Source organism: Lucilia sericata, unplaced genomic scaffold (assembly GCF_015586225.1).
Source record: "Lucilia sericata isolate MDLA Ls3-8-SP2 unplaced genomic scaffold, ASM1558622v1 Contig000492F_arrow, whole genome shotgun sequence".
In the NCBI taxonomy this organism is placed as follows: Eukaryota; Metazoa; Arthropoda; class Insecta; order Diptera; family Calliphoridae; genus Lucilia; species Lucilia sericata.
In genome coordinates this window covers 64,019-195,348 of record NW_023994506.1, presented here as the reverse complement: position 1 = coordinate 195,348, position 131,330 = coordinate 64,019, and the positions used below count along the sequence as shown (strand labels likewise).

The window sequence follows — 131,330 nt, the reverse complement described above, 5'->3', positions numbered from 1 at the left end:
GTATTGAAATTCTCTAGCTATAGTTCCATAGCTAGATTTGTCGTCACAATTATCCATAATGATATCATAAAAATCCAGAGTAAATTGTTTAAGCCTCAATAATTCTTTCAATGCAAGTAATTTAGCTCTTTTTTCAGGAACAAGTTCACCAGACATAGTATATACTTAACGTGACCAGACATCCCGCCAAAAGCTGAAATATCCCGATTTTTAAAGGTTGGTCCCGACTTAGATTTCAATCCCGCTTTATAATAACAAATCCCGCTTTTTGCTACAAATCCCGCTTTTTGCTACAAATCCCGCTTTTTGCTACAAATCCCGCTTTTAACAGGTCAATTGTCCTCAATTTTATTGTAATCAATTTAGGATTTACTATTTAAAAGTTTAAAAATTAAACTTTAAATTAAGAAATTTTGTTAGAAAATAGAATGTCTGTTTATTAACAAAAATTTGTTACAAATTATCAGAAATTGGTTTTGTATTTCAATTTAAATTTCAAATATTTTTGTGAAAATTAGTAACAACTTTTAGTTATTGAACAGACAAAGAGATTCAAAAGAAATACTTGTTCTAGTATTTTTTTATATTTTTTTAAAATGTGGGTTAAGTAGACATCCACTTTTTTAATAACAAAGTTGATTTTTAAAGTTAATGGTCTAAAAATCCTATTATTTTAAGTGACAAGTAAACATTAACTTTTTGGACCCATGACTTTTAACTTATAAAGCTGTCCTTTTTTGAGTTACAAGAAAAATATCAATCCAATTTTATGACCAATATTTTATCTGATCCATCAGAACACAGTAATATTTAACAATCAGGAGAAAAAATTAGTTCCATTTTGATTTGTTTTATTTTTTTAACTAATATTCAGAGATTTTATCGAATTTTTCTTATACATACAAAAAATTTTAAAAGTCGTAATGAAGGATTGCTGCTTAAAATTTGAATCTGGCATTAGAATTTTTTTATCATATCAGGTTTTTATACATATCATCAAAAGTATATATGTATATTCTGGGTCCATATTAAATTCTAAGACGATCTAGCCATGTCTGTCCGTCTGTCTGTTAAAAACACGAACGGAAAGAGCTAGAGAGTTGAAATTTTCCACAAATATTTCTTATAGGTAAGGTTTGTTGGTATTGAAAATGGGGAATATCGGTCAACGTTTTCGCATAGCCCCCATACAAGTCATAACTGTTATAAAAAAAATAATATTTTATGAGGATCGGTCCATAAATGACCCTACCCCTCATATATTTTCACCTCCAAAAAATTACTTTAACGCCCATTACTCGCTTAAAAATACGAGTCTAGCGCAGAAATTATTTATTATGAGTTACTTATGAGTTAAAATCTCTCTTATGAGTTAAAATCTCTCTACCAAATTTTATGACGATCGGTCTACAACTGACTCTACTCCCCATATAAGGCCCCTTCAGAAAATTACATTAACGCTTCTTACGAGCACAATCTCTCAGAAAATGAATTGAACGCACATTGCTGGCTTAAAAATGCGAGTATAGCTATGAAATTCGATATACAAAAGTAAGTTTCTTACAAGACAAAATCTCTCTACCGAATTTTATACTAGATGTGTATATATATATTCATGGTTAAAAAGTTGAAAAAAATACTTTGTTTTTTAAAATTAATATTCTGTTAGCCCGAAAGGGATGTGTTCATAATTGACTTAAGCCCTATTTCAATTATCAACCTAATGTTTATTAGAGAATACTTCTTACCATATTTTTAGGATTTTTTTTTTGACGTTTTTTAAAAAAATATAAAAAAATAAAAAAAAAATCGGATCCCGCTTGTATTCCAAAATCATCTGGTCACGTTATATATACTACATGTAAGGGCGTAGATGGAGATAAGCCAAGACATCTTCTTAAGGAAGAATTTTGAAAAGATTTCAGTCGATTGTTTATTGTCATAGGTGCTTTTGCAAATGTTGTCATAGCATATTCAATTTTAGATCTTATACACGTTTTATATATGTTAAGTGCCACATGAGATTGAAGACCAGTGTAAGCATTTTCAATAAATTTACATTATTTTTGGACTCATTCATCGCCCGATCACAATGCTCCCGAACTGATAAACTATTGGAAATAATCCTACCTAAAATTTGTATGCTCTTCACCTGCTCTGTCGATACACCGTTTATCATCAACTTTATTTGCTTTCTACCTCTTTTAGCAACATACATACAATTCGTCTTGGCCATATAACTTTGAAACCTTTTTGTTTCAATAGAGATGTCATGAAGATCAAATCGTTTATACATATATATATCAGCCGATTTGTTTTTTCGATACGCAAAAGATCTTTCCGGTAAAACATTATTCTCATTAATAAAGTCACAAAATCTTTCCTTGACCATTAGATTTAAATACTTTAAAAAGACAGACAAAAGTGAAATTGGTCTAAAGTTTCTGTAGTCAGATAAATCCTTGTCCCTTTTGGGTATAGGCACAATCTTAACAATACGCCATTTATCTTAGCCTTCAGCAGATGATTTATTTTTCCTTGAAAGAATGTTGTCGAAGTCAGCCAAGCAAAATTCACTGTGAACCGTTTCATTAGAAGTTGTAGACAAATGTACACCCGAAGAATTAATTTCAACCTGTGACTTAAAAATTATTGCCGGAATCCCATTGATTATTATAAACCGGTTGTGTGCTATTCTTGACATTTTTAATAAATTTCCACGCCGTTTTCGCATTTGTGTTTCATTAAGTTCCTCAATTTTACCTCTATAACTATTTCTCTTCGCCTTACGAACTTCAAGTTGCCACATTTTCTTTGCCTCAAGTAGAGTTTCAAATTTCACAGGAGTTGGATGAGTAAAAGCACTCTTGGTAGCAGCATTTAATCGTCTATAAAAAACATTCAAACCATCATGCCCAGGATTTCGGCTTAAAGTGACCATTAGTATTAAAAGTTGCACTCTGAATTTCACTTTCAAAATTTTGCTGTACACTGGACACAGGTCAAATTCGATAAAGACTTTAGAAGTTTTTTCTTGGAGATAAACTTATCCGATATTGAGCTAACAGTATTACATTCTATAATTATAGGCAAATGATGACTACCACCAAGACTGACAGCTACAGTTTTCCAAGAAAAATTTAAGGTAGAATTGGTGAATGCAACATCCAACACTGAACCACATTGATCTGCATTCTGTCTAAAAGTGATGGAACCATTGTTCAAACATCGAAAATTAGAAGATGAAATTTTCTGCTCAAGATTACAGCTTCCATTAGGATCACCCCAAGTTTGACATTTGGCATTAAAGTCGCCACAAATGATGACATTATCATATATTTCCAAAAAATCAACAAGATCAGACATTTTGTCATTAAACTCATTATCCAACATACATATCAGGTTTAAAATAGACAGAACAAATAATTTTTATCATGATTAGTATCTGATGTAGTGGGAATATCATCTTCAAAATTCACATTTTCAGAAGCACTTAAAATTTTAAATTGATTGTCTATTCTCTTTGTCAGATGATCAACAGCAGTTATTGCATCTTGATGATCCAGTTTAATAAAAATATCCTTACAAAGTTTCGTTGATTCAGAAACTGTTCTCTCAATTTCACTTACACGTTTTTAATTAGGTAAATTATAAACAGGCACTATTGGTTGAATGTTTTTGCGTATTCTGCGATTATCCTCCGTAATTTTATTTATAGGCTGAGGTTGCCTCTTCCTATTTGACTGAAGCGCAACTCTATTATATCTTCTTCTAACTAGAAGCTTGTTTACCTCTTCATCTTTATTTCTGATATTTTCAGTTGCAGATAAAGTTGGAAAATCATCATCATAGTTTTCCAGTAAACTGTGTATTATAAGTGTCTCTTACTTCTTTTCTAGAAATTTTCTTAATCGTCATTATTTTCTTTATATCCTGCTCCTCTATCCACTTGGAACATTTGGACTTCTCATGTGATTGATGATCAACACCATTGCACAGAATACATTTAATAATTCCACAACTTGGATTACAACCCCCAGCTTCGCCACACATCAAACATCTTTTAGCTGATCTACAGCCATTTTGGGTGTGTCTTCCACAATTTCTGCATTGTCGGATTGGAGGACAATATTGATCCACCTTTAAGACTGTATAATTCTGTATTACTATATTCGGTAATACATTACAGGCAAAAACTATTTTTACTGAGTATATGGGTGTTAAAATTTCCTTATTGTCCTCATTCATAGAACGTTTCTTGAAGCGCCAACAGAATTAATTTTGAACGGAGATTGAATATTATTCTTAATTTCCTATTCAGTCAGGAATGTTGGAACATCTCGGATAACACCATAGGTCTCCAAAAAACTATTAGGTACATTTTCAATAATGTCAAATAAAATTTTATAAAGAGTAACACCAATTGACTTAATCATTTTAATATCAGGAATATTTATTTGGTAATGAGTAATGTGCGTTTAAGAGATTTTCGTAGGAGGACCTTGTATGGAGCTATGACCAATTATGGTCCGATCGTAAAAAATTCCACAGTAACATTAATATTTATAAAGACAAAATATTGGCTAAATTCTGTATCTATATCATTATTTGGTAATGAATATTGTGCATACAATTGATTTTCTCATTCCCTCATTTACCGGGAATATGTACTTTTGTATGGGAGGTATATGAAATTGTGGACCGATTCCGCCAATTTGTATGATGATTTTCATGTAATTATATTACACAGTTTTAGTGAAAATTACATCGGAATGTGTAAAAAATGCTTATTTTTTTGGAGTTATTTTAAATTTTGATTCATAACTTTTCCCGATGTGAACCGAATTTGCTCATTTTTAATACCAAACTGCCTAGGACAATAGTAAATATTTTGGGTGAATTTCGTTAATTTTTGTTGCTTCGTGTTAACGTGAGAATGTTTTATATAGACAGACGGACGGACATAGCTATCGACTCAGAATTTCATAAAGTCCAAGAATAAATATATATACTTTGTTGGGTCTCAGATGAATATTTCTTGGTGTTACACACGGAATGACAATGTTATATATACCCTCTATCACCACTGATGGTGGTGGAGGGTATAAAAAGTACCATTTATGTGATAAAAAGTACTAAAAAGTTCTCTCTTAAAGAATTTTATTCAATAAGGACCGTGTATGTTTAATAATCATGTGTTTGGAATTCATATTAAAGAACATACAAAGAGTATCATTTGAAGAAAGAAAAAGTACCAAAAGTGGAATGAATTCCATCTTAGTGGAAAGTACTAATAAAAATAGTACAATTTTTCCCATTTTCGCTTCGAAATATACTTTTTTGAGAATTAAGTTTACAAAATGTTCCGTATTTAAAATGTTTCAGTTTTTTACGTTCAATATCAAGTGAATAAATTCGCATTCAGGAAGAAGCTTGTATTTTGAGTTTAATTCGTTAACTTCCATATTATAGAAAATTTCGAAAGTACTATTTGAAAAAAAGTACTATAAAATATCTCTTATAGATTCTCATTTAATAAAAAATTGTATGTTTCTGTGTTCAATATTATATATAATTTGATGAATGAAAAAGTACCAAAAGGGAAGGGACTCTAAACGGCTCCAAATTTCATTTTTTTTTCATTTTTTTCCATCGATAATACTTTTAATACGGAATCTAATGGTACTATTGCTTTGGTTTGCTCTCTTATAGTTATGGAGAAATATACGTTCAAAAACTGTATATATAAAGTTAAAAATCTCGGGAATGGCTTGTCCGATTTTAAAAAAATGATATGATATGAAAGGTCTTGGAAAGGCCATGACGTGCAATGTTATATGAATTATTAACCCATTGAGTGCCAAAAGCTAATAAAAAATGGTTTTGAAACATGACTTTTTTTGCAAAAGTGCCCATAATTCGAAAAGTGGCCGATATAAGCACATATACATTTCCCAAGTATTATATAGGAAACATAATTATTTCATTTGGTGCCTATAACATAGTGTTAACCCTTTAAATGCCGATAATATATGTAGTTGAATATAATTATATTTAAAAAAATCAATTTTTAATGTTAGTATTTATTATAATGATAATAACTTTTAAGTGATTTTTCAAAAAAAATTGTTTTCTAAATGTTATATAAACGCATTACAGTAAAAAACAATTTTAAAGTTCCTCATTTTTATATCTTGATATTTTTTCTTTTCAAGTGAAAAGTAAGGACCGGGACTTTCATAAATACATATAATCCTGAAGTGTAGACTTACAAAAAACGTGATGCACTAATGGTTTAAAAAGTGTCGCAGATGGAAAATTATTTGAAATAATCGCGCGATTTTTTCAAATAATTTTTCTCTTTTGATATTTTTTTTATTTTATCCCACAGAGAAAAATTCCTAACATTTTCTGAAATAATTAAAAAGTGATGCACTAATGGGTTAAAAAGCGTCGCAGATGGAAAATTATTTGAAATAATCGTGCGATTTTTTCAAATAATTTTTCTCTTTTTATATCTTTTTTTTATTTTATCCCACAGAGAAAAATTCCAAACATTTTGTGAAATAATTAAAAAGTTGTATGATCTTTTTGTTGTATTCTATGGAAAAGAAAAATTATTTGAAAAAATGTTTTCAAATCATTAATTTTTTTTTTTATTTTTTTCTTTTATTTTATCCCACAGAGAAAAATTCCTAACAAAAAGGCAATTGTGTACTTAAAAATTATATTTTAGTAATAAATATTTTAATTGATTGGGGTGTCATAATATAAATATATCGAATGAAAAAGTATGATTTCGTTAAAAATTGGTTTAAGTAAATAATATTTTTCAATTTAAATATGATTATAATAACTAAACGTTCAAAACAATTTGCAATGTACATCAAATGAAAGCTCATTATATCTCCTATTCAATTTTTCAGTTGTGTTCATATCGTAAATTAAAGAGAAATTCTTAAATTTGCATCAAAATCCTAAATAAAAATCAAATTTTTTCAAGATGGCGCTCAATGGGTTAATAGAAGGGGTTGTGTTACACATCGTTTGAAAAGCCTTTTCGAATGATATATAAAAAGGATAGATAATGCGGATGATATTCTACATTATATTATAAATCATTAAATGTCTGTAACTCCTAAACCAAATGACAGCAAGAAAAAATTTTTACACCAAACAATTTTAAATTAAGTTTTTAAGAGTCGGTAAGTTATGCCACAAAATGTTCCGTATTTAAATCTATATATCAGAGATAAAACTCAAACGATTCAAATCTGCATTAATTTCTTCCAGAAAAATTGAGCTTTCAAAAAGTACCAAACAATTTACTCGAATTTGATCCTATATAGGCCTTAGTACTCGAAATCCAAAATAATATCCCAATAGCTTATTTTGTGTGAGTAAATAAACTACTTTTTAAAATTTTATAAAAATTGGGTCAATGAGTTTGAATAAAATTAAATTTCCCGTTTTCCCCTTTTAGGTGCGTTTTTCCCCAGTGAAAGCAAAAATTTTGTTTCAATAAATATTACAGAGTTAGTCCGTAATTTAATAGGAGTACTTCAATTAATCGAAATAGTTTTCTTAGTTAGTTTGAAAGGTGGATGTATATACATCAAATCCGAAGAAATACACCTAGGCCTCTATCGGGCCTGTTGTGCGCTCCTTAACCAGTGCCTCAGGTGGGAATCGAACCCACCAGCTCCGGTATACCAGACAAGAACACTAACCACTAACCTACCGGAGGCCACAAACAGTTTTCTTAATGTGCTAAAAAAAGTACGAAAAATACAAAAATATTTGTCTCCTAATAATTGGGAGATATATTCAAAATATTTACAAACATTTTATTTTGTTTATTAGCTAAAAAGTTATAAAGGGCTGTGGTGCCTGTTAAAGTAACACTTCACAGACTTCGTTTTTAAGGATACGTTTCAACAATGTCAACGTCTGAGGAAGATTTTTCATTTTTGCCATCAAATGCCAAACAAATGGAAATTTCAAGATTATTTCAATTTCAAATTTAAAGCTCCCCATTTTGGCGTTCAGATCCATTGCTTTGGTTCAAACAAATGGAATCACACTTCATAATGGCAGGCATAACCCAAGACGCAACGAAATTCCACACCATTGTGGCATCAATTGAAAGCAATATCCTTGAAAAAGTGCAAGATATTATTATAAATCCTCCAGCTATCAACAAGTGTGAAGCCTTAAAAGCTAAGCTAATTTCTTCATTTTCTGATTTCGAAGAGAAACGTCTCAAGAAGCTATTGACTGAAGTCGAATTATCGGATAGAAAGCCATCGGATTTGTTGAGTCAAATGCGTTCTCTAGCACAAAATAGAGTTTCCGACGATATTTTAAAGCAACTATGGATGCAGCGACTGCCATCACAAATGAAAGCTGACTGAAGTCGAATTATCGGATAGAAAGCCATCGGATTTGTTGAGTCAAATGCGCTCTCTAGCACAAAATAGAGTTTCCGACGATATTTTAAAGCAACTATGGATGCAGCGACTGCCATCACAAATGAAAGCCATTCTATCTGTCAGTGAAGACCGCATAGAAGCTTTCTACTATGGCAGATAAGATTTGTGATTGTTCCGATAATGATCAATGCCATTGCATCATCAACAGAATCCCGAATGAGCAGAGTTGACAACATTGAACGTCAACTGGAAAGAAGACTAAGAAATGTGTTACCCACCGCAATTTGAATCAATCAAATCAGGAAAACTAATTGGCGCTCCATCTTCGGTGACGGATGGTAGCAGCCAAGAGCTATGTCGCCTGTTTATTCGTGATAATAAATCGAAATCCAGATTTTTAGTTGATTCTGGAGCGGACCTTTCAGTAATTCCAGTCTCTTCAGTTCAACGCAAACAACAACCCAGCTCACTCATTTTATACGCAGCAAATAACTCCGCAATTAAGACATACGGAAGCAAAACCCTTACAGTTGATCTCGGACTCAAGCGCAGTTTCACATGGAATTTTGTTATGGCTGATATAGAAAAGCAAAAATTAATTTCCATTCTAAAGCAAAGCATTCAGTCCAACATTTTATAGAAACTACAAATGGTCCTCCTATATTTTGCAAGACAAGACGTCTATCTCCTGAGAAATTGCTGGTAGTTAAGAAAGAATTCAATGAAATGGTGCGTCTTGGAATTTCTTTGTTCCAAAAAAGTCGATAACTCGAATATCGTCTGTGAAAAAAGTTGAAAAGTCGACTTTGTTAATAAAAGTCGTAAAGTCTGAAAGTCGGAAACTCGAAAAGTCGAAAAAAGTCGATAAGTCGAAAAAAGTCGAATAAAGTCGAAAAAAGTCGAAAAAAGTCAAAAAGTCGTAAAAAGTCAAAAAGTCGGAAAAAGTCGGAAAAAGTGGAAAACTCAAAAATTGTAGAAAAAAGTCAAAAATAGTCGGAAATTTTAAAAAAGTGGAAAAAAAGTCAAAAACTCTAAAATAGTCGGAAAAACTCGAAAAAAGTCGAAAAATCGACTTTTCATTAAATGCAAAAAGTCGAAAAGTCGACTTTTAACTAAATGAAAAAAGTCGAAAAGTCGACTTTTCGTTTCAACTATAGAACCCTAATTAGAAGTGCGTTTTAGATTGTAAGGGTTAAATTTAGGGGTTAACCTAGTTTAACCCACTAAAACGTATACCTATAATTTGAAAAATACTAAAACTTTGAATATTTAAAACCCTAAATTTAACCCTTACAATCTAAATAAAACTTAACCTCAAAAATTGGATTATATACTTACCCTTTATATACTCAAAAGAGTTCAATAAATACATAAGTTTTATAACGTTTAACCCGAAAACTAATTCTTCTTATTTACCCTTCCTCTAATTCCCGCGTAAGTACCCATCTACCCATCTCCCTCTAACCCCTAAATAAACACCTAGTTACATAACTCAGGGAATTTTTAATTGGAATAGGTCTGATAAAAGAACTCTTTGTAAGGGTATACCGAAACATTGGTTGTCTGGAATAAAATCTATTAGAATTTGTATCACATTTGCAGAAAAATGCAAATATATGTATAATTATTTGTGGAATACTACTCTGTAAAAAATTTTAAAATTTTGGTTATGAATGTAGTTATTTTATACATTACTTGGCTGTGAGTGATCGTTATCAACAACATTAATAAATTTTTTCAATAGGATTTGTAACCAATTGTCTAGAGCGTGGGTCTAATATGCAGTATTGCCAACATTCGTCAGCAAAAGGCGAACAACAAATTGAAAAACGGGTAAAAAAGCGTAATTTTCTAACTGAAAATGGGTAAAAAAGCACGAACGTTTTTTTTTTTTTTTTTGGAGTAAAATAATGTTTATTTTAATAAAAATTGTGCATTTACTACAAGACTGACATAATACAAAATTCGTTTTTTAACAGTGGGCTACAAAGCATGCGTCATACTAAAGGAACGCAACAAAATAAAACTAATGATTGACGAATGTTATATAAATAAGATGACATTTTTGGACATAAAAGAAAATAGTCTGTACATTTTCTGAAGTAAAATATAAAATGGCTTAAGAATTATATCCGTTAAATCCGCACATAATCTGAAGAGAATTGTTTTTGTAACTTCGTCAGACAATTAAGGCAATAATATAAATTTCCTTCAGATATTAGTCTGAACATTTTCTGATATTTTTTGCTCGGTAATTTTGTTCCCATTTTCAGTATTTTGGTAAGAAAACTTTGCAACAACTCTGCAGATTATCTGAAGGAAATTTTGTTTTTTTTTATAAAAATCATGCACAAACCTGTTTATATTTTGAAATTCGTCAACTGTACTTTAAAAGGGAATTTAATTTTTATTTTCGCAGTTGGTCTTTGGAAATCAAGTAAACAACATCTGCATATGTGATGATCAAGGCAAGGATTTTCATGCACTAAAAAATTAAAAATATGCCCTTATAACATGCACTATAACATGGGAAAATATGCACTAAAATTGTGGAAAATATGCACTAAAAATGTGGAAAATATGCACCAAAAATTAAATATAAAATTTCGTTAATCTGGGCAATTAATAGAACTTGATTCTTAAAAGGGAGCTTGAAGCCCCCACATGAATCAAATAGAAAAATTCTTATATCGTATATCTTCAAATTTTACATCAAGAACTTTGACATTCATCTGAACATTTAGAGCATAACGGGAGGACTTTCAATGGGTGGCTTGGCACAACATATATGAATTAAATACAAAATTTCGTACATCTTGGAAACTCTCATATTATTCAAATTTTTTATAGATAGATAGTAATTGGCGATAGATAGAAACTGGCGAACTTGCAATAATTTGCTTGACATCTTTCATATGTAACATATAATAAATCTGGTATTTATTTATACATATTCCTTTTAGGGTAGCAAAGCACACTGGGTATAGCTAGTAATCTATATATATAAACATCAATGTATGTTTGTTTATTTGTTTGTTTGTACCTTATAGGAGGCTAAACCACTGAAGCGATCTTCTTGAAATTTTCAGTGTGTGTTCCCCTCTATCTGGAAGGATCTATAGGCTACTTTTTATTTTGAAATTGCAAGTGGGAGGGGTGCCACGCCCTCTTCTTCAAAAGTCGAATATCTCGGAACATGGTACAACTAGAGAAATTTTTTATGGACAATTTTGACATCCATATGATTATTTGGTGGAAAAATTGGAGGACTAGCTGTTGGAGTCATCATTACTAACTATTAATAAAATATACATAATTTATCCCTTTTATCCCTTTGATTTATTTACTAACATTTTATTGCAACTCTGTATAATGAATTTATGTTTTGTTCTCCTTTTAGTTTGCTATTCTGTTGTTTTTAGTTTTCTGCTTGACAAGTTTGCTGAATAAATTAATTGCTTAAAATATTAATGGAAAAGTGTTTTATTTATGAAAATTACAGTCCATAATCGGTTTGGTATAAACATTTGGTCCTTTCAGAACCGGATAATATCGGTGAAGTTTCGAACGAACAAATCGTAGTAAAAGATATACATACGCGTCGCCGGTACGTCGTGATTTTTTATTGTTTGTGATCGTAATAAAGAAATATACATACATACTCGTGTACATACATACTTACATTCTCGCCGTCGCGTCGGTAGTTTGTGCTGTTTATTGTTGAATGTATAAAAGAAAAACATGGGACAAAGTAAATGCAATAATACAATATGAAAGTTTGTAGTTACATATGAGAACACATAAATGTGAATGAAGATCATTAGAATTGAAGGAAAAGAACATTACAACAACAACAATAGTGCATGTGAGTGATTGTGAATAGAGTACGGAAAAACAAGGCAACAGTGTGCTAAAGGGAAAAGAAAAATTAAAGTCGTTAATTTGAAGACCGAAAACTAGTGTTGCTAAAGATAAGAATAAAGCAGTGCATCTATAACTATATTTGTAAAGGCAGTGAACTTTAAACTTGCACTTGATTTGAAGTGGTTTGTGACTTTGATAAGTAAATTAACGGACATTAATGATCGTTTGCTATGGTTTGAAAACTGTAATTGGTGTGGTTTTTTGCTTGACATTGGTATTGTTTTGATAAGTGGTAGATAAGTGAACAAATTTGAAATTCATAATGGAGGAACTAAGGAAAAAACGTTCACAGATAAAGAAGTCTATTACGAGAATATATAATGCTGTCAATAATCAGAATGCAAGTTATCATGAAATAAAGGTACGTATTGATAAACTTGAGGAAATTTATAAATGTTATGAGATTTGCCAAGATGAAATTGATTCCTTGTGTGAGAATGATAATGAGCAAATTAAAGAGGATCAATACAGATCACAGATTGAGGATATTTATTTTGCGATAAGAACTATTTGGTCTACCCAGTCAAATGAAACGTTAGATAGAACAGTTATTGAGGGTGCAGCTTCCAGCAGCCCAAACAACAATGACATGACAATACAGGCGATTGTTCAGCAGCAGTCGACTACGACATCTTTACTGGAGACAATGTCGGCAACACTCTCGGCCGTAACTGATATGCGTTCAAATGCTACAACTCAAAATGTTCAACTGTCAAACACTAATCAGTCCGAGCTACGTTTACCTCCAATAGAAATACCAGATTTTGATGGGAATCTCTCAAATTGGATACGCTTTAGAGATTTATTCGTGTCTATGGTAGATTCGAGGACTAATATATCGAATGTTCAGAAGCTTGAATATCTACAAATGAAGTTGAAGGGTGAAGCTTCTACGGTCATAAAACATCTAACGCCTACGAATGACAATTACAACGTTGCATGGGAGCTTCTAAAGGAAAATTATGATAACTCCGAGATGATTGTGGAAAAGTATCTGGAACTCCTTTTTGATCAAAAGCATGTTAAGAATGCAACGGCTTCCGATTTTAAGAAATTCTATCACAATACGGTTGAGGCGTACAATGCTTTAAAAACTCTGAAGGGCTCTCTTGATTCATGGGATTATGTTTTGATGTTTCACATGAAGAAGAAATTGGACACAGAAACAATTACACTTTGGCGCAGACAACGTAAAGAGGGCGAAATTCAAACGTTTCCACAACTATTGAAATTTTTGAGAAATCGTGTAGTTGAAGTGGAGGAGGAACAGAAGGCTAATGCATCAATAAAATACCAACGTCAAAGTAAGATCGCAAATGTTGCTACTGCAAATCAGTCGTGTCCAATTTGTAATGACGACCATTTCTTATACAATTGCTCACAATTCAAAGCGTTAGATGTTGATAAGCGTAAGGAAGTTATTTTTAAGAACAAACTTTGTTTTAACTGCCTCAAGGGTAAGCACATCTCGAGGGAATGTAAATCAGGTCCTTGTAAAGTATGCGGTTTAAAACACAACACACTACTTCATATGGGTGACAACGTGCTAGTTGCGGAAATCGGTCAACAAAGTGATAGTGATGAGAATCCCACAACAATCAACATCAACGTAAACCAACAGGTTAATCATGAGACAACACTTTACCAACGGCAATAGTGATGGTACGCGATAAAAATAAAAGCCTTCAACCATGTCGGGCTCTCATAGACTCAGGGGCACAATCTACCCTCGTTTCGGAAGCTTGTGTTCAGAGATTGCAGCTACTGAAATCGCATGATAATACCGTACTGTACGGTGTTGGTGGAGAAAGACCAAATTATACTAAGGGAAAGGTTCAACTGGAAATATTTGCTGAAAAGCATAACAGGACACTTTTGGTTAAAACTTATTGTTTGCAAAATCTGACCCAATACCTTCCTACCCATACTGTTAAGAGCAAAAGTTTGGATTATTTCCGAAATCTTTTTTTTTTTTTTTTTTTATTTATTTATTAGACAAAGTACATAATATTTGTATTCTCAAAATGTTGGCCTCAGCGCCAAGAAGGCATTTTTGAGGCAAGTTGGCAAAGTATATAGATATATATTTAAAGTGTACAAATAATATGTTTATAATTTATAATAGTATGTTAAAAATTCATATTACAAATTGAAAGTATTGATGTTTATTGCAGTTCCTATAGAAACGTTTCCATTAAACTATATAAATAATCTTTACTTAATGATTTAAATATTGAAATTCTCTCAATTGATTTTAAAGATCTTCTTAAATTTTAAAGATCTTAAAAATCTTCCTCTCGCGGATCCAGCATTTCATCAAAGGAGTCGAATTGACATCATTTTGGGAGCAAACGTATTTCCACATTGCATTTTAGACGGACAACATACACACCCAAGTGGATCTCCCATTGCTGTGAACACAATATTTGGATGGATTGTTATGGGAGATATAATTGAACAGCCGGTACGATCGACATTTGTGGCTCATGTGTATCCAAGTCTGGATATTCAACTACAGAAATTTTGGGAGACTGAGGAATGTACTCTTCAGGGTAAGATTGTTAGCCCTGATGAGGAAAAAGCCGAAAAACATTACATGGATACTGTTCAACGACTGCATGATGGAAGATATATGGTGAGGCTACCATTTAAAAACGATTCTATAGAACTTGGGGAATCTAAACTTGCGGCAATGAAGAGACTTCAATCTATGGAACGGAGGTTTATGAAAAATGAAGACCTAAAGGTTGAATTTCTGAAGTTCATGGACGAGTATAAAGAGCTGAACCATATGGAAACTACACCAAGTGACATCAAAGCAGCTTATTATATGCCTCATCACGCGGTCCTAAAGCCAACAAGCACTACCACCAAGCTACGTGTTGTGTTTGATGCTTCGTGCAAGAGCTCAAACGATTTGTCATTGAATGATCATCTGTTAGTTGGACCTACCATTCAAAATGATTTATTTACGATTTTACTGAAATTTCGGAAATTTGAAATTGGATTTAGTGCAGATGTCGAGAAAATGTATCGACAGGTGTTGATACACCCCGAGGACAGGCCATACCAATGCATCTTATGGCGTAAGTCACCATTGGAGGAACCTGAAACATACCAGCTTCGAACTATTACTTATGGAACTGCCGCAGCACCATTCTTGGCCACACGCACTTTGAAACAGGTTGCAATTGATAACTCTACAACACATCCAGATGTTTCATATGAAATTGACAACAATTTTTACGTTGACGATTATATGTCCTGTGCGCCAGATATTGAAACGGCGAACTCAATGCGTAAAAATCTCTGTTCCGTATTGTCAAGTGCAGGTTTTAACCTGCGAAAATGGGCGTCAAATTCACATGAATTTCAGGAGCCCATTGGAGTAAAAGACAGAGATCTATCATCATCTGCAATTATAAACGACTCTGGAACAGTGAAAACATTAGGTTTATTGTGGAATACTGAGTCTGACTGTTTCCAATACAGCATATGTTTCCAGGAACATTCCGATGTAATAACCAAAAGACAGGTACTTTCTGACATTTCTAAGGTCTACGATCCCATTGGATGGCTATCACCAGTGATAATAACGTTGAAAATATTCATGCAAAAACTCTGGCTTAAGGGTGTAAGTTGGGATCAGGATTTGCCCAGCCCTCTAAAGAATGAATGGCTTAAACTACAGAATGATATGCAGCACATCAAGGATTTGAAAATACCTAGATGGTTCAACTTTCAGATGGGAGATATTATAGAACTCCACGGGTTTGCTGATTCTTCACAACTGGCGTATGCAGCTTCTATATACATACGTATAATTAAACCTAATGGTACTATATCGACTTGTTTGCTGTCATCGAAAACTAGAGTAACTCCCATAAAACAGATAAGCTTACCACGTTTGGAACTTTGCGCTGCGCATCTTATGGTAAAGCTTATGGCCAAGGTAAAGAATGCATTTGGATTCCACGACGTGCCAACCTATGGTTGGACTGATTCAACAGTTGTTCTGGCATGGATCAGTGATCATCCTGTCAGATGGAAGACTTTTATTGCGAATCGTACATCATACATTATCGACAAATTACCCGCGACACAATGGCGACACATTTCATCACAGTTTAACCCAGCGGATTTGGCCACTAGAGGCGTTTCATCTTCCGATATTATGGATAATAGATTATGGTGGCAAGGCCCGCCTATTCTTCAAAATCCTACGCTCCCTTGTCAATCAACATTTGAAATGGTTAATGATACAGATTTGGAACGGAGAAAGAACATTTCTACGGCAATTGTTCACAATGCCGACGAATTTAATATTACCGATCGTTATTCGAATTTCAATACCCTACTTAGAATCACAGCTCTGGTTCTACGTTTTATTAACAACTGTAAATTTAAAGGCGACACCTCCAGGAGAATTCGAGGGTTCATAACCACGTCAGAACTTAAAGCTGCTCAATTATCATTGGTAAAATTGTCTCAAGATAAATTCTTCTATAATGAAAAACGTATTTTGGCTGCCCAAGGATCTATTTCAAGAACAAATAAACTAGCTGCGCTTACCCCTTTTTGGACCCTCAAGGTATATTGCGTGTAGGAGGCCGTCTCGAAAATGCCCGAATAAACTACGACCAAAAACATCCATTAATACTTCATGCAAAGGATCCCTTAGCTTCTCTTATCGTAAGACATTATCATCTACATCACCTTCATGCCGGCACTAGGCAGTTACAATACTTGTTGAGTTTAAAATATTGGATACCAGACGTCATTCATCTTATCAAAAGAACGGTTTATAAATGTACCACTTGCATGAGGTTTAGGCAAATTCCGTATCAACAACGAATGGGTGACCTTCCAAGCTATCGTGTACAACCCTGTCCAACTTTTGAACGTGTGGGAGTTGACTTTGCCGGACCAACATTAGTAAAATCCTGGAAAGGTCGCGGTTCCAAAAATTATAAATGTTGGATTGCCGTATTTGTTTGCCTAAGTACAAAGGCAATTCATCTAGAAGCAGTGACGGAGCTTTCTGCAGCAGCATTTATGGCAACCCTTCGACGGTTTGTATCAAGACGTGGTAAGCCTAGACACATATATACAGACAACGGTACAAATTTTGTGGGATGTAACCAGGAACTAAAGGAATTATTTGAATTTCTGAGTGATAACTTTGAGAATATTAATCAGGAGCTTTCCTTTCAAGAAATTCAATGGCATTTTACTCCGCCCTCGGGTCCAACTTTTGGCGGCATTTGGGAGGCAGGCGTTAAATCAGTGAAATTTCACCTGAAACGAGTATTGAAGAATTCAAGTGCAACTTATGAGGAGCTATCTACACTTCTATGTCAAATAGAATGTTGTTTAAATTCACGTCCCTTGTGCCTGAAGTTTGAAGGTGATGAAGATCCACTTACTCCAGGACATTTCTTGATTCTTCGCCCGATGGTATCAATACCAGATGAAAATTTGATAAATGTGAACGTTAATCGCCTTACTAGATGGCAATATATGCAGCATCTTGTTCAACAGTTCTGGTCAAAATGGTCGAAGGAGTATTTGTGTCAACTACAGAGAAAACCAAAATGGGTCCAAATTTCTAAAAATCTTCAAATTGGTGACATGGTGTTAATAAGAGAGGACAACTTGCCCCCCGCACAATGGCTGATGGGTAGAATACTTTTGACACATCCTGGCAATGACGGTTTGGTCCGAGTTGCGACTATTAAGACTAAAAATGGGTCGCTGAAACGTCCAATATCCAAGCTTTGTCCACTTTTTTTGGATTCTTGAAAGATGATCCTTTCAACGTGGGCCGGAATGTTGGAGTCATCATTACTAACTATTAATAAAATATACATAATTTATCCCTTTTATCCCTTTGATTTATTTACTAACATTTTATTGCAACTCTGTATAATGAATTTATGTTTTGTTCTCCTTTTAGTTTGCTATTCTGTTGTTTTTAGTTTTCTGCTTGACAAGTTTGCTGAATAAATTAATTGCTTAAAATATTAATGGAAAAGTGTTTTATTTATGAAAATTACAGTCCATAATCGGTTTGGTATAAACACTAGCAATACGGGGCGTGCCAGCCCCCATCTATTTATATAAAAACTAGCTATACCCAGTGTGCTTCGCTACTAGGGTTTGGGAATTCCGGACTTTTAAATATTCATGAAATATTTGTAAAATATTTTTGGTTGAAACATATTATATGTATATTTATATATGTCTTATTTAGTATTTGCCAATGAAAAAGTTTAAACATATGTATATATTTAAAGCTCTCATTACTGCATGATCTCAATATTCACGGCAACATAGGAATTTTTAAAGATAGACAAGCGAGAATTATCTCTCTAAACTCTTATACTACCACTTCCCTATTAGTTAGACAATGCAAGAAGGATCTGTCCTTGTTATTGTTTGGGTATAAATGGAATAACCTAGGCATATGTAAAGGGGCCAAGTCATTGTGGCCTTCTTTCAATGAGAAAGGCACAAGACACTTTATAACCGGAAATACGGGCTCCTTTTCAATGAGTACTTTCGCAGTTGCAAAGACAGGGAAAAGGATGAAACGGTCTTCGATCTTCTCTGTGAATGACCTGATTTAGCCGCTAAGAGAAACTGTTTTTTTTTTTGACAGTTACTTCATAGCCAACCTTGGTAAGATATGTGGGCCTAAGCTTAATGATATTCTGAGCCTTTCACTGCTACAGGCTGAATCTAATGCTATACAATACTACAACTGACGTGGTCCGGTCAAAACGGAGTCTTCGATTCTACTTAGCTGTTTGCGCGCAGAGAACTTCCACATTAACCAACCAACCTTACTTACACTTGTGTAAAGGGACTGGTCCAAAACTAATCCAAATATACAAAAACATTATAAATTTAACATGTAATGTAAATGAAGGACCATGTAATCCAAACATGCATTACATCAGAAAAATTTCCAGCTACTGAAATAACTGAAACGCTTTCCACAGACGTTGGTTTTAGAAATGCATTAAAGAGAATGTCAACATTTTTGGTTCTATTTGTACTTCCTTCATGTTGAGCTTTTATATACATAGATTTAATTTAGAATTTTTTTCATTTCCTGTTGCATCATTAATGATGTTTTGTAATTTGCCTTTAAAAAAATTGATAATAAATTATAAAATCGCTAGTTTTTCCAAAATATGTTAAAAATACGTTCATTTAAAATTTCACCTTTTCCCGGGAATGATTAAAAAAATTCCTGGGAAATCCCGACAAACTTTTCCCGAGAATTCCCGGACGGGATTTCCCGAACCCCAAACTCTATTCGCTACACTCACCGTAATGAAATAAAATAAAAAATATTGTAAATTTTCAGTCAGTCCAATATAGGGTAGAAGGGGGACCATAGCCACTTTTTTTTTTGAGGCGGCCTCAAATAAAAACCACAATACATATTCTTAATTTTTTGGTTCGGATACTTAGATATGTTGGCTTTAGTTTTATTCCTTTCAATCTTGCCTAAGTCATCCTCATGTACATATTTTTTTTAACTTTTCCGCACTGACCAAAAACGGCGATACCGCCAAATCCATGGGGTAAATGCGCCAAGGGGATGGGGAAGATTTATAAAAAAGTAAAATAAAAGAAAAAATTACAAAAATAAAAACTTATTTTGCTGTTTTATACTTTAATTCATTAAACAAAGTATAATAAACCAAATATTTATTTTTTTATTTCACTAAACTTAACAAAAAAATTAAAACAAATTATTACTGATTTTTTCTATATTTTAACCAAATTTTCTTCTACATCACAAGCATTACATAAAGTACTGCTCAAAAATATAGCGCACCAATAATTAAGTTAAAAACAAGTAGGAAAGTATAGTCGGGCATGGCCCACCATATAATACCCTACACCATTTTTCACAAAGAAACTTTTATGTTGAATTTTACGTTAATTCCAAAGTATTTAAGCAATTTATTGATAAAAAACAAATTTTCTAAATGAGGCTTTATATAGGAGTATAGGTCAAACATGGGCCGATCCTCATTAAATTTGGGAAAAGGATATATAAAGGATATACCTTGCGCACAAGGTTTACATGGCCTGCCAGCCAGCCAGCCGGACAGACGGACGGACGGACATGTCTTAATCGACTCAAAATGTGATTCTGAGTCGATCGGTATACTTAAAGGTGGGTGTAGGACCAATATTTTTGTGTGTTACAAACATCAGCACAAACGTATAATACCCTCCCCACTATAGTGGTGTAGGGTATAACAAGTAAGAAAGTATAGTCGGGCATGGCCGACCATATGATACCCTACACCAGTTATGAATATTAAGTGTGATTTATTTTTCATAATAAAGCATTTATCTTCAATATTCCCTTGTTCCGATACATTTAAGCAATTTATGGATGAAAAACTAATTTTCTGAAAGAGGCTTTATATGGGGGCTAGGGGAAATATGGACCAAGCCCGATAAAATTTTGTGAATATATTTATATTTACATAATATTTTATTGTGCTGAATTTCATTGCGATATTTGAGTTTATATGCTAATTTGGGACATTCAAGTAATTTTCTGAAGGGGACTTTGTATGGGAGCTAGGGTCAAATGGGGCCCGATCTTTATGAAATCTTTATTGGCAGGGTCATCAAGACTTCTATAAAACTTAGTTGTGGCGTATTTTATCGATATATCTGTATATTTAACATAATTATGAGGTCAGAAGCCCTTATCGGGGGGTTCTGTTCTATGGGGGCTAGGTGAAATAATGGACCGATTTTAACCATTTTCAATAGGCTTCGTCCTTGGGTCAAATAAAACGTGCGTGCCAAATTTCAACCAATTATCTTGAAAATTGCGACCTGTACCTTGCGCACAAGGTTTACATGGACATCCAGCCAGCCAAACGGACGGACGGACATAGCTTAATCGACTCAGAAAACGATTCTAGGCCGATTGGTATACTTTAAGGTGGAATAAGGACGAATATTTTTGTATGTTACAAACATCAGCATAAATCCACTAAAGTGGTGTAGGGTATAAAAATGATTGATGGCGAATTCAAGAACGAAGTCCAGTTTATGTAATAAGTATCAAAATTCGGCATAAGACGGCAAAATAACGGTAATAGGGCTTTTTATACAAAACTAACCATAAAAAACTGATTCATAATTATAGCGCACTCTTTGAAATAAGTTGAAACAATATTGAAAAATGTTAATTAATTTTGAAAAATTGCGACTTATTGTTATGAAAAGACAGTTGTCTATGTTTCTAAATGCTATTTAATTTGAAGTGGCAAATTTTAGAAAGTGCGCTATATTTTTGAGCAGTACTTTATATTTGGTGCATGTGCCCCACGGGCAGTTCTGGGGTTTAGTTTCAATTTTTTTCGGGCTTCAAATTATGTTATCGAAAATATTATTATGTCTTATTGATCACTATTATTGACGTTCTAATACTGACCAATATATTTTTCCTATCACAAAAACTAAAAAAGTTAGCACAAAAAGTTCACACAGTGAAATATTTTCACAGCCCTTTGAAAAACAATTAATCATGTCTGCCTCCCATCATATGTAAAGTTAATGTTTCAAATTTTCAGGGATGATAGGTAATCGATAAACGAAAAAAAATTTGATAATGCGATAAAATCGATTACACAGTTTTCAAGTTATTCGCTATTGGCAGATGTGCCCCTATGGCGTATGATCCCCCTTCTACCCTACATTTAGGTATATCTGCAATATCAAAAAGTACCCTTTCATAGATTACCATACATGTTCCTAGGTTCAATATATATATATATATATATATATATATATATATATATATATATATATATATATATATATATATATATATATATATATATCGCACTGCCTAAACGGTTGTATTTCATTTCAAATTTTCAATCAATAATGATTGATTCTAGTTCCAATATTACAGGAAATTCAGAAAATATCAGTTGGAGAACGAAAATTTAAGAGAAAGTCCCTTTTTATAGATTTTAGTTAAATAAGGATGGAGCATGTTAAATTTTCAACCAGAAATTCCTCTCATATAGATTTTTATACATTCAGGAAGCTGTATGTCCAATTTTATGTTTTTAGGTTCAATAATATAGAATATTCAAAAAGTAATACTAAAAGAACAAAAAGTAGCAGAAAGCCTCTTTTTATAAATGTTTATATCTATATATATAAAAATGAATGTTTGTTTGTATGTTTGTATGTTTGAACGTTATAGACTACAAAACTGCTGAACCGATTTTCTTGAAATTTTCACAGCATATTCCTGCATGTCTGGAATATGTAATAGGCTACTATTTATTTCGAAATTTCAAGTGGGCGATGAGCCACGCCCACATTAAGAAAATATAAAATCCGTATATTTTAGATAATATAACAGTTAGAGTCCTCAAATTTTGTCGGATCCACGTTAGTGTCAATATGATTATTTAGGACAAAAAGTAGGCGGACTAGCATTAGGGGGCGTGGCACCTCCCATATAAATTAAAAACAAAAATTCGTTTATCTTAGAAACAATTACAGTTAGAATCTTAAAATTTTGCACAAATAACTTTAACATCCATGTTAACATTTTGGGAAATAAATTGGCGGACTACCCATGAGGGGAGCGACACCTCCGATATTAATTAAATGCAAAAATTCGTTTATCTGGGAAACTAATAGAACTAAATTCTTCAACTTTTGCACTAAGAACTTAAATATTCGTCTGAACATTTTGGATGAAAAAGATCGGACTTCAATCTGGGGGGGGGGGCTTGGAGCCCCCATATGAATTAAATAGAAAAATTCGTATATCTGAGAAACTATTAGAGCTAGAATCTTCAAATTTTACTTGAAAAACTTTGACATTCATCTGAACAATTAGAGTATAACGGGCGGACTTTCAATGGGTAACTTGAAAACTCCCATATGACTCAAATATAAAATTTCGTTTATCTGGGAAACTAATACAACTTGAATCTTCAAATTTTGCAGAAATTACTTCAATAATCATCTGAATATTTTGGAGGAAAAAGATCGGACTTTCATCTGGGGACCTTGAAGCCCCCACATGAATGAAATAGAAAAATTGTATATCTGGAAACTACTAGAGCTAGAATCTTTAAATTTTACATAAAAAAACTCTGACATTCATGTGAACATTTAGAGAATAACGGGCGAGCTTTCAATTGGAGGCTTGGCACTACATAAATGAATTAAATACAAAATTTCGTATATCTTGGAAACCATTATATTATTCAAATTTTTCATAGATAGATAGAAGTTGGCGAACTTTCAGTAATTTGCTTGGCATCTCTAATATGTAACATATTGTAAATCTAGAGAACTATTGCAGTTAGAATCTTCAAAATCGTTAAGTGGGTTTTTTATTTATACTGCTTTTAGGGTAGCAAAGCACACTGGGTAAAGCTAGTATTCAATATTTTACATATATCAAAAAGTATCAGTTGAAGTACGAAAACATACCAAAATTCATCTTTTATTTATTTTTGTGTTTCTAAATTCAATAGTTTCAATGTTTCTAGGTTCAATATTATAGAAAATTCAAAAAGTACCTATTGAAGAACGAAAAAGTACCAAAAAGTCACCTTTTATAGGTTCTCATTTACTCCGTGCTCTACATGCTTAATTTCATATTTTTATGTTCAATATTATAGAAAACTCAAAAAGTACCTTTTGAAGAACGAAAATGTACCAAAACGTCCCTTTTTTAGTTCTCATTTACTTCAGGCTCTGCATGCTTAATTTCATGTTTCTAGGTTCAATATTATAGAAAACTCCAAAAGTACCTTTTGAAGAACGAAAAAGTACCAAAAAGTAAAATTTTTTAGATTATTTACTCTGGGCCAAAAAGTCTCCTTTTATGCGTTCTCACTTACTTGGGGCTCTACACAGAGGGAAAAATACACACGCCTGGTACCAATTTAACACCAAATTTTTCAATAACATCCATTGTCAAGTATATACATTAGAGTGGTCCAAAAAAACGAAGCTGCGAATTTTGCCCGTCCCCCTCTAGAAATGTTCTATGGGTTGTAAAACTATGTCATACAAAAAACAAGTAAGAAATTATAGTCGGGCGAGGCCGACCATATAATACCCTACACCTTGCCTCAGCTATATATATACTTAAGCCGTTTATTGTTGAATAAAATTGTGGACATTTAAGTGAAATTTTGATGGAAGCTTTTCATAGGGGCTAGGATCATATGAGGACCTATTACTATGGAATTCGTGAGAGTCATCAAATCTTGTATAGAACTTGGTTTTTGCAGCTTTTTTTCGAGATATGAGTATATTAAACATAATTAAAAGCCCTATTCGGCGGGTTCAGTTGTATGGGGGCTAGGTGAAATAATGGACCGATGTAAACCATTTTCAACAGGCTTCGTTTACGGTACCATAAAAGATCATGTGCCAAATTTCATTGAATTATCTTAAAAATTTCGATCTGTAGTTTGATTATAAAGTTTAAAAGCCCTATTCGGGGGATCAGTTGTATGGGGGCTAGGTGAGATAATGGACCGATGTTAACCATTTTCAATAGGCTTCGTCTACGGTACTATAAAAGATCATGTGCCAAATTTCATTGAATTATCTCCAAAATTGCGACTTGTAGTTTGATTACAAGGTTTACAAGCCCAATTGGGGGGTTCAGTTGTATGGGGGCTAGGTGAAATAATGGAACGACGGACATAGCTAAATCGAGTGCATTTACAAAGGAGAAAAATCGATTTTTTCCAGTTTTTTGTCAAAATTTGCCATTTAATAATAAACTTTGCACTTTTTTGTGAAGGAATCGTAATGTACACAAAATAAGCATTTCGGAAAGATATAAAACACGAATATTGATTGAAAAATTTTAAAGTTATGGCAAATTCCCCAGACCTTTAACGTTTCTCACAGCACATGAATTCAATATTTACGAAAAAAAATGTATATTGCTGGAAAGCTGACATTTCCCTCCATGCAACCCTGTCATTAGCTTTTTCCTGGACATTTTTTTCTAAATTCAGTTTCTTAATAAGTGTATGTTTATCATGAAGAAAAGACGCTAACTTGTTATAAAAAGTATAAATTTTTAACAAATTACAATAAAATAATTTGTTGCTAATACATGTGTAAAATTTGATAAGCATTTATGTAAAAACGGGATCAAATTTGTTATTATAAAAAAACATAATATATTATTTTTATTTTTATAATTAAAAAACTTAAAAAGCAAATATAGTCAAAAATTCTCCTACAATTCGTTACACAAATTATTCATCAATATGTATATTAACACATTCAATATCAAAATGTTGCCACAAATTGCCTATCTGATAACTAGACCGCTTAAACCCATCTCCCCCCAATGTAAATTTTTATTCATATTAATTTTAAACGGTATTGTTATAAATTCTTGTATAACATTCATTTAAAATACATTTTGTAGCTCGGACTCTTATTTGTTGCTAGAAATTAGTAATACGCCGAATTTTATGTGTCCAGAGTTGCCATAGTGCATTTTTAAGTAATTTTTTTTAAACCGATTTTAGACAATAATAAATATAATCAAATTGAGCTTCGATTATTCTAAAATAAAACTAAAGTTTTTTGAAAATATATCATAATCATTGAGAAAATCTTTTTCAGAATAATTATTTGTATAGAGTTATATTACCACACGGGACATTTTATTAAACTTTTTTGTTTCTGAGTTTTCAAATTTTTACTTTGAAGTACACTTCATCCTCTTTATACAAAATTTTATTTTCAGCGTTAAAAGAGGGTAAAGTTATGTCAGATTTGTTCCTAAATAAACATATAAATGTGCATAAGAAAAAAGTCACAATTATTCCTAAATATAATTGTTGATACACAAAAGCATATATGTTTTTTTAATCTTTTGGAAATTATTATATTTTTACATATTTGTAATACAGGAGAAATTCTATTTTCATTGATATCAAAAACTTATATCAAAACCTTGTAGTTTATTAATCGCCATGTTTTAAGTACCTGTGCCCCAATGTGCAATGTTGACAAAGTTGAGTGGTCTACATTACATGTTGTTGTTGTATGTATGTATATACTTGACAATGGATGTTATTGAAAGATTTTACGTCAATTTGGTACCAGGCGTGTATATTTATTTTTCCCTCTGTGTACATGCTTAATTTCGTGTTTCTAGGTACAATATTATCGAAAATTCAAAAAGTACCTTTTGAAGAACGAAAAAGTACCAAAAAGTCATATTTTTTAGATTCTCATTTACTCTGGCCTCTACATTCTTAATTTCGTGTTTCTAGGTTCAATATTATAGAAAATTCAGAAAATACCTTTTGAAAAACGAAAAAGTACCAAAAAGTCCCCTTTTATTGGTTCTCACTTACTCGAGGCACTACATGTTTAATTTCACGTTTCTAGGTTTAATATCATAGAAAATTCAAAAATTACCCTTTAAAGAACGAAAAAGTACCAAAAAGTCCCCTTTTATTGGTTCTCATTAACCCCGGACTCCACATGCTTAATATCATGATCATATTATAAAAAACACAAAAAATACCAGTTAAAAAACGAAAAAGTACCAAAAAATAGTCCTTTGTGCCTTAGTTCCAAGTAACACTCCGTTGGTATATTTATACCCTTATTCTATAACTTAAACGTTCGTTCTGTTACCGTTCTTAACATGATTTGTATTCTATAAACATTTTTTGTTAAATGTTATTTTTTAACATAAAAGTGCTCTGTTAGTAACGAAATGAAATGTCAATTTCAACGATAGGTTTTTTTGTAGTGATAGTTTCTTTAAATTGTAGGAAACAGCGATTTTTGCAAATTAGAACATTAAGAGGTAAAAAAGGCAAAAAACGGGAAAACAGGTTTTCTAGTACACACATTAGAGATACGAGAAAAGTAGATGCAGATGAACTGCATCGACTTCTAAAGAAAAGTAGATGGGTGTAAGTTTAGGGTGTAAAAATAATAACAACAAGAAAGTATATCGGGCGTGGCCGACCATATGATACCCTACACCAGTTATGAATATTAAATGTGATTTATTTTTCATAATAAAGCATTTATCTTCAATATTCCCTTGTTCCGATACATTTAAGCAATTTATGGATGAAAAACTAATTTTCTGAAAGAGACTTTATATGGGGGCTAGGGGCAGATATGGACCAAGCCCGATAACATTTTGTGAATATATTTATATAATATTTTATTGTGCTGAATTTCATTGCGATATTTGTGTTTATAAGTTAATTTGGGACATTCAAGTAATTTTCTGAAGGGGACTTTGTATGGGAACTAGGGTCAAATGGGGCCCGATCTTTATGAAATTTGGCAGGGTCATCAAGACTTCTATAAAACTTAATTGTGGCGTATTTTATCGATATATTTGTATATTTAACATAATTATGAGGTCAGAAGCCCTTATCGGGGGTTCTGTTTTATGGGGGCTAGGTGAAATAATAGACCGATTTTAACCATTTTCAATAGGCTTCGTCCTTGGGTCAAATAAAACGTGCGTGCCAAATTTCATCCAATTATCTTGAAAATTGCGACCTGTACCTTGCGCACAAGGTTTACATGGACAGCCAGACGGACGGACATAGCTTAATCGACTCAGAAAACGATTTAAGCCGATTGATATACTTTAAGGTGGGTCTAGGACGAATATATTTGTATGTTACAAACATCAGCACAAATCCAATATACCCTCCCAACTAAAGTGGTGTAGGGTATAAAAATGACTTTGGTATCTTTTATGGCCGTTTATAACTTTTTAACTAATAAACAGCTGGACCGATTTTCATAATATTTTCACAAATTCTTCCCGTATGCCTAAAAGGAATTCTTTTTATTTCGAAATTTCAAGAAAGCAGAATTCTACGCCCACATATGAAATAAATATTAAAGGTCGCGCATCTCAGAAATTGCAATTGCAAAAGTCATCAAATTTTGTATAGACAATTATAGCATCCATATAAACGTTGAAGAACAGAATTTTGAGGGCTCAATCATTGCACAAACATCTTTAAAATCCATGTGAACATTTGGGGTTAAATATTAAATATTAAAAGAAAACAAGTTAGAGTGCTATATTCGGCTATGCCGAATCTTATATACCCTTCACCACGGTGTATTTAAAAAATATCAATTCTATAAAATTTTAATTTATTTCATTTTCCCGTTTATATCATTATTATAGCAATAGCAAAACGAACAACAACAACGCTAAACGAAGTAAACACACAAAAAAAACAAAATACACAAGGCAGTAAAACCAACAGACATCCAAACATACGAAACGAAAGACACAAAAAAACAAAAACAAAATACACAACGCAATGAAACCAACAGACATCCAAACATACGAAACTGAATACACCAAAAAACAAAACAATATACACAAGGCAATGAAACACACAGCCATCCAAACATATGAAACGAAATACTCAATGAATAAGCAGAATAAGCAACAACATTGCTTATATCAAAGCATGAAAAAAATTGTTTTTTTTTTTTTTAATTTTCAGAGATTGTCTCGGATTTTTGCTCATATCTCCGGTATTTATGGACCGATTTTGCTGATTTTAAATAGCGATCTTCTCGAAAGCATGTCTAACAGAATTATTGAAGATTTGAATCTCGCCGTTATCTGGGGTCCTCTAAAAACTAATTTCAACAAACACACAGACGGACAGATAGACAGACGGACATAGCTTAATCAACTCCGCTACCTATAAGGATCCAGAATATATATACTTTATGGGGTCGGAAAATTATATCATAGAAATTACAAAGGGAATGACAAACTTATATATACCCTTCTCACGAAGGTGAAGGGTATAAAAATAACGTTTTTTCCCGAATAGGTAAAAAATAACAATATATTTGTAATAATTTTGACAAAAAAATTTTGTTACCGTATGAAATAAAATTGAAAATATATTACCACATCAAACTTTTTATACCCTCCACCACCATCAGTGGTGATAGAGGGTATATATAAGTTTGTCGTTCCGTGTGTAACACCAAGAAATATACATCTAAGTATATATATACAAAGTATATATATTCTGGGTCCTTATGAAATTCAGAGTCGATTTAGCTATGTCCGTCTGTCCGTCTGTCTGTCTGTCTGTGTAAAACACGCTCACGTTAAAACTAAGTAAAGGAAATAAACCAAATTCACCCAAAATATTTATTATTATTCTAAGCAGTTTGGTATTAAAAATCAGCAAAATCGGTTCACAACGTAAGAAGTTATGAGTAAAAATTTCAGACTACCTCGAAAAAAATTACGTTTTTTTCCTAATGCTTTTGAAGTTTTCTCAGAAACTACCAAAGATATTGCGATGAATTTTGTCACACTTTATTTTTTTAGAGCAGTGATCAATTATGTTCAAAATCTTTACAATTGATCCAATATTTCCCATAGCCCCCATACAAAAGTACATATTCCCGGAAATTAGTTTATCGTTAATAACTCAATCAAATATATCGGTATCAACACCAAATTTTGTACATACAAATATAATATGAAAAGAAATCATACTACCAACGTAGATCTCAGTCGGTCCACAATTGGTCATAGCTCCCATGTAAGGTCCACTTCCAAAAATCACCTAAACGCACATATTTCATTGATGAATAAAGCTATTATGATAAAATTCGGGCTGGATATGTTTTGTGTACATACAAATCATTCTACCAAATTTTTTGGGGATCGGCCCACTTCCAAAATCACTTAAAAGCACATATTTCAATGTCAAGCTATCTTCATAAAATTCGACACAAATATGTTTTGCCTAAACATGAACCACTCTACGAAATTTTTTCTGGATAGGCTCATAATTGGTCATAGCTCCCATATAAGGTCCACTTCCGAAAATCACCTTAACGCATATATTTCATTGAATTCTAAAGCTATCGGGATAAAATTCGACTTGAATATATTTTGTGTACGTACAACTCATTTTACAAAATAATTTTTTACGGATCGGTCCATTATTGGTCATAACTCAAATATGAGGCTCACTTACGAAAATCACTTAAAAGCACATATTTCATTATCAAATAAATCCATCTTGATAAAATTCGACACAAACTTGTTTTGCCCAAATATAAATCACTCTGCAAAATTTTTCCCGAATAGGCCCATAATTGGTCATAGTTCCCATATAAGGTCCACTTCCGAAAATCACACGCATATATTTCATTGAATTCTTAAGCTATAGGAATAAAATTCGACTTGAATAAGTCTTGTGTACATACAAATCATTTTACCACTTTTTTCTCGGATCGGTCCATTATTAATCATAGCTCCCATATAAGGTCCACTTCTGAGAATAACTTAAACGCACATATTTCATTGTCAAATAAAGTTATCTTGAGAAAATTCGACACTTATATGTTTTGTCTTTACATAAATCACTCTACGAAATTTTTTCGGGATAGGACCTTAATTGCTCATAGCTCCTATATAAAGTCCACTTCCTAAAATCACCTAAACGCACCTATTGGAGTAAAATTATACTTGATCTTTTTCTGCATTATACGAAATTGTTTCCTGATCGGTGCATAATTGGTCACAACTCCCTTATAAGGACCATTTCTGAAAATTACTTGAACGCACATTTTATACATAGGTATACAATTTTTCCTGAATCGGTCCGTATTTGGTCACAACTCCCATATAAAGGCCATTTCTGAAAATTACTTGAACGCACATTTTATACATAGGTATACAATTTTTTCTGAATCGGTCCGTATTTGGTCACAACTCCCATATAAGGGCCATTTCTGAAAATTACTTAAACGCACATTTTATACACATTTAGGTATAAAATTTGACGTAAATGTGTATTTTGTATATATGTATATAAATCATTGTACGGAATTTTTTCCGAACCGGTCCATATAAGGTTAATTGTTGAAAATCACTTAATACCACTTAATTCGTTATTAAATTATTATATCCGGATAAAATTCGACATAAGTATGTTCTGCGTATAGATAAATAATTCTAAATTTTTCTGGACCTAATCAAAATTAGTTCGACAAAAATTTTGGCGAGTTATCTAAAAAATAGATAGTTAGATGGGTTTCAATAAAAAGTAGCTTGCTGGTGGAGGGTATTTAAGATTCGGCATAGCCGAATATAGCACTCTAACTTGTTTTTTTTTTTTAATTTTAAACAAGTCATTTTTTAATTGTTCTAAACTTAAAAAAATTGTGCATCTGGTAAATTTGAATTAATTATCAAATTCACAAACCAATTTTAAAACTGTTATTATTACCCAGGAAAAACTTACATAGAAAAGTAATGAGCTAGCTTACAAATAGTGAATTAAAAAAGTACTTGCAATTTCTCTTACAAAAAAGTTGTTGTTTTATTTTTTAATAATAAAGTTGTTTTATTTTTTAATAATAAAAAGAGCCAGCTAGAATACGAACCAGGGACTTCCGGTTGTTAATCAATTGTTCTACTCACTGCACCACTGCTTAGCTATTTTATTGCGCGTCAAATAATGGTTTTCACATACAAATTTTATTTCGTTTTCTTTTTTGTAAAACACAATTTTTAACACGCAATTAAATAAAATGTGCAAAAAAAATTATAAAGCCGAAAATATAGTACTTCTATACTGGATTATAAGAAAGTCATTAGTAGAGTACTTCTAAGTAATGTAGACGATAAGTAGTAGTCATTGAAAAGTAAGTGGTTATGGAAGTAAAACCCATTACCAAGTTTTTGCTGGGTATAGAATACAAAATATTAATGTTAACGCTTTTGTTTCTGTACATTTACAGAAACGAACGAAAAATTATAGAATAAGGGTATTAGTGTTACTAAATCTATCAATTTCTCCAAATTTATTAAAAATGGGTCAGTGAGTTTAAATAAAATCAAATTTACCGTTTTCCCCCTTGTGGTACTTTTTTCTCCCTATTGAAGTAATATACATTTTATGAAAAAAGTACCAAAAACAGGTACAATTTTCATCCCTTAAACGTCCGTATATCCAAAAAGTACTAAATTCATATTTTTATTTTTTCGTCAAGTTATAAAGGAGTCAAAAATATTGTTTGAATGTTCACTGGTTTAAAAGATACATGGGGTGCAAAAAAAGTACCAAAATACAGTTTTACCCGTTTATTCCATAAGGGGCCGAATTTGAAAAAAGTACCAGACACCTGTCTGAAATTAAAGATGAATTCTAGTTTAGGAGATATGAGGTTACCGAATTTACCCGTTTTTACCCTTTTTACCCCCTAAACATTCGAATTTCCAAAAGTCTTAGTAGATCTATTTGGCAGGAGACCAACCTACTGTCCAAATTTCAGCTCTTTAGCTTCAACCGCTTAGGCTGTGCGATGATGAATCAGTCAGTCAGTAACGTTAGAATTTTATATATATACTAGCTATACCCAGTATGCTTCGCTACCCTTGACTAAATATTATTATTGTAAATGTATATATATCTGCAATATCAGAAAGTCCCCTATAAGAGATCTTTATAAATTTCATTTTATGATTCTAGTCTCAATATTACAGACAATAAATTAATTATGAAGAAGGCAGTGACACTCTTTTATATATTCTCACTTACTCCGCGCTCTATGTGCTTAATTCATGTTTCTACGATTAATATTATAAAAAAATCAAAAAGTACCAGCCGAAGTATAATAATGTACCAAAAAGTCTCCTTTAATATATTCTCTAGATTCAATTTAATAGAAAACTCAAAAAAGTACCAGTCGAAGTACGATAAAGTACCAATAAGTTCCCTTTTATAGATCCTAATTTTCTCCAGGCTCTACATGATTAATTTCATACTTCTAGGTTAAATTTTATAGAAAGCTCAAAAAGTACCTTTGAAGAACGAAAAGTACCAAACCGTTAAAAGTACCCTTTTATAGGTCTTCACTATATTTTTAATTTCACGTTTCTAGGTTCAATATTATACAAAAATTCGAAAAGTATCTTTTGAAAAACAAAAAAGTACCGAAAAGTCCCCTTTATAGGCTTCGGGGTCTACATGATTAATTTCATGTTCCTAGGTTCAATATTATAGAAAACTAAAAAATTACCAGTTAAAGGATGAAAAAGTAACAAAAAGTCCCCTTTTATGTGTTCTCATTTACTCCGGGGTCTACATGCTTAATTTTATGTTCCCAGGCCCAATATTAAAGGATGAAAACGTACCAAAAAGTCCCCTTTTATGGGTTCTCATTTACTATGGGGTCTACATGCTTAATTTCATGTTCCTAGGTTCAATATTATAGAAAACTCAAAAAGTACCAGTAGTATCGCTTTCCCTTTATCACCACTGATGGTGGTGGAGGGTCTAAAAATATCCGATTTTAATATTAAATATATTATATGTCAAGTCAAAAAATAATTTATGTATAAAACAGTAGTATTAATTTGAATATAATGATTCAAGATAGCGTTTGAATACTTTAAGTAAAAATTTTTATGTATTGTGTTTTTGTTACGATAATGAAATAGGTACAAATACAATGTTAGCTCAAAGTGATCATACGTAATCTAGAAACAACACCTAAATGTGCAAATAGTTTAACAAATATTGAAAGTTAAGATTTAACTGAAATAAACTTAAATAGATTAAAAATGCAATGTTCATCAAATGAGAGCCGAAACGTACAACTTGAAAAAAATCTTTAAATGTTTATAACTCCTAAACCAATTAAGAGAGAGACAAAATTTTAAAATAAAAACATTTTTAATTAAACATACTAGACTTTGTTTAAAAATAATGGAAATGGAAGCCGTTTCGGGTTGTTAATTTATTCCTAAAACAGTATTTTAATGTAAAATATGACAACTTACTTTTTAATTTTATTTATATAATCCTTGTTTAAAAATTATGGATATGGAAGCCGTTTCGGATTGTTAATTTATTCCTAAAACAGTATTTTAATGTAAAATATGACAACTTACTTTTTAATTTTATTTATATAATCCTTGTTTAAAAATTATGGAAATGGAAGCCGTTTCGGGTTGTTAATTTATTCCTAAAACAGTATTTTAATGTAAAATATGACAACTTACTTTTTAATTTTATTTATATAATCCTTGAAGATAATTACTTTTTGGTGTTGATTTAATACATTTTACCAATTAACAAAACCTTCTTAAATGTTTATTAACAGGTGATTTTTAACACAACACTGTCATGTTGTTTTTATTACTTAAGATTCACAATATATTAATTACACTTTTTTTATGAATATTAAATTCAATAACTAATTTAAGTTTTACAATGCATAATTAAAACTAAACATGGCAGGACAAAACACAAAACATCACTAAACTTAGCAAAATTTTTTGCATTATTTATTATTTTTTCGCGTTTACGCGAAACAATTTTTTGTTTTTGTACTCTTCTAACTATCATATAGAAGTGTTAAAACGTATACTTGCAGAAGATGAATATTCGAAATCAATGTATTTTGTTTTTTTAAAATGTGTGCTCTCGTCTGAAGTAACTACAATGTACACTTCCAGATGATTAAAATGCAAGATTAATGTGTGCACTCTCAAACTATCTTCCAGAAGTGATATAAACGGTGACGTGTCATAATGTCCATGGACATTTCGACACACCAAAAAGTGTCATAGCGTCCATGGACATTATGACAATTCTTAAAAGTGTAATAATGTCCATGGACATTGTGACACTTTAAAAACAGAAATGTATTGGAAAATTTGTTAAGAATTTAGGAAAGGGACACTCTTATCCCGAAAAGAATTGCACCGAAATTTGACGTATGTTGAGTTTTGGATTCCTTTAAAAAAGTTTCCTGTTTTCATGAGTTTTCAACTCTGGGATATTTCGAAAGGCGGCTTCGCTAAATTAGGCTTTTTTGATAAATGGACTCATTGAAATCCATGGACTTTATGTCATTTTGCTCATAGACATTGTGACACTTTTGAAATTGTCATAGAGTCCATGGACACTATGACTCAATTTAGTGTGTCATAACGTCCATGGACATTATGTCACTGGGCATTATATATAAACATACAAACTAGGAAGATACAAATTCGGAAACAATGTATTTTTTTATTTAAAAATGTGTGCTCTCTCCTAACTATCATTCAGAAGTCACTAAAACGTATTCTTCCAGATAAAAAAAATGCAATAGTCATGTTTCATGGGTTACGCCGTGGATAAAAATATAACACGTACCTTGCGATCGCTAATATACAAATCCATATAAACCTTAGAAATAACAATCCTTACGCATTGATTACGCTCCTGGTCGGTAGTGCCCATGACAGTTTATCGATGTGTTCAATTTTAAGAAGCATTTTCGAATCTGAAAGAGATAAATACTGGCGTTCCACAAGGAAGCATATTGGGCCCCATGCTATATCTCTTATATACGAGAGATATTCCAGTGCCAACAAATACAACTGTAGCAACGTTCGCTGATGCTACTGCTATCCTTTCTGTTGCTGAATCGGAATCTACTGCAAATATAATCTTTCAAAATGCGATGAATGAAATAGCAGCTTGGACAAAAGCATGGCTTATCGAACTAAATAACACTAAATCAGTCCACATTAACATTACTAACAAAAAGACAAATAATCTACCCATCTACATAGAAAATATAGCAATTCCCTACTATAATAGCGCCAAATATCTTGAAATGATATTAGACGCAAAACTACAATGGAACGAACATGTTAAGAAAAAATGTGAAGAACTAAATATCAAATGGCGAAAACTTAAATGGTTAATTGGTAGAGAAAGCGTTCTATCAATAGAAAACAAATTGCTAATATATAACCAATCAATAAAACCAATCTGGTTATATGGTATACAACTCTGGTGTTGCGCTAACAAGAAAGTAGTAACTTGAAAGTATTTTTCTAGAAGGCGAAAATTCGAAATCAATGTATTTTGTTTTTGTAAAATGTGCGTTCTCGTCCGACAATCATCCAGAAGTGTTTCTGACGTGGCGTCTGGGGTGATGCGCAACAGTTTTGTCTTCTAAATGTTTGAAGGGTAAATTTTGTAACGGCCAAAATACACTAAGTTGCCGATCGTGGCTTTAAAATATACATATGATAGCAAAAAAGTAACAAAAAATAATTTTTACCCCTGTTTTCCCCAAATGGGTTGAATTTTAAAAAAATTACCAGACTCGTGTTCCATAATTTTTTAAATATAAGACGACACAATTCTATTTTTTTTTTTTTTTTTGATATCTCTATTGGTTTAACTTTGATAAAGTGTGCTTGGACACCAAATTTCATGTTTCTACTTTTGTCCATTGTTTGTATGGGGACAGAATACTGTGCGACGCGTCAAAAATTGCTGAACTTTTCTCTGTAAACGCGTTACAAACTGTAACTTTTTAAATGAAAATACACTACTTTAACTTTGTTTACAGAAGTTTATAACGCGTTGCAACTTACACCGCGTGTTGTGTAATCCACTTTGATTTTAGTAAGGACATATACCCTACTGTATATGAAATATTGAAAGAAAAAACTGTCATTAAAACTCAATTGTTCAGCAGAGATATACACCAAAAGTAAAAATACATATTCTGCATTATCGGTAAATTACTTGATTTGACCACATACGTATTCTGTCAAAAGAATTTAAAACAAGTAAAAGTGCTATATTCGGCTGTGCCGAATCTTATATACCCTTCACCATAGTGTATTTAAAAATATTAAATTTTAATTATTTCATTTTCCCGACTATATCATTATTATAGCAATAGCAAAACATAATGAACAACAACGGTAAAAGAAATAAACACACAAAATACAAAAGGCAGTCAAACCAGCAGACATCCAAACATACGATACTAAATACATACACACAAATTATTGAAGATTTGGATCCCGAAGATATCTGGGGTCTTCAGAAAACTGATTTCAACAGACATACAGACAGACAGACAGACGGACATAAGGACATAAGGATTCAGGACATAAGGATTCAGAATATATATACTTTATATGGTCGGAAAATTATATTTTGGAAATTACAAACGGAATGACAAACTTATATATACCCTTCTCACGAAGGTGAAGGGTATAATTACATACTAAGATAGACTCACAATAATTGCAGTCAAAAACAGTTTTACCGAGAAGCGTAGGATACAGTATTGCCATAACGGTATTTAAAATTCCAGCACTTTTTTTCGTTCGCTGCATTTTGTTGTAGCAAAAAAAATATAAATGCTTTTTTCTCATTTGCTCGATTCTTTTAGCATTAAAAATACATATTTGTATTCAATTTTAAAAATTTTGTCGGTAAAAAATTTAAAGAATTATGCATTTTTATATCCTTCACCTTCGTGAAAAGGCTATACTATATAAGTTTGTCATTGCGGTTGTAATTTCTACAATATAATTATATATATTCTGGATCCTTATATATAGTGAAGTCTATTAAGCCATGTCCGTCTGTGTGTCTGTTGAAATCGATTTTCAGAAAATCCCATGCGTGGAAAACGCGTTACAAACTGTAACTTTTTAAATGAAAATACACTACTTTAACTTTGTTTACAGAAGTTTATAACGCGTTGCAGCTTACATCGCGTGTTGTGTACTCCACTTTGATTTTAGTAAGGACATATACCCTACTGTATGTGAAATATTGAAAGAAAAAACTGTCATTAAAACTCAATTGTTCAGCAGATATATACACCAAAAGTAAAAATACATATTCTGCATTATCGGTAAATTACTTGATTTGACCACATACGTATTCTGTCAAAAGAATTTAAAATTACATACTAAGATAGACTCACAATAATTGCAGTCAAAAACAGTTTTACCGAGAAGCGTAGGATACAGTATTGCCATAACGGTATTTAAAATTCCAGCACTTTTTTCGTTCGCTGCATTTTGTTGTAGCAAAAAAATTATAAATGCTTTTTTCTCATTTGCTCGATTCTTTTAGCATTAAAAATACATTTTTGTATTCAATTTTAAAAATTTTGTCGGTAAAAAATTTAAAGAATTATGCATTTTTATATCCTTCACCTTCGTGAAAAGGCTATACTATATAAATTTGTCATTGCGGTTGTAATTTCTACAATATAATTATATATATTCCCCATGCGTGGAAAACTGAAATTTAGAAATAATATTAATCTAAAACAAAACTAATATTTTTTAGTTTAAAAGTAGCAAATAGTTTTTTGGGCTTATTTGCATATTTATTTTTAATATTGAAATAAAAATTGAAATAAAAAATAAATAAGTTTTTAATAAAATATATACCTATTAAGGGTAAAGATTTAACATAATTACATATATATTTTGGTAAATTACAGTCATTTGCTACTTAAGTTGTAAGAAAAAGCATTTAAATTAGTTTATAATTCTAAAAACTACTTAGTGTAGATGCTAAAAATGTACAACAATAATTAGAAATATCCATCCCTGCATTACAGCTCATATGAGATTGAATTGTGTTTTTTATGCGTGTGAGTAGTCTGTGTAAATTTTGTAACGGCCAAAATACACTGTATATAGGAGTTGCCGATCGTGGCTTTAAAGATACATATGATATCAAAAAGTAACAAAAAATAATTTTTAACCCTTTTTGCCACAAATGGGTTGAATTTCAAAAAAGTACCAAACACCAGACCTGGGATAAATGCATTAAATATGTTAATGCATTAACAATTTTTTCTACATTAAAAAAAATTAATCTTAATGCAAGTTTATTGCATTAACATTAACATGGGTACATTTAATGCATTAAATTTGCATTAACATTAAATATTTTTAAATTTAATGCATTAATTTTACATTAACATTAAATATTTGTGAAATTAATGCATTAATTTTGCATTAACATTAAATATTTTTGAATTTAATGCATTAATTTTCCATTAACATTAAATAATAAATAATAAAATTAATGCATTAATTTTCCATTAACATTAATTTATAAAAATAAGAATACAGCGCTAAAGACCTCGGTCTAACTAAATTCAAGTAAAATTGAATGTGTTAAAGTCCTTTCTAATAAGTCCTATACTCGATAATACATATTAGAAAAATAGTATGACTTCCCAGATATTCCTTTTGTAGTTTATTTTGATAAAGTTTTCTAATAAGTCCTATACTCGATAATACATATTAGAAGAATAGTATCACTTCCCAGATATTCCTTTTTCAGTTTATTTTGTCTGTGGAATCTTATATAAATATCATATTTAAAACACACAAGTTTGAATGGAATATAGGAGTTATTAGAAAGGACTTTAACCTATTTAATTTTAGTTGTATTTAGTTAGATCGAGGTCTTTTGTGCTGTATTTTTATTTATGTTTATCAATTTTTTTATATATTAATGTTAATGGAATATTAATGCATTAATTTTATTGCTTATTTAATGTTAATGTAAAATTAATGCACTAAATTCAGATATATTTAATGTTAATGCAAAATTAATGCATTAATTTCAAAAATATTTAATGTTAATGTAAAATTAATGCATTAAATTCAAAAATATTTAATGTTAATGGAAATTTAATGCATTAAATTTTACAAATTTAATGTTAATGTAATATTTTTTACATTAAATTAATTTTTTTTTAATTTAATGTTAATGCAAAATTAATGGAAATCGCCCAGGTTTGCCAGACACGTGTTATATAGTTTTTTAAATATAAGACGACACAATTAAATTTTTTTTATATCTCTATTGGTTTAACTTTGATAAAGTGTGCTTGGACACCAAATTTCATGTTTCTACTATGAGTCCTTCTAATTTTGTCTTTTGTTTATACGGGGACAAAATACTGTGCGACGCGTCAAAAATTGCCGAACTTTTCTCTACAAACGCGTTACAAACTACAGTGTGTAACTTGTTAAATGAAAATACACTATAACTTTGTTTACAGAAGTTTATAACGCGTTGCAGCTTACATCGCGTGTTGTCACAACACAAAACAACGAGCGTTGAGGCGGCAACGCGTTTTACGCTTTTCAAACTTTTCACGCTTTACAAGCTGCAAGTTACACATCACGCGTCATTTTGATCTTTCTTTTAATGTTTTTTAAGACTATTACTGTTTTAAAAATCAAAATTTTAAGATTTTGTTTATTTTTTAATATTTTTCTTTCATTGTTGGTGAAATTTATTTCATTTTATTCTTATTCTACACAAAACAAAATACAACCCTGATCAGCTGCCGACGCGTCAAAAGTTGAAAGTTGCTGAACTTTTCGCGACAGACGCGTTAGAAACTACAGTGTGTAAATTGTTAAATGAAAAAAACCCTATTTCAACTTTTTTGACAGAAGCCAATAACGCGCTGCCGCGTACAACGCGTGTTGTGTACTTTCACCTTTAGAATAATATAACCTTTGATTTTAGTAAGGACATACACCCTAGTGTATGTTATATATTAAAAAAAAAAAACTGTCATTAAAACTTAATTGTCCAGCAGAGACATACACCAAAAGTAAAAATACAAATTCTGCATTATCGGTAAATTACTTGTTATGACCAACATACGTATTCTGTAAAAAGAATTTGAAGTTACATTCTAATAATTGCAGTAAAGAACAGTTTTACCCAGAAGCGTAGGATACAGTATTGCCATAACGGCATTTAAAATTCTAGCACTTTTTTTCGTTCGCTTCATTTTGTTCTAGCAAAAAATTACAAATGCTTTTTCCTCATTTGCTCGATTCGTTTAGCATTAAAAATACATTTTTGTATTTTGACATAACAAGGAAAACTCGTATTTTAATTAACAAAATTCTTTCTTGAATGGAGCCTTATATTAAGGCTATGGTCAGTTATAAATTAAGCCTCATTAAATTCGGAATGAAGAATTATGTTTCTACGTATTAACTTTTTTATGTCGATTTTCATCGCTGTACTCGAAATTTTCTGAATCCTAATCATCAAATTAACTGAAGAGGTCCTTATATGAGGGGCAGGGTGAATTATTGACTGTTTTTATAAAATTGTTTAGATTTTGGTTCATATAAAACATGTTTACGAATATCATGCTTTACTAGCATTTCTATGCAAGTAAATAGTGTTAAAGTAATTTTCTGAAGGGCTTATATGGACGGGTAGTGTGAGTTAACGACACTTTCCACATGAAATACGGTAGGAAGATTTACGTTCCTGTAAAAGTTTCTTATATAAAATTGCAAAACTGTACACGTATTTTTCAACCAGCAATGATCGTTAAAGTAATTTTCTGAAGGGGACCATATATGGGGTAGGGTCAATTATAAATAAATAAATCCTCAACAAATTTGGTAGAGAAATTTTGACTCGTATAAAACTTATGTGTGTCAAATTTCATCGCTTTAATCGCATTTTAAAGCCAGTAATGAGCGTTAAAGTCATTTTCTAAAGGGAACTTTATATGGGGGGTAGGGTCAATTATGGACCGATCTACACAACATTTGGTAGAGAGGTTTTGGCTTGTAAGAAACTTACTTATGTCAAATTTCATCGCTTTATTCGTATTTTTAAGCCAGTAATGAGTGTTAAAGTCATTTTCTTAAGGGGACCTTATATGGGGGGTAGGGTCAATTATGGACCGATCTACATAATATTTGATTGATAGGTTTTGGCTTGTAAGAAACTTACTTATGTCGCTTTATTTGTATTTTTAAGCCAGTAATGAACGAAATAGTCATCTTCTGAAGGGGACCTTATATGGGTCAATAATAAGGGTCAATTATGGACCGATCCTCATAAAATTTGGTAGGGAGATTTTGGCTCATATGAAACTTATTTATGTTGAATTTCAACGCTATACTCGAACTTCTAAAATAGATATGCCCATTAAAGCTGTTTTTCGGGGGTCCACCTGTATGGGGGTTATCCGAAAACGTGGACCGATTTTGCCCATTTTCAATACAAACCTTACCTATCGAAAATATTTGTGGGAAATTTCAATCATCTAGCTCATTCCGTTCGGACTCTATCGTGTTTTTAACAGACAGACAGATGGACAGATATGACTAGATCGTCTTAGAATTTAGTAAGGACCCAGAATATATATACTTTTGTGTGTCTATGACCAATATTTCGATGTGTTACAAACGGAATGACAAAATCAATATACTCTACATCTTTTTTGATGGTGGGTATAAAAAAACTAAAAAAATATAGAGTGAAATACATATGTATGTACAGTAGGGTTGTTTTAAAATGTTTAATATTTAATTTTGTTACATTTTAAGATTGCCAAAGTATGAGCACGTTTGAAAGATGTTAACACTGGGACTCGATTTTTTGGCAGTTTTGCGACTTTTCCGATCCATATCTCTAAATTAAATTGAAGGCGATACTGTTTATAATATTTTGCAATAAAAAATGTCTCTAAAACCTTGACTATGTACCTCTTAGACCGAAGATGCAACCTATTGTAAAAACATTTCCTTTCTTTATTATCAATTTTTGGAATGAAAACAATTGTGTATTTAAAAAATTAAGTATAATTAATGTCTTTTTCATTTTATTCTTACTTAGAATTATTCAAGTGACTGACATAATGTGGTTTTTGTTGCTCGTCCTTTGTAAGTAATTGGCAGTATTCTGTGATGAGCTAGCTTGACCCCTGCCATGTCGTTCACAACTTTCAAGATGTTTATCATCTTGTCCCTCCTAAATCTCTTGAACAACAGGTAAGTCTGACTTGTAATTAGGCTGGGAGACCTTTTTCTAGAAATTTCGGCAGTTGCTTTTTTTATTTTGGGTCAAACAATGCCACGGCAACAAATTTAGGACTAAGATACCATAGGTGATTTTGTTAATTCCACGGAAAAGTTGTATTTTCATACAGTAAATAACTTTTGCCACTCACCGGGTATTGTGTACTGGAGCTGGAGACCTGAAGCGCACATCTTTTTCGTCAAAATGTGAAGATATATCAATGCCAACTGTAACAGGCCTTTGTAGTCTCTTGACTGGCATTCCATTAGTTTTCTTTGCAGTTCTTCTTCGATATTATCTATTTCTTCTTTGGGCAGTAGTTCCAAAATATTCTCGCCTACATCGAACTTGGATTTATCAATCGCCGACCATTATTTTTGAAACCTCTTGAATACGTCTGGTTGAGGTCCCGATGTGCTTCCAAACTTGCAGTCAAAAACCCCTTTCAACAAAACTTCTAAAACGTTGTGTCGGCAAGCTCTCGACCTAACATCTGCTCCAGAATATTGCACGCTCCATTGAGTCTCCCAGTATTTGATGCTGTTGTATCGAAACACATAGCCACGATCGAGCTGGCGAGAGCCCATTCCTCGAGACATTCGACATAAAAAACATTGTTGTGTGTCTAAAATTAACGGTATACCATAGCAAACATATTTAAATGAAATAAGATTCCAAAGTACAAGTACTTAACCATAATAAGCAATAATAATACTAATAACGCATCTACACTCTTAGAAGTACCTAGTCGCGTTTTTAACGACATAAGCTCTATTTTTTCGGTTTCAGTAATAGTTGATAATAAACAGTATTGCCTCTAATTTGATGTATTTTACGCTCAAATAGCTTTAGCTGTTCCATTTAATTGCATTTCCTTACAAATCAAGATCGTAGAATTCAGATATTAACTGTTTTTTTCTTTTTTTTAATTTTACTAATTCGCGATTTTTCAAAAACTATAACCAAAAATTTAAAAAAAAATACTGAAATGAAATTTCTTACTGTGTATTTTTAAATTTTTTAATATTTTAAATTTCAAAAAAATTCGAACAAAAAAGTAGGATTTTAAACATGACCCTCTCCGATTTCGATGAAATTCGCTAAACACATTCTTCATGTAAATACGGAATTTAAAGTTCTCCAAAATTTCTAAATTCGTCACGGTTTAGATTTTATCGAGTTTCAAAGTTTATATTTTTTAGGATTTTTTTCAACAAGCATTAAATTTGACATCGTATATTTTCTAAACTATTTATCCGATTTTAATCGTTTTAGACCCCAATTAAAGCCTATGTCTTGTAGTTCGACAATATTTTATTTAAAATATTACAGCTTTAACTTAAGGGTGATGACATCAAGCAATGTCCTTTAGTCAAGTAATAGTTCTATATTCGGCTGTTCCGAATCTTATATAGAGCCTTCACCATGATGTGTTAAAAATATAGTCAGTACAAAAATGTATTTAAAACAAAATCAAAAAATACGAGTTGTAAAACGAAAAAGTATGTGCATAAAAACCAAAGACAGTCATTGAACAAAAAAGTATAAAAAATTGTGTCCTCCAGTTTTGTATTAACTTAAGAGTACCAAAAAGTCCCCTTTTACATATTCTCACTTACTCCGGGCTCTACATGCTTAATTTAATGTTTCTAGCTTCAGTGTTAAAGAAAATTCAAAAAGTACCCTTTGAAGAATAAAAAAGTCCCTTTTTATAAGTTCTCTCTTAATCAAGACTCAACATGCTTAATTTTATGTTTGTAGAACGAAAAAGTCCCTTAAGTCTCTATGTGTTCTCACTTAATCGGGGCTCTACATTCATAATTTCATTTTTGTATGTTCAATATTATAGAAAATTCAAAAAGTACTTTTTATAGAACGAAAAAGTCCCCTTTCAAAGTCAAAGTCCAAATTTCATGTTTCTAGGTTCAATATTATAGAAAATTCAAAAAGTATCAAAAAGCCCCCTTTTATAGGTTCTCACCTAATTCCGTATTTACACCTAAATTTCATGTTTCTAGATTAAATATTATACAAAAATCAAAAAGTATATTTTGTAGAACGAAAAAGTACCAAAAAGTTCCCTTTTATAGGTTTTCACCTAATCCGGGCTCTACATGCAAAATTTCATGTTTCTAGGTTCAATATTATAGAAAATTCAAAAAGTACCTTTTTTAGAACGAAAAGTATCAAAAAGTTCCCGGAGAGACATAGCTTAATGAATGACAAACTTATATATACCCTTCTCCCGAAGGTATAAAAAGGTACCTTCCATTTTCTTTATTCCTTCACATAAAATTTCTTATAGTGTACTGAACAATATAAATATAAAAAAATCATAATGTTCAAATTTCACATTTTTTAAGATTTTTTTTAACAAGCATTAAATTTGATATCGTATATTTTCTAAACTATTAAATTAAAGCCTATGTTTTGTAGTTTGACAATATTTTATTCAAAATATTATAATTTTAATGTATGAATAATGACAGCAAAAGACGTCCTTTAGTCAAGAATATCTCATAAAAGGTACCTTCCATTTTATTTAAATCTTTACATAAGATTGCTTATAGTGTACTCAACAATATATATAAAACTCAGAATGGGACAATGAGAGGATCTCAAGTAAACCAACTTTTTGTAAAATAATCCACATCATTTCCATATAAATTTCAAAATTTATAATTTTATTTCTTGATGAACACACAAATAAATTTAAACATTTTAAACAAAAATTAAATTGTTCATGAACAAAAAATTAAAATTTGTATGGAAATGATATGGATTATTTTACTAAAAGTTGATTTACTTGAGATACTCTCATTGTCTCATTCTAAATTTTTTTATACTGTTGAGTACAGTAAAAACAATCTTATGTAAAGATTTAAATAAAATGGAAGGAACCTTTTTTGAGATATCCTTGACTAAAGGACGTCTTTTGATGCCATTATCCTTACATTAAAACAATGCTATTTTGAATAAAATATTGTCAAACTACAAGACATAGGCTTTAATTAAGGACTAAAACGATTTAAAACGGATAAATAGTATAGAAAATATACGATATCAAATCTTAAAAAATGTGAACTTTGAACATGCATAAATCTAAGCCGTAATGAAATTGGAAATTTTGGTGAACTTTAAACTTCATATTTATCTTTAATTTTTATGTTTAAATTTTATAAATTTAAATCTAGTCGTCTGATATACAATATTTCTTTAATGTAAAAAAAAAAAATGGAAAAAGTAGGATATTTTACGTTTTATGTTATTAGGAATATTTAACTTTATTAATTACACTATGTGACACTCAAAAATACTCATTACGCGATATAATGCTTTTTATAGACCTAGATGAGCTGATCATTTTACCGGTGGCGTGTCATAATGTCCAGTGACATAATGCCCATAGACCTTATGACACACTAAATTGAGTCATAACGCCCATGGACGTTATGACAATTTCAAAAGTGTCATAATGTCCAAAAGCAATGCCACAGAAAGTCCATGGATTTCAAAAGGTCCATTTATCAAAAAAAGCTCAAATTAGCGAAGCCGGTATTCGGAATAACCCAGAGTTTAAAACCCCTGCGTCCGTCCGAAGGACGGCTATCCAGGACACTTTTTAAAAGAAATCCAAAATGCAACACATACCAAATTTAGGAGCAATTCTTTTCGGGATAAGTGTGCCTCTTTCCTAAATTCTAAAAAATTTTTCTATACATTTCTGTTTTGAAAGTGTCACAATGTCCATGGACATTATGACATTTTAAAAAGTAACATAATGTCCATGGACATTATGTCGCTTTATGGTGTGTCATAAGGTGTATGACATTATGATACGCCTCCCTTTTTAAAAAGTATACACACTTTTATATTTTTTACGGAAATGTGTAAAATATTTAGATCTAAATACAAATTTTTATATTTTTTTTTTTGAATTTTTTTACAATTCAGTATCATTTTTGACCCACACTTTGTTTGAAAATATATTTTTAAAATATTTTTTTAATTTTAGCCCATATTTTTATGAATAAAATAAGATATAAAACGCTGAAATCAGATAAAAACGGACAGAAATATAATTTTTTTCGTAAAACCAAAAATTTACAAAATCCCTCATTTCTAAAGTAAATTATCAATTTGAATAATAAAGCTTATATTTGTGTTGCATATCTTAAGTTGATATTTTACTTCAGCAAAGAGAGATTTGGTAAATTTTTGTTTTTACGAAAAAATTCTATTTCTGTCAGTTTTTATCTGATTTCATATCTTATTTTATTCATAAAAGTATGGGCTAAAATAAAAAAAAATATTTAAAAAATATGTTTTCTAATAAAGTGTGGGTCAAAATTGATCGTGAATCGTAAAAAAATTAAAAAAAAATACAAAAATTTGTATTTAGATCAAAATATTTAGATGTGTGTACTTTTTGAAAAGTACAAAGGAAACTCTTTCCAAAACAGTTGAAAAATATTAAATCGGTTAAGAAAATTTTGAGATATAATTTTTTTAATCTGTCTAGTCAACAAAAAAAGTTTTTTCCAATATCTTCCGATTTTTAGGGTATATTGATGATTCTAAAAATGGTACTGTAATCTACTCTACTAGACCTACCAACTTCACTAGGTCTCGCGATGAGTGTATTGGTTTTTTGTAATTTTGTCACACCGTATTATTATTATTATATATTATTGTTATATTAAAGTTCAAGTCATTATCTTTTTATACTTTATTTTTCTCGATGTCGTACTATCTCTGAGTTCTTCTGATTTTACATATAAAACAGCAAAACGAGCACTGTTGACGCCATGAAAAAAGAGTACATTAAAATAACGGAATTGTCGGTGTCGCAATCTTGTTTATTTTATTCATAGTTACAAAGCATAAAGGCTGTTTGTACGTAAAAGTTCGAACTGATCACACTGATCACTCGAAGATTTCGAGATGTTTTTGCTATCATTAAGATGTTTTTGCCAAATTAAATCAAACCCTACACAACTCTCAACGAGCGAGATGAGTAACTGCCGGTCCACACTAGGAAACTTTTTTTGGGAAACTTTTGATTTTGCGTGAGAGAGAAAGAGAAAGAATATCATTCATCTCTCTCGCGGTACGGAGAAACTTGTTTTGTTTTGTTATTCTTCTGATTCGTACAAGAACAAATCAATGCAATTAATACGTAGTTTCTGAAACAAAAGTTTTCATGTGTGGACATTAAGGAAACTTCAAAAGAGAATTAAGAAAAAGTTTGTCAACAAAAGTTTCCTAGTGTGGACCAGGTCTAATATTCCGTTTCTACCGGTCCACACTAGGAAACTTTTGTTTCAGAAACTACGTATTAATTGCATTGATTTGTTTTTGTACGAATCAGAAGAATAACAAAACAAAACAAGTTTCCGAGTACGGGAAACTCCGTACCGCGAGAGAGATGAATGATATTCTTTCTCTTTCTCTCTCACGCAAAATCAAAAGTTTCCCAAAAAAAGTTTCCTAGTGTGGACCGGCAGTTACTCATCTCGCTCGTTGAGATGCAATTAATACGTAGTTTTTGAGACAAAAGTTTTCATGTGTGTACATTAAGGAAACTTCAAAAGAGAATTAAGAAAAAGTTTCTCAACAAAAGTTTCCTAGTGTGGACCAGGTTTTTCTAAATTAAGCAAGCTGTGTGTGATTATAACTCATTTGTTCGAACCTACACATGCTTGTTTAATATTTTCATAATAGTGTACGTGTATTTTGATACTATGCAGTACTGTGAATTTAAAAACAAGTATACCCATGTAGATGTTTAGTAAATACTCAAGGGAATTCTTTTTTCATGCGTGTAATGACAAAATATATTGTCGATGGGAATCTATCAAACATTTCCTATATGTATTTAACTGATCGGCCTTGATTATACAGATATAAATTAATTTTTTAACTTGAATTGATCAACTCTTTTTCTTTGAACATTTTAAGAAGGATTTACAACATAATTATGCAATTTTCCAAAGAATATAATGTTAAATAATCCATATAACCACTACATGTATTATGGGTTAATTAATGGGTGATAAAACACGTGTTCTAGGATTCCAAAAAAGTTCTTAGAAAAAATTCAAATATTTTTGCGAAGTACCATTCCATTTTCTTGGAAACCATTAATGAGATTTTATAATACTTTTTTATTGTATTTCGTAAAAATTAATAAAATTTCATTAAAAAATTTTAATATTATTATTATTTTTAATGTAGCATCATAAAATAACACAGTAATTCACAAAAAATAATAAATTCGAATATTTATGTGAGACACTGTATAAATATTTAATACATACATAAATAGATATACATATGTATTCATGTAAAAAAAAATTAAATTAAATACTCTTCCACTGTTTTAAATAACCCAGTAGTTCGACGGGACAGTCCCGAACTAACCAATTGACATACCAATTATGGTGGCCCCTAGCCACCCGACTACCCAGGTGACCAACCATTTTAACATGGGCTTGTCCTACAAGGAAGTCAATCGTCACTGTACTATAATATATATAATCATAGTCATCAAAAAAGTATATCATAGTCATCAAAAAAGTATACTTTAAGTATAATTTATTAAAATGTATACTTTTCAGCGGCTAAAGTCAGTTTTATACTTAAAACAAGCTGAAGTTGTTTTTAACAATGTTAACATCACTTTAACTCTACCAGCTGTTTGTCATTTATCAAAAGTTACAAAATCGAAACAAACCAAAAACAAACGTTGTATGAATTATGTTAATTTTTTATAAATTATGGAAAAAAGTGTTGAAAAATAATTGAAGAGATGTGTACAATTGAGTACAATGAAAATTATTTTAATTTTATCGAAAATTTGTGTGAAGAAAGAAAGCCTAAGTTGTATAAGGAACGGTTTTGCCCTTCTCAAGTTTTTTCAACTGTCCCCTCTCTAGTTTACTCAGGAGACAGTTAAGTGACGACTGCCACTCTCTTGCTTACTTGGTGTACAGTACAGTGGCGACTGCCTTCGCTCTCGATTACAAAGAGTACATTCGTGATGAATGATCGAAAACATTCAAATATGCTACAACCAGCTGGTTAGACTTTAGTGGAAAATAACAATTGTGTCTCCAATAGATATGTAAAATATCTACATTCTGAAGTACAATGGAAAAAAAAATTTTAAGTGTCCCCTCACTCGTTTACCTAGTGTTGTTATCGTATCCCAGGACTATATCGTCAAAGGGCGCTATGGAGGCCAGGAGATTTCTCACTTCGGCAGGTGGAGCTGTCTTGTCATGTGCCATGTAACATTATGCAATCGTGAAGTTTCTGTTGTGAGATAACTCGATCCTTGCGACTGTTATATCATCTGAGCTGAGCTGCGTACCATACATGGTCACACTGCAGTATAATTTTACTGCATTACACATTTCAGTAATCAGTAAATTTTTACTGGTTACTGAAAAAAGTTTCAGTATTCAGTATATCTTTACTGGTTACTAAAAAATTTTCAGTATTCCGTAAACTTTTACTGATTACTGAAAAAAATTATAGTATTCAGTATAATTTAAAATGCATTATTAGTAAAAAAATATTATGTTTAACTAAAATTTTCATACAACTATTATCATATTGATCTCTTTTACTCTCTTTTCTATTAATAATCTAATATTATAAAATAAAATAAATGCTTCCAACAACTTATTATTGCCCGACAATATTATATAAGATTTAGCCTCTTATATAAATTTGTACATAGCTAAGTTCTTGTCTTCTGAAAAGATTTACAATCCCAAAAAGTAAAATTTATCGCACTATAGCTACTTGTGATGATAAATATGTGTTATATTCAAAAATATGTTGAAAATAAAATTTTCAGTAAATTATTAGATCTTTCGGAATACTGTAAACACATTTTCAGTAATCAGTAAAATACTGCATTTTCTTTGCTGTAACCAGTAAATTTTATTGCAATTTTTTGCAGTAATCAGTAAAATTTACTGTATACTGAAAATTTTTTCAGTAACCAGTAAAAACTTACTGTATACGGATTTTTTTAAGTTTTACTGATTACTGAAAATTTTTTCAGTAAACAGTAATGCTGCGTACAAAGAAAAATGTTAATGGATTTCTTGCCAATTAGACATGATCGTGGCTTACCATCACTACTTGCATATAGGATATTATATGTTGAGACCGAGAACCCTTTTATTTCTGAGCCAGAGACCCAGGGTTCTTTTATCAGACCAATGTCCAGGTCCTCCTCGGCTAGAAGAACCCGTAAGTTGTCTGTAGCACATCTTGAGCGCTGCAGACTAATTTGCGCTACCCTTAGCGCCATCTTCATTTTGTTCTGGAGGCTCGGTGAGCATCATATCTGTGAGCAAAGAGTTAGCTGCTTCAACATCATTTGTCTCTCCACTCGCCGTTTTGGTCGGTGGGAACACCTTAACCTTGGCGCCCCTTACCCCGAAGAACAGCCTAAAATCCGCCTTCTCTAGTTCTAAAGAACCTGTTTCCGTGATGACAAGAATTAGGCGTGTGTGACTATCGCCTTGTTCGGTACGGATGATGGACCAGTCATCCATCTGTATGTTTGGATTCTGAAGCTTCAGACATTAAAACATTTTTGGTGCCTCGGTTGTCATTTTTGGTAACCAAATTCTTACGAGAGGCCTCATTGGAATTTCCTTAGCTGGGATTAGCCTAAGACATAAGCCATCCCATGCATCACTGATCTTAGCGATACATTTTCCAAGGAACTCCTTTGAGAATTTTGAGAAGTCAAAACGAGGTACCATAGTATCCTTATTAGCGAGTAAGTGATCCATATCTAGCTCGACTAATTTGGATTCAATGGTACCCCATTCTGTTACTAAAGGGCTAATGACATCACCTTTGTAGTTTGCGAGGGCCAATAGGAGATAATCATTTACCACCTCGTTAAAGGGTCATCTGGCAGTTGTGGTTATATGAGTGGAGGGCACAGGAGCGGCTTTTTATACCCACCATCAAAAAAGATGGATAGATATAAGATATATACTGGGTCCTTATTAAATTCTAAGACGATCTAGCCATGTCTGTCCGTCTGTCTGTCTGTTGAAAGCACGATATGAAATTTTCCACAAATTTTCTCTATATGTATGCTTTGTTTGGTATTGAAAATGGGCAATATCGGTCCACGTTTTCAGATAGCCCCCATACAAGTGGACCCCCCCCTCCCCCCGAAAAACAGCTTTAGCGGACATATCTATTTTAAAAGTTCGAGTATACCGATGAAATTCGACATAAATAAGTTTCTGTGAGCCAAGATCTACCTACCAAATTGTATGAGGATCGGTCGATAATTGACCTACCCCCCCATATAAGGTCTCCTTGAGAAAATGACTTTAACGCTCATTACTGGCTTAAAAATACTAGTATAACTATGAAATTTGACATAATTAAGTCTCTTATGATCCAAAACCTCTCTACCAAATTTTATGTTGATCGGTCCATAATTGACCCTACCCCCTATATAAGCTCCCCTAAAGAAAATGACTTTAACGCTCAAAATACGAGTATAGTGATGAAATTCAACACACATAAGTTTCATATAATCCTAAATCTCCCTACCAAATTTTATGAGGATCGGTCCATAATTGACCTTACCTCCCATTGAAGGTCCCCTTCAGAAAATTACTTTAACGCTCATTACTGGCTTTTTTAATACTAGTATAACTATGAAATTTGACATAGGTAAGTCTTTTATACCAAATTTTATGTTGATATTTTTATAATTGACCCTATCCCCCATATAAGGTCCCCTTCAGAAAATGACTTTAACGCTCATTACTGGCTTAAAAATACGAGTATAGTGATGAAATTCAACACGTAAGTTTCATATGATCCAAAATCTCCCTACCAAATTTTATGTGGATCGGTCCATAATTGACCCTACCCCCATCTAAGGTCCCCTTCAATAAATTACTTAAACGTTAAAAATACAAGTAAAGCGATGAAATTAGACCCATGTAAGTTCCTTGTGAACCAAAATTTCTTACCCGAATTTTATGTGGATCGGTCCATAATTCCCCTTACCCCCTATAAGATCCCCTTCATAATAATGATTTAATGCTCATTACTGCGAGTATAGAGATGAAATTCGACATAAGTAAGTATCTTACGAGCCAGAACCTCTCTGCTGACTTTTATGAGAATCTGCATATGATTGACACCCATATAAACTCCCCTTAAGAAAATGACTTTTTTCGACACACATATGTTTTATACGAGTTAAAATCTCTCTACCAAATGTATTGAGGATCGGCCCATTAGAATTACTTTAAAAAGCGGAAAGTGATTAGCCTAAAAAAAATTATGAAAAACTATCTATCATATAAGGGCTCATGAGGGCTTTTAAGTTCGTTGCCTCTAAGTAGACAATCCTAGTGTAGAGTCTACTGAGAGACAGGAACCACAGCCAACATTTAAGCCACCACATCGCGGAAATATAGTTATCCAAGTGGTGTATATTATTTATGTAGTTTATTTTAAAAAATTATATCGAAATATTTAACAATAAATTTTTGTTAGCACTTTTTTCTAGCATTTTTTATTTATTTTTAGCCTTTTTCCTAGCATTTTTTTCCAAAAAAAAAACTCACTTTTTCCCAATAGGTTTTGGCTACACTGGTCACAAACTACATACATATTTAGAGTAAGATTCCCACCAAATTTAATTAAGATCAAACTTTACCTTTAAATATTTTGCAGCCATTTTTAAATTTTCAAAAGAGTAAAAACATTATGATGTACAAAAATTTTAAAATTATTTATCCCGTAATCAGCTCAAAATTATGGAATTTTTGAGACCAATTTCGAAAAAAATCTAAAATATTTTATTTTTCAAAAAGTACACTGAGGTGTAATTCAGCTCATTAATACGCATCGATTGAAACTCTTAAAAATGTTGTTCGTCGTGACACTCTAGTGTACATAGTTTACATGGTTTATTGAAAACAAAATAAGCCGGTTGTCATATTAGCGCAGTAGAAGCCAAAGTCTGATTTCGATGAAATTTTGTGGAAATAGTTCCTTGACTTTATATGTTATGTCCACAATATTTTTTTCAATTTATATTCATAATTATGGCCTGTGACTCTATCGAAATTTTCGATATACCTATTGGCCCATTGTGATACAAAATTAGTTTTTTATATATTATCAACAGTTTAAAATGTGTAACTGAGTTCTATTGTTGCCTCGTCCCAAAATGAGTTTCGCCTTTTTAATCAGATTTGCATTAATTGAATTTGCCCGTATAATCGGTTAAAGGTACCGGATGTTTAAACAGAGAGCTCCAAGTACAGCCTCTCTTCCAACGTCAGTATAATGCTTCAGGCGTAGTACAGTGGAAAATATATGACATTTTCATATAAAAAATTAATAACTTCCTTGTTTCTCTATATATGTATATTCTTCAAAATCTAGACATGTATTAACAAGACTTTTTTTCCGTCTTATTAATGAGTTTCATCAAATTCAAATTTGTTCAATGGATAATGCTATTATTATGCAACTTTTATAATGAATTTTAAACTTGCACTACTGTAGTGGAGCGTGAATTATATTTTTGCTAATGTTTTAACTTCCCTCATCGATTAAACGATGTCCGTCCGTCCGTGTGTCTTTAAAGAAGTTATTAACAAATTCAAATTTGTTCAATGGATAATGCTATTATTATGCAACTTTTATAATGAATTTTAAACTTGCACTACTGTAGTGGAGCGTGAATTATATTTTTGCTAATGTTTTAACTTCCCTCATCGATTAAACGATGTCCGTCCGTCCGTGTGTCTTTAAAGAAGTTATTAACAAAATATAGGTCGTAATTTTTAAGATAATTTGATGGAATTTGGCACAAATGTTTCTTTTAGGTCCAGTGTTAATATTTCTTGAAATTGGTCTATTATTTCACCTACACCCCATATAAGCGGCCCTTGCGAATGAGTCTTTAGAGCTCATAATTATGTTTAATATATTTTTATTCATAAAAAAATCGGTAGTTTTATTGAAGTTTAAATAATATGATAATTTTCGTAATGATCGGTTTAAATTGCTCATAGTCCCCTTACAAAGTACGTTTCTAAAAAATTAAATATTTACAATTCACTTAAAATATCAGTATCGCTTTGAAAATCTAAAAATATATATGTATAAATATAAATTTATTTGCCAAATTTTATGAGGATCCGACTATATTTGAAAATCAATAATCGGTCAACGATACGCCCATATTTCGGTCAACAAGAGGCAATATATATAAAAATTACTCAACTGTCAGTAAAATGCATAAAATTTAGGAATTAAAGTAAAAACTTTACATTAAAATATACTCATTTTTACATGTAATGTATACAATCTTCATAAAATTCATTTACATTTGCATTTTTCTCAAAAAACTGTTTTTTGTAAAAAAAAATAGGTTAAGTTAGATTTTTTTACTTTTTTTCATTAATCGCAGATAATCGCAGCTGAATCACATACAAGCTAGGTACTCTGTTCAAAATTTCGTGCAAAATGCTGTCAAACTACATATAAAATATTTGGTATGAATACTTCCGAAATAATTTCGCAAAAGCAGTACTATGTTCTTATTGTGAAAAACATTGTTAAATTTATCTGGCAACCTTGTTTTCCAACTTACGAAAAAACATAAGCAGCACTTCTTTCGCACGAAATTAAAACAACAGCTGATTACATTTCATTGTTTTTCCCAAAATTATTATTTCTCGAGCCGAAAAAATAAACAAATTACAAAATCATTAACAGATGATAAACAAAACATTAAATTTACTGAACAAGCGGTCAATAATATATTTTCATTCATTTTAAATAAAAAAACACTGAATAGTTTATATTATTAAGATTTATTTTATTTTCAGCTTTCAAAAAACATACGGTTTTTGTTTACGTATTTAAAGCAATGATGGGTACTTTATAGCAATAAAAGCGACAAACTTTCCAAAATCGCGAGATAGACTGCATTTGTTGCACATCAAATTTTTCGCATGAAAAAACCATAATTTTTCGCAACTTTGAACAGAGTACCATGCTATATTGTTTATAACATCCAAAGGATTTTCCTGGGCACTTACTTAAAATCCTTTTCAAAGTTGAAATTTAATGTATAAAAATTCCAAATTTTTAAGTTAAAATTTCGAAAATGTAAATTAATTTTGTATATATCCCCTTTAGAAAAATATATAACAGATACTTGGACATTAATTAAAAGTATACAAAAAATTTCATTCAACTTTGAGCTTCAAAATACTTTTCAATATCTAATGTAAAAATGCCTAATTTCAAACTTTATTTTATTGTACATATAACCTATGCGTTAAAAAACTTTGTCTATATTAGTGTAGTACGTTATCTCAGCTTTACAAAATATAAATTTTTTATCAAAAATCCAAACTTTGCAAATACTATTTTCGATTCGGAAATCAATAAAATTTTCCACTTTGCGTTGCTCCATTGTTAGGACTATATGCATGGCAATTTTCAGCATCCACCACCATCAGTGGTGATAGAGGGTTTGTAACTCAGAGCAATATTCATCTGAGTCCCAACAAAGTATATATGTATTTTCTTGGTCCTTGAGTTGATTTTCGTCTGTCAGTCTGTCTGTATAAAACACGCTCACGTTAAAATGAGCAACGAATAACAACGAATATTTTGGTGAAATTCACCCAAAATATTTGTTGTTATCCTAAGCAGTTTGGTATTGAAAATCAGCAGGATCGATAAAATAGGTTCAGAGTTATGAGTAAAAATTTGAGACAACCTCAAAAAAAACTGTGCTTTTTCACATATTTATTTGTATTTTTTATAAAAACTACTGCAGATAAATTGATGAATTCTGTCACAGATATAACTCATACAAATGTGCATATTCCCGGAAATAAATTGTTTGTTAATAACTTCTTTCATAATGCCGATATCTTTAGAAAATTTAACAAATTTAAGTTTTATGCTAATAGAATTCATATAAAGAAACAATTTTCTGAATCATAATAGGTCATAGCTCCCATATAAAGTTCCCTTCCAAAAATCGCTTACATGCACATAACTCATTACCAAATAACGACATCCATACAAAATTTCGCACAAATATTGCCTTTATCTACAGAAATCTTACTATAATTTTTTTCTCTATCGGTCCACTATTAGTCATAGCTCCAATACTAGGTATCTTTCTGGAAATCTCTTAAACGAATATTTCTTATTACCAACTAAAAATATCCATACAAATTTTGGCGCAAACATTGCATTTACACACAGAAATTATACTGTAAAATTTGTTTACGATCGGTCCGTAATTGTCCCCATACAAGGTCCCCTTTTGATAATCACTTAAAAGCATATTAATAATTTGCCACAAATATTGTTGAATTTTGTCAGATATATAGTTTGGGGATCCACTGTGTTGAAAATCGGCCTACAATTTCTTGTACCACCCACACAGAAAAAATAAATTTATTCAGTACAAGAATTCATCAAACGTGCAAACAGGTTGCGAATCTGTTTGCACGGAATTAATTGAAAAAAAAAAATATTTTTTTTTCTCAATTAAAAAAATATGCTAAAAATTTATTAAAAATTCACTACAATTTCAAACAAATTTTTTACCAAAACAAACATGAATTTTGTTAAATTTGAAATTAATTATCAAACAATTTTTTTGCTAAAATCGGCAAAATTCTTTATTGAAAAATTTTTAGATTTAATTGATTTAATATGTTAATAGAAAGAAGTAAAATATTTACTGAATGTTTCATATATAACACCGTGCAACAGTCATTTTCACACATAAACAAGTAAGAAAGTATAGTCGGGCGTGACCGACCATATGATACCCTACACCAGTTATTAATATTAAATGTGATTTATTTTTCATAATAAAGCATTTATATTCAATATTACCTTGTTCCGATACATTAAAGCAATTTATGGATGAAAAACTAATTTTCTGAAAGAGGTTTTATATGGGGGGCTAGGGGCAAATATGGACCAAACCTGATAAAGTTTTGTGAATGTATTTATATTTATATAATATTTATTTGTGCTGAACTTCATCGCGGTATTTGTGTTTATAAGTTAATTTTGGGCATTCAAGTAATTTTCTGAAGGGGACTTTGTATGGGAGATAGGTCAAATGAGGCCCGATCTTTATGAAATTTGGCGAGGTCATCAAGACTTGTATAAAACTTAGTTGTGCCGCTTTTTATCGATACACAGGTATATTTAACATAATTATGAGCTCAAAAGGGCTTCCTTTTCGGGGGGTTCTTTTATATGGGGGCTAGGTGAAATAATGGACCGATTTTAACCAAAAAAGCGTGTGTGCCAAATTTCATCCAATTATCTTGAAAATTGTGACCTGTACCTTGCGCACAAGGTTTACATGGACAGCCAGCCAGATGGACGGATATAGCTTAATCGACTCAGAAAACGTATAGGACGAATATTTTTGTATGTTACAAACAACAGCACAAACCCAATATACCCTCCCCACTACAGTGGTGTAGGGTATAAAAATCTATGTGTACAAGAAACTGTGGACCATTAGTATTAACTATGTGTGCTTAGTGTTTCATAATCAGCTCTTATGCACCTGTAAAAGGATTTTCATGTTTTTTTTTTACATACGATTTCAAAAGATGGAATTCCAAATTTATATAAAAAATTTGGTATTAATATCAAATGAAGCTGAGAACCTCTGCTTCAAATAATATGATTTATTTCAATTCATCAGGATTAAAAAAGAAACGGAAGCTTAAAGAAAATTTATCACAAAAAAGTAGTTAAAAAATTTTGTTTCGAAAATGAGACCTTTTTAAATTTAATTTCCTTTTCGATTTTTTCTCTAAGTGAGTCAAATAAATAAATAATAAATAAATTTCATTTGATACCAATATTAGCTTAATACAATACATATAAATATTTTAAATATTCGTTTGAAATTGTAAGTCCTTTAAACTTTGAAGTCCTTTTATAAGGACATAAGAGCTGATTATAAAAATCGGAGTACGCAGAATTGCTATAAATAAAATCAAGCTTCACATGCATATCAACTTTTCCAATTTTTTTTTCAAAATTGTTACAGGGTGTAATTTAACAAATTTGTTTACCAAATCTACACATAATTTGAATACTGAAAAGAAGAAACTTACTTTTTTACTTACAACACTTGTAAGAAACCCTAAATATACTTCTAATTTTTGAAACTATTAGTATGTACTGTTAAAACTTACATAATTATAAAATTTTATAATTTTTGCAACCAGTTGAAGGTGGGGCGTATTTAAGATTCCGCAAAGCCAAATATAGCACTCGTACTTGTTTGTATTCAATTCATATGGGAGGTGCCGCTCCCCTCATTGGTAGTCCGCCAATTTATTACTCAAAATGTTTACATGCATGTTAAAGTTCTTCGTGCAAAATTTTAACGCTTGTATTTATAAAAAGTCTTATTTTGGTTTTAATGCACACAATAGTTAAAGCACACTTAAGCCTTAAAAACCATTAATAAAATGATGATAAACAAACAATAAACACACATTAACCTTTGTGCTGTTTTTTGTTTAACTTGGTAGCACTGTTCAATTTGGCTGTCATTTTATGTGTTAGTGTTGCGACAAAATAAACATCATTGCATATTTTTTTTTACCCTACCCACCTTAAAGTATACCAATCGGCTTAGAATCGTTTTCTGAGTCGATTAAGCTATGTCCGTCCGTCTGGCTGGCTGTCCATGTAAACCTTGTGCGCAAGGTACAGGTCGCAATTTTTAACGCACGTTTTATTTGACCCAAGGTGAAACCTATTGAAAATGGTTAAAATGAGTCCATTATTTCACCTGGCCCCCATAGAACAGAACCCCCCGAAAAGGGCTTCTGAGCACATAATTATGTTAAATATACAGATATATCGATAAAATACGGCACAACTAAGCTTTATAGAAGTCTTGATGACCCTGCCAAATTTCATAAAGATCGGGCCCCATTTGACCCTAGCTCCCATACAAAGTCCCCTTCAGAAAATTACTTGAATGTCCCAAATTAACTTATAAACACAAATATCGCGATGAAATTCAGCACAATAAAATATTATGTAAATATTCACAAAATTTTATCGGGCTTGGTCCATATTTGCCCCTAGCCCCCATATAAAGCCTCTTTCAGAAAATTAGTTTTTCATCCATAAATTGCTTAAATGCAAATGTATGAAGATAAATGCTTTATTATGAAAAATAAATCACATATAATATTCATAACTGGTGTAGGGTATCATATGGTCGGCCACGCCCGACTATACTTTCTTACTTGTTTTTTATTGCAATTTTTAATAAACATTTGCAAATATTGATAAATTTCTTTCATATTTGACTTATTTTAACGCCGACGAATATATTTTACATTAGTATAACACTAATCAATATAATTTATTTATGGCATTATATTTAACCAAGAAACTATAAAAAGGCAGATCAAATCAAATTGGCCATCATTTGGATGACAGACGGACATTTCTAAATTGACTAAAATTCGATACAATAAGATTCTTATATTTGTCAATGGTTTATTGACTATTTAACGATTATGAATACGATTTTCGTGAATTTTGCCTAAAATTGGTTAATAAACCTAAAATAAATTTTTATGAATACAGCCGTAAGATTCAAACTGTATCTTCCAAGATAAACAAATTTTTGTATTTAATTTATATGGTAGGTGCCACGCCCTTGCTGCTAGTCTGCCTACTTTTTGTCCTAAATAATCATATTGACACTTGAGTGGCTCCGACAAAATTTGAGGACTCTAACTGTTATATTATATCAAATAAACTGATTTAATATTTTCTTAATAGGGCGTGGTTCCTCGCCCACATGAAATTTCAAAATAAAAAGTCGCCAATAGTTCTTTCCAGACATACAGGAAGGCACTGTCAAATCTTCAAGAAAATCGGTCCAGCCGTTTCGACGTCTACACAGAAAAAAATATGCACAATTTTTTTTCTTAACAATCGTTTGCTTAAATTTTATTTCGATTTTTATAAATATTTTTATTTGTGTTTATAACGAATTTGTTTGATTTTCACACAGAAGGAACATATTTTCTAACAAACACTTTATTGAAATAAATTTAATTTTCAGTAAATATTTTTACTGATTCAATAAATGTTTTTGTTTGAGTTTTATTTATATGTCAGCTTATGGAATACAACAATAAAATGTACTAAAATGTATTGATATAATTCTTACTGGGTTTATAACATTTATTGTATAAGTGTTTCAGTTTTCACAGTACAAAATAATAGTATATAGAATGTGAAATAAAATTGTTGTGAGTATATACAGTACTTTTCGCTTATAGTCACAACCCTTAATTGCACACAAATTGAGGACTATATCGCTAAAGTGATTATAAACAAAATTAAAGAAATAAATATTATTTTTATAAATTCATTACATTTAAAAAATCAATAATTTTATACAGTGTTGCCAACTAAAAGCACTATTAGCACTATTTGTGGTGCTTTTTGATGTGCCAAACGCGGACAATTTTTCTCATGGTGCCTTTTTTCTAAAAGGCACTATAGTGGTGCTTTTCTAATATTATGACAGTGCGTTTAGTGCTTTTTATAATATTTTAAATCTTATTTTGTGATTTTCAGGAATTAATTAAGTTAATTTATCTTTAACATTTTCTCTATAAGGGTAAGAAAACTGATAATTTTTCCATCACTTTATGTATGGAACTTTTTGTTGGATCAGTTTAATAGTCCATACTAAGGCACTAAATTTTACTTAAAAACTGTTTTAAACTTTAGAAACCTAACATAACTCTTTGATGTTTTTTTAGCCTTTATTTTAAGTTTACAGTAGGGTTCTATAGTTGAAACGAAAAGTCGACTTTTTATTTAATTAAAAGTCGACTTTTCGACTTAAAGTATTTTATAAATAGTCGACTTTTCGACTTTTTCCTACTTTTCGATTTTTTTTCGACTTTTTGACTATTTTCGACTTCTTTCGACTTTTTTCCGACTTTTTTTTTGACTTTTTTCGAGTTTTTCCGACTATTTTAGAGTTTTTGACTTTTTTCCACTTTTTTAAAATTTTCGACTATTTTTAACTTTTTTCTACTATTTTCTAGTTTTTGACTTTTTCCGACTTTTTTCGACTTTTCGACTTTTTTTGAGTTTTCGACTTTTTACGACTTTTCGACTTTATTCGATTTTTCGACTTATCGACTTTTTTAGACTTTCAGACTATTCGAAAGTCGATTTATAGAACACTAGTTTACAGCAACATTAACTAGCTATTTTTGAACAAACTAGGTTGTAATTGAATTGGATAGCATAAATATTCTTCTAAAACATAAAATAAATTGTGGAAAATAATAGGTAGGTAGGTCGATAGGAGGATGTATACTACATCAAATCCGAAGAAATACACCTAGGCCACTCTCTAGGCCTGTTGTACGCTCCTTATCATGAAAAAAAAAACTGAAAGAATTATTTTTCAGTGTTCAGAAACTCAGTTTCCTGAACGTAATTCCTAAGAATCTTCCAATCAGTGTTAGTCAGTAATGTTATTTCCGGAATAACATCACTTCCAAGATACTTGGATCTAACTTCGACGAATGCCTGGCAGTGGTAAAGAAAGTGCTCCAGAGTTTCACTGTCCTCTCCACATGTTCTACATTCATCTGAATCCGCACGTCCAATTTCTGTTTCTGGGTCTGCAATATAGAAACCCAGCCCCACTTTGTCCCCCAATTTAGAGCCATCCGTGTAACAACGGATTCCTAATGGTATTTGCTCTAATGTTCCGCTTGACCAAGACATTCTATCTGGGAACAGCGTTTCAAAGTTTTCGACATATTCTGTGTCTGGTATACGATCAGGCACGTCCGGTGATTGTGTATAACCTTCCAATGTGTCCAGTATACATTGATAACGTGTTCTATAACCGCTTTTGGCCAGTTCGCCTAAAGTAAAGAGCCGTTCGACTGTAAGCGCCGCCTCATATCTTAAATATGTTTCAATGGGTGGAATATCTAGCAACGTTTCCAGAGCCTTGGTTGAAGTAGTACACATGGCACCACTTATACCCAAGCAGCATGTACGCTGAACTCCCTGTAGTAGTTTGATATTGCACTTTTTGTCTAAAGCAGTCCACCAGATTATTGAAGCATAAGCTAGAATTGGTCTAATTAAACTTTTATAAAGCCAATTTGTCATAGTAGGACTAAGACCCCTTTTCATACCTATAGTTCTCCTACATATCGCCCAGCACCGATGTGCCTTGTTGATCCTATCCTCTATGTGGTGTCTCCATTTTAATTTCCGGTCGAGGATTACACCTAAGTACTTAACTTTGTCTGTCACCGGTATCTTCTTGCCCAGGAAGCAAGGTTCAGTATACGTAGAAATTTTTGTCTTTCTTGTGAAAAGACAGATTTCCGTTTTTGCCGGGTTAACATTGAGGCCTCTCGGTTGAGCCCAGCTCAAGGCTGTATTCAGAGCCACCTCAGCTCTTCTACACAAGTAATTTGGATCCTTTCCCTTTAAAAGTATTACGACATCGTCTGCATAGCAGACAGGTCTAAGTCCTTTCTCAGTTAGGGTCCTTAGGAGGCTATTAATAGTGGTAACCCAGAGTAAAGGTGACAAAATGCCACCTTGTGGTATACCGCGAAATACCTTTTTCCTGATAGTTATATCGTACATCTCGCAGCTTATCCATCTGTTCCTTAGCATGTGGTTGATCCAGTTACGGAGCACCCGGTCCGTGGGTAGGAAGGACGTAAGACTTATAGGTCGATAGGACTTAAGTGTCGCATAGCTAGGTTTCCCTGGTTTGGGTATAAATATTACCCTTGCATACTGGCATTTAACTGGGGTATATGCCAATTTTAAGCATGCAGTGAATATCTGTGACAGATGTACGGAAACCAGTCCCGCCTCCATCTGCAAAAGTGCCGGGAAAGTGCCATCCGGCCCTGCAGCTTTATAGGGAGCAAAGCTCTTGATTGCGCCTTTAACCATATCAGATGTAATTAAAATTTCCGTATTAGCCTCCCCTTCCTCCAATATAGGTTCATCTATGTTATTCGATATACCGGGTGGAAAATGAGAGTCTATTAGGAGTTTCATTGTCTCCTCCATATCCTCCAACCTCCTGCCCGTATCATCGACCATAGATTCTGGTTGGACATGAGTTTTAGACTTAATCCGAAACATTATCGGCTTTTGTGGCGGCCGTAGTATTTTGAATCTTATGTACCGATGGTCAGAAAATGAGTGCTCGTCCGAAACTCTCCAATCCTGAATTTCGTTTATAAGCTCTTCTGAACATATAGTTATATCTAATACTTCTTCTCTGATTCTATTGACGAAGGTAGCTTTATTACCTAAGTTCGATGTGATCAAGTCTTTAGTATTAAGGAAATCCATAAGGGCTTGTCCCCTGCGATTGGTGTTTGTACTACCCCAAGCTACATGGTGGGAGTTGGCATCACAACCTATTACAATTTTCTTATTTTGCCTTTGTGCCTCTTCGACCAGTTTCATCAGCTCCGACGTTGGTGGTAGTGTCGGAGAATCGAAAGGCAGGTAAACAGATGCAAGGTATATGTTGCCACGACCTTGCTTCAGTACCGTTGCATCCAATGTGGATAATCCTGTTGAGAGGACAATACATAAATTCTTGTGACATAAGATACATGTTCTCGGTCGAGACCCTGTATCAGCGTAGAAAAGTTGGAAATTTACGTGATTTAATCCAGAAACCTTGTTGCGAATCGTCCAAGGTTCCTGGATTAAAGCTATATGTACCTTACCTGTGTTAATTTTAGCCATCAGAGCGTTGGTAGCTGTCTCGCTCCGATGGAGGTTTATTTGGATAACCTCAATCATTGTCATCCATTTAAACTGTCTTCCAGCGAGCTAGTGATCACATCCCCGCTCGTTGGATTTGACTCCTCCGGGTAACCTGAAGTGGCTATTGATGCAGTGTGTACCATTGATGGCACTGCGGTGTCCTTATCAGGTATAGGAAGAGCAGTCTTTTTAATCGACACTTTCCCAATTTTGGACAGCACTGCTGTTCTGTCTTCTGGCGAGTGAGTGATTTCCTCCTCGATTTTAGAATTTGAATTCTCAAAATTACCATTACTTGCTAATGATGCATTGGGTACCGTCTTAGGTGTTTTAGTGTCCTTATCGGGGCCCGTTTTGACATCCCTTTCAATCGGCACCTCCCCAATTTTGGAAAGGGCAGCTGCACCTTCTTTTGGCGAGTTAGTGGTATCTTCCTCGCATTTAGGATTTGACTCCTTAACGTTATCAGTAGTTGCTACTGATGCTGTGGTCTTAGGTATTTTAGTGTCATTTTCGAGGCTTGTTGTAACAGCCCTTCCAATCGGCACCTTCCCAATTTTGAATATGACAGCTTTAGAGGCGAAGTAAGCCCTACCTTTATTCTTGGCAAGACTAGCCATAGATTTCTGGTCGATACCTATTACAAATAAAGTTACCTCAGGTTCTTCTTTCCTGTAAAAGACGTCCCATTTTTCCACGGCCAGCTCAGCATTTTGACCACCAAGAATTTCCAGTATACGTTCATTAGCCAGTTTACTGCCCCATCCTTTTATGTAGACAGTGGACTTTAAAAGCACCGGAAGTTCGCTCTTCTTTGCCAGTCCCAGCTTAGCGCCGTCCCAGGGAGGAGGGATACTTTCCACCAAGTTCCTTAGGGTGCTCACACATTGGTAAGATGCCAACCTCATCAACATCGCGCCCATTCTGAACTCGCAGCTCACGCTCTCTATTGGTTGTTGGCCCTTTGAAGCGATTGCGTGGTCCACTATCTTATTGTTCACCAGATCTTCTACCTTACTCTGTTGGTCTATTGGAATTTTGCCTGTCGAATTACCGGCATCGTAAACTGCATAACAGAGATCGTCCCGGTGTCTTCTTTTGGCAACTTTGGCGTAAGATGGCGGCACTTTTCCTTTTCCACTGTTAAGCCTATCTTTCCTCTCTTTTCGGGGTATCTTTTGGGATACCCTTACCTTCGAGGTTGATTTCGCCGACGTGGTCGTCTTCGGGATATCCATCTTGGCGTTGTCACCCTTACTCTCAGGATTCTGACTTGAGGTTCCTTTGAGTGAAGTATGACTTGGCTTCGACTGTGTATTAGAAGACGAGAAGCTCTTTTTCTTCTTTGGTTTATTCTCAGTTGTCAACTCTTCGGGAGACCTGATCCTCTTTGCCTCAGATCTTGTGAGAGAGTCCGATTTTTCCTTTGGAGTGTCGTTGGATTGACTAACTATGATTTCATGAAGCATCTTTTTCAGCTTCCTCCTCTGTGCTCCAGATAGTATTTTCTTAGTAATAGGTAGTTTAGCTATGCTATCACTCACCTGTTTCACCATTTGCCCTACTTCATCCTTTTTGGGATTTGCTATAATGGTGTTGTTATTCTCTTCTGAGGATTCAGAGTCGGAACCCTCACCTATATTTAAAGACTGAGGTAGCTTAGAGCTCTCTCCGAGTACATCCTTCTCTTTCAGCCCTATATTTTTGCCAGCGGCATGCTGTACACTTGACGCATTGTCCGCCACGGAGGCCAAGGTACCCACCTCCGTAGTAGTATTTTGCTCACGATTGCAGGATGACGACGACACGTGACTCGCGAGTGGATCAACACTTGCCGCCGGTACTGGGTTATTTAGGCCCTGCACCGTAACTTTCATCTTTTTATTTTTGTTTTCCATGTTGTTTTTTTCCAGTTTTTGGTCCGCCGGGAATATAATATTCCCAGGTGGTGGACAATCTGCCCTCCCTCAGATGGCCCATCACCATCCCCTATCCGCCACCCGGGGACGCGCTCGGTAGGAAAAACGGGAAAATAATAAGCGAGCAATCTATGTACTTAGAGGGCAATATATGCGTAATCCAACATATCATTCACTTTAATTATAACATATATTACGATTTAACCAGAGAGTTAGCTGCCTTTTTCATGTTTTTTGTTTTTATTTCTTAAAAATAAAAAGTACCGTTTTATTTTTCTTTTGTATACTACATGAAAAGAAGAATCTTTTTGTTTCAGTTTAAAGTTGATCTTTTGTAAATGAAGTTGTCTTTAAAAAAGTTATTTTATTGTAAAAATTTAAAATAATTGTGGTGATCTAAATGGCAGAAACGGATTTAAAAATTGGGGTAAATTTACATCATATATTCTAGTTTTAATACTGACAATTTCCTCTTGATTTTTTACAGGATCTGTAAAGGCAGATGGCCGAAGGTTTCAAAAGAAAATTAAGATTCATTTATCTTCGTTAAAATTGTTTAATTATATTTTTAGTGAATTAACTATAACACATGTTTATTATTTGATGATAATTTTTAAATAAAGGATTGTAATCTACATACATTACATTCTTATTTGCAAGCGTTTATAGACATCTCATTAACTTCGCTTAGAACTCCACACATTATGTAAGTGAAATTTTATTTTGTCTTAATGGTATCGTGGCTTACATTCTAAGCGAGAGCATATCGATGAGGCAGCCTAGGATACTTTTATGTTAAGTCTTAGTGGAAGAATAAGTGAAAGCATCACAACTGACTGCCACGAAATATCACTTAGATAAGCGAGTATGTGAATTTTTACCGCTGGGAAGCTATGTACCTATGTATCTCACTCACTCAGATCAGTGAAATTAAAAATTTTTTAAGAACTTGAAAAATATTAATATGTATTTTTAAACATCAGGCCAGATTTTTTTATATGAACAGTAAATTTTGACCGGTTTGAAGTGGTTTTATTTAAAGATATATAGATTTAGCAAAAAAAAAAAAATATTTCATAAGTTTTGTGCAATTTTTTAATTTGGGTGTAGATGCATCGGTAGGACATTTGGTAGTGTGCTGTGATAGGCTATACCAGTTTGAATGTTTAATGACATTTTACTATTTTTAAAATAACTTTTAAACAAATTAAGGGATTTTAAATTTAAATAACATAGAACGCAAAATCAAAGGAAGGGCATAAAAATGTGGAATACTGCATTTGGATATTTTGAAGTTTTTTCTTTTCAGTTCTTTTATGTTTCATATAATAAGGAAGAAAATTGACAGCAATCCCTACTGATTCTACCTTTTAATGGTTGTATCATGAGGGATTTGAAAAATTAAACCAGATTCAGACAGTGTAGGTTAATATGTTTCTCATCTAAATTGAAATTTAATTTTTATTTATCTAATATTCGTCAAAACATTATTTGTTACGTTTATATCTAAAAATTTAACTAACCGAAAATAATCGACATATTATAAATTTGATAAATCTATATGAAAGACTTTAGTATGAAGCATGTTCTGTAGCCCTTAGTTCAAAAAAAAAATGAAAAGAAATTTGGAGTATGCCAGTCTTGTAGTAAATGAGCAATGTGATGTGCAATTTTTATAAAAATAAACTTTATTTTACTAAAAAAAAACCGTAGTGCTTTTTTACCCCTTTTCAGTTCGAAAATAACGCTTTTTTACTCCTTTTTAATTTTTTCGCGCGCGTTTTGCTTGTCCATTGTTGTCAACACTGATTTTATACCCTTATTCTAAAACTTAAACGTTCGTTCTGTTAACGTTGTTAACATGAATTTTTAAATTTTTGTATTCTATAAACATTTTGTGTAAAATGTTATGTTTTTTAACATAAAAGTGCTCTGTTAGCAGTGTTGCCAGAACTCCCTCAGAATAAAGTGCAAAATGACGGTTATAAAAGTGCAAATTCGTTGAAAAAAGTGCTAAATTCAAATCAAGTTTTTAAAAGTCCATTAAGCTATGTTTACCCGCCTGTGCGGCTGGCTGTCCAGGTATAATGTACAGGTCGCAATTTTTCACATAATTCAACGAAAATGCAAAAGACTATTTCAAAAAGTTTAAGAATTTGAAACAAAAATTAAATTGTTGAACAAAAAATTAAAATTTTTGAAATTTGTATGGAAATGATGTGGATTATTTTACTAAAAGTTGATTTACTTGAGATCCCCTCATTGTCCCATTCTGAAATTTTTATATTTTATTGAAAACATTATATAAGCAATCTTATGTGAAGGATTAAAGAAAATGTAAGGTACACTTTTTGAGATATCATTGATTAAAGGACGTTGTTTGATGTCATCATCCTTAAGCGACATGGCCACACATCAAATTTGTTAACTCAAACTGTAAATTTTTGATTGTGTTAGTAAAAAAACTCACTCCGCATATATACATGTGAGTTGTTTCACTAACACAATTAAAAAACTAACCGTTTGAGTCAACAAATTACGATGTCAAATTTAATGCTTGTTGAAAAAAATCTTAAAAAATTTGAACTTTAAACCTTGATAAAATCTAAACCGTAATGAATTTTGAAATTTTGAAGAACTTTAAACTTCGTATTGATACAAAGAATGTGTGTACCAAGTTTTATCAAAATCGGAAAGGGTAAGGTACAAAACCTGTTCGAAAATTTGTTTAATGCCCCTAAGAATAAGTATATACCAACATATTTATGTATATGTATATTAAATAACTAATAACACTAGGTAACAACGATTTTGTTTAGGATATAAAACCTATATGGTTTTCTTTGTTTAGGACTAAGACCAGAAAAAGTATGTATTTAATCTTTTAATTATTCATTAAAAAATGCTAAAAAAAAAAGGGTTAAATTCGGAAGAAAACATTTTATATTCATAGTTTTAGTTATTTTTTATATAAACAATTTTATGGGTCTTATTCACAACACTTTAGCAAAGGTATTCTTATTGCAAAAATATTGAAAATTCAGTTGAAATAATCTTAAATCTCGGTGTATAGATGTCAGGTTTATTACTCATACTTCTAAGAGCTTTTAGGAAACAATATAAATGTTAATGACAAATGAATTATGAGGGTTATATTCAAATACGCAAGTTGGTAATTTCTCCTCTATATAAATCCTCTTTCAGAAAATAAATTTATTCTCAATAAATTATTAAAACCTTTTAGTATTATGATACATTCGAAAAAATGATTTGTTTTAAAACATCCTTCTTAGAGCTCGGTCCGTGATCCAAACCATTGAGATCCTATTCCAAAAATAAAATCGATACACGATATAAATTTGAGTATAAATCTAATAAATGAGCAAATCCTGGTAAAACGTCTTGCGTTGGTGCGTATGTAATATTCGGCATTCCTGAACTTTTACCTGTTTTTATATGTTCATACATTCTTATTTTATTGTATATTTTAAATTTTAATGATTAAAAAAAAAAATGTTTTTGGAAGATATTAGCCGTTTTAGCATGTAGTCACTACATTGTTACCAAAACAACGCTCTTTTAGCTTATTATATATATAGATAGCGGAGTCGATTAAGCCATGTCCGTCTGTCTGTCTGTCTGTCCGTCTGTCTGTTGAAATCAGTTTTCTGAAGACCCCAGATATCTTAGGGATCCAAATATTCAATAATTCTATCAGACATGCTTTCGAGAAGTTTCCTATTTAAAATTAGCAAAATCCGTTCATAAACAACGGAGATATAAGCAAAATCCGAGACAACCTCTGAAAATTTCATAAAAAATAAACAACAACAACACTGCTTATTCATTGCGTTGTGTATTTTGTTTTTCTGATTAATTCGTTTCGTATGTTTGAATGGCTGTGTGTTTCATTGCCATGTTGTTTTTGTTTCTTGGTGTATTCAGTTTCGTATGTTTGGATGTCTGTTGGTTTCATTGCGTTGTGTATTTTGTTTTTGTTTTTTTGTGTATTTCGTTTCGTATGTTTGGATGTCTGTTGGTTTTACTGCCTTGTGTATTTTGTTTTTTGTGTGTTTATTTCGCTTAGCGTTATTGTTGTTTATTTTGTTTTGCTATTGCTATAATAATGATATAGTCGGGAAAATGAAATAAATTTGAATTTTATAAAATTGATATTTTTAAATACACTATGGTGAAGGGTATATAAGATTCTGCACAGCCGAATATAGCACTCTTACTTGTTTTTTCAAATATTTGTTACGATTATTGCATAATAATATTTAAAATAATTCACTTCTTAGTTTAATTTATAGTGTAAATTATAAATTACAATAAACATATACAAAAAGTTTTCGTGAGAATTTCTTAAAATTTCACATCTCAAAACTAAATTTTTGCAGTTCTCTATAGAAATTAATCTTTAAAGTTCTTTAATTATAAAAAAATGCAAAATAGAAGCAAAAATGCCAAAAATGCACTTTTAATGCTAAAATTTTCTAGCAAAAGACGAAAAAGTGCTAAAAAGCATCCAGCACTTTTTTCTAAAAAATAAGTGCAGCCGCCGAAAAAAAGTGCTAGAATTGCACTTTAAATGCCGTTATGGCAACACTGTCTGTTAGTAACGAAATGAAATGTCAAATGTAACGAATGAAATACAGTGAACTCACGGTAATGTGAACATCCAATATAATGAACTATCCACTAATGTGAACACTCAGTTTTTTATATGGGCGCTTTAAATAGTGAACAAAGCTTAATGGCTCTAAATAGTGAAATTTTTTTTTAATTTTTGGGGATTTTTTAATTTGTAAAAGCATTTATTTTTAATGTTAATAAATACCATAGTATGCCATTATTTTAAAGGTATTTAACGCTAGTAGCTTTATGTAACTTGTTGTGGTAGGTTCGTGAATTTATTTTTAAAATTAGTGATGTCTAAAAACAGTCGAAAGTTTTTATCCTTAAATGAAAATAAGAAATTTTGGAATATTTAAAAAAGGATCGAGTGTTACAGTGTTAAGTAAAAAGTATAAAGTTGCAAAATCAACGATATGTTCAATAAAAAAGACAATATTTTAAAATGTGTGAACGATACGTTTTATGGACCCGGAAAACGCAAAACATTACGATCTTCAGAGCTTCCAAAAATGGAAAAATCGCTCTATAAGTGGTTTATTTGCATGCGGAATAAAAACCTTCCTGTAAGTGGGTTGATGTTAAAAGAGAAAGCCAAACAAATTCACAAAAATATAAGTGAAAACGGAAATGATTTCAATGCTAGCGATGGGTGGGTACAAAAATTTTAAAAATAGATACGGAATCCGGCTCCTTCAGATAAGCGGTGAAAACTTTCTGCGCAATCTCAGTTCGTAAATCCTTTTAAAATTAAATTGAAAACAAAGATAGAAGATTTGGGTTTATCCAATGATCAGTTGTATAATGCCGATGAGTCTGGTCTGTATTGGAAACTTCTCCCATAAAAGACATATGTAACGTCATTGGAGAAAAGCGCTCCAGGTGCAAAAATGTAAAAATAAGGATAACATTTCTATGCTGTGCAAATTCGTCAGGATCTCATAAAATAAAACTTTTAGTAATAGGAAAATCGAAAAATTCTCGCATTTTTAAAAATTTTATCTGTCCCGTAAACTACAGAAATTCAAAGTCTGCTTGGATGACTTCTTTCACAACTGTTTTGTGACAGAGGTAAGTAAACATGCAAAAAAAGTTCAATTGGGATTCTTACTGTTTTATTTTTCATTAAGGTGACAGATTTTTTAAAGAAGAAAGGATTACCAGTAAAAGCTTTACTCCTAATTGATAATGCCCCATCCCATCCACCAGAATCCGACCTTAAATCCGAGGATGGTTCCATAGAATCTATGTTCATGCCTCCAAATGTAACGGCTCTGATCCAGCCAATAGATCAAAATGCAATTAGAATCACCAAACTTCATTATAGGAACAGTTGCATGAATCGATTAAAAAAACACACTTAAAGAAGGAGTTTCTATTCTAGAGACATCCTGGAACCGAGTTGGTAAAGAAACTTTATCAACTGTTGGAAAAATATTTTGAATATGGTAAATGATGAAGACGATCCTGAATTTAATGTTCCTTTGAGCGTTTTAAAAGAAAAGTGGCAATCAGAGGTTAGATCTTTAGGAAATACTGCTGCAGATCTTCTACAGACATTGTGCCCTCAGGAAGTATTTACTGTTGTAAACATTAGAGATTGGATCAATAATCCTTGTGAGGACGTCACGCCATTTGATGAAAATGATTTAATTGAAAAGTCCAACGATGATGACGACTGTTTTATTGAAGCGCCTGAAAACAACATTAAAGCCAAAGAAGCTGTCGAAATTTTTAACAAAGCTGTCCAATGGGCTGAATTTCAAATGGTCGATCAAACTGACATTAAAGTATTGAAAAAAATCAGGGAATTGGCGGTAAGTAAGCTGGTCAAACAAAAGAAAAAACAGAAAATAATAATCGATTATTTCCATATTTAATTATATAGGTACATACTATCTTTTTTCATTGTAAATTTTTTTATTTTTTTATTGTAATATTTGTTTTTCATGTACATACTACGTATGTACTCTTTATAAAATGGATTTTTAAAAACTTTTTATGTTCCAAATAAATTACAAAAAGTTTTTTTTAGTAATCTTTGCATTTTCATTCCTTGCAGAAATGATTTTTAGAAAGAATAACTTAGTAATATATATAAAAAAAAATCACAATCGAAAATATGAACTACTCCGACATTAATTAGTTCACATTATAGAGAGTTCACTGTATGTCATAATTTCTTTAAATTGCAAGAAAAAAGTTGTTTTTGTGTTTTATGCGAAATCCGTTATTCACATGAACAACAGACATCATTTATTCATATTTCTAATCATCTAAGTATATAAAATTACATTATAAATGAGTAGCATTACTGAATGATTCATCATCTCACAGTCCAAACGTCTGAACTAGGGAATGGTAAATTCGCTTCGATTATGACCATTAATCGATTATTGCTGTAAAAAATCGATTATTTTGTGATCGATTCTACACTGCCAATGTTATACTGAAATCGATTTTCTGCATCGATTAATCGAAAATTTTGCTTCTCAAAATAAAAAGCATAATGTTTCAAATTTTTAATTATCAAATTATTTGTCTATAACTCTCTTAAATATTATTTAAATCGGTCCACATTTGTCGGCAGTCTCTATAAAAAAGCATAACAACCTATAGGTATAGCGATACAATTCTACACAAACAAGTTTTATGTGAACCATGGCATAGCTCTGCCATAATGTGAACCTACATACATACAGTGTCTCACATAAATATACGAATTTATTATTTACTGTGTTATTTTATGATGCTACTTTAAAAATAATAATGGTATTTAAAATTTTTTAATGAAATTTTATTAATTAATATTATTTTTACAAAATACAAGAAAAAAGTAATAAAAACTCATAAATGGTTTCCAAGAAAATGGAAAAAAACCAAAAAGGGTCATTTCAGGTACTGCGCAAAAATATTCGAATTTTTTCTAAGAACTTTATTAGAATCCTTGAACACGTGTTTTATTGCCCATTAATTAACCCATTATGCAGGTAGTGGTTATATGGAATATTTAACATTATATTTTTTGGAAATTTGCATAATTATGTTGTAAATCCTTCCTGTGTAAGCGCTTAAAATGTTCAAAGAAAAAGAGTTGATCAATTCAAATTAAAAAATTAATTTATATCTGTATAATCAAGGCCGATCAATTAAATACATATAGGAAATGTTTGATAGATTCCCATCGACAATATATTTTGGCATTACACGCATGGAACAAAGAATTCCATCGAGTATTTGCCATTATCAAGTCGTCCAAAACTGCTGTCAATACAGGACGACAGAGAAATACTGAGGAAATACCGAAGGAACCTTCATCTATCAGCTCCAAAAACTAACAACGAACTCAGGACAGTCCTGTGAATAAAAATTAGTGTCGAAATTGTGCGCAAAGTACTAGGGAGCAATAATTTGCATGGTCAAGTACCAAGGTGGAAACCGCTCATATCGAAGTTAATCGATGTTAAGAGTCTTGACTCCGCAAATAGACTCATAAGTAAGAATATTGGATTCTGGAAGGAGGTTATCTTCGACGATTAGAACAAATATAATATTTTTGGCTCAGATGGTCGTCAAATGATATGGCGAAAGCTTGGAGATGCCTTGGAATTATCTAACTTAAAACCAACTGTAAAGGATCCAAGTTGCTCTGCCATATTTTGGGGTTCTGTGTCCGTCCACGGCGTTGGACTGCTAAAATTTATTATTGTAATTATAGACTAGAAGGTCACCTTGTCAATTTTAGAGCAGAATTTGCATGCTAGTACCACCAAAATTGGGCTACAACCCATTCAATTTATTTTTCAACAGAAAAACGATCCAAAATACACGACCTGGTACGTGAAAATGTTGATCATTTACAACACTAAGTATCTTCTTTCACCAAATTTTCAATGAAGTTAATGTCTGGACTTAAACTCCATTGAAAATATGTGGTTATATTTACAAGAACAACTTTTAAATCACTCATTATCCTCTAAAACCACCATACGGTTGCTTTGCATGAAGAATGGGACATAATAACGCCAGAACTGTTCCATAAATTGGTAGAAACGGTCTCACGACGCTTGGAAGTTGTTTTTAAAAATAAAGGCTACTATAAAAAACATTAACTTAATTTTAATTATTTATTTTTACTTCATAGTGCTAATCTAAATATGATTTATACAAAAAATTCGAATACTTTTGTGAAGCTATTTTTTGCACTTTTTTTAAAAAAAGTTAAATTAGTTTAAGTAAATTATTTTTTTTTTAATTTTTAAAATGTGGTATAAAATTTAAGGACTGTCTGGACAACATAATAAATTTATTTATTTATTTTTCCCGCAAAATCTATTATAAAATGATGTCTGTTTTCATAATACATTAAATTCGAATACTTATGAGAGACACTGTATGTACATATATCTCTAATAAATTAGATGGAAACTAAAATCGTGTTGTTACCCTTCTTACTTTGCTCTGTTTTAGAGTCTAGCGATAACCATTCGTAAGCTGGACCAATTTAAAAAAAAGGTATTTTCTAATTATTTTTTTAAATTTTAGTATATGGGCAATTTCGTGGGGTAAAAAACACGATTTCAGTTTCAATGAAATTTTTAGTGATGTAAGTAGGTTCACATCATGGCAGAGTTTCGCCACGACCCCCTCTAAGTCCGGCAGTTCTTGACCGATAGAGCTGAAAATTTGTGTCTGGCTACTATACACCTTGAAGAAAATTTTATCCAAATCGATTTTTTGAGTTGGGTCACAGGTTCAGACAACCACTTTCTTTGGCCAGAACAATTTTTTTATGTCGCATTTAACATATTTTTCAATGCAGTATTGTAGGCCATACTTCGGAGCTATAGAAAATGTATTTTTTTGCATCAACATTAAATTACTCTTTAATAACAAGCCACTAAAGTTGCTTTTTTCATAAAAAATGAAATGTAATTTCGAATACAGATTTTTGCAGATTCTTTTTTCAACTTTCTGCGAAAAAAAAACAAATTAAAAAATTAATGTTGGATATAAAAGATAAAAGGAAGTACTTTAATAACACAAGTATACAAATTAATATTTTTTGTTTGCTCATGGAATGAAACCTATATTTTGGGAAAGGGCTATCTATGTCCGGTGGTTAATTAACAATTTTTATTTTTTTCCTATACGTCGAAATTTTGAGATAAAGTGGTTTTTATTAAGCATCCTTCTTCAGTAGTGCTGCAAAAATATTTGAAAATGAGAATTGTTTTTTGGGTGCTTCCACCTGTTTTGGGAACCTAACAACCAACTCAGAAAAAAATCCAATTATATAAAATTTACGACTTTCTTAACCCATTTATTACCACTTTTTTTGTTTTTTTTACCCGATTTTTAGTAATTGTTTTGTTAGGTTTTTTTTAAAATTAAAAAAAAAAAAATCGAAAAAATTATTTACATTTTATGCCATAATTACAAACTAACGGATCTGTATTTATCCCCCATAATTCATTTCTTACATTCTCATTTATACTTTTTCTAAAAAACTCTTAAAAGTGTGAGTGATAAAAATGGCATATCTTCACCAAGATTTAAGATTATTGCAACGTAATTTTTAATATTTTCGTGACAGGAATCGATTGTTAGAGAGTTGTAAGGAAGACCAGTAAAATTTTTTATACAAAAAATAACTACAACTCTATATATCCAATTTTTTCCTCCTAATTTAACCCTTTTTAGCATTTTCTTTCTTTATGAATATTCAAAAATTCTACGTACTAGATTTTTTAAATATTTTTTCTGGACTTAGACGGTCAAAATAAAGAAATTCATATAGGTTTTATATCATGAGCAAAATCGTTGTAAACTAGTGTAATTAACGTAAAAAGCTGACCCAAAAAGAGTGCGGGGGTACTTCTTAAATCTTTGCGATCACCAACTTCATATAAGCTTTTAAAAAAGTCCGACCTCTTCCCAGTATGAAACTTTAAGAATCTGTTTGTCGGAAATAGTAGGATTTTATTCCAACTGGCAATATTTTGCGAGTTTTTGCGATTTTCGGGAAAACTGACATTTTGTTATAAAGGGGTATTTTCTTTAAATATTACAAAATTTAGCAAATATCGTTAAATATTGGAGAATAAAAATTTAAAGTTGGATAGTAATTTATAACTATATAATTAATTTAATTAATAACTCAAATTTATGTTTACGATAAATTTGAAATATACTATCTAACGGTTTAAAATAATAACTCCATATTTTAAATTTCTGTTAAAACTTAAATTTCTTAACTATGTAAATTGGCATATTTTTCTGTCATTGAACTTAAATTTTAAGCAAAATAGTATATCTATTACACCATAAAAATATTTTTTGGACACATTTTTAGTTTTGGTAAAAAAAGTGGTCATCTGAACCATAATGCACTGTTAAACTCGGATTCAAAAAACGTTTTAAATGATAAATGTTAAAAAATTAAAATATATCTAAAAAGAATAAAAGAATGGTTTTTCAAGCTGGGGGAATTTTCCTTCTAAATATGTAAAAACTGTCCAGCTTACGAAGGGACAACAGTGAACCCCATAACAATAAATATTTTAAGAAGGGTAATTAAAGCACCTTTTTTTAAGGTGCATCTAATATTTTAATTAGATTTCGAACAAATATAACATTTTTAACTGTTTTTAATTAAAAACTGGAAACATTTTTATATAAAAAAATTTTAAAAATAGTCGTAATCGGTCAAAATAATCGATTATTGGGCCCGATTAATCGACTTAAAAATGGAAACTAAAATAGTTGATCGAAAAAATCGAAAATCGATTATTGGCTTTTCATACCATTCACTAGTCTGAACCAAGAATAATGAAATTTTGACCGTAGTTATATTTTTGGAGGGATATTTGGAAATTCGAATTTTTAGGGTAAAAAAAAAAGAAAAAACGGGCAAAACTGACTTTCTTGTACAAACTATAGAGATAAAAGAAACATTTTGGATTCATCTGCATCTACTTCTAAAAATAAAAATTCGAACGCTTAGGAGGTAAAAATGTATAAAAAATATGATTTTGGTATCTTTTTTGGCTCTTTATAACATTTTAACTAAAACGGCAAGACTTATTTTCTTGAAATTTTCATAATGTCTTCCTGTAGGTCTAGAAGGAATACTTTTTATTTCGAAATGCCACGCCCTCATACAAAATATGTGGTAAAAGTCGCATATCTCAGAAACTGCAACTGCAAGAGTCTTTAAATTTTGTATGGACAATTTTTTAAACATTAACGAACAGAATTTTGAGAACTGGAATCCTAAAATATTACACGAACAACTTTGACATTCGTTTAATCATTTTGGTTTAAATTGGGCAAAAAAAAGCACTAAAAGTAAACAAAATAATTAAATTAATTTTGACAAACAATTTTTGTTACCGTATAAAATAAAATTGAAAATATATTACCACATCAAACTTTTTTTAAATTTCGAACAAATTTTTTTTTAATTGTTCAAACTTAATAATAAATAAAATATTGGTAATTTTGAATTGTTTATCAAATTCACAAACCAATTTTTAAACTATTATTATTATAGAACACAAAATATTCATGCTAAATCTAATAAATTTGACAGAATAACTAATATGACTATAACAGTGATGACTATAAACGAAAACTACTGTAAGTACTTTTTTCTACAAATTAAAATTTTATAGAATTAGCAGGCCTGCCAGATTTCCCATTATTAAAATTTACCTAGCAAAGTCTTACCCGGGTTTTTCCAATGATCCATTAACAAGTTATTTATCGTGCTACATATTTGGAATCGTTTTAACAAAAATGTAAAAAACTATATTTTTTCAAAAAACTTCTATTGTCGACTAGGATTAGAAACACTAATTAATCCCTTACTATAGAGTCTAGACAATTGGTTACAAATTATATTAAAAAAATGTATGTTGTTAATAACGACCACTCATTGCCAAGTAATATATGAAATAACTACATCACTCATTACCAAAATTTTAAAATATTTTACAAGGTAGTGTTCAACAAATAATTACACATTTAAAATTTTCTGAAAAAGTGATACTTATTCTAATCGAGCTTATTCCAGTAGAACAAAGTTTCGGTGTACCCTTAGAAAGAGTTCTTTTATATGATATGTTTCTTTGGTTCAAAATAGTGTTTTCTTCAATTGCCGATTTATTGCCGAATTTAAAAATGTAAGTGCCGATAAATGCCGATTTTTTGGGAAAAAATGGCCGATATTTCTACAAATTTATCTGGCAGCCCTGAGAATTGGTAAAATGTTTCTTAAAATTAAATATATATTTTTGAAAAAAATGTTAATAGATTCAATAAGGAATTTTGTGTATTATTATTGCCAAAATACAATAACTAATTTATATGTTTCAGATAAAATAATTGCTTATATTTTATAACAAATACAAATAATTTGCGTTATTGTTTTAGTAAAGTAATTCTTTGGAAATGTTGCGAATATTTATTAATGTTTTTTTTTTTTTTTTTTTTTTGAGTACTTAATTTTACGAATTTCGGGATAGGTCCTATTTTAGTAAAAAATACTTGGCTTTATGAATTTTTTGTTTGATTTTAAATTTTGTTTTGTGTATACTACCCTAAAAACATTATAAATGAAAAACCCACTTTACGATTTTCAAAGATTCTAGTAATGGTTTCCCTATTCATATGGGAGATGCGTCGCCAACTATTGCAAGTTTGCTAATTCTTTCCAAACGTCAATTTGGATTTTAATGTAACCTGTGAAAAATTTGAATAATTGAAAGTTCGCTATTTTTCCCCATATGTTCACATTAATGTCAAAGTTCTTCGTTCAAAATTTTAGGATTCTAGCTCTAATAGTTTCGCATAAATATATACGAATAATGCTAGTCCGATAATTTCTTACCCAAATGTTCACATGGATATTAGAGTATTTCATGCAAAATTTTAGCTCTAATAGTTATTCAGATATACCATTTTTTGTATTTAATGCAAATAAGAGGTTCCAAGCCCCCGCAATGAAAGTCCGCCAATTTTTCCCCAAAATGTTCAGGTGCCATGCCCCCTGTGGCATTTAATTCATATGGAGGGTGCCAAGACCCTCTAATGAAAGGCCGCCCGTTTTCCCCCACATGTTCATTTACATGGATGTTAAAGTTCTTCGTGCAAAATTTGAAGATTCTAGCTCTAATTGTTTACCAGAAAAACCGATTTTTTTATTTAATTCATGTGGGAGGTGCCTCCTCCCATTTTTTGTCCTAAATATTCATGCTGATAGTAAAGTAGCTCAGAAAATATTATAGGACTCTAACTGTTATATTTTTCAAATATACTAATTTAAGACTTTCTTATATGTGATATGCCGTTTTTAATGTGGGCGTGACACCTCGCCCACTTGAAATTTCGAAATAAAAAGTAGCATATAGTACAGTAGCCAGGCATACAGGAAGACACTATAAAAATTTCAAGAAAATCGGTCCAGCAGTTTAGCCGTCTATAGCCTTTAAACAAACAAACCCACAACCAAATAAACAGACATTCATTTTTATATATGTATATGGGGAATTTCATGTCAAGTGACCCACCTCAAAAAATCGATTTCGACGAAATTTGCACTAATCAGCTCTATAGGTAAAGAACTGCCGGACTTAGAGGGGGTCAAAGTTGGACATTTTGGTCATGATATTCTATTGTCCCAGGGACGAAGCCTATTGAAAATGGTTAAGATCGTTCCATTATTTCACCTAGCCCCCGTACAACTGAACCCCCCAATAGGGCTTGTAAACCTTGTAATCAAACTACAAGTCGAAATTGTGGAGATAATTCAATGAAATTTGGCAAATGATCTTTTATGGTACCGCAAACGAAGCCTGTTGAAAATGGTTTACATCGGTCCATTATTTCACCTAGCCCCCATACAACTGAACCCGCCGAATAGCGCTTTTAAACTTTGTAATCAAACTACTGGTCGCAATTTTGGAGATAATTCAATGAAATTTGGCACATGATATTTTATGGTACCGTAGACAAAGTCTATTGAAAATGGTTAACATCGGTCCATTATTTCACCTAGCCCCCGTACGACTGAACCCCCCGAATAGGGCTTTTAAACTTTGTAATCAAACTACAGGTCGCACTTTTGGAGATAATTCAATGAAATTTGGCATATGATCTTTTATGGTACCGTAAACGAAGCCTGTTGAAAATGGTTGACATCGGTCCATTATTTCTCCTAGCTGAACCCGCCGAATAGGGCTTTTAAGTTCATAATTATGTTTAATATACTCATATCTCGACAAAAAGCTGCAAAAACCAAGTTCTATACAAGATTTGATGACCCTCACGAATTCATATGACCCTAGCCCCTATGAAAAGCCGCCATCAAAATTTTATTTAAATGTCCACAATTTTATTCAACAATAAACGGCTTAAGTATATATATATCTGAGGCAAGGTACAATTCAATTTGAATGCTTTATTATGGCAAATAAATCACATTATATTTTTGTCAAAGGTGTAGGGTGTAGTTTCTTACTTGTTTTCAAAATAGGTTCTTCTTATTTTATTGTTTTTTTGTTTGCTTAAATGAAAGCTTATACAATTTTCTTAAAGGGCTTTATAGTCCCATAATGCGAGTGGGATATCCATCAAAAAAATTATTTTTTAACTCAAGAATAAACTTTTTTTTCAATATTCAGCACTTAATTTTCCCCTATTTTTTCAAAATCCCATTATAGGACTATAAAGCCCTTTAAGGAAATTCTATAAGCTTTCTTCTAAGCAAATTTTAATTAAAAATTTTCCTTTTTGGAAAGAATGAAGAAATAGCTATCTGAACTCCTTTGAACAATTTTTGCTAGGGACCAATAGGTGAAAAGTTACACTCATTTGAATTAAAACAATATAAAAGTGCATAAAAGTATGTATTAAATTTCCAGTTTTTATAAAAGCGACTTTATAATACATTTTCTTTATTTCTCTTTTTTCTTGCATTATGAATAATTTAAAAATTGTTTTGTATTCACTAATCTCTCACTTATTTATTATATATTAAACTTATGTTATTTATATATTAAATTTTAAATTAACACAATTTATTACAAAATCAAAATTTCACAATGTATCATGTAACTGATCACAATGAAATAAATATATTTACTGAAATGTGCAAACACTTTTTCTTATGTGCAAACACTTTTTCTTTTGTGAGCAAGAATGATTCTGTATTAAAAAGTGTTAGTTTTTAAAATTTTTATTCTACCTAATTATTATCATTTAAGTTATTTTTTTGGTATATTAAAACAAATTTTTTTAACAAAATTATAATCAAAATTACGAAGTAATGTATTTTATTTTTGTAAAATTTTTAACTTAGCACTGAGAAACATAAAGTTGAGCCTTTAGAGTGACTATTTAGTTCATGTAACCAAAATTAAACTCAAATTTGCTGGCAGGGTAAACGGTTGAACCGATTTTATTGAAATTTTCACAGTGTATTTCTGTATGTTTGGAAGAAGTTATGGGCTACTTTTTGTTTTGAAATTTCAAGTGGGCGAGAAACCACGCCCATATTAAGAAAATATAATTTATCAGTATATATGAGGTAATATAACAGTTAGAGTCCTCAAATTTTGTGTTATTCATGTTATTAGTATTATAAATTACACTGGTTTCCCGGTTTAGAGAATTCGCGATTTAACGAACGGGAAAATTGTTTCCATATTACGAATGAATGAGTAAATTTTGTACTCGATATAACGAATTTCAAAAAAATTTTCTATAAAAAATAATACGGAGAGATCGCTAAACTTCATTATTAACCAAAAGTAATAACATATTAAGATTTTATATAAGTTCAATACCCAATTTAATGGGTACAAAATTTACAAATACAAAAATCCTGGAATAGAAATGAAAATAACATTTAAAAGTTATTTTCGGAAATATAAATAAGCTTTATTAAGTAGACATACATTTTAATATAAAATGATATTATTATGATTATATTAAATCATATTATTATGATTATTTTACTAATATAAAGTGAGGAATTTTCATAAAATTTTTAATTTTGTTTTGATTCTAAATTTATGCAAGGAAAACTTTATGTATGCATTCAAAAAGATTTAAAAAATTTACTTCCTACCTTCCATTACCCTATTTTTACCATTAAATCATAGGAAAGTTGTTATTCGGTTTAACGAATTTTTCGTTTACATATGTATGTATGTATGTATGTATGTATGTATGTATGTATGTATGTATGTATGTATGTATGTATGTATGTATGTATGTATGTATGTATGTATGTATGTATGTATGTATGTATGTATGTATGTATGTATGTATGTATGTACCGATTTTCTGCACATTTTCACAGTGTGTTCATACCTGGAGGGAAAAATAGGCTACTTTTTATTTTGAAATTTCAAGTGGGCGTGCCACGCCTATTTTTGGCTTACAGATAATAAATTAATAATATTTAAACATTTAAAGAATAAAATGTTCAATGAATATCTTACTGTTATTTGTTTATATTATAAGACATCTTATTTTTATTATTTTATTAATATGTTTCCTGATCGCAAATAAATATTCTATTAAAAGCAAAATGACTAAAGTAAATATGTGTAATGTGTTAAGGTTTCTAATGTTTACGCTGTGAGTCAAACCAATCATTGTTAGTTTACCCTTAACGCAAACAAAACGTACTCAGCGTGTTTCATTGCAATGTTTATTAGCGTTTAACATTCCGTATATGCGAAAGAAACATTTCAATTTGTATTCTTAAAGAAAATCTAACACAACGTGTGGTAGGTATTTCTTATGTTGTTTTTTAAACTATTGTGCGTACCGTGTGAAAACATACAATTAAAAATTGTTCCTTTTGAAAAAAATTTATAATTGTTTATTCTTTCTTTATTGTAAAAAGTAGGGTTGTCAATCGTTAATTGGAGTAAAATTTTTATCGAATAATATTATTATATAATATAAAATTTTTTGTACTATTGACCGAACGCTCCAAACATGTAGATTATTAAATATGTAGTTTACGGCAATGCCCATGTATGTATGTATGTATGTATGTATGTATGTATGTATGTATGTATGTATGTATGTATGTATGTATGTATGTATGTATGTAGTATGTATGTATGTATGTAGTATGTATGTATGTATGTATGTATGTATGTATGTATGTATGTATGTATGTATGTATGTATGTATGTATGTATGTATGTATGTATGTATGTATGTATGTATGTATGTATGTATGTATGTATGTATGTATGTATGTATGTATGTATGTTATGTATGTATGTATGTATGTATGTATGTATGTATGTATGTATGTATGTATGTATGTATGTATGTATGTATGTATGTATGTATGTATGTATGTATGTATGTATGTATGTATGTATGTATGTATGTATGTATGTATGTATGTATGTATGTATGTATGTATGTATGTATGTATGTATGTATGTATGTATGTATGTATGTATGTATGTATGTATGTATGTATGTATGTATGTATGTATGTATGTATGTATGTATGTATGTATGTATGTATGTATGTATGTATGTATGTATGTATGTATGTATGTATGTATGTATGTATGTATGTATGTATGTATGTATGTATGTATGTATGTATGTATGTATGTATGTATGTATGTATGTATGTATGTATGTATGTATGTATGTATGTATGTATGTATGTATGTATGTATGTATGTATGTATGTATGTATGTATGTATGTATGTATGTGTGTATGTATGTATGTATGTATGTATGTATGTATGTATGTAGGTATGTATGTATGTATGTATGTATGTATGTATGTATGTATGTATGTATGCGACATTTATGTGCCTACTTTAAATGTCAAAATAAGAAGTAGCTTATATCACTAAAGTTAGTTCTACATTATTTGAGCAATCTAGCTTTTATAGTTACCTAGATATACAAAAATTTGCTATTTTGACACTAAAGTTTATCGCCACAACCAGTATTGCCATATATGAAGATTTATCATAATTTTGAAGTTTTTTAAGGTGGTGTGAAGATTGGAATATTTTTATACCAAACAAGTTAGAGTGCTATATTCGGCTGATCCGAATCTGTGAAAGATTTAAGGATTTTCAAAGTAATTTAGTAATAACTAATATGTGTTCAGGTGATTTTCTGAGGGGACACTTGCATGGCACCGACCGCACAAATATTATGGAGCGATCGTGAAAAAATCTTGAAATAGAATTTTTGTATACCAAACTAATATTTGTGCCAAATTTTGCATCAATAGCTTTATTTGGTAATGAGTAATGTGCGTTTAAGAGATTTTCGTAAAAGGACCTTGTATGGGAGCTATGACCAATTATGTATATAAAGACAAAATTAAAAAATTCTGTATCTATATCATTATTTGGTAATAAATATTGTGCATTTAAGTGATTTTGTGAAGGGGACCTAGTATGAGAGCTATGACCAAATATGGACCGATCGTAAAACAATTTTATAGTGTAATTTATGTATATAAGAGCAATATTTGTGCTTAATGTATGGATATCAATATTTTGTAATGAGTTATGTGCGTTTAAGTGATTTTCGGGAGGGGACCTTGTATGGGAGCTATGACCAATTATGGACCGATCGGAAAAAAATTTCACAGTAATATTTCTGTGCATATGAGCAATACTTATTCCAAATTTTATATGGATATCTTAATTTAGTAATGAGTTATGCGCGTTTAAGAGATTTTCGGGAGGGGACCTCGTATGGGAGCTATGTCCAATTATGGACCGATCCAGAAAATTTTTTCACTCAATGAATTCTATTGACATAAGATTTTAATTTGTAAAATTTTGTGAAGATTGTATGGGAGGTATATGAAATTATGGACCGATTCTGGCAATTCTCAGTAGGAATCAAGATCTTGTGTAGAAACGAATGTATGATGACTTTCATGAAATTATCTTGCATAGTTTTCGAGAAAATTACATCAGAATGTGTAAAAAATGCTTATTTCGATTAGCAAAAAGCTGGACATTGGGGTTTAAAAAACTGGACATAAAAAAATACTGAGAATATGTTAATTTTGGTTTTGTGTAAATAATTTCACAGTGATACCCCAAAAATGCAGGGGTTCTCATATACCAATTCCGTTTTGTTATAGTCCATAGAGTACGAATATATTTTTAGTTTTCCCCGATCACTTCGTTAACTTAGTTTTTAAGAGCAAATGATGTGAAAAAGCGCAATTTTTGAAGTAAGCTGTACGTAAAGAAATTGACTATAGCTCGCAATAATAGGTCTTTTCGCGTACTTTCCTGTAAGAAATATCCAGTAACTTTATGATAGAGAGTAATTTTTAATTTACTCTCAATCAAAAAAATATCAAAAAAAGTACGCGAAAGCCAATTTTTTAAAAAAATGTGCAAGTTTTTGTTTATAAACTAAGATTAGTAATGCTTTTTTGCTGAAATCTCAATCGCTGACAAAACACTAAAAAACAAATAATTGAAACTTTGATTTTTTCCTATAAATAAATGGATATTGAAAGTTAACAAAACACAAAATCGCTAAGAGAAAGACAAACTAAATTGTTTTAAAAACGCTAGATTGACAATATTTGTATTTATGATTTTTCACAACAAATAAACTCTTTTAAAAACTAATTTATGATAAATAAAATTAAAATAAATCTAATTACAAATAATTTTTTAATATTCGTGTGTTATTAATTTATATATTTCTTTCAAAAAATTTTAAATTTACCAAATATTAGATTTCTTTGGTTTGTTTACATATTCATAAATCAAACATATGTTGTGAATATAAGTTAGATATTTTTTACTGGGGAAAAAATATCCAGTAAAATCAAAAAATTCTCTATCAACGAACTGTAATTTTTATCGCTCTCTTACTCTCTCGTTGCATGTTTTCAAAAGTACGCGAACGGAATCCAATAACAATTGTTGCAAATTGTTACAAATTGTTGAGTACGCGAACAGACCTAATATTTATTACGACATCAGCTGTTCAAGTGTTGAGACATGATGATACAAGATGGAAATTATAACTTAGTTGTATAACAAATGTACAATCAGTATTGGCTAACATGATTGACAAAGATAACGTAAACATCATTGCAGTGTACTAAAAAAATTCTATTTAGCTGGACAAATTAAATTTTAGCTTGAAACTGGACAAGCATCAAAAAAGCTGGACAATCCAGCCAAGCTGGCAACCCTAATTACTCCACACTCGTAAAAAGAGAACATATTACTTTCGAAAGTCTCGAGTATCTATCAATAGATTTAAATCAGACATACGCGAAGAGCCACCTTAAGAGCTCTCTGGGTTTCCCTCCTTCACACGTACGTACGTCATTCTCTTAATTTTGAAGTTTTTTGATTGAGATACATACAGAGAAATCCTGTCCTGATAATAATTTCACCATCCAGATGAGTGTAAAACATCTTGGAGGATATTTTTATACACTTAACAATCTATTATTTTTAAAATTTTCTTAAAATCTTTATTTATTTAGTTTTAACTGCACAGATTAATATTAAGGTCCACCTTATATCTTAAATTGCAAATAAATGCAATGCCGATGGCAATGCATAATAATAATAGTTCATGCTTCAGTTTTTTCTAACATATATTCATAATAAATCAAAAATGTAACGTGTTTTTGTCATTTTATATATAGTACACTGTAAAGTAGTACACTATACAACACTAAAAAATGTTTCTTTCAGTGCAAAGAATGCAAAAAACAAAAACTGAAGGGGTGTTAGTGAGGCAAGAAAATTTTACGCTCTGCCGATGTCGGATTTAAATCAATTTACCAAAACAAAATGTATTCAATATTTGTCATTTCTAGGCTAACGTCATAATAATGTGGTGTTATAATTGTAATAAATCACCATGGACTAGTTTTGTGCAGTTTCTTTAAACCAATCAGGAGATAAGTCTTGTTTTCATCTATCACACTTCTGTACTTTTTGTAATAGTATTATTTTCACATATCACGGGATAGGTACTTTAGATCAATTTCCCGCAGGAAACAAATTTTGATCAAAATATTGACGTGTGGCCATACAGTGTAAGATATATTAACAAATATTATACAAAAATTGTCTTAACTGGAAGAATAACTACCGGTTAAACGATAACTAGAGGTGGTCAAACATGAGGGTCAAAGTTATCGCATTCTTATTCATAAATGTTTATGAACTAATTTAAAACCTAAATATTGATCGTCCAAAGACAATCCTAAACAAAGGGAGTCAGAAGTCTAAAATAAGAAAATTCATAGATTTAACACGTAAAATATTTTGATTGTATATAAAAATAAATGCAATTACCTATAATTGTTTAAATACCTGGTTGACTGTTCATATATTAGGTCATTCGTCTCTAATGTATTCCTTCCGCATGACAAAACCAGAGCGAAGGAAATTCTGCAAATTACTTTACTGCTCTCAAGTAATATTTAACAATCTGACGACTGCGGAAAAATACATATATATTATCTAACTATTTACTGTTAGGTTTTATAAAAAATAATTAAGTTTTATAATAAAATTTTTTAAATGAAGATTTTTTGGCGAAAAAAGATATTTTTGTTGTTTAATTTGAAGATTTTTGTAGAAATTTATATGGCAACGCTGGGCACAACCAATTTTGCTAGTTCCCCCGAATGATCATATATGTGTCAAAGTAGTCCGTTCAAAATTTGAGGATTACAGTTTTACCAGTTTCCGAGATATACGACTTTTAATAGTTATTAAGTAAGTGAGCGTGCAATTTCGAAATAAAAATAGCCTATGTTTACTTCCAGTGATCAGCGTTGTCAACTTAGTGATTTTAGCACTGTTTTTAGAGCTTTTAAAATTTTTGACGCGAAAAAAATTTGAGTTAGTGCCTAGTGCTTTTTTATAAACTTTGATGACATTAAATTTTACAGTAACTTTATATTTTTTTTAGGAAATTATAAAATATTTAAAAAATCGTATTTTTTTAAGTAATTTTAATTTATTTTTATACCCACCATCAAAAAAGATGGGGGTATATTGATTTTGTCATTCCGTTTGTAACACATCGAAATATTGGTCATAGACCCACAAAAGTATATATATTCTGGGTCCTTATTAAATTCTAAGGCGATCTAGCCATGTCTGTCCGTCCGTTTGTCTGTCTGTCTGTTGAAAGCACGATAGAGTCCGAACGGAGCGAGAATATAAATATTCTCTATAGGTAAGGTTTGTTTGGTATTGAAAATGGGCAATATCAGTCCACGTTTTCGGATAGCCCCCATACAAGTGGACCCCCGAAAAACAGCTTTAATGGGCATATCTGTTTCAAAAGTACAAATATAGCGATAAAATTCGACATAAATTAGTTTCATTTGATTCAAAATCTCCCTACCAAATTTTATGTTGATCGGTCCATAATTGACCCTACCCCCCATATAAGGTCCCCTTCAGAATATGACTTTAACGCTCATTACTGGCTTAAAAATACGAGTATAGTGATGAAATTCGACACACATATGTTTCAATGATGCAAAAATCTCTCTATCAAACTTTATGTGGATCGGTCCATAATTGACTCCATATAAGGTGCCCTTCAATAAATAACTTAAAAGATAATTACTGGCTTAAAAATGCAGAATACAGAAAAGCGATGAAATTCGACACACAAACATATCTTTTTTATACGAGTTGAAACCTCTCTTCCAAATGTATTGAGGATCGGTCCATAAGAAAATTACTTTAACGATCTTTGCTGACTTAAAAATACGTGAACAGTTATGAAATTTTATATAAAAAACATTTATAGGAACATAAATCTTCATACCCAATTTCATGCGGAAAGTGTCGGGACGTGATATTCGATGTAAAGATGTTTTGTATGAACCAAAATTGGTCTACAAATTTTTTATGAAAAACGGTCAATTATTAACCCTATCTCTCATATAAGGTCCTCATCAGTTAATTTGATGAGTAATATCCTTTTAAGGCATACTGTTTGATGGTGGGTATATGAGATTCGGTACAGCCGAATATAACACTCTCACTTGTTTTTTTTATTTTCTTGAAATTGTTAAATATATTGTCTGTTCTATGATTTTGAAATTGACATAGATGTCTTCCGATTTGGATGAAATTTGCACCAAGGTTAGTACTACAGGATGGTAGGCCAGACACCGATGAAAATCATCGGTCAAGAACTGCCGGTATCAACTTTGACCCCCTTTGGCCTACTATGCAATAGTACCTACTATCCTTGGTGCAAATTTCGTCAAAATCGATTTTTTGAGTTGGGTCACTTGATATGAAATTGCCCATTTATATTTTTTAACTACCAATATTAAAATATTTGAAATATTTTCAGGACTCTGGGACTAGTTTTGTGAGTTGTTCGTTCTATAGAACAATTTTTAAAAGAGTTCTTGAACAAAGTAATTATTATTAGAAAACTCACTTAAAAATCGTTATTCTTGATACAGTTAAAAGATAAACATAAAATAATCTAAACACCATATTTTAGTATTATTGTTGTTCCCGGTACATTCATAAATAATTTAATATTTTAATCCATATTAGTTTCCTGTAAAAAGAGTTTTATGTAATTGTTGATTTGATTTAAATGTTATAAACCAAGTAAGAATTATATCAGTTCACTTGTTTTATTGTTGTATTCCATATGCTGACATATAAATAAAGCTCAAATAAAAACATTTATTGAAACAGTAAAAATATTTACTGAGAATTAAATTTATTTCAAGAAAGTATTTATTAGAAAATATTTTCCTTTTGTATGAAAATCAAACAAATTCGTTATAAACTCAAATAAAAATATTTATAAAAATCGAAATTAAATTTAAGCAAACGATGTAGATTATTCGAATATGAGTTTCTGTTCTTATAAGATCCCCCGGGGGCATGTTATCTTGATGGAAGACCTCATCTCGGTGAGATTGCAATCCCGGCGATAAGAGGTGCTACCAATACTCTAGTCTGCCAGTTCGGTGCTGTTACCGAAGTCAACAGATACCCCCCAGAGGAGTGATTGTGGCACTAAGCGTTGGAAATGAGTTGGTGTTAAGTGTATATGACACAGGATGAAGGTAGGGAAATACGGATATAATGTCGGATGTTGTTCTCTATGGGTGTATCTTGTGCAAGTGATACCATTGAATTTTCCTATTGTATGGCGGCTATGGGAAATTTTGGCTCGGATAACGTGTGAAATTCATCGAAATACCTTTGGCAGTTTCTAAGAAAACTTCTTAAGAATTAGGAAAAAAACTTAATTTTTTCGAGGAAGTCTGAAATTTTTACTCATAACTTTTTATATTGTAAGCCGATTGTGCTGATTTTCAATACTAAACTGCTTAGGACATTAATACATCGTTTTGTTGAATTTCGTTGATATTATTTGCTTATGGACATAGCCAAATCGATTCAGAATTTCACAAGGACCCAGAATATACATACATATGTATGACATACATAGTATGTACTTTGTTCGGTGTTACACACGGAATGATAAACATATCTCTATCACCACTAATGGTGGTGGAGGGTATACAAAATAACACAGAAATCAAAATTTTACCCAATTTTTAAGTTGTACATCATAATTATTTCTTATGAAATTATCTACATAAAAATTAAAAAAAATATATTTTCAGTTAAAGAAATATCTGACATCTGATAGTTTATAAACAGAATTTCGGAGAACTCTTAGAAATGCGTAACAAGAATATGAAAGATAAATTATTTATAAAGCTATGCGACTAGTTTTCATGTACCTTATAATTCATTCGAGGTGTTAGATATATTTTGATTTTCCGCTCATTCGGATCATAAATGGATTTTTTGGCGAATATATAAAAAGTGATACCCGAGGTAATCAACTTTGAGGGTCTACCCACTGGCCCCATTCCGCCTACGATCAACTTTAAAACACCTCAGCTCTAACCATGAGTAATTTCGTTACGATGTCTCTAATAGGTACAGATGTATGTATGTGCAATTATCAAATTTTTTTAATTCCTTTGAAATTGAACTAAATTGTTAATAACTTTGGTAAGAGTAAATGTCAAACAAATTTTTTACATACACAAGATTTTAAGCCTAAAAATAGTTAAATTGTAAAGCTCTAGGTCTTCATTTCTAAACGTAATCGGTTTTGAAAGTTTACAAAATTAAAAAAAAACGTGTGTCACTAACTAATTTTTTCACCTTCTTTTTATTTTTTGTTCCATAGCTTTAAACTTTTGGACACTATTTGTTATAGTGCTAACTAAAGACACTTAGGAGATAGGTAAATTCTTTACAATTTTATACAGTTTTTTGACTGGGCGCTGCCGCCCTTAGTAAAATACAAAAATTGGGACAACAGTGGTTAGCTGATGTAATTATACACAGTATATATCTCGTTAATGTGCCCTGAACTGGCACGACAGCTACAAAAGTTGGAAAACTTGAACGTAAATTTTTTAAAATATCAGTTTTTAGTGCGGCACATTCGCACTTATTTAGGAAATAATTTGAATTATTGCGTAAATTGAGTTTTTTGTTATTTTGAAATATAAAATCGGAGGAGCATGCAAAAATATTCGAATGCAAAAATTTTATGAACTTTTTAAAAATTTTGCAAAATTTAATTTTTTATTTTTACAATTTTAAATATCAAACATCGACTTATACAAACATTTAATGAATAGACATGAAGATAATGACAAACACAATGGTTTGGGATCATAAATGTATTTAAAATGTCCTTGTAAGCAACAAAGACGTCACTTTTATCTAAACACATTTTGCCAAGGCACATCATGGATGATGCTCAAAATTCGTTAAAATTATCACCATTTGCAAGTTTTCTTAATACTTTAATATACAACTGGGGCGCATCAAAGAAGTTAAATAATTGTAGTTTTTGTGGACCAAATAAAATGTATCTAGCATCAATAAGCATTGCTCTATAAATATTTAATTCCTTCAAACTATAAATTTTTAATTGCATTCCCTTATAAATCAAGCACGTAGAATTCAGATATTAACAGTTTTTTTCTTAAATTTTACTAATTCGCGATTTTTCAAAAACTATAAGCAATACGTTAAAAAATTACTGAAATGAAATTTCTTACTGTAAATTTTTTTAAATAAATCTTATGATACGTATAGTGCAAACCGCTATAACTTTTGCGCCCCTCGATCAAAATGATTAACGCGAACGGATTCATCACGTATTAGAGTCTGTTTATATTCACACAAAATATTTTGAATGTGCTATCAAAAAATGTTTTTGATTTATTTTAATTCTAAAATTAAAAAACTTTGATATTTTTATATTCTCGTATTTAAGATGTATTTATGTAGGAGTTGATTAGTATTTATCTGGTATGAAAATTGGTGTAATAAAATAACTTAATGTTAACCCATTTTAATATTTGAAGTTTCCCAAATATATAATTAAATTGGAAAAATATCAAAATAGAATTCACCCCACTGAAAGTTCATATAAGTAACCGATGTATTGATAGACACATAAACATATATTGTATGTATGTATGTATGTATGTACGTGTATTATGTTTATTACTTTTTCTTCTATACAGATTTAGTACAGAAAAGTTTAAAAAGGAAAACTTAAATTAATATAAATTTATTAAAAAAATAAGCGGCCGTAGTTTTGTTTTAATCGGATCTAAAACATACTTTACTGTAACAACAACGACAACAATAAACAAAGAAAAAAGAAACAACATGTGGCACGTGTCATCGCTTGTCTCAGAAAAAAGTGTTACTTATAACTTGCATCCACCACCGTTTCCCACCCAGCTTTTATCTGTTGTTGCTGCTGCTTGCTGATGGTTTTTAGGCAAAAATAAAATGAGATCTTTCCCGCCAGCACACACACTCTTACTGACACTTTATTTTTTCCGATATTACAGCAGCATTCATTGTAGGCGGCGATACCGGAAACATTGACGGAAATGTATGCTTTCATGCTTGAAAGGCTTTTAACGCTCAAACAGGCTGCTATACCGTGTTAAAGAGATAACGTCCAATAAACGTATAAACGAACGAATTTTATCTGATAAAAAGGAGCAATAGATGGAAAAAGGAATGAAAGAAATATTTCAAGTTTCTTTATATATTTTTTTTGTTATGAGTTTTAATCATAACGAGAAACATATGGACATACAATTAAATTCTTAAAGATTTTAAACGGTGTGGCCATTTTTGAAGCTAGATATATGGGCAATTTCGTGTCAAGTGACCCAACTTTTAAAATCGATGCCCTCCGATTTGGATGAAATTTTCACCAAGGTTAGTACTATTGGTCAAGAATTGCTGGGAGAGGGGGTCAAAATTGCACATTTTGGTCATACAGGGTTTTATTCAAATTAGTGTAACTTTTCACATATTGGTCCTTTTGTTTCTAAAAAAAAATATTTTTTATTTTTTTAAATTTTTTTTCCAAATGTGCTCTTATTTTGCTCAAAAGATTTCCTTTAAGGGCTTTATAGTCCCATAATGGGATGCGACTGCGATGTTTATCAAAAAAATTATTTTTTAACTTAAGAATATGATATTTTTTCAATATTTGGCACATAATTTTCCCCTATTTTTTAAAAATGGACGTTTTTGTTGTATTTTTTTTTTTGCTCAAAATAAAAATTTCATCAAAATCGATTTTAAGAATTGGGCCCAGGAAAAACTTACATTGAAAAGTAATGAGTTAAAAAGCTAAATAACCCTACTTCTTCATTAGCATTTTGATATTTCAAAAAGTCTAAAATCAGCTTTTGTTTGATTTTGAAATTGTTTGGTGAGAAGAAGTATATAGAACACGGCTAAAAAAAATCGGTGAAATCGTTTTTTTGTTCGTGACACCTCTGTATACCCTATGTCATTATTTTAACACGGTGATGTCATTGGAGGCAAGTACTTCTACGCACCCTTACAAATAGGGAGTTAAAGAAGTACTTGCAATTTCTCTTACAAAACAGTTGTTGAGTAAGTTGTTTCGTTTTTTAATAATAAAAAGAGCCAGTTAGAATACGAACCAGGGACTTCGGTTTGTTAGTCAAATTCTACACACTGCACCACTGCTTAGCTATTTTATTGCGCGTCAAATAATAGATTACACATACAAATTTTATTTCGTTTTCTTTTTTGTAAAACACAATTCTTAAAACACAATTAAAATAAAGTACTTCTATATCAGATTATAAGAAAGTCATTACTAGAGTACTTCTAAGTAATGCAGACGGTAAGTAGTAGTCATTGAAAAGTAAGTGGTTATGGAAGTACAACCCATTACCGAGTTTTTGCTGGGGGTCTCTAAAAATTTAAATCCGAATGGATTTTTGTTACTGTTATGAATATAGACATTCACTTTTAAATAATAATTATATTATTTTTAGTGACAAGTGAAAATTAACTTTTACTTTATTTTACTTTATTTTACTTTAGCAATGAGAGATTTGGTAAATTTTGGTTTTTAGGAAAAAAATCTATTTTAGTCAGTTTTTATCTGATTTCAACGTTCCATATCTTATTTTATTCATAAAAGTATGAGCTAAAATAAAAAAAAATTTTAAAAAATATGTTTTCAAGTAAAGTGTGGGTCAAAAATGATCTTGAATTGTAAAAAAATTAAAAAAAATATATAAAGATTTGTATTTAGATCTAAATATTTTACAAATTTCCGTAAAAAATATAAGAGTGTGTGTACTTTTTGAAAAATATTAAATTGGTTAAGAAAATTTTGAGATATATTTTTTTAGTCTGTCAAGTCAAAAAAATGCGTTTTTTTCCAATATCTTTCGATTTTTAGGGTATATTGAAGATTCTAAAAATGGTAAAATGATCTACTCATCTAGGTCTATAAAACGCATTATATCGCGTAGTGAGTGTCACACAGTGTATTTAGCAAAAAGGAGAACTAATGAGTTCGCTTTTTTATTTTTTCATCTAATATTTGACTATTCAGATTTTAGTCAGAATTCTCGAGGAACATACGAAATATGCTGTATAAAAAATTTATTTAAATATACTGATTTTTTAAGAATACAAGCCAACAAAAGTTTTACAAAAATCGAAAGGTACCACTCAAAATTCTAATTTTGAATTTTTTTATTAACATCAGGTTTTTGTGTTTGCCTTACCTTTATTAATGGAAATTATACCGGAATAACATTCAATTTCTTTTTGATCACATTGATTCCACATTTCGAAATTTTGTTCGAAAGAAGCATTTTCCTATATTACACTAGTTTACAACGTTTTTTTTTCATGATATAAAACCTATATGGTTTTGTTTATTTTGGCCAAGTCCAGAAAAAATATTTAAAAAAATCTAGGACGTAAAATTGTTGAATTATTCATAAAGAAAGAAAATGCTAAACAAATAAGATGTTGTAGTCGGGCGAGGACTATATGGTCGACACCTACACCTGTTATAAAAATAAAATGTGATTTAGTGTTCATAATAAAGCATTTAAGCTGAATTGTACCTTGTCTCAGATATACCCAGCAAAACAAAAACTTCCAAAAAAGCGAAAAAGAAGTAGAATTTACTCCATGGAAGTACTGAAAAAGACCTGAAGAAGTGATGATTTTAACACAGGCTTGTTATAGGAGGGATTCCTTTTTATTTGAATCCAAATTCACTACATCTGAAGTCATTCTCAAGAAGTAATTTTAATGCTCTTTTTTTGGAAGTTATTCGGAAGTGAAATTGTAGTATTATAGAATACAACTAATTTGATTTAAATAATATTAACATTAATAAGGTAATATAAACATTAAATACAAATGCCCAAATATAAAATTTTTTATCTAATAAAAATGTCTTCAACATTGAAAAGAAGTACCTTGCCTCAGATATACTTAAGCCATTTATTCTTGAATAAAGTTGTGGACATTTAAGTCAAATTTTGAAGGAGGCTTTGTATAGGGCCTATGGTCAAATGAGACCCTATAATTACAAAATTCATGAGAGTCATCAAGGCTAGTATAGAACTTGGTTTTGCTGCTTTTTGTCGAGATACGAGTATATTAAACATAATTATCAACTTAAAAGCCCTATTCGTCGGGTTCAGTTGTATGGCGGCTAGGTGAAATAATGCACCGATGTTAACCATTTTCAATAGGTTTCGTCTCCGGTACCATGTGCCAAATTTCATTGAATTATATTCAAAATTGCGACCTGTAGTTTGATTACAAGCCCTATTCAGTGGTTCAGTTGTATGGCGGCTAGGTGAAATAATGGACCGATTTTAACCATTTTCAATAGGCTTCGTCCCTGGAGAAGATCATGTACCAAATTTAATTGAATTATCTTTAAAATTGAGACCTGTAGTTTGATTACAAGGACAGACGGACATAGCTAAATCGACTCAGAAAATTATTCTAAGTCGATTGGTATACTTTAAGGCAACGGTTCCCAAATGGGGGTCCGCGGACCCCTAGTGGTCCGTAGTAAAATCATAGGGGGTCCGCGAAGACGAACGAAAAAAACCATGAATAAACAATATTCAGCTTTTATATGTATGTACAAATATCTCCAATTTTTGTGCAATAATCCCAAATTTTTTGGTGACTTTTTGAATTTTATTTTTTCGGTTGTTTATCAGGAAGAAGCTAGGCCCTACAAATTTATTGTATAACTTTTATAAAATAAAGTATTGCGTGATTTGTAATTTTTATTTCCTGTATATGTACTGAAATAATGGTTTTTAGTTCAGACAAATAATACTCTGCCTTACAATTAAATTAGGGATACTGGTACCGGAGTATGAAGTTCAATTCAAAGACAAGCTTATTACAGATTTAAGTTTATCAAATTGTAAGCAAAAGTGTTCTTGTTTGAAAGGACTAAAATTATATATTTCCAAAACAGAGGTGACTCTTTATGTATCTCTTTATAAATATTCCAATCCGACGTGATACACAGATTTTAACTTGATTTTGTTGACCAATACATATTATTAAATTAACATCAGAAAATCCATAGCGTTTCGCGTAAATATGTAGCCAAAAACCATGAAGTAAAATAATTCGTTGGTATTTTAAAATTCAAATTTAAGTTCCAAATTCACAGTACTTTAACAAAGAGTTCAAATCATATATTATGCGGATAACGCATTCCGCAACAACATAGAAGAAGTCCAACTTTCTTATATTATTTTCCCGAAAACTTAGCTCACTTACTCATTTCACTCTTTGCAATCGCAACAAATTTTTGAAACGTGACTCCTTAAGCACATGTGACAATATTTGATAAGGAAACCTTTTCGCTACCTTAAAGAAAAATGAACATGAAAGATCTCACGATCATAAAATTATACATCATGTTAACATATCAACAAAGAAGTCATTCTATCTTCAAAACATGCAATTGAAAACCTATCTGAAATATTATATATTCTCAAAGTACGGGAATATTTTATAGATATGACATCTCTACATTTATTAGACCTAGGAATTAATGAACTAGGTCAATTTTCGGATGGACAATTATTTAGAACAATAAGATATCAAAATATGTATGGGGGTCCGCGAAATTAAATAAGTTCTTCAAGGGGTCCGCGAAGTAAAAATCGGTGGGAACCGCTGCTTTAAGGTATACCATTATTGTGCGTTACAAACATCAGCACAAACCCAATATACCCTCCCCACTAAAGTAGTGTAGGGTATAATGACATCCCTCCTATGACAAGCCTGTGTTAAAATCACCACTTCAGGTGTTTTTCAGTAGTTCCATGGAGTAAATTCTACTTCTTTTTCGCTTCTTTGGAAGTTCTTTTTTGCTAGGTAGTTTAAAAATGATTTTTTGTGTTTACTCATGGAATGAAACATATCGCATACCCAGTATAAAAGTGACACAACTCAATTTTTTTTTTTTCAGAAAAGGGAAAGAATTTTTAACAAACTCTGAAACATGAAGTAAGACATAAAGTTTTTCTTGAACAGTTAACAACAACAAAATACTATGTACAAGATAACCAATAGGGATGCCAAACGGGACTGGCTTTTACAAATCCCGGGATTCGGGACTTTGAAAATTGCAATCCCGGGATCCCGAAATATCCCGGGATTTTTCGGGATTACATGAATTTAATTATTTTATATATGAAAATCTTTAAATCATCATATTTGTAAAGAAAATTGTTTAATTTTGTGGAAATTTAGCAGACAGAAGATATATTTAAATTAAAACAATCCAATTAATTCCAATTTTTTTAATAAAAACTTTCAGAATTGCATAATTTCTGAAACTTTTTAAATACATACTTACTTCCTAAATAAAAATAAATATCAAGTTCCGAAATTAGACATAAGCACTTTTCAAAACCTCATACTGTTCCATGTGAACTAATAATTATAACAGATACCAATTCAATTATTCGTACATCAATTTAGAACCTATTCTTTGAAAAATATTTGGAATTTTACACAAAATACATATTAGTTTTGCGAAGCCTACTATATAATACCCTACACCAGTTATAAAAATAAAATGTGATTTATTGTTCATAATAAAGCATCTAAGTTGAATTGTACCTTCCCTCAGATATACTTTAGCTATTTTTTGTTGAATAAAATTGTGTACATTTAAGTCATATTTCGAGATAAGTCAAATGAGGCCGTATCATCAAAAAATACATCAGGGTCATGAAGGCTAGTATAGAACTTGGCTTTGCAGCTTTTTGTCGAGATACGAGTATATTGAACATAATTATGAACTTAAAAGCCCTATTCGGGGGTTCAGTTGTATGGGGGCTAGGTCAAATATTGGACCGATGTTACCCATTTTCAATAGGATCCGTCTCTAGTACAATAGAAGATCATGCAAAATTTCATTGAATTATCTTCAAAATTGCTGTAGTTTGATTACAAGGTTTACACGGACGGACGGACAGACGGACAGACGGACCGACATAGCTAAATCGACTCAGAAAATGATTCTGAGCCGATTGGTATACTTTAAGGTGGGTATAGGACTAATATTATTGTGCGTAACAAACATCAGCACAAACCCAATATACCCTCCCCACTAAAGTGGTGAATAAATAAATTTATATGTGCTATGTGTATGGAATCTTACCACCTTAAAAAATAAAAGGTTCAAATATGTGTAAAATTAGCTCTGCGGAATTTAGTTTTGCATGAGTCGAATATAAAATAAGATCGTAATTTTCAAATTAATGAAAATTATGGCTCAAAAAAAGAAAATAAAAACAGTTTTTGAAACAAATCCTGGGATTTATTTTGAAAAATCCCGGGTTTCGGGATATCCTAATCCCGAAAAAATCCCGGGATTTATTTTCCAAATCCCGGGATTCGGGATTTGCCAATCCCAGGATTTTCGGGATCGGGATTTCGGGATTGGCATCCCTAATAACCAAGTATCTTGTACATAGTTTAAGGCTTAAACTTAAAGAATAAAAAAACGCAAAAATAAAATTTTGAGTTGAGTCACTTTAGTACTGGGTGTGCGATATGTATATTTTTAAAAAGGTCTATGTCCAGTAGTTCATTACCAATATTTATTTCTTCCTATATGTCAAAATTTTCAGATAATGAGGTTTTAATTCATCAATATCCTTCAGTAAATTATTTGAAAATTAGTATAGATTTTGAGGTGCTTGCACCTTTTTTGGGAACTCAGAAAACAAAAATAATAATATGAAATTTTTTAACCCACTTTTTACCAGTTCTTTTTGTTTTTAACAAATTTTTAGGAGTTTTTTTATACGTTAAAAAGATTACCAAAAAATTATTGACTTTTTATTCCCGAATTACAAACTTATGGATTTGAGTATATCATTCTCATTAATATATTTCCGACATCTATTCATCAAGATTGAAGAATATTTCAACGGAATTTTCTACATTTTTGTGACAAGAAAACCATTGTTAGAGTGTTGTGAGTAACACCAATAAAAATTTGTATATACAAAATAACTAAAACTCTGAATATTAATTTTTTCCTCAATAAAAGAGATGGAAAATCACCCAGATGCTCATATTAATATTGATATATGACAATACTACGTATGACAAGGTTTTGATATGCAACACTTTCACTTGTTTTGATGTTAAGTTTTATTAAATCCCGATTAAATGAATAGCAATTTTCAAAATCCAGATTTTTCAAAATATTTTCTTCAAAATCTCGCTTTTTAATCGCTCGGATACCTTTATTCAAAAACAATCTAGTCATGATAGTTGTTGTGCAACACTTTTTCACTTAGCAAACATTTTTGAAGGACTAAGATTTAAATGGGAATATTTTTTAATCTAATTGAGATATTAACTTGAAATTTGTTTTAGTGGATCAAGGTCTGGCAAAATGTTTAAATTTAAATTCTCAAATGCCTATAACTTAGAAGTTATAAGAGGTAAATAGCGCATGTACAAGCATGGTTTTTAAGACCTAGCTGAGCGCTGTCCAAAAATATAAAAATCGCATGGGAACTAAAAAATGGCACTCGTTTGAAAACGTTACATGTCGAAGGGCCTCCCTTGGAGCATTTGTGAGATCCATTTTCATAACTTAAACTCGAATACTCCTTGGCTACTCCCGTGCCATACTAGCTGTATAGAAAAATGTCCTGGCACACTTTAACTGTAAAATAGAATAGAATAATATACGACTCTATTTTTTATAATATTTTACATGGTTAATACTTTCAACACAGAATCTAATAACATTACACAACAGTGAAAATGTCTTTTAAATAAAAATAGCTGATTCATTGTATGTGTGTATTTTTACTCGCTGAATTCAATAATAATTATGAAGTGTTATTTAAGGGGGTTTTACATTACAATACTTTGTATTAATATCAGAGTTTCATTGTCTTTAATACAAAATCAAATTTGTTGTCAAAATGTATTGAACAATTTTCATTCATGAAACCTATTTTTTGGGTTATTTTCCAAATTATGAAGAAAATTATGGTTAAAAATAATTGAAAATTAATTTACAGATTAAAATCCAAAAGAAAATTACAAATAAATTGTGTATTTTGTATAGAAATAGATTTTAAAATTTCTCTAAAAGCTTAATACAGACCTTCATTCCGTGTATAACACCCGTCCTTCTGTCTGTCTGTGTAAAATACGTTCAGGTTAAAGCGAAGCAATAGAAATTCACCCAAAACATTCTTTATTATCCGGCACAGTTTCAGTAAAATCGATTCACGACGTATAAAGTTATTAGTAAAAATTTCAGACTACCTCAAAAAAAAAAATGAATTATGAATTATGCCAGACGTACTGTTTTCAGTAGTACGCGTACTTCTTTTTAGTAATTGTACTTTTAACTGCATAACCCCTAAAAAAGTACGCAAATGTACTTCTTTTTAGTATTTGTACTTCTTTTTTGAATTTTACCATAATTTTATAGATGTAATCATGACCATATACAAATATTCTGTAGAATCGCTATTTAAGGACTTCAGAGATACATAGTTTGAAAGTGGATTTACTAAGCTCAGAAAGGCAAATTCAACTATAAGAGATTTCGATGCATTTGTCATGCATAAAATAGTGTGTTTATTCAAAATGCTTTAAAGTTGTTAAATTTTGATTAATATATCACTGTAATGAAAGTTTTTAATGAATTTTCGGCATAAACAAGACTGCAAATGTGAAGGACATGTTTGAATGTTAAAATGTAATGCATAATGCTCCGTCGTGTAGGTACCTATTCGATAGCTTTATCCAGTCCCGCTGTGGAACGATGTTTAAAAAACTATACTGCCATTCTTATTTTTCGTAGCAGGGTGGCTAATTTTTCGAAAATTAGGTATCTGAGGATGTTTGAAGAATGACAAATTTTAATAACAGAGTAAAGAGAATTTTTATATTTTACTGGACATTTTTTTCCATAAAAATATATCTAACATATGTTCACAACAAATGGTTGATATTTGAAAATGTAAACAAACCAAACGAAACTAAAATTTATGGAATTTTACACTTTTTAAAGAAAATATATAAATTAATAGCACATTAATATTAAAAAAATGATTTGTAATTGGATTAATTTTATTGTCATAAATTACTTTTATATAAGTTTTTTTCTGAAAAATCATAGCAACCAATATCAATATAGCGTTTTTAGAACAATTTAATATAATTTTTTGGAAAATGAACAATTGTATTTTTTATTCAATTGTACTGCTTCTTTAACTACGATGTACGTTTTTTGTTGATTTCAAATCTGGCAAGCCTACCTAAAGGTGTATATTCCCGGAAATTAGTTTATCGTTAATAACTCTCTCAAATATATCGCTATCAACACAAAATGTTGTACGTACAAATATAATATGAACCGAAATCATACTACCAACGTAGATCTCAGTCTGTCCACAATTGGTCATAGCTCCCATATAAGGTTCACTTTCAAAAATCAACTAAACGCACATATTTCATTGATAAATAAAGCTTTTGTGATAAAATTCGAGCTGAATATGTTTTGTGTACATACAAATCATTCTACCAAATTTCTTTTCGGATCGGTCCATTATTGGTCGTAGCTCCCATATAAGGCCCACTTCCGAAAATCACTTAAACGCACATATTTAATTGTCAAATAACGGTATCTTAATATAATTCGACACAAATATGCTTCGTCTATATACGAATCACTCTACGAAATTTTTTTTGGATAGGACCATAATTGGTTATAGCTCCCATATAAGGTCCACTTCCGAAAATCACTTAAACGCATATATTTCATTGATAAATAACGCTATCGGTATAAAATTCAACTTGAATATGTTTTGTGTACATATGAATCATAATGCCAATTTTTCCCCGGATCGGTTCATTATTGGTCATAGCACCCATATAAGGACCACTTCTGAAAATCATTTAAATTCACATATTTCATTGTCAAATAAAGCTATCTTGATAAAATTCGACACAAATATGTTTTGTGTACATATGTACATATGAATCACTCTACGAAATATTTCTGGAGAAAATCACTTAATACCACTTAATTCATTATTAAATGTTTATATCCAGATAAAATTCGACATGAGTATGTTTGTGTATAGATAAATCATTATATTAAAATGTTTGCAACTGGCCTATTAATTTAAAATTTTATGAACCTAATTAAAATTAGTTTCACATATGCATAAATGTTAGTACCCTCACTACGGAAACAAAAATTTTGTCAAATTATCTAAAAATTAGATAGTTAAATGAGTTTTAATAAAAAGTTGCTGGTGGAGGGTATTTAAGATTCGGCATAGCCGAATATAGCACTCTAACTTGTTTTATCACTAGATTTATTTTATTTCAAGAAAAAAGCTATCTTTGGAGGCTGATATTTATCATTATATGAAAATACTCTGTATAAGCAAAAAGAAGGCAAAAGAAAAATTTATTTTAGTACAAAAAGTGGCGGTTCTGTAGCCAAATGAAGTAAATTCAATTTGGATTTATTAAATCCAAAAAAAATTTTAGATTTCAATATCACAATGCTTTGTATACATAGAACAAAACCAAAATAATTTTCAAAGAAATAAATTGTTTCATTTAGCTATTCACAAACAGATGGAAAATATTTTTTAAAATATGTAAAAATAGAAAAATAAACAAAATTTCTGTAACTTAAATGTTGCACTTCATGTTATTTCAGTGCAACAAATTGTTAAAATTTTTATAGCAAAAATCTACTTTTAACATTAAATTTTGAAATAACTATTGGCCGCTTCTGACATTACGAAATGAATTTTATTTAAGCCCCCTTCACACGAGCACACAAGTAATATGATCTGTCAAAATTTAGTGTAGAAGAGAACGGATGGGATCTAAATGCAATATGTAACGAAATCGTCACACATTGAGAGAAAATACGGATGGAAAATATGACAGTCGTATAGCTCTCTTCATTTTCTGAAATGATTCAAAAAACCAGCAAGTAGCATTAGATCAGGTATGTATTTTTATGTAAACACATACAAAAAAGTGAAACAGCTAATTCATCTTACTTTGTTATTGTTTTATACCAATCGTGTAAACACAAAAAATATAAATCATACGACTTTTATTCTCTTTTTTTGTCATACGGATGGAATTTCATTTTACTTTTTCATTAGACTTGTCGTACGTAAAGTGTGACCGTCTGAAGGGCCCTTTAGCCTCGATTAAAACCTTTTGACTTATCCACCTGGCGTACTAAAATTTAGATTCAAAAAATCCAATTGTTTAAAAAATGCTACTAATGTTAAGTACATACCTTTTAGGACATTATTTATTATTAATGTTTAGTTAATTTTTCAGAACTGAACCTATATTTATACAGTTTTTTTAATAAAACGGTAATCTATACAAAATTATTTATAATTAAAGTATGATCGTGCTGACAGTAATAACAGTATACATTATTATTATTACTTTTTTATTTTATTCTTATAAATGATAGATAATTTTGTGTAGATAACAGTGTTGTTAAAAAACTTCAGGTGTAAAAAGTATGATTTTATTGACTAATTATTGTTTATAAAATCTTGACTTTTGGAGAAACCGGGTTTTCGGTTAAAGGAAATTGGAAATTTGTAGAAAACCGGTTTGTCAGTTAACCTAAACCTAAACTTAACCTAACTAACTAAATTTTCCCAAAAACTACCGTTATAATTTGATGATTTATATCTTAAATAAAAGGTATTTAAGTCTACTTTACTATGATATATGGAGTTTTTAAGTTTTTTTTTGCATCGTCGCATTTTATTGGTATTTAAAAAATTTGGCATTGGAAAATATAATAGAAACGATACATAGTATTACACTGGGGACACAAGCTCTGATTTCTTAAACTGCGTTTTGTATTTATTTTTAAAAATTTTAATTATAAATAAAATTCTTAATATAAAAGTATACTTTTTACTTTAATTTTTAAGTAAACATTTGTTTTTTCGAAGCTTGATTGACAATATGTTTCCTGACAGCTGAATCAGAGGCCCAACTTTCAAGTTTTCCTAAATAAAAAGTTCAGATATCTAAAAAAATAGTTTTTGAGAAGATTTCGAGAAGAAAAAGTTTTGAATCCACTCATATATAACGACAATCCACCGATTTTTGGGCCAAATTTCGAGCAATATATCGCTATTTTGCAATTCGATTAAAAGGGTCTTCTTGGTGATTAAAAAGGGTCTTAAATATAAGTATATTGATGGACTTGTGAAATAATGCTAAAATTAGTTAAATTTAACACAAAAAGTTCACAAAATTTAAAAAATGTTAAAATTCAGTTTGAATTGTAGGTAGTTTACTGGTACGTAAGTTTAAATAAAATGCACCCTATAATATTAAAACATTTTTTTCATGAAATAAACGTATTAGATTTTAGAAAAGATAATGAAATAAAAGACATATTTTATTTTCCTCATTTAAAACCATTCTGTTTTATTTTTTGCAATAGATCGTATTGGGTCTATATACTAGTATTAATTCCCAAACAGTGCTATACCTCAATTTAAAATTTATTTTCGAAATTTTTACATTTCTTGAAATTTTAGTTTTAAACTCATCTTATTTTACCTGTCCATCAAGATACTTTGATATTTAAGCCTCTTTTTAACCACCAAGAACGGGTGGAGTTGCCAAAGTGTGAAATATTGCTCAAAATCTGGGTCAAAAATAGATGGATTATAGTTATATGTAAACGGATTCAAAACTTCTTCGGATCGAAATCTTTTCAAGAACTAATTTTTTAAGTAATTTAACAATGTTAAGCAATTTCTTTTACTGTTTTAACTTTTTATTTAAGAACATTTGAAAGTCGTGGCTCCAATTCAGCCGTCAGAGCTCATATGGTCAACCAGGCTTTGAAAAAAACACACGTTAACATAAAGAACCGAGGAAACAGTATATTTTGATATTGGGAATATCTTTTACAATTTAAATTTTTAAAATAAGTACAAACAGGCCGTTTAAGAAATCTTAGGTCTCCAGTGTACTACTATGAATTGTTTCTATTATTTTTTCCAATGCTAAATATTTCTAATACTAATAAAATACGATGGAGTAAAAAAAAATTGTAAACTCTATACCTATATCATAAGAAAGTAGTGATAAATACCTTTTATTTAAGATACAAATCATAAAATTCTAATTCGTGAAACAATTTTAAAATTAAATTTTTGTATACAAAAGTATTATTTGTGGCAAATTTTGTATAGGAATTTTACAGTATCATTTCTATATAAAAGCAATATTTGTGCCAAAATTTGTATGGATACCATTATTTGGTAATGAGTTATGTGCGTTTAAGTGATTTTTGGGAGGGCACCTTGTATGTGAGCTAAGACCAAATAGGGACTGTTCGTCAAAAATTTTAAGCTGGAGGTCCACACCACGCGTTCTACGCTTCTTCGCATTCTACGCGGCTGTCAAAAAAGTAGAATCAATGTTGTTGTGTGCTAGAAGTTACAAGCACAAAAGCGTAGGATGCCTTGACGCGTAGAATACTTAAAGTAGATCTACTTTCTACTTTTGTAAGCGTCAAAGCGGTGCACGAATACGTCACACAGTGGTATAGGAAAAAAAAAAAGGGAAATAATTCGGTAACTTCTAAACGGTTAATCCGATTTTAATGAAATTTTGTATGCACAAAGAGGAGGTGTTGTCGAGTTTAGGTTTTGAATTTGGACCTTATAGGCCAACCAGGGGCGCGGCGGGAGGTCCTCAAATTAGGACACCTCGGCTATGTTAAATTTTTAAAACGATCCTATTTCTTCATTTGAGTTCCGATTTAAAAAAAATTTCGTATATAGAATCTCCTCATCGAGCACTATAAAAAATGTCGTCATAGCAGTAAATTATCTCTTATAGTTTAGGAGATATTCGCATTTGAAAATTAAAATTTTAAAATTTTTACCGTTCTTACTTTAGTTTTTTGATAATAGCGGGTCCAAATATTCCCGATTTTCGCCATTTCTTTTTTTATTCGCTTAACAACAAGTTTATATATCAAGCAGTGAAAGAATTATGTAAAAATCATGACTGAGTCCAAAGTTATAGGCATTTTAATTTAAAAAATTAAAAAAAGGCGATTTTTTGCCATTTTTTTGGGAAAAAAGTATCTTTTTCTTTTTAAGTTATCTAAAAAGTTTCTAAGAAGATGTATATAGAATTTATACTTTTTGAAAAGCTGACTTTACATAAAATACGATAAATGAAACAAAACCTAAAAATTTTTGATACCGAGGGGACCAGGTCCATCCAAAAAACCCTATTTTTTTATAGAAAATTCAATTTTGAGCATAAATTCTCAAATCGCATAGTCGATATCAAATTATAGTGACCTGTTTTATATGACCCAATATGTTCTTAATCATTTTGTAACGGGTTTCGATAACCCCGCCCCTGGTATGGATATAATAGGCAAAAAACCAAAAAATCCCATTTTTGGGATTTTTTAAAACTTTTTTGGGAATTCCGGGATTTCTAATAAGAAAATTCGAACTTTTTATTTAATTTTAGATTTTGAGTAAAAAAATCTACCTAACTGTAAAATTTCATCAAAAAATATTCATAAATAAAATTTTTATTGCAATTTAAAAAATTTGTATCTTCGCAAAAACTGAATAAAAAACATTTTTTAATTTTTTTAAAAAAAGTATTCCGCGAATTTTTTAAATTTCAAAAATTATATACAGTTTTGAAAAATAGACAAAATTACCTTTCCATTGATATATAACATGCCTACCTAATGTTTTTTAAGTGACAAATTAATTAGGGAAAACTCAACATCTTTTAGAGAATTTACCTAGTACTATTATTTTCATCCATACATTTGTTAGGCATGTTTTACTACCTAAATTTTTATGAATTTTTACAGCCACTTTTTACGATTAATCTTTTATTCTTTATCCCTAAAAAAAATTAACAAGTATTTATTTTATATAAAAATAGTCTTTATTTATTTTTTTTTTATAAATTAATATAATTTTGTAAAATAATCGGTATCACAGTAGTCCATATCTAAAAGATAAAGTAAATCTTTAAATTCATGAATATTTTCAAATGCTAACGTTTTGTAGCAAATCCAACGTTTCCTTATAGTAGATAAAACAGGATCAGAAGATAGAATCAGATTATTAAAAATATCTTCATTTTGAGACTGCCTAGAACACTTCCTTGAGCTAAACTGATGAATATGCTTAAAGTCTCTATTCCTCGATTCTTGGGGTTCTTCTGTAAGCTCTCCTAAAGGCAGAATATTATGTTCTATGATGACCTTTCCATGACATAATATCTTGTGAACTGTAGGTGTCATTTCTTTCCAGGGATATAATTCCAAAAGTAATTTAGAAACTTTTGTAGAATACTCTACAAATTTTGTTGCGTTCACTTTATGCTTGCTATTTATCGCCATTAGAATAATATTGACCTTTTGCAGTAAATCCATACTAATTCCGGTTATTTCGGAAGTAGTTTCAAAATGTTTAAAAAAACGTCTAGCGGTATTACCATCGTTTGTGCTTCCATATCCTGTGAGTGGTTTATCAATATTTAATCCCATCCGCTTTTTAAATTCCTCTTGAATTCTTCGTTTCTCACTGGCTCTCATTTCCATTAACTCCTTATTGTTATTTGCACTTTTGTTTGCATTTTCCGGTATGCTTCTGTACTTTAAATCATATGCTAAATGTAGAAAATGTTCCAGAAATCGTATGCGAGCATGTAGGGGGGATATTCCAAATTGTAATGTTTCCTCATTTATTGATCTTTGCTTGGAAATATTCGAAAATTCTGATTTTTTATCACCACATATGTAGCAGTACCAAGTAGATGATGTTCCTGTAATGGCATTTCCAACTTTCCCATCAATCATTGTAAGTTTTAAATCATAGGACATGTTAAACGAATAATTTTCTATTTCGATTGTTATAGGTTCCAAGTTTTTAATTTCTGCTTCAATACGATTTATCAAATCTTGCGTTGTTGTTTTGGATTCCTTTATATACTCAAAGCTTATTGGCCTACAAAAAGCTTTGGATCCTGGAGTCGAATTCTTCCAAATATCATCGAAACTGGTTGATGGAGAATCGCTGTCAGCATACTTTCGAATTCTTAATGGAACTAGCGATGCCATAAATACACTTTTATACTCGGAAGATGATTCACTTGTGTTGATTTGTTTATATTCCGAGAGTGCTGATAATCCATCACATCCCCACTTACAAATGAGTTGAAGATCACAAGAATTTATTTTTTTTAGTTGGTCTGAAGAAAAGTCAGAAGCAATCCTTAAAGCAGTATTTTCGAGTAGAGCGCCGAGTCCAATAACAGCCTTCCGATCAGTTATTTCAATAGGAGGTGGTATAATGCTTTTCTTCTTTTCATTTATTTTGTCATATGATGGTAAAACATCCACTCCTTTTTCAGATAGCGCCTTTCTTAACGTTATGTAGTTATCACGACTTAATCCCAGCTGCAACATAAGCGCAATAGCTTCTTCCTCAGTGAACGTTGTATCAGATGATGGTGTGGGTATACTCTTTACAATTCTTTTCAGTCGTCTTGGTGATGCGGTTGGAAGAATATTTGCAATTTTTATGGCATCCAAAGGCTGTTTTTCTTTTCTTAACATTGCTTTAAAAGTGTCCGAAACTTCTTCGTTAGATAAGGTTTCTAGTGAAGTTGATAACCTTTTCCTCTTAGATTTTGAGCTCAAATCCTCATACTGCTTACAGGGAGCACCAACAGTTGATACGCAAATAGCAACTTCTACACATTCATCCAGCCAATCAGAAAATTTTGATCGAAATTTAGCAATGGAATACCGAACACTCTTCAGTTTTATATCAACTGATTTTATAAAATTTTCAATTTTACATATATCAGTTTTATCCACTTTATTTTTATGTGCAGTTTCAATATATTTCAATAAGAAGTTCACTTTATCTTGAAAAGGAGCTGAAGAGTGTTCAAATAAAATGGAGCACAAATCATTTTTTTTTAGTACGATCGCCATGGTTAGAAAATTACAAATAATTACAAACAGATATAAACCTGTCTTATATATTAATTACAGGTACTTAAATTAAATTATTTTTTAAAGGGTTATGATATTCTACCTAATATGTCTAACGTATCCTTATGTAATGAATTTTTCCTCAATAGGTCACTTTAATAAGCTACCTATTAAAGTGACCTATAGGGGTAAAAATCATTACAGTTTAAAAAATAATACCTGAAAATTTTTTAATATATGTAACAAATTTAAGAGTTAACGTTATGGATGAAAATAATAGTGCTAGGTAAATTTTCTAAAAGATGTTGAGTTTTCCCTAATTAATTTGTCACTTAAAAAACATTAGGTAGGCATGTTATATATCAATGGAAAGGTAATTTTGTCTATTTTTCAAAACTGTATATAATTTTTGAAAATTAAAAAATTCGCGGAATACTTTTTTTAAAAAAATTAAAAAATGTTTTTTATTCAGTTTTTGCGAAGATACAAATTTTTCAAATTGCAATAAAAATTTTATTTATGAATATTTTTTGATGAAATTTTACAGTTAGGTAGATTTTTTTACTCAAAATCTAAAATTAAATAAAAAGTTCGAATTTTCTTATTAGAAATCCCGGAATTCCCAAAAAAGTTTTTAAAAATCCCAAAAATGGGATTTTTTGGTTTTTTGCCTATTATATCCATACCAGGGGCGGGGTTATCGAAACCCGTTACAAAATGATTAAGAACATATTGGGTCATATAAAACAGGTCACTATAATTTGATATCGACTATGCGATTTGAGAATTTATGCTCAAAATTTAATTTTCTATAAAAAATAGGGTTTTTTGGATGGACCTGGTCCCCTCGGTATCAAAAATTTTTAGGTTTTGTTTCATTTATCGTATTTTATGTAAAGTCAGCTTTTCAAAAAGTATAAATTCTATATACATCTTCTTAGAAACTTTTTAGATAACTTAAAAAGAAAAAGATACTTTTTTCCCAAAAAAATGGCAAAAAATCGCCTTTTTTTAATTTTTTAAATTAAAATGCCTATAACTTTGGACTCAGTCATGATTTTTACATAATTCTTTCACTGCTTGATATATAAACTTGTTGTTAAGCGAATAAAAAAAGAAATGGCGAAAATCGGGAATATTTGGACCCGCTATTATCAAAAAACTAAAGTAAGAACGGTAAAAATTTTAAAATTTTAATTTTCAAATGCGAATATCTCCTAAACTATAAGAGATAATTTACTGCTATGACGACATTTTTTATAGTGCTCGATGAGGAGATTCTATATACGAAATTTTTTTTAAATCGGAACTCAAATGAAGAAATAGGATCGTTTTAAAAATTTAACATAGCCGAGGTGTCCTAATTTGAGGACCCCCCGCCGGGCCCCTGGTTGGCCTATAAGGTCCAAATTCAAAACCTAAACTCGACAACACCTCCTCTTTGTGCATACCAAATTTCATTAAAATCGGATTAACCGTTTAGAAGTTACCGAATTATTTCCCTCTTTTTTTTTTCCTATACCACTGTGCGTCAGCTGATTTTGACAATTTATATTCTATTTTTAATGTGTATTTATCAATTTTAATAAACTAAAACAAAAAAACATAAAAAACGCGCAATTCTTTGTAAACAAAGCAAAAATTTGATGCTTAAGAAGCGTAGCATGTAACTTGATGCGTAGGATGCAAAGAATGTATGAAAAGCACGAAATGCTTTGCCGCGAAGACGCGTAGTGTGGACCTCCAGCTTTACAGTATCGTTTAAGTGAATATCTGAAGGAGATCATCTCCGGGGGCTTTGACCAAATATGGACCGATCGTGTAACAATTTTAAAATTAAATTTTTGTATACAAAAGTATTATTTGTTGCAAATTTTGTATAGGAATTTTACAGTATCATCCTATTTATATATATAAAAATGAAAGTGTGTTTGTATGTATGTATGTATGTATGTATGTATGTATGTTTGTTTGTTTGTTTGTGCTTTATAGGCTGCTAAACGGCTGGACCGATTTTCCTGAAATTTTCACAGTTTCTTCCTGTATGTCTGGAAGGAACTATAGGCTACTTTTTATGTTGAAACTAGCTAAAACCCGGCGTGCTTTGCTACTCCTGTCGATATAAAATAAACAATTTTCAAAATATATTGATATGCATTTTTTGTTTATAAAAATTTTATTAATATTTGTTTGTCACTATCCAAAACCATAAAGTAATAAGACAAAGAAAGTTTAATATTTAAAGTATTTTATTAATTAATGATATTTATGTACATATATTATTTCTTAATAATTATTTCTTACAAGGAGGATTTTATTTCATTTATTTCATTTTATTTCGGAGAAACCTTTCTCATCTCATTAATTTTAGCTAAAGTTAGATCACAAAAGAATATTGCCGTAGCCATTGCGTCATCAGGTATTGCAGCAACACTTTTAGATTATGCACTCAAATTACCGTTGAAAACACAATTTTCTGAAGATTATACATGTAATGTTAAGAAAAATTCTTCAATGGGTAAAATCCTGCAAACATATAAAATAATAGTGTGGAATAAATGCACCATGGCCCACAAAAAATCCTTAGAAGCGCTTGATCGCACTTTAAAGAACATGAGAAGTAATTCTAATTTATTTGAAGGTGCATTAATTCTTTTAGCGGGTGATTTTCGCCAGACACTTCCTGTGATACCTGGTTCAACACCGGCTGATGAACTCAATGCTTGCCTAAAATCATCATATCTCTGGCAACATGTTCACACGTTAAAATTAACAACAAAACAATTGCTGGATTTAGGAAATGGAAAAATGACAATTGAGCCAACCATAAATTGTTTAAAGTAGGATCACACTATCAAAGAAAGAGTTAATATATTGTGTTTTTCCAAATCTTCAACGTAATTTCAAAAATAGGCAGTGGTTATGTGAGCGTGCTTTACTGGCACCCAAAAACATTGACGTTAATTGTATCAATAATATTATTTTGAATAGAATCGATGGTAATTTAAAAACATATAAATCCATCGATACTGTTACAAATAATGATGATGTCGTCAATGTATCCCCACGAAGTGAAGTTGAAAATTGGCGTTCCAATTATTTTATTGCGAAATATTGATCCACCACGTCTTTGTAATGCTACTCGATTAACAGTTAAAAAATTAATGAACAACTTAATCGAAGCAACGATTACAACTGGCCAATATAAAGGAACGGATGTCTTACTACCTCGGATCTCAATGACAACATCGGAAATGCCATTCGACTTTAAACGGTTGCAATTTCCTACACGTTTGGCATTCGCGATGACAATAAACAAATTTCAGGGTCAATCCCTGCAAGTGTGTGGAATAAATCTCGAAAATCCATGCTTCTCACATGGTCAGCTTTATGTTGCATGCTCGCGAGTTGAGAAACCTTCTGATTTGTATATGTATATGTACATAAATATCATTAATTAATAAAATACTTTAAATATTAAACTTTCTTTGTCTTATTACTTTATGGTTTTGGATAGTGACAAACAAATATTAATAAAATTTTTATAAACAAAAAATGTACATCAATATATTTTGAAAATTTTTTATTTTATATCGACAGGAGTAGCAAAGCACGCCGGGTTTTAGCTAGTATATATATAAAACAGACTGTTTGTTTGTTTGTGTGTTTGTTTGTTACGCTTTCACGGCAAAACTACTGAACCAATTTACATGAAATTTGGACAGCTAATAGGTCTAACCCCAAAAGGAACAATAGGCTATATAAGATCTTGATCGGATGCCACGCCCCTTTTTACGCCCACTTTTTGTAAAACTATTATTACACCAATTTTACAATCACAATATGCAAAAACTACTAAACAGATTAACTTGAAATTTTGCATACCGATAGATATAAGCTTGGAAAGAACTATATATAAGAACTTGATCCGATGCCACGCCTTTTCTACGCCCGATTTTTATAAAACTATCCTTACCTATATCTTATCCTATAAATATATGAAAGAAAATGTCTGTTTGTTACGCTTTCACGGACAAACTACTGAACCGATTTACATGAAATTTCGAACACTAATAGTTCTATTCTAAAGTAGAACAAGAGCCTATATAAAATAATGATTTGACGTCACGATTCTTATTATGCTCACTTTTTTCTATATAATTGTTATACAAAATTTGCATTCGAGACTTACAGAAAACTACTGAACCGATAGGTCTTATCTCAGGATCGGATGCCACGCCCCTTTTTACACCAACTTTTTGTAAAACAATTATTAAACCAAATTTACGTTCAGGCATACAAAAAACTACTGATCCGATTTTCATGAAATCTATTATAATGAATGTTGTGGTATGATCAGTACGACACATTACATCTTCAAAACCTATAATCCTATATATAAAACAGACTGTTTGTTTGTTTGTGTGTTTGTTTGTTACGCTTTCACGACAAAACTACTGAACCGATTTACATGAAATTTGGACAGCTAATAGGTCTAACCCCAAAAGGAACAATAGGCTATATAAGATCTTGATCGGATGCCACGCCCCTTTTTACGCTCACTTTTTGTAAAACTATTATTACACCAATTTTACAATCACAATATGAACAAGTTAGAGTGCTATATTCGGCTATGCCGAATCTTAAATACCCTCAACCAGCAAGCTACTTTTTATTAAAAACCATTTAACTATCTTATTTTTAGATAACTTGACTTCACATAGGAGCTACGACCAATTACGGGCCTCTCCAGAAAAAATTCGTAGAGTGATTCATATGTAGGTACACAAAACACATTTGTGTCGAATTTTATCAAGATAGCTTTATTTAACAATGAATATGTGAGTAAATGATTTGCAGAAGAGAGCCTTATATGGGAGCTATGACCAATAATAGACCGATCCGGGGAAAATTTGTTAGAATGATTTATACGTATACAAAACATACAAGTTGAATTTTATACCGATAGCTTTATTTGTCAACGAAACATATGCGTTTAAATGTTTTTCGGAAGTGTCGAATTTTATTAAGATACCTTTATTTGACAATTAAATATGTGAGTTTAAGTGATTTCCGGAAGTGGGCCTTATATGACCAATAATGGTCCGATCCGTAAAAGATTTTGTAGAATGATTTGTATGTACGCAAAACATATCAGTGTCTAATTTTATCAAGATACCTTTATTTGACAATTAAATGTGTGAGTTTAAATGATTTTCGGAAGAGAGGCTTATATGGGAGCTATGACTAATAATGGACCGATCCGAAAAGAAATTTGGTAGAATGATTTGTATGTATATAAAACATATTCAGCTCGAATTTTATCACGAAAGCTTTATTTTTATTTGTCAATGAAATACGTGTGTTTAGGTGATTTTTGGAAGTGGACCTTACATGGGAGCTATGACCAATTGTAGACCGACTGAGATCTACGTTGATGATTTCTATTCATATTATATTTGTATGTACATAATTTTGTGTTGATACCGATATATTTGAGGGTGTTATTAACGATAAACTTATATCCGGGAATATACACCTTTGTATGGGGGCTATGGGAAATATTGGATCAATTGTTATGAGTTTGAACATACTTGATTCCTGGCACAAATAATATTGTCTGACAAAATTCATCGAAATATCGTTGATAGTTTCTGAGAAAACTACTTAAGAATTGGGAAAAAAACGTTATTTTTTTCGAGGTAGTCTGAAATTTTTAATCATAACTTTTTACGTTGTGAACCGCTTTTACTGATTTTCAATACCAAACTGGACCGGATAATAAGGAATGTTTTGGGTGAGTTTCGTGAATATTTATTGCTTTGTTTTAACGTGAGCGTGTTTTACACAGACAGACAGACGGACATAGCTAAATCGACTCAGAATTTCATAAGGATCAAGAATGTATATACTTTATACTTTGTTGGGTCTCAGATGAATATTTCTTGGTATTACACATGGAATGACAAAGTTATATATACCATCTATCACCACTGATGATGGTGGAGGGTATAAAAAAACTCTATATGATATTGAGTGGATGATACGCACATTTTTATGTTCAGTTTTTGAATAACTGCTATAACACCAAATTTCTAGGCTAAATATAAAAAAACATGAACCGACAATGTTTGAAAAGGAGAATGTTTAATACACCAAATCCGAATAAATACACCTATAGGACTAATTTCGGGCCTGTTGTGATCTTAGTGAAATGCAATGACCTTTTTCCGTCCACTTTTTGTTACATTTATAATGCTAAAGAACATGATATATAATTCTCATAGTATATGAGAATTATTATTTAATTAAATCTGCTGAATATTCTCAGAAAATAACTATTTTAAAACAGAATCTTTATTAGATCTTAAATGAATGTCTACGATGCCACATTTGTATGCAGAATAAAAACTACTGAACAAAAACCGCTTCTAAAATAGGGAAAATAATATAATCATCAATTCACTTAAATTCGAATTTTAAATCGGCTGTGGTTCCTTCCTTTAACACCGTAATCACTCATATTTTCCATACCAATCGAGTTTTATATCAAAAATAACAAAATTAAATTTATTGTTAATCGAGATAACAATAAAAATCTATGATCAGGTAAATATGCCATCAAAAAATTATCTTGATATAAATTCGGCTGCCATTTTTCAAATGCAGCTCAAATCTAAAAAAACATGAAGATATGTATTTGACTACTCATTAGAGTGTCCCGAAAGACAGCACTTTTGCAAATCTTAAATAGGTAGACATCTCAAATGATGCATAGAAAGCATTGTTCATATAAAATTTAGATAAATTGATCTAATTAAAACTCATTTTCAATTTGTAAATTTTTAAGGGACATTTTTGTCCAGAAACTGACTTTAAGTATTAAACAAAATGCAGAAAAATATAATAATTTTTTTATCGTTATAAGCTAAATTTTGATATCTATTAAAAAAAGTATAGTCATTACAGACAGAATAATTTTATTTTAGAAGAAACCCGGGCAACGCCGGGTTCGCGCAGCTAGTTTCTATATAAAAGCAATATTTGTGCCAAAATTTGTATGGATACCATTATTTGGTAATGAGTCATGTGCGTAATTGTGCGTTTAATTGATTTTTGGGAGGGCACCTTGTATGTGAGCTAAGACCAAATAGGGACTGTTCGTGAAAAATTTTACAGTATCATTTCTATATATAAAGGAAATATTTGTGCCTAAATTTGTAAGGATTCCATTATTTGGTAATGAGTTATGTGTGTTTAAGTGATTTTCGGGAGGGGACCCTGTATGGGAGATATGACCAAATATGGACCGATAGTGAAAAAATTTTACAGTATCATTTCTGTATATAAAGGCAATATTTGTGCAAAATTTTGTACGGATATTTGGTAATGTGTAATATGCGCTTAAATGATTTTTGGGAGGGGACCTTGTATGGGAGCTACGGTCAATTATGGACTCATTCAGAAAATTTGTCCTCTATATGAATTCAATTAACTTAAAACTTTTACTTGTAAAAATTTTTATAGATATTGTCATTCTACCGACATTTGTATGGGAGGTGTATGAAATTGTGGATCGCATAGTTTTTGTGAAAATTATATTACAATGTCTTAAAGAAGCTTAATTTTTTCGGAGTTTTTTTTTTTAATTTTGATTCATAACTCTTTCCCATGTGAACCGATTTTGCTCATTTTTAATACCAAACTGCCTAGGGCAATAGTAATAGTTTTTGCCAAATTTCATTAATTTATTTAGCATGGTTTTTACGTGAGCGTGTTTTACACAGACAGACAGATGGACGGACAGACGGACATAGCTAAATCGACTAAGAATTTGATAAGGACCCGGAATATATATACTTTGTTTGGTCTCAGATTTGATAGGATATATTTTAGAGATTAAAATTTTTGCACCGGCATTTAATTCTTGTGTTAGGAGAATATTTAAAAATACATTTTATTTCTATGAATTTTTTAATTTTGAATATATCCAAAAAAGGATATCTCAGATTTTCTTTGTTTTCATTCTGAATATACCTTATGACATTAAAGATCAAAAAAGAAATTTACCACCTTTGGAATATAACATACTAATATAAACATTTAAATAAAGACTTGAATGTTTTTTTTTATTTAAAATTAATTGCTTCACATGAATTGCTATAGTTCGCTTGTTTTTCAATATTTAAAACTCATTTATAAACATTCAATTTAAAAGAAACTATAAAAATTTGTGTATTTGTTGTCTTAGTTCTTGATTTATAGCCGTCGGAAATTGGCAATTTTTTAGCATAAAACATCGATTTTACCAAAATTTAAATAAAAATACCCAATCCAATACCCAAAATACTTTGTATCCTATACTATAAAAATTTTAAAAAATCTTCCACTTTTTGATTAAAACTACATTTTTTAAAATTTATTTTAAACCCCTAAAAATTGTATTTTTTATACATTTGTAAATATATAACATTTGTAAATATCAGGTACAATTTGATCCAAATGCAACCCATACTAATTAATTTTGATTAGATTAAATGAGATATTGACCTGAAATTTTTTTTTAGAAGATCAAAAATTAACTTAGCTAATCAAAAATGGGAAACAAAAAAATTACACGCGTTTAAAAATTTTACATGTTGAAGGTACCCTACTTTGAGCCACCATAGCGCCGCCCCTAGAGCATTTGTGGGATCCGTTATCATAACTTAAACTAAGCGTTTAGAAATGCCAGATTTATTTAAATAAAATCCATTATCCATTAATGTGATGGAAAGTACTGTTATTTTTGAACCGATTTTGCACTATCAGTGGTGATAGAGGGTATATATATGTTTGTCATTCCGTGTGTAACATAAAGAAATATACATCTGAGATCCAACAAAGTATATATATATTCTGGATTCTTATGAAATTCTGAGTCGATTTAGCTGTATCCGCCTGTCTGCCTCAAACACTCTCACGTTAAAATTAAGCAAAAGAAATCAGCCAAATTCACTGAAAATATTTGCTATTGCTTCACTATTCAGTTTGGTATTGAAAATCAGCCAAATGGGTTTACAACGTAAAAAGTTATGAGTAAAAATTTCAGACTACCCTTCCTAATTCTTGAGTAGTTTTCTTAGAATAAATCAGGAATAAAATTCCGCATAAATAAATAAGTTAAAGTGCTATATTCGGCTCTGCCGAATCTTAAATACCCTTCACCTTAAACTGGTTTCATAAATTATCAAATTTTATGGATTGATTCAAATTTACTGTAATATTTTAGACTTACTTTCATTACGCCTTACAATATGCTATTAAAAACAAAACTACCACCAGTGTGACCATTTTGGCATTTTTGCAGCTAGATTTAGCATTTTTTATTTTGATTTAGCTGTAAAATTTTAATTTGGCATTTTATTTAGCATTTTTATAAAATATTTTTAGCATTTTTAGCTTTTTTTGCAATTTTAGTATATAAACAAAAAAAGACAAATTTTTGCAAAAAAGATTTATATTGGAAATAGGTTTAACCGGAAAAAATCAGAATTAAATATCTACCCAAACTCAAGCAACAAGAAATATGAGAAATGTAATAATTTACACTGTAATTCAAAATAATGCAAAAAGATTCATGAAGATAAATAACTGAAAATTACGCCAATACAAGTGAATACTTTAAAATGTTGTATTCTAAAATATTTTTCTGGAACCCAATACTTTTTTAAATTCGAGGTGATATAAATAATTCAAGAGATTTCATATATTTTTACAAATACGTTCAGTACGCTATTTTACAAACTAATACTTTTGGTTTGCCCATGGAATGAAACATATAATTTTGGAAAAGGACGGTTAATTAACAAATTTTATTTTTTCCTATACGAAATAAAGAGGATTTAATTCGTATCATCCTTCAGGAGTTCTTGTTAATTTATTGAAAATAAGTATTGAAAAAAATCAATAATATATAATTAAGACTTTCCCATTCTACTTTCTGTTGTTTTTATTTTTACCAAATTTTTAATAATTTTGTTGTCACTTTTTTTTTTTTAAAAATACATATATATATATATATATATATATATATATATATATATATATATATATATATATATATATATATATATATATATATATATATATATATATATATATATATATAATCAAAAAAAAATACATAAATTTCCAAAATATTATTGACAATTTATTCCAGAATTACAAACTTACGGACTTAAATATATTTCTCAATTCATTTCATACATTCTCATATATATTTTTCCGAAAAAATCTTGGAAGTATGAGTTATAAACCTGACATCTATTCACCGAGATTTAAAATTATTTCAACGGAATTTTCAATATTTTTGTGACATGAAAACCATTTTTAAGTGTTTTGAGGAAGACAAATAAAATTGTTTATATAACAAAAGTAAAACTAGAAATATTATACTTTTCCTTCCGAAAACACATATAGGTTTTATACCATGAGCAACTAGTGTAATTAATAGAGTTTTAATGTAATTTTTGCATTCAGAAATATTTTAAAGTTAGAGACATTACATATTGCAAAATTTACAAAAATTTTGAAATAATTTTTAGCATTTCTGTTTATCTTAATACCACGGAACTTAATTTTTTACCCTAGTCCACTATACTACATTTGAGTACACTAATCTGTTAAGAATCATTTTCTGAATCGATTAAGCCATGTAAGTCTGACCGTCTGGTAGAGGTTGAAATTTTCAAAACAATAAGCATGTATGCTTTTTGATCCAATGACAAAGCCTTTTAAAAATGGTTAAAGTCCGTCCTTTATTTTACCTAGCCCCCATACATATACAAATATATAAAGCCTTTCTCAGAAAATTAGTTTAAATATATCAGAACCATGGTTCAATTCAACATAAATGCTTTATTACGAAAAATAAATCAAATTTTATACTCATATGGTCAACCACGGCAGAATATACCTTCTTACTTGTTATAAATTACAATGAATTTCAGTTACAAATTAAACAAGTAAGAGTGTTATATTCGGCTGTGCCGAATCTTGTATACCCACCATCAAATCATTGCCAAAAAGGAATGCTTCCTTATAAATAAACTTTGATATTTAAGAATCGATGCTTTTGTTATTATCAAAACAATTTTCTCATTTATTACATCTATGTATAGGGAAATTTTTTATCGAATTTTGTCGCTGTCCTTGTATTTTTAAGGTAGCAAAAAGCGTTAAAGTTATTTTCTGAGGGGACGTTTGGTCAATTATGGACCGATCCTCGTCAAATTTTCTATAACGATTTTAGTTTAGGCTAGTAATGAGCGTTAAAGTCATTTTCCGAAGGGGACCGTATATGGGGGTAGGATAAATTATGGACCGATCGTTATAAAATTTTACAAAGCGATTTAGGTTTCTATAGAATAAGTTTATGTCGAATTTCATCGCTTTAGATGCTTCTTTTAGACCATTCTGAGCGTTAAAGTATTTTTCTGAAGGGGACCTTATATGGGGAGTAGGGTCAATTATGAACCGATCCATATACAATTTTAAAAAGCGATTTAGGTTCCTATAAAATATGTTCATCTCGAATTTCATCGCTATAGATGCTTCTTTTGGACAGTTATGAGCGTTAAAGTCATTTTCTGAAGGGGAACTTATATGGGGGGTAGGGTCAATTATGGACCGATCCTTATAAAATTTTACAATGATATAAAGGTTCCTAAAAATATGTTTATGTCGAATTTCATCGCTATAGATGCTTTTTTTAGTCAGTTATGAGCGTTAATGTCATTTTCTAAGCGGGACCTTATATGGGGGATAGGGTCAATTATGGACCGATTCTTATAAAATTTTACAATGATATTAAGGTTCCAAAAAAATATGTTTAAGTCGAATTTCATCGCTATACCTGCTTTTTTTAGTCAGTTATGAGCGTTAATGTCGTTTTCTGAGGGGTACCTTATATGGGGAATAGGGTCAATTATGGACCGATGCTTATAAAATTTTACAATGATATTAAGGTTCCTAAAAAATATGTATATGTCGAATTTCATCGCTATGGCTGCTTTTTTTAGTCAGTTATGAGCGTTAATGTCATTTTCTGAGGGGGACCTTATATGGGGGATAGGGCCAATTATGAACCGATCCTTATAAAATTTTACAATGATACTAAGATTCCTAAAAAATATGTTTATGACGAATTTCATCGCTATAGCTGCTTCTTTTAGTCAGTTATGAGCGTTAATGTCATTTTCTGAGGGGGACCTTATATGGGTGATAGGGTCAATTATGGACCGATCCTTATAAAATTTTACAATGATATTAAGATTCCTATAAAATATGTTTATGTCGAATTTCATTGCTATAGCTGCTTTTTTTAGTCAGTTATGAGCGTTAATGTCATTTTCTGAGGGGGACCTTATATGGGGGATAGGGTCAATTATGGACCGATCCTTATAAAATTTTACAACGATACTAAGATTCCTAAAAAATATGTTTATGACGAATTTCATCGCTATAGCTGCTTCTTTTAGTCAGTTATGAGCGTTAATGTCATTTTCTGAGGGGGACCTTATATGGGGGATAGGGTCAATTATGGACCGATCCTTATAAAATTTTACAATGATATTAAGATTCCTATAAAATATGTTTAAGTCGAATTTCATCGCTATGGCTGCTTTTTTTTTCAGTTATGAGCGTTAATGTCATTTTCTGAGGAGGACCTAATATGGGGGATAGGGTCAATTATAGACCGATCCTTATAAAATTTTACAATGATATTAAGGTTCCTAAAAAATATGTATATGTCGAATTTCATCGCTATGGCTGATTTTTTTAGTCAGTTATGAGCGTTAATGTCATTTTCTGAGGGGGACCTTATATGGGGGATAGGGTCAATTATGGACCGATCCTTATAAAATTTTACAATGATATTAAGATTCCTATAAAATATGTTTATGTCGAATTTCATTGCTATAGCTGCTTTTTTTAGTCAGTTATGAGCGTTATTGTCATTTTCTGAGGGGGACCTTATATGGGGGATAGAGTCAATTATGAACCGATCCTTATAAAATTTTACAATGATACTAAGATTCCTAAAAAATATGTTTATGACGAATTTCATCGCTATAGCTGCTTCTTTTAGTCAGTTATGAGCGTTAATGTCATTTTCTGAGGGGGACCTTATATGGGGGCAAGGCGAAATCGTGGACCGATATTGCCCATTTTCAATACCAAACAAACTGCATCAATATAAAATATTTGTGCAAAATTTCAGCTCGCTAGCTGCTTCCGTTTGGACTCTATCGTGTTTTCAACAGACGGACAGACAGACGGACAGACGGACAGACGGACGGACATGGCTAGATCGTCTTAGAATTTAATGAGGTTCCAGAATATATATACTTTTATGGGTCTTAGATGAATATTTCGATGTGTTACAAACGGAATGACAAAAACAATATACCCCCCATCTTTTTTGATGGTGGGTATAAAAATTTTAGCATTTTTTTTGGCATTTTAAAATCAATTTAGCATTTTTTCTAGCATTATTTTGGATGGGATTTAGCCGCAACATTTTTTGAGACCTGGTCACACTGACTACCACTTAACAGATGTTATAGAGCGTACTAAATTTAACCTATGTTCTTTTTTTTAAATAATTTCTATGAGTGAGAGAAGTGTATGGTAATAGTTATAGTTATAAAACTTATATAATTTTGTACAGGAGGTACAATAGATTTTCAACGTTGTTGATCCTATGAAAAAAAATAAAAAAAATTGCTTTTAAATTTTTATTGTTGAACCGAATTTCGACACTTAATTTGATTTAAAAAAAAAAAATTAATTAATTATGACAAAAAAAGATAAATCGACCAGGAATCGAACCTGCAATGCTTAGTTTGTTAATTCTCCCTTCCATCCACTACACCACTTCATTATTTTGTCCATCGTTAACTAATATTTTTCATATAAAAATGCCATGTTATTTTCTGTTTGTACAAAACATTGCTGCTGAATAACTTGTATCAACACTGATGTTGCTGAATAGCATAAGAAATTAACAGTTACACTTTCTCAATGTGGACATTTTATTTGATCTTGGGTTATCAACAATTTTTTACACAAACAGGAAAGAGAATTTCTATGTGAACATTAGTTGCAAACAGTTACGAAGCTAGTTAATAGTGTACTGGGAATGGCGTAAAACTAGCAACTGGAAGATTTTAAGTTCGAATCCTGTTCGTTTTGGACAGTTTTAATTCAATTTTTTGCGAAAAATAATCAATTTTTTAATCCCTATGGGTGGTACAAGAAATTGTGGACTGATTTCGATTTCCAACTCAGTGGATTCCCAATCTATATGTATGACAAAATTCAAAAATAAATATTTGTGCCAAATTTTTTATGGATATCATTATTTGGTAATTAGTAATATGCGTTTAAGTTATCCTCGAAAGGGGACCTTAAATGGGAGCTATGACCAATTATGGATCGACCTTAAAAAAATTATAATAAGATTTCTGTAGATAAAAGCAATATTTGTGCCAAATTTTGTATGGATATCTTTATTTCGTAAAGAGTTTTATGCGTTTAAGTGATTCTCGAAAGGAGACCTTATATGGGAGCTACGACCAATTACGGACCGATCGTAAACAAATTTTACAGTATCATTTCTGTATATAAAAGCAATGTTTGTGCTAAATTTTATATGGATATCTTTATTTGGTAATGAGAAATATGCGTTTAAGTGATTTTGAGAAGGAGACCTTGTATGGGAGCTACGACCAATTACGGACCGATCGTAAACAAATTTTACAGTATCATTTATGTATATAAAAGCAATGTTTGTGCTAAATTTTGTGTGGATACCTTTATTTGGTAATGAGAAATATGTATTTAAGTGATTTTGAGAAGGAGACCTTGTATGGGAGCTGTGACCAATTGTGGACCGATCGTGAAAAAATGTACAGTAAGATTTCTGTGGACAAAAGCAATTTTTGTACCAAAGTTATCGTTATTTGGTAATGAGTTATGTGCGTTTAAAAGTTTTTCGGAAGGTAACCTTATATGGGAGCTATGATTTTGCTGATTTTCAATACCAGACTGCTTAGGATATCAGTGAATCTTTTGGGTGAATTTCTTAAAGTTCCGTTGCTTCGTTTTAACGTGAGCGTGTTTTATATAGACAGACAGACGGACATATCTAAATCGACTCAGAATTTCGTTGGGTCTCAAATGAATATTTCTCGGTGTTACCAACGGAATGACAAACCTACATACATATATATACCCTCTATCACCACTGATGGTGGTGGAGGGTATAAAAAATGTACATGCGTATATTTTGTGTATATAAGAAATAATTAAAAAAAAATTAGGACCAATGCGTAATTGGTCATAACTCTCATATTAGGTCCACTTCCTTAGGTCACTTTTTCCAATATATTTCATTAAAATATAAGTATATACGGATAAAATCCGACATTGTGTGTTTTTTATACCCTTCACCTTCGCACAGTGGGGCAGAATCGAAATTTTTTGGAAATAAATCTGGCATTTCTAAACGGCTGATCCGATCGGGATAAAATTTGGCGTGAGCGCAGCCAAGGAGTATTCGAGTTTAAGTTTTGAAGATGAACCCTGCAGATGCCCCAGGGACGGCGCTGTGGCGGCTCAAAGTAGGGTACCTACGACATGTAAAATTTTTAAATTCGTGCCATTTTTTGTTTTTCACCCAAATACAAAGATTTTTATATTTTCTGAAAGCGCTCGACGAGATCTTGAAAAAACATGAAAACATGGACATACTACTTATCTCTTATAATATCCGAGTTATAGGCATTTAAAAATTTAGTGATACAAAATTTACCATACCTTGGTCCGCCTTTTTTTGAATACCGGGCGTAATTTTGGACCAAATGGACTCAATTTCAGATCAATATCATTTACAGATCCAAAAATATACGTTTTTTAATTTAAAAATTCAAAAAATTTTAGATTTTTGCAGTTTTTTTGCCAAAAATGTGTCTTAACTCTTTTATTAATAAAATAAAATTTTCCTTAAGAACATATAACAATTTTATAGTTTTCTAAAAGGTATCTTTACGCAGAACGCTTTGGCGTAAAAAACTTGTCCTATTTTTTGAAAATGTTGCCACTGCGTCCTTCCGAATATGACCTATTTTTTATCAAAACTTCAACTTTGGGCGACATGTTCTAAAATCCCAAAGCTGGGATCAGAAAACTGAAAGCAGTTTTGGAAACCTCAATATGTTTTCTATTTACTCCAAAAGTATTTTCCCAGTCCTGAAAGAAATGTGGACCCTATGGGCAAAAAAAGTAAAAAATCCCATTTTTGGAATTTTCATTCCTATTTTTGGGAATTGCGGGATGCCCTTTGACCTTTTCAATTTTTTGCATTTTCTTGTTTGAAATGACAAATTTAACAAGCGTTGAAAATTTCATTGAGTTTTGTTCATAAATAAAGATTTTGTCATATATTACCTATTTGTTTAATTTCTAAAACTATGATTTATATCAAAATTGTAATAGGGTCGCAGATAGCTACAACAATTTAGTCCATATTTATCCCTTAATATCTTTTTTTAGTTAGATATGGAAATTCTCGATTCTTTACAAAAATTTTCAAGCCAATATCTCAATTACATACAAGAATATGTTCATTTAAACCTGTATCCTTTAATTTCATATTTTTCATATTTTAGTATTAAATATGACAGAACATATTTAAATCTTATATTTACCTATTTTCTATTTGTTTGCTTATCCTTATAATTGAAAGGTCCTGTTATGCTTAAATTTTCAGAAATTTATAACTATTTTTTACCTAAATTTTTTCGACAGATCATTTCGTTCTGTTTCGTTTATGATCATGTAGGTAAAAATATACAGGTAATGATAATTTCGATTCATTCACTAACAAGAAATATCAATGACTGAATTACAGGTTATAGTAATATAGTCCTAAATGTTAATAGGTAGACAATTCGTAATTTTTTACTTTGGAATACCTGTATCGGAAATGACAAGAATTGGTATATAAGTAAACTTCTCAGATTTTAAGTACCATATTTAATAAATCTACAATGAAGGTTACATTAAAGTACGAAGAGTTGTGTTCCGTTTTATGGAGTGTATCTTCAAAAGGGCCAGAAAGAATTGGAGACATTTCAAATTATATAAAAACTACATATAGTAGAAAAGTAGACAAAACAGGCATATCAAAAATTGAAAACTTTTAAAACTTAAAAAATTGAAAACTTTTTAAAACTTATATAAAAGGAGTCAAAGAAAACAACAAAAGATTTAGTGGAATATTTATAAGATTTAAAAGAGCGCATTTGCATAAAAATAAAGGAATTCTCTATTAACGTATCATATCAGCTAAGCTTAACAATGATTGATGGAAAGGTCAGCAATGACATAACAGAAACTTCTTCCTTCTGGATATGCTCAATATGTAATGAGAAAAAGTCGCAATTCTCAAATATAAACAAAAGCAGAAGTATTAATGAAGAAGTCCTGTCTTTCGGAATTTCACCACTTCATGCCAGAATACGATTTTTGGATTACTTTTTACACATAGCATACGACCTCAAATATAGAAGTGTGCCAGAGAATCTTACTAAATCAACAAAAAATAATGAAGAATTGAAAGAACTGAGAGCTGCGAAAAAAAAGTAGAATCCAAGAAGAATTTATAGTTAACACTATTTTAATGGCACTGAATAGTAAACATAAAATTAATGGAAATCGATTTGGGGAATATACATCTGAAATATCTAAATTACTTGTATCACTGTATCCATGGAGGGAACTAACACCAACAGTACACAAAGTATTGTGTCATGGTCAAATAATAATTGAATCGAATATTCTTCCACTTGGAGAGTTAACAGAAGAAGCCCAGGAAGCGAGGAATCGAGATTTTAAGCATGTTCAACTATTCAGCTCAAGAAAATGCTCCAGGCAATCACAGAATGAAGATATTTTTAATAGTTTACTTCTATCTTCTGATCCTGTTCTTTCAACTATGCGAAAAAGATGGATTTGTTATGAAACTCTATCATCTCAAAACAAGGAAGATTTAAAGGACTTACCTTCTGGATATGTATACAGATATGACAGATTATTTTATAGAAAATAAGTAGTGTTAGGAATTAACTATATAAGTAGGTTGTAAGAATTAATTGTATTATGTTTAAGATAAACAGTTCAAATAAAAAAAGCTATTATACTAACTGATGATATTGTATTAAATTGTGTTTTATATTTCGGTGGGCGGGAAAGGTGGTTTGTGTGGGGTGATTTAGGTGTTGTTGTGAGTGGCTCATAATAAAATTATAATTTTTTTTATTGTATATACAATGTTATAGTCTTTAATAAAATAATTAACTAAATAATTTTTAAAATTGTCGTACTTAATACTAAAATATGAAAAAGATGAAATTAAAGGACACAGGTTTAAATGAACATATTTTTGAATGTAATTGAGATATTGGCTTGAAATTTTTTGTAAAGGGTCGAAAATTTTCATATCTAACTAAAAAATTATATTAAGCGATAAATATGGACTAAATTGTTGCAGCTATCTGCGACCCTATTAAAATTTTGATATAAATCATAGTTTTAGAAATTAAACAAATATGTAATATATGACAAAATTTTTATTTATGAACAAAACTCAATGAAATTTTCAACGCTTGTTAAATTTGTCATTTCAAATAAGAAAATTGAAAAGGTCAAAAGGCATCCCGCAATTCCCAAAAATAGGAATGAAAATCCCAAAAATGGGATTTTTTACTTTTTTGCCCATAGGGTCCACATTTCTTTCAGGGCTGGGAAAATACTTTTGGAATAAATAGAAAACATATTGAGGTTTCCAAAACTGCTTTCAGTTTTCTGATCCCAGCTTTGGGATTTTAGAACATGTCGCCCAAAGTTGAAGTTTTGATAAAAAATAGGTCATATTCGGAAAGACGCAGTGGCAACATTTTCAAAAAATAGGACAAGTTTTTTACGCCAAAGCGTTCTGCGTAAAGATACCTTTTAGAAAACTATAAAATTGTTATATGTTCTTAAAGAAAATTTTATTTTATTAATAAAAGAGTTAAGACACATTTTTGGCAAAAAAAAAACGGCAAAAATCTAAAACTTTTTGAATTTTTAAATTAAAAAATCTGAAATTTTTTGTATATTATTGGAAATTTTGTTGTCTAACTAACAAGAAAAAATTGAGTCCATTTGGTCCAAAATTACGCCCGGTATTCAAAAAAAGGCGGACCAAGGTATGGTAAATTTTGTATCACTAAATTTTTAAATGCCTATAACTCGGATATTATAAGACATAAGTAGTATGTATATGTTTTTTCAAGATCTCGTCGAGCGCTTTCACAAAATATAAAAATCTTTGTATTTGGGTGAAAAACAAAAAAATGGCACGAGTTTAAAAATTTTACATGTCGTAGGTACCCTGGGGCATCTGCAGGGTTCATCTTCAAAACTTAAACTCGAATACTCCTTGGCTACGCTCACGCCAAATTTTATCCTGATCGGATCAGCCGTTTAGAAATGCCAGATTTATTTCCAAAAAATTTCCATTCTGCCCCACTGTGCAGTATTAGTTCCCCCCCGGGGGCATGTTACCTTGGCGAGAGCTCCGCCTTGGTGTTATTGCAATCCCGGGGTATAAAGAGGTGGC

At 30.9% G+C, this 131,330-nt stretch overlaps 2 protein-coding genes across 2 annotated transcripts; both read left to right on the top strand.

The window, feature by feature from the left end:
* Positions 1 to 12,618: 12,618 nt before the first annotated feature.
* On the top strand, positions 12,619 to 14,013 carry LOC119605504. Its single transcript, XM_037958656.1, has one exon. The coding sequence runs from the start codon at positions 12,619 to 12,621 to the stop codon at positions 14,011 to 14,013; it is 1,395 nt and encodes a 464-aa protein (XP_037814584.1).
* Positions 14,014 to 14,796: 783 nt separating this feature from the next.
* LOC119605502 lies at positions 14,797 to 72,944 on the top strand. The gene is given in 5 exon segments (XM_037958655.1): positions 14,797 to 16,947; positions 17,028 to 18,074; positions 72,455 to 72,623; positions 72,626 to 72,651; positions 72,711 to 72,944. Coding segments are annotated over 5 exon segments (3,627 nt in total).
* The last annotated feature ends 58,386 nt before the right edge of the window (positions 72,945 to 131,330 follow it).

Excerpts from the sequence above, each read along its gene's own strand:
- LOC119605504 (XM_037958656.1), top strand. The coding sequence starts at position 12,619 with ATGGAGGAACTAAGGAAAAAACGTTCACAGATAAAGAAGTCTATTACG.